Here is a 125,304-nt window from a genome sequence, read left to right as displayed (position 1 = left end):
CTTAAGCTATAGCTGAGGTTTTTCACAGAGAATTTTAACATTTACAGCACATTATTTGATGTGGCAAGGCTAGTATCACTTTTGATGTGTCTATTTGAAGATACATGTTGGAGGTAGAAGGAGTAGTTTATGACCAATTTTAAAGCATAGTCATTTAAACTGGGAACCCTAGCATGTGTTTGTTTTATAATACAGACAGATGGGCATTTCCTCTTAAAGAAAGCAGTCACCATCTGTAATCTGAGAGGTCAAAGAGAAGCAATTAGAAATCTCACATTAGTAACAAAACTTTAAAGTGCCTGAAACATGCAAGAGTTTAACATCTTAAATCACCGATGGCCTTGAACACCTTAATTCAGAGCATTAAGCCCCTCATTCTTTGAAGATTTTAGGACCAGGCTCATTATCACTCTCTTCAAAGCTACTCACTACTCCAACACCATTGTCACATCTGCAGATAATTCTTTGCAAGATATAGATATAGATATAGACATAGATATATTTCAAATTCTTACTGCCTCTCAGTTCCTTGACCATCTCTCTTGGAACGATCTTTGCCCTCTGCTATCGCATCTACCCACTTTTATGGTCATTCCCTACACCTTGACATTACTGACATTACTTCTAATTTTAATTTCAAGCCTACTACTCTCCAACCCCTCTCTTCTCTTTTCAGGTCATTCTCTATGGTACCTAAACTCCAGCAATTCTTCAACCTGATCAGAAACACCATTCCATTCACGCTCCCATCTTTTCACAGTTCCCCACCCCTCTCAAAGCCTTATTTCTTACCACATCTGAAATTATAATGCCTCCTTTGCATCTACCCTCAACTACCCTTTGCCAATCTCTCCCCATCCTACTTGCCCAGCCAAATCTCAGTCCTGGGTAATCCAAAACTGCCTACTCAGTGCTTGCGCATCGCATGAGCAACTAAATCTGTCTGGAGAAAAATGCACAACCATAATGACTGGTCTCACTATAAATTCATGGCCACTCACTCAGGTGGGCGTTATTAGTGCCTGGAAACCTTACCATGTTTCCCTCATCAATTCCCTCTCCCACACTGACAGACTAGTATTTCATCTCTCTTCTTCTCTCCCTCCCCTGCTAACTCCCCCCTCATTACTTTCAGTTAATAACTACATGAGCCACAGTAGGCTAAACTGTTATAACAAACAAAAATGTTATGGCTCCCACTCAATAGAAATTTATACCTTGCTCACAAAATAATCCAGAGTGGGTGTTCCAGGTCAATGGGCAGCTCTCCTTCATCCCTGCACGTTCTTTCTTGTGGTTCTGCCAACTCCAGGGACTTGTAGTCATCTGCATAATCCAGCTGGCAGGAAGGAAAAATGCATGAAGGAGGCACACTAGCCTGGCAGTGGCCGACATCATCTCTGCTCACATTCCAGTAGCAATAACTTCACATTTGACCATACCCAACTGAAAGAAAGGCTGAAAAAAATAGTCTCTGTGGTCAGGAAGAAAGAGAGAATACATTGTGATGGACAATTAGCAGTCTCCCAAAATGATCTTGTTTCTTATTTCACTGAGAAGATAGAAGCAACTAGAAAAGAACTTCTACTTTGTCCCACTATGAAATCCACAAGCCTACTTTAATATGTCCCATATATGTGGGGACTGGAGGGATTATATTTCTAGGCTGTCCCCAATCACAAAGGGGCAGTTTCCAAGCTTTCAGTTAGAACAACATGGTCATAATGACCACACCACCTAATCACAAAGTTCAAACATAACTTCTTTCCTTGCACTTTTTGACCTCTGTGGTTTTGGATATTGTGATCAACTCTCCTTCCTGCCCCTGTCTTTGTGAAACTCCAATGTATCTTGCTTTGGTGATTCTGTGTTTCTCTGGTTCTCCTCCCACTTCCTCCTCTCTTTCTTTGCTGGCTTCTCTATCTAGGTTAGATCCCTTCTTTATTTGTTGGCTTTTCTCATCTAGGTCTGAGCTTCTTAAACTTTAATGTGATACAAATCACTTGGGGTTCTTGTTAAACTGAAGACCTGATTCAGCAGGTCTGGGGTGGGGAGGGCTGAGATTCCACCTTTCCAACAAACCCCCTGGTGATGCTGGGCCAGTGTGGCTGGGCCACTGACCATGCTTTGAGTAGCAAGGTTCTAAAGAAGATGTTCCCCAAGATTCTGCCCTTTGTTTTCTTTTTTTCTCTCACAGTGATATCACTGCTAGGCTGATAACTTCCCAATCTATTTTCTAGTTCAACCTTCTTACCCTTACTTCAAAACCTTTACATCTAACTTCTCAGTGTCCACCTCTATCTGGCTGTCTCAACAATCTTTCAAACCCTTAAAATGTCCAAGTCTAAATTTATCTCTCAAGAAGTTCCTATTCCTATCTCTAATTGTCTTTTTTCTATCTCCTATAATTATCTCCAAACTCAAAACCTCCATTACCTTTTATTTTTCTCTTCCTCCTTCATGTATGTTCTCAAGCAATCCCCTCTTACTGGAAAACCAATTAATCAAATGCCAAATTCTGTAGATTCTGCTTCCACATCATCTTTTAGCCAAGCTCTTTTAAATTCCTCCTGCCTTACCTTTAGTTCAGATTTATCATTACCTTTTACCTGGCCTATGGCAAGTCTATCTGACCATTTTCCCACCTCTCATTTCTGTATCCATTCACAGAGAGATCAAAGAAAAGCAAGGTTTTTAAACCCCCAAACTTTTAAACCACAAAAACTAAGTAATGATTTGAATACAAATTCTTCCACTTGGCATCCCAGGCCCCATTCTCCTCTGTGTCTGCCACTTCTCAACATGCCCTAGAGCCTTACCATTTGCTTTTCCTGAACACAACTTCCATTGATTCACTTTCATATATGTTCTCATGCTGTCTCTTCTTGCTGTAAAACCATCCCCATCTCCTTCAAGGTCAATCCCAAATGGCTTCTCCTCCTTACTGCCTTTCTTTCCTGATTCCCCAGACAGGTCTGAGCAGTTCTCTGATATTCTGCAGTACTCTGTATTTTTCACATGGCATCTGTCATGGTTTGTCTTTTAACTGTTTTATCCTTGTTTTATTTCTTATTTTGAAGGCAAGGATAACAGCTTTAACTCCCCTCTGTAACCCTGCAGCGTCTTACCTATGGGGGCGTCTACTATTAGTTGAAACAAAGTGATTTAGGAAGATAATGTGACACAACGGTAAGCAGCACAGAATTTGAAGTCAGGACAGCTGTGTTCCGGCTGTGCCGTTTATTAGATGTGAGGCTTTGGGTAAGTCACTTAACTTGGCTTGCAAAATGAGAATCCTACTACCTGATGGAGCACGAAGGGAGGTAACGTGAAAGTGCGGTAACTCTACAGAGAACTGAGCAATGTTCATTATTTTCCTTACAGAGAAATGATGCAGTCTTTCTATTCAAATCTTGTTTGCAGGACCAACCCTACTTCACTAACTGGAGGTCGAGCCCGGAGGGGCTGGGAATTCGGGCCCCCACGTTCCACTGGCCCTTTTCCACTGCAGGGCTCTCTAACTGCTCTCCGCGATTCAGGTGAAGCCGCCGAACTGCGGAGAAATAGCCTGGAGTCCTATTCTCTCGGGAGGCCTCCGTCCTTCCACCTACCCCGGGTAAGCCCTTCTCTTCCCGGTAACCCCGAAGACCGCGGCGCCGCCGCCTACGTGAGACGTTTGGACCCTGCCCGGCCCCCGTAGCTCCCCTTCTCCAGCAGGTGGGTCTGGTCCTTTCCCCCAACTCCGGGCGCTCACGTCACCCGCGAACCCCTACCCACGCGACAGCGCAGCAACCAACCTAGAAAATAAACAAACCCCCGCGCGCGGCGGCGGGCGCGTCAGGCCCCTCCCCCGCTCCGCCCCGCGGCTCTCAAGCCGCCCCCTCCGCCGGGACTTCCCTCCCGCCCTCGGCTCGCGGCCGCGTTTTCCCCGCCCCTCACCGCAGCCCGCAGCCGCGCTCCCCGCCGCGGTCCGCCCGGCCCGGCGCCCCGGGGCCCGTTAGTGCTCCGCGCCCGCTCGCGGGTCCACCGTGCGACCCCCGCCCGGAGCGAGCCCGCCCCTGCCCCCCGACACTTGACCCAGCGCAGTCCCAACGCCCAGTGCGGCCGCCCCAGGAGCCGCGGAGCGGCGGCGGCGGCGGGGGGAGGAGGGAGAGGAGGGCCGTGCCGGCGGCCAGGGAGGCCCGGTGAGTACGCGGAGGGCGGGCCGCCTCGCGGGGGACCGCTCCGGGGCCCCTGAGGCGGTGGTGGCGGCTCGGCCGCGCTGCTCCGTGCGCCCCAGTCTCGGCAGTTGGGGACTCGGCCTGAGGCGATGGGCCCCGCTGTCCGGAGCCGCTGGGCAGAGTGCGCGGGAGGGCCGCTCCTTGGGAAGGGCCGCGGCCCCGACGCTCGGCTCTGGTCTCGGGGGCGGCGGAGAGAGACCCACGCCGACCTCAGGCCCAGGCGCCCGGGCGGTGCCTGCGGCTCCCGAGACCCCGCGGGGGCCGGGGCCGGGGTCGACCGCGGTCTCTGGGCCGTCGAGTGACAGGTGCCGCCGCCCCCTCCCCGCCGCGGGCATCGCGCTCCCGCCCGGGGAGCCAGGCGCTCGGAAATTTCTGGAGCTTCGACCTGACTCGCTGTTTTCTCCCTTTCAGGTTTTGAAGCCGCTTCTCTGCCCGAGTTAGGTCTCGCCCAGCCCTGTTTCCTTCTGTATGTACTTTGCGCGAATAAGTTTTGGAGCATTGGTTAACAGCCTGTGGGTGAAATTTGGCTTTCATTCGTGAATGAGGTATAGTGAATTACTTTCTGAGTAAAGTGCTTCTCCTCCTCTCCGCTAACTATTGAAGAGTAAAAGGGAGAAGGGTTTTGAATTTTGTTTGTTTTTTGTAGTTATTGTTTGGAACAAGCACTCTTCCAGAATTTTTGTCATCTCTAGCACTTAGGGTGCTTGGTAGATATTGAACAGTGATAAAAAATGACTTATTAAATTGTCTTTTCTCTCCGCCTTGTTTTAGATTTTTCATTCTTACCTTAGCTAGATTCTACAATTGAGTAGGTGCTATGGCTTTCATTAGAAGCACTAATGAAAGATCGTCTTTCCTCTACTGAAAAGCCAGTGAAATTTTCTCTGCACTGTTCATTACTATTTCTTTACGTAGTAGACGTGCTTGTGATTGTAACCTGAATCATCAGTTTAATAAATTTGACTTGCAGCCATAAGAATATTGAACTTTGTGGCAATTAAACATTTTTTAAATCTTTAATCTGTGGAAACGTAGATTTTTTTTCTCAACAGGTTCATAACACTTAAGTTCTCATCAGTCAAATCCTAATTAATGGAAGATATTGTCATAAATGGTTACAACAAACTTATCTATAAGATAATCAGGTGGCTTCACTCTTTAAGAGTGAAGAACCCAAAAGTTGACCAAGAGATCACTGGGGCAAATGAAAATACATGTGCTTTATTTATAGGCGAATCCCTTAGGTCCTCAACCGGTACCTGCTTGTACTTTTTGCCTAGGTTTTTCAACCCACAGAAATTAGGTGATGCAGATTGGAGATGGGAGGCAGTATTTAACTATGAAGGAAAAAAATGGAATTTAGGGCATACCCATTAAGTTTATATGGTTTGTTTGCGTTAAGTTTGTTGCGAGCAAAGTTTTGGTATGCTCTTGGCACTTACTGGTTGTGAACCTTACTTTATAAGAAGCCAAAGTGAAAGATATTGTGTAGTTGTGTTATTTGAGGAACAGACGTGAAATAATATAAAAAAATTTCACCAGGCATTAAGTCATTCATACTCAATGCCATTTCATTTTATGGTTTTTGTTTTTTTTTAATCTAAGCTACATTTCAGTGAGACCACACTAGTTGGTATCTACATGGTATTCACTTCTTTTTTCATCAGGCTTACTGGTCGATAGTGTTAATAGAAGATGACTATCATTACATTTTATAAAAGGGATATATTTGGTCTTGATTGAGGAGCTTATACATATACCAGTTTTGAAGTGCCCTAATTGTGGTTCCCTGGACCTGAGGTATGGCTACTCCTACCATCTTTCTTGACCTTAGAGAGATCATAGTCTAAAGGGATTACATCATAGTGGCACTGGTCCTCAGAACCTTAGTAGAGGAGCCCAAGAGGATCAGCTGTTTATAAATCCTTCTGCTTGCAGTTTAGGCTATTCATTTAAAAAAGTAGTTTACTTAAGCTCCTCATGTACCCTAGTTCTTTTTAATCAATACTTTGAAACCAGTTGTGTTTCCTAAACAAATATGTTTCCTAAACAAAATTAGTTGTGGTGATAATCAGTTAGTAGAATGGCCCTTATAATGAAGCAACTTTGAACTGCTAATAATCACTGTTAACTCACATTTGCATTCTGGGAATTGAGGATTATCTCTAGTGCACTTTGCATTTTCTTTAGCTCCATTCTATTTTAGAGCTTGTCTTTGAATGCATAGATAGCTGTGTACTTGGGGAATGTAAATATTTTTTAAAAAAACAAATTCAATAAATGCATCTTCTGTGTGCCAGGTCCTGTGGTTTTGTTAGGGGTGGAAAGAAGAAGCTCTTGCCTTTCAGGATGTTGAAATCAGGATTATAAGGGGCTAGGCACAACAGTAAACAGATAATTTTAATTAAATCTATTCAGTAATAAAAGTAAATATAAACTACAGAAATATTACAAAAGAGGGAATGATTAAACAGGCAGGTCAGAGAAAGCGTTATAGAGATCCTAGCATCTGAGCAGGATTTTAAGGAACAAATACAAGTTGTAAGTGGAAGAGATGGAGGGCATTTTAGGCAAAAGGCACAGCAAAAAGATTTGAGCAAGTAAAACTAAATGTGTGGTCAGGAAATTTTAAGTAGTTTGTTTTGCTGGAGTACAAAATCTGAGGAAGGACAGTTGCTATAGAAAGCCCTAACATATGCTCTAATATTTAATAAGTAATTGGCTTTTCTAGTATTGAGTATATATAAAGTGGAGACTTCACTATAATTTGATTTTGCTGCAATTTTAAGTATAGAGGAATTAATAGTTTTTACTAATGGATTCATTAAGAAATTATAGAATGTTGCACTTATGTGTGATGAGCTGCCTGCATAGTTGTAAACTTATTTGTTTCTTGTGCATTTGACCTGAAACATTTGTTTTCAAATTATCTTTCAAATTTTCTTTGGTCTTCCTTCAACTACTTAAATTAGCCTTTAAATTATTTTTTAAAAGGAGACTCAGGATTTCCCTGGTGGTCCAGTGGTTAAGACTCTGCAGGTTTGATCCCTGGTTGGGGAACTAAGATCCCATATGCTGCGGGGTGTGGCCAATATATAAATAAATAAATAAATAAAATAAAAGGAGACTCAAAGGGAAGAGGGAGAAACATAGAAAATAATCATTAAATTTCTGGACTAAAAACCTAATTTGTGTAGTATTTTAGTAATTTGTAACTGTTTAACATAGAACACTAGCCACTGCATTCATAGACTGACCAATGTAGGTAGCTTAGTGGATGTCCATTGTATTTTTGTTTTGTGTACCTTAATTATGTCCTTGTTATTTAAGTGTATGTTTATAAATGAGCATTTATATATACTCCGGTATCTGGATTTTAAAGACCATGTGATGCATAAAGAAAGGGAAAATAACAGGGGGAGGGAGAAGAACTCTGAATCTATTTATCCAAGTATCTCTTAGATATGACCGTAGGTGGAGATGCAGAAGTTGAGGACACAAGACCTCTAACCGTAGCCTCACAAGAATACTGACCTTAGCCTTTCCCTGAAATAGTATCTTTAAAAGTCTCATGTTTTTGTGGTCTGCTTATTTATCTCTTTTTCTCTTCAAGGTTTTAAAGCAGTTACAAATGAATTCCTGGATTGTATAACATGATTATCTTTTTGCAAATTCTGAAAAATCTGTTAATGAAGGCAATGTTCTCTTAAAAACATGCACCATAATCAGTCTTTGACAATTGCTTTGTGTCATTTATCTTCTCAATCACTAACATAAAAGAACCTGAGGCATGTCATTGTTAATTCTGACCTGTAGTTGCCCTTTTTAAGTTTTGACACAGGGCAGAAAAATCAATATTGCTTTGATTACATTATGTTTTTCTTTTTTGAATTTGGGTATAGATGACCATTTTTCCTTTTCACGATGAGAGTTTTTTCTTATAGAAGGAATGTGGTCGTTACAGAATATTTGGGGAAATAGTGAAAATTATAGAAAGGAAAAGGAGTAGTCCCATGCATTTCCTCCTTTTGGTATGTAAATAAATAATACACATATTTACAAATTGGGGATTATTTTTATATTTTTATTCCCTTCTTTCATTTAAAATTTACATTTCCCCCCTCTTCCACCTCTGAAGTACTGGTTAGTGTATGGTATATAGATTTTTGACATAGTATACAGATTTCTCTCATGGCTAATGAGGTAGTTGATATGTTGGCTGTTTATTACTTTTTTTTTTTTTTTAAGTACAGCTTGAGTACAGATGATGAGCCCTTCCAGTTGTCCCATCTCCTTACTCCCTCAGCTGCTGAGTAGAGCTATTTTTGGCCTTTAGTATTTACTATTATGTAGAGTATAGTGCAGGTGGCTACCACTCTCCTATTCTTCTACCTGTACCCCTTACCGAACAAGGGATCATTGGAGGTGAGCATTTACCCTTTCCATTTACCCTTTCATTAGTTAGAGAAAGTATTTAAACACATGGGTTGCTAAGATGTAGCATAGGTAGCTGCCTCAGAAAAATAATTATTTTGAGTGTTTATCACTGATTCTTTTCTCAGTTAACAGTATTTGTTCTGGTGCTTTCTTTTCACTTTGTCTTTCTTTTATTCTTTTCATTCATTCAGGAAATATTTATTGCTTGTTGTGTGTGTCCACTGTATAAGAGATAGTCTCTACTGTGATTCTTGGGTTTCAGATAGATTGGTGTTTTCCTTATGCATTGTTAGGTATAATCTTTAGGTCTCTGACTCTTCAGTGGCCGACTGCTCAACCACAAATTCTCAATGCCTAAAAACTTTTTTCTTTTCATTTCAAAGAAAAAAAATTTCTGTGAGCTTTGGAGAGATATTTAGAACACCTGTGAACATTTCACTCATGCAGAACAATCCAAATATGAAATTCATAGTTTTGATATCAGTCCTGAAATGGAGAGGAAATGTATTGTGTAAGCTATCAGTGATGATAAGGTTAGATTATATTGCAGTAGCAACCCGAAAACCTCAGCAGCTTAAAGCAGCAAAGTTGCTTTCTTGCTCAAGCTACATATCCATTACAGGTTAGTAAGGAGATTTTGTTCATTGTAGTTTTAGACTCCATCAGACTTGACTCTAGGAGGCTTCATCTCAGCATACACTTCCACAATAACAGAAGCAGAGAAAAGAGAACATGGTGAACCATGTTCTGGCTTTTAAAGCTTTTTAAAGCTTATATTTCACTGGTAGTCACATGGCCAGCCTGCATTCAACATGAGAGTGATACGCAATTCTCTTTCAGGGAGGGGCGGTGAATATTTGTGAACAGCTATCATATGCAATTTATAGTTGCGACAGTTAAAATTAAATACAGTAGTTGTAGAACAACTGTGTAGGATTAGTGTACCTAAAGTGGTCAAAGCTACTAAAACTTACAGGATTTTAACATGGCATGTTGAAGTTGAAGCAGAATTAATGTTTTCCTTAATATTTTTGAGTCTGGAATTTCCTTTTCATTTTGTAATATTTTCTTCCTTATAGTAACTTACAAAGCCTTAATTCTCATGTCTGTGGGAAAGATTTAAGCCTAAAAATACGTCATAATTTTAATGGTGTGATGTCATCTCTGTATGTTGTGGTATTTTATCTTAATCTGTATGCTTCTGAACATAGGAGCAGTAGGTATTAATGTGGTATTGTGATAAAAATACTTTGATTTCATAATTATTAGATGACATCTTCAAATCTCAGTTCTTCTTTTGATTTTTTTCATTGTTTAACAAAAAATTGAAAGATTTCCAAATAATTTTCTAGATTCTTAGGTTAAGATGGAAGATTGAACGTATGCTTCTCATTTTTGTTCCCTCCTGAAAACATGCAAACTGTAGTGTGTGGTTAGCTTTCAAAATGGACCTCAGTGATCCTCACCTCTTAGTATTCACACTTTCACACAGTCCCTTCCCACAATGAATAGGGTGGACCTGTGTAAACAGTAGGATATTGTGGAAATAACAGTAGCTAGTTCAGATATGAGCACTGTGGCTCAAGACAGACATGATAAAACTATAAAGAAAAACAAAGTAATAAGTAACAAATCAGAATAATAATTATCTCTGGACAGAGTGGGAGTTGGGGGGTTGCTATTGGGGAGAGGCATGGGGTGGGTTAACATTTTGTTAATCTTAGTGCTAGGTACTTGGAGTGTTCCTTTTTTTAAAAAAACTTAATAGTTTATTCAGTTATGTACTCAATACATTTCAAAATAAACAAGTTTCTCAGTTTCACAACTTATTAAGAGAATCTGTTTCTTTTGAATTGAGAGAGTACTTAGTCTTCTAGTAGTTACAAGGCTGCTTACTTAGAAATTGCAGAGTAAGGTTCAGCAAATCTAGTTTCAGGTCCTGACTTTGCCAGTAACTTGCAGAATGACCTAACCAGTCTAAGTACCAGTTGCCTCATCTGTAAAAAAGGATTTGGGTTAGATATTACTAGAGGACCTTTTTTGTAAAAAGTTTTTTTTTAATTGGTGTATAGTTGATTTACAATGTTGTGTTAGTTTCTGGTGTACAGCAAAGTGATTCAGTTTTTTATGTACATATATTTTACTAGAGGACCTTTGCAATCCTGTCTTAGGTTTAAAAGGCTCTTAAAAAGCTGAAAGGTACCAACAAGGGATTAATTTCCAAAATATACAAACAGCTCATATAGCTTAACATAAAAAAAAACCCAATCAAAAAATAGGCAGAAGGCCTAAATAGACATTTCTTCAAAGAAGACATACAGATGGCCAACAGGCTCATAAAGATGCTCAGTATTGCTAACTATTAGGGAAATGCAAATCTAAACTACAGTGAGGTATCACCTCACACCAGTCAGAATGGCCATCATTAAAAAGTACAAATGATAAATGCTGGGGAGGCTGTGGAGAAAAGGGAACCCTCCTGCACTGTTGGTGGGAATGTAAATTGGGGCAGCCTCTATGGAGAACAGTATGGAGGCTCCTGAAAAAACTAAAAATAGAGTTGCCATATGATTCAGCAATCCCACTCCTAGGCGTATATCTGGAGAAAACTCTAATTCAAAAAGATACATGCAACCCAATGTTCGTATCAGCGCTATTTACAGTAACCAAAACATGGAAGCAACCTAAATATCGACAGATGAATGGTTAAAGAAGATGTATATACATACAATGGAATATTACTCAGCCATAAAAAGAATGAAATAATGCCATTTGCAGCAACATGGATGGACCTACATATGATCATATTAAGTGAAGTAAATCAGAGAAACTCAAATATCATATGATATCACATATGTGGAATCTAAAAAAATGATACAAATAAACTTATTTACAAAACAAATAGATTCACAAACATAGAAAACAAACTTACACTTACCAAGGGGGGATAGTGGGGGGAGATAAATTAGGAGTTTGGGATTAACATATACACACTACTATATATAAAATTGGTAAACAACAAGCACCTGCTGTATAGCAGAGGGAACTATAATCACTGTCTTGTAATAACCTATGATAGAAAAGAATCTGAAAAAGAATATATATGTGTATATATATATAAATAATTGAATCACTTTGCTGTACACTTGAAACTAACACAACATTGTAAATTAACTATACTTCAATAAAAGAAAAAAAAGCTAAGAGAGGTAGGGGGCACTGAGACTAGTGAACTAAAAGATAATGGTGGAAGGTGATTTTGAAAAGTTTCCTTTGGTTGAGAGAATTTAAGTTCTCTATTTTGCTGTCACTTCTCTAGAATCAAACTTAAGCAGAATTTGTACACGGTAAGAATGTTCTTTGTTTCCTACTCCTTTTTTCCTGTCTTGGAAGTTGGGGATAAGCATGTAGTTGGACCAATGGTCTCTCTGTGCGGTGAAAAATGATATTCTTACTCTTCCATTGTAAACCATATTGATTTAGGATGTTCTCCATAAATACGTATATATTAATCAGATTTAGGATATTCTTCATATATATGTATATATTAGGATATTCTCCATAAATATGTAAATATACAGCAGTGTATTTAAAAGAAAGAGGAAAGGGCTTCCCTGGTGGCGCAGTGGTTGAGAGTCCACCTGCCGATGCAGGGGGCACGGGTTCGTGCCCCGGTCCAGGAAGATCCCACATACCGCGGAGCGGCTGGGCCCGTGAGCCATGGCCGCTGAGCCGGCGCGTCCGGAGCCTGTGCTCCTCAACGGGAGAGGCCACAACAGTGAGAGGCCCACGTACTGCAAAAAAAAAAAAAAAAAAAAGAGAAAGAGGAAAATAATTAATTTTTGAAAACTGTATATGGAAAATCAATACATTGTATTGGTGGTATTCTTGTAATAATTGTGAAATCTCAGTACATCATTTTTCTTTTTTATATTATACAATCTTACGTTGTTTACTTAAGTTTAAAAAGTATGTTTCTACCAGTAGAACTGTGTGTACGAATCCAACTGTTAACTAAATTCAGTGTCAGGAGAAGTGTATGTGTGTGTGTGTGTGTGTATATATATATTCTAAAATCTGAAACAAATTCTACTGTGTTTATTCATCTTCCTCCTTTCTCTCTTCCCACAGGAATTATTCTTGACAGAAGTATTTTAAAAGAAAAACCCTTACAATGGCCTCAGCAGTACTTAGTTCTGTTCCCACTACTGCTTCTCGTTTTGCCTTGTTGCAAGTGGATAGTGGCAGTGGTTCTGATTCTGAGCCTGGAAAAGGCAAAGGTCGGAATACTGGAAAGTCTCAAACAAATAAATCAACTACAAATGAGAAAAAAAGAGAGAAAAGAAGAAAAAAGAAGGAACAGCAACAGAGTGAAGCAAATGAGGTAGCAATTATAATTATTCATGTCTGCTTTCCCAGTAGGTTGTATGCATCATGAGGGTAGATACTATCTTGTTGACCTATGTATCCACAGTTCCTGGTCCATAGGTACTTGGTAAATATGACTTGAATGAATGGATATAAATTTGTGTGTATTTGAAGTCAGATGTAATGAACATATTTTAAATTGCCTTTTTTTTTTTGTCTACGGAAGCTTATGTGCTCATTCCAAAACATTTCTGAAAAACAAAGTCTTAAAAGGAAACAAAGGTCATTTGTAAATATAACTAGAGATATAAGAAATTAATATTTTGGTATGTGTTTTCTGTATACATATATAAGTTGACTTGAATATATAGATACATTCATATATACATTCATATTTTACTTAAATGAAAATGAGACTATATAATAGACTTTCATAACTGGCTTTTTAAAAATTAGCATGAGCAGTTTTCCATGAGTAAATAAAGATCTACATTATTTTATCCACATTATTTAAAATTATGTGGCTTTGTCATAGTTTACTTAATCAGATTGTTGTGATAAACATTTAGGTTGTTTCCTTTTTTTTTTTTTTTTACTGTTATAGACAATAATCCTATGACTAGACAATAAGCCTATGACTAACCTTGAACATTTATGCATTTGATGGTCATCTGTTTCTTAAGGGTAGTAAACAGGCCCTTCTCCCCTAGACATGCCTAGCATGAGTTACGTGACCAACATTTAATGCGCCCATTTATTTTTAAAAGAAACATTGAAAAACACCTCTAGTCTGTGTCTGTCTGTCTTTTAACAGAAGAAGCAGTTAGGTATTAAGGACTTTTCTCAATATCACTTAATGAGAGAAGTAGTAAAAGTGTTTTTTCCCCCATATTCATTTTATAATATCCCAAGACTTAGAAAAAGCCTTTTCAATTTATTTCCATCACCATTGCTTTCTAAGTATCTCTTTAAAATGCTGCCACACAGAGAGTCACTTTAAAAGACATTTTTCTCACCATACAACCTTTCAGAAGTCCAGTCTTACAGAACTTTTGATTGCCCACCATTTTCTTTTTTTTCTTTTCTTTTTTTTTTTTTTTTTTGCGGTACGCGGGCCTCCCACTGTTGTGGCCTCTCCCATTGAGGAGCACAGGCTCTGGACGCGCAGGCTCAGTGACCATGGCTCACGGGCCCAGCCGCTCCGCGGCATGTGGGATCTTCCCAGAGCGGGGCACGAACCTGAGTCCCCTGCATCGGCAGGCGGACTCTCAACCACTGCACCACCAGGGAAGCCCCCATTTTCTTTTTGGTATTAGATGTGGGGAACAAAAAATAAGGTAATAGTGGGGTTTACATTACATTACTGAGAATGAGCCTGAGGATCCTCCCTTCCCACTTCCACAGCTATAGTTCTGTCAGTCTACTTTCTGTAATAAATCAGTAGTGTACCTGCCATGGCTTTGTCTCTAGCAGCATCCCCTCTACTCTGTCTTTTCCACAGCAGAAAACAGCTGCTTAAAGTGATGTTTGTATCTCATCACTCTTGCAGAACAGTCTATTGATTATCAGTTAAATTGTTGATCCTTGATTTAAAGCCTCTTCATTGGTTTCCTAGGGCTGCTGTAACAAAGTACCACAAACCAGGTGGCTTAAAACAACAGAAATTTATTCTCTTAACAGTTCTAGAGGCTGGAAGTTCTAACCATGGTGTCAGCAGGGCCAGGCGCTCTCTGAGACTGAGTAGACTCCCTGCTTGCCTCATCCTAGTTTCTTATGGTAGCTGTCAGTCCTTGACGTTCCTTGGCTAGTGGCTGCATCTTTCCAGTCTGCCTCTTCTGTTACATGGTGTTCTCTTTGTGTATCTTTGTCTATACCCTTCATTGGATTAGGGCCCACCCTAATTCAGTATAACCTTAATCTTAACTTGATTATATTTGCAAAGATCCTATTTCCAAATAAGGTCACATTCACAGAGAGCAAGGGTTAGGCCTACAACGTATGTTTTGAGATAATACATTTTAATCCATAGTAACCTCTCAGTATTTTTCTCCCTGTGTCAACCTCTGTGACTAAGATTTTTCTTATTGTTGGGAGTGGCTTGGCCAGTACAGTTTTAGTTCATTATGTTACTTTGTGGACTAGGCCCTGTATTTTTCAGGACTAGCAAAGTAGTTGTTAGAGTTCCTTAAGCTATCTTCTCTCACTATTTAAACTTTTAAATTTATAAGCTATTAAACTTTAATCTTATTGAACGCTATTGTTTTGCATTTTAAAAGCATACTTGTTATCCTGTTCTCTACTCCTATAAACTTCCCTTTAGTAAAGCAGACTCATTAAAATGGTGGTATAGTAGAGTATAATCCATTCTCACTTATTAATCATTTCATCGAGAAATCCACCAAAATTATCTCAAATGCTGGTGAAATTAGCATTCTACAAAGACTACAAAAAATTCAAATAGTGACTTTGTGAGTTAGCATAATGAGTATTTAGAAGTATAAAAATATTGATTTCTTAACTTCCAAAATAATCATTTGTATCTCAGGATTGGTAAACTGAATTTAATTTTTTGTTTGTTTCGTAGCTCAGGAATCTTGCTTTTAAGAAAATTCCCCAGAAATCCTCCCATGGCATTTGTAATGCTCAGCATGAGCTATCATTACCAAACCCAGTACAGAAGGATTCACGGGAAGAAAATTGGCAAGAGTGGAGACAAAGAGATGAGCAGGTACAACTAAGTAAATCAAATTGTTTTGCTTTGGTTTTCAGTGCATTTTTGCATTTTTAAGATAGCAGTGCATCTGACCATGACACCACTGTTCTGAGGAGCATTTTATATTGGATTAACTCCCATGTGTTTGCTACTTTTTATAAGAGGTTCTGGTTTTTATCTACTAGGAAAGCAGATTGACACATATTATATTTGTTAGTTTTGGCAATTTCAGGCAGTTATTTTCTGAGTTTTAAATTCATCTGCCTTTTTACAAATGAGGGAGAGATAGGGAAGGGAGAAAAACAGGATTAAATTATTTCAAGTAAAAAAATCACATTTGTAAGACCAGAGGTCTCTTATTAAAAATACTCAGTGAAATCATTAGAGAAGTGCAAATCAAAACTACAATGAGGTATCACCTCACACCAGTCAAAATATCTACAAACAATAAATGCTGGAGAGGGTTTAGAGAAAAGGGAACCCTCTAGCTCTGTTGGTGGGAATGTAAATTGATACAGCCACTATGGAGAACAGTATGGAGGTTCTTTAAAAACTAAAAATAGAACTACCATACGACCCAGCAATCCCACTGCTGGGCATATACCCTGAGAAAACCATAATTCAAAAGGAGTCATGTACCACAATGTTCATTGCAGCTCTATTTACAATAGCCAGGACATGGAAGCAACCTAAGTGTCCATCGACCGATGAATGGACAAAGATGTGGCACATATATACAATGGAATATTACTCAGCCATAAAAAACTTGAGTTATTTGTAGTGAGGTGAATGGACCTAGAGGCTCACACAGAGTGAAGTAAGTCAGAAAGAGCAAAACAAATACCATATGCTCACACATATATATGGAATCTAAAAAAAAAAAAAAAAGGTTCTGAAGAACCTAGAGGCAGGACAGGAATAAAGACACAGACGTAGAGAATGTACTTGAAGATATGGGGAGGGGGAAGGTAAGCTGGGACTAAGTGAGAGAGTGGCATGGACAGATATACACTACCAAATGTAAAATAGATAGCTAGTGGGAAGCAGTGCATAGCACAGAGAGATCAGCTCGATGCTTTGTGTCCACCTAGAGGGGTGGGATAGGGAAGGTGGGAGGGAGATGCAAGAGGAAGGACATATGGGGATATATGTATATGTATAGCTGATTCACTTTGTTATAAAGCAGAAACTAACACACCATTGTAAAGCAATTATACTCCAATAAAGATGTTAAAAAAAATACTCAGTGACAGTTTTACTTAAAGAAAGAAAGACTTTGAGGGGAAACTTTTCCTTTTCAACCTTGTTGTAAAATAGTTTATGACATTTGTTTGTTTTTCTTAGCCTATTTACACAATGTTTTGTTCTTTTATGCTTCTATTAAATAAATGTCATTAATAACCAAATCAAAGAGATAATTTAATAAAACCAATCAATTTCTTTTTGTGTGTGTGGTATCCAGGGAAATAACACACTAAGCCTGGAGTGTACTCTAGGAGGTGCTGTATGTATGGGAAATGAATAGTTATTTTCTTATCTGTTAAACTGCCATTTGATCTGTTGGGAATAGGTATTGTTTTAGCAGATGTTTGGCTTAATGGAGTGGCTATACCTATCATGCTTGGGTTACCAGTTTTAAAAGAATTAGACTAGGGACTTCCCTGGTGGTGCAGTGATTAAGACTGCCTGCCAATTCAGGGGACACGGGTTCGATCCCTGGTCCAGGAAGATCCCACATGCTGTGGAGCAACTAAGCCCGTGTGCCACAACTACTGAGCCTGTGCTCTAGAGCCCACGAGCCACAACTACTGAGGCTGCGTGCCACAACTACTGAAGCCCACATGCCTAGAGCCTGTGCTCCACAACAAGAGGAGCCACCGCAATGAGAAGCCCGCGCACTGCAATGAAGAGTAGCCCCTGCTCGCCACAACTAGAGAAAGTCTGTGTGCAGCAACAGAGACCCAACGCAGCCAATAAATAAGTAGACTATACTAAACTATGCTCTTAACATAAACTATGTTAATTATAACATTTTCTATAGAATTTTGTAGTGCCTCGGGCTCATCTTTACGAGCATCAGTTATTACACTAGGGCTGTGCAAAAATGATATTTCCGAGCATTGGTTAACTGGATAAATCATCTTGTATTATTCTAGAGGGGTTATTTGATTCTTTTTTCCTTCTACAGCATTCATTATAACAATTTTTTTTCTGGTTTACAAGTATTATTAACGTAATGATCTACTTGTTTAGACAGTAATAGAATTTTCTAGTGTCTTCACCAGAGAGAATTTCTCCCAGTGGCCCAAGAGGCACTGGAAAATTAATAAAGGAAAACTACTCAATTTTGCACCAAAATAAATGCCACGTAATAGGGGAACTTAAGCACAGATATTTGATTGCCCTTCTTCCTGCTGCCATTGATTGCTGCCAAAATGACCAGGTAATTATGAGAAGGAAATAGTCAACTTGGCCCCAACCCTATATAAAAATATCATCCAAGGCTGAGGAACTTAGAGGAATTTCTGCTGGATATACTATTGATGGGTCACTTAGGAAAACCTGGTACCTTATTTGGAAGTCTCACTTGTAGGAAAATAATCAAGGTCATGAGAAGTAAAGTAGTTCTTGGGATAATTACAGTGACAAGTGAAGAAGAGATAAGGGCAAGCTTTGGGACTGATGGACAGTATACCATCTGGAATCTATTTTACTGTGTGGAATAATAGATTTTAAAAGTAGGGACCAGACAGTGACTGTACTAGGCAGAAGGTATACAGTTGTGGTGGGTGTTCTCCCTCACACAGGGAAACAACACTATGAGAAACTCCACGTGTTGAGGGCTGAGCCAGTCAAAAAGCTGGATATAGAAATCCTGTCTGTTATGTGGCTGCTTATTGTAAACCCAAAAGAGAAATGCTAAGACAGAGTTTACTACTCCTAAATTATCAAAGCGATAATGTAAATTTACATTGGCTAAGCCTCAGCATAAAATCTGAGAGCTGGCATTAAACAGCAACAAGATAGACAGTAAAGAAACATCCACTCCACTTACTTAGAAGCAAACACTGGATCTTAGTTGATCTCATGCCAGCTGAAGGAAAGTTTCTGCCACATAAAAGGAGAAGAACACTGTACTTAATGTCCAAAGTGAAAGTGTACTTTGAAAAAGATTTGCTACGGGGAACAGAGAAATTGATTTTAGACAGCACCTATTTTTTGATTTAATAAAAACTAAGGAGCTAGAACATTTTGTAAAAGTCAAGGTGTCGGTAATGTTATATAAAAAGGTGAAATAATAGACTGAGATGAAAAATTGGGTAAGAGAAATTGAAAGGGAGATGAGCAGAATACAGAGTTTCTTTGCAGAGATGTATACATCAAAGGAGGTATACGTTTCACACTTGAAGTGGGTAGATTTTATGTGATACATAAAATATGTGAATTATATCTCAGTAAAGGTGTTTAAAAAAAAGTAGAATAGGCCATGACTTTGATTTGATTGTATTCAGAATTTTTACCATTTTTTTAAAATATTGAATCAAGATCAAGAGACATATTGTTCACCATTACTTGTTGCCTGGGAATAAATCTCAGTGTAGATGTTGTTCAGGTATAACCTCTTATATTTGTGGTAGTGCATTGATAATACTGATTCCAGTATTACCTTTTTAAAATTTTACATCATGGCTCAAACATAATGAATGAATAGAAAAGTCTCTTCTCGTGGATATTCAGTGATAAATAGATCAAATTTTATTGTGTATTTCTTACTCCTGTTGTATTGATTCAGACTCCACATATCACTGGTTTTGTCCAACTCTGAAGTTGAATATCTGCTAACATGTGCATAGTTAATTGTTTTTTCACACTGTAGCCTCTAGTACATCTATCTGATAAAGGCATTTTGCCAATAGTTCTGTTTTTTGTTTGTTTGTGAGTGTGATATTTCTCATTAACCTTGTGGCTGGTATAATAAGTCTATTGTTGATAGTTTGACTTGCACCTGGTTTTACTATAAGCAGTGCTCTTTGTTTTTTTGGCTTTTTCTTTAGCAACAAAATTCATCACTTTTGTTCTGGAAAGCATTACTTGGTACTTGTTCTGTTCTGGAAAGACTCATACAGGTCATTGTGCTTTGGAAGTGAAACAAAAACTATAATGTCTTTAGGCCACTGGTCTGACCATGTTTCATAGCAGGAAGCTAGGAACAAATAGATTGATGACTCAATAAATTGAAATTTCAAATATTCACTATGTTAATTTTCTATTTATAATTTTCCTTTTCATTTGCTTATGTGACAATCACTCTTGTGCTGACACATGCAGATTTATATTCTATATTCACTGTATTAGATTCTTCTTCATTTTAAAATTTATGTGTTATTATAAGTTGCATTATTTACTATTTTCATTACTACTTTTAATCCTTCAGTGAATCATTGAACCATTTTTATTACTTTGAGATATAATTAAAGCATACAACTTAAAAAATGTAAACAGCACTCAAAAGATATGAAGATGCATTAATTGAGATGAACAAAACCTGATCATTAGTATGAACACGTAGGTACAGTTTTTGTAGAATATTTACAACCTTTAAAATCATAATGTTCAGGCTTCCCTGGTGGCGCAGTGGTTGAGAGTCCGCCTGCTGAGGCAGGGGACACGGGTTCGTGCCCCGGTCCGGGAAGATCCCACATGCCGCAGAGCGGCTGGGCCCGTGAGCCATGGCCGCTGAGCTTGCGTGTCCGGAGCCTGTGCTCTGCAATGGGAGAGGCCACAACAGTGAGAGGCCTGCGTACCGCAAAAAAAAAAAAAAAAAAAATCATAATGTTCAATAAGACTACTGGAAGATTTTCTGGGAAATGATTCTGCTTTCCAAATTAGTGAAGGTATATGTTCCACACTTTGAAAATCACTGAGTTAGAGGACCAGAAGGTGCTACTGCTACTGTGGCTAAACACTTGGCTGCAAGTGTTAGATGTCCTCAGAATGTTGCTGTGTGTTGTTTTACAATAACCCTGTTCCCCTGAGAAATGAAGATTAATTCTTCATTTGGGATTTGTTTTGCTTGGATTTAAAGTGGGTAAAATTTTTATGGTACTTTAATTTACAAATTTTTAAAAATCTAGTTACAAAGTATTTACTGTCCTTCTCATTTTTCGTTGGTTCTTCATACTCTTTAACTGATCATAAACCCTTGAGCTATAGGTTTATTTATTTAAATAGAAAAGAAATGTTTTACTACTAGATGGGGATAGGAGGCAATGAAGGAAGCCAGGAGGAAGGGGATCTGAAGTACTCCATCTTGGGCACATGTAAGTATCTTCTCCAATCCTGTAGGCATTTTAGTGCCTACTATTTCCTCTTTTTCTTCCTTTCCTCCTCCTCCCATAAGTACAAAGAAAATGATGAGGAATTCTCAATTTGCAAACTTAACATATAAGATACTTTTTAAAAATCATGGTTATATTTGCATTTTCATGTCCAGTGCCTGTCTTTCAGGCCCAGACTCTTTTTTTTTCCTTCCCAGTTCTACCTCTACATGTACTGATTAATTACATTGACAGCAGTCTTATGATTAACTAATTGTCTAATTAAGGCATGTTTAGGGAATTTGGAATCATGTTTTCTTTCTCTTTCCTGGTATTGTAGTCCTGTGTTACCTTTCTCTCTGTTATCTGGAGCAAAAAATCTTATCTTTGATTCATTCTTCATATTTAATCAGTGTTCTGAAACTTGGTCATTCTTTGGTGAGAAATAGCCTTCTTTGTTTCCTGCATTGCTATGTTCAGGTCCAGGTTCCTGTATGCTGAGGCTACAGTGGTTTAGCCAGACCCATTGATTCTAAGTTCTCATTCTTCTAATATGACAGTTTATTTCTTTAAAATTACTCTTATCAGTTTTCCTCTTTCATCTATCCTGAATCCATAGGATTCAGGGAGTGACACTCCAGACTCCATAGGGAGTGTCTGGAACCTAATTTTACCCTACCTAAGCAATCTTATTTTCTGCTATTCTCCAGCATAGAGAAGGGGAATTCTAATTTATTGTGTGTAACTCTTGTGCCAGGTAGGCACTGTGCTAGGTACTTGACATATATTATAGCTTAAAATTTTCAAAACTACACTGCAAGGTTGATATTTCTATTTCCTTTTTATTTATGAAGAAACTGAGATTCACAGAAGTTACATAACTTGCCCCAGATCACAGCTAGAATGGGTGGAATAGAAATTTAAATTATCCACCTGTGTGATCTTCCAAAGCCTGGGTTTTTTCCACATCTCTCTTGTATTGCATAGAATTTATCTTTTATCATGTATCCCATAATATATATATTCTTAATATCACACTTTTTGTTCACGTGACTCTTTCCTCCTAAAATTCTTCCATTCATTTTGCTACCTATCCAAATTATATCTCTCCTTTAAGGACCAACTTAGTTTCTTTTCTGTATGCTTCTTTGAATTCTATTTCTTGTTTACCTATTTTCTGTCAACTTTTGTAGCACTTTTAATATCTTACTCTATTTTCTGTATGTCATGTGTGTTAGTTTTTTATTCCCAACTGGAGTAGAAATTCTTTGAGGGCAAAAGCCAAATTTTTGCTGCTACTTTAAAGGACTAGAGGCAAAGTACATAGAGGGTTCTCTGTGAATCCTTATAGGCTAAACGATCATATGGTGACATTTGGTAAGTTTTTCCTAGTTTTCAAAGAGTTAAACTGAAATTTATATCATTTTTGCCTAATTGTATTTCCTTGTATATTAGTTTTTGTTAATAATTAAAAGGTAAATGTAAGCTTTAAACTGCTGTATTTAGAATCAAATGCTTGGGAGAGCCATATTTTTCGCTTTTAAAAGGTCCATTTCATTCAGTTTTTATCATTTTCTTAGAATCAGCTGTCTTAATATCTAAGTTACTTGAGATAGTTTGAAAAAAAAATAATCGCATCTTGCAAGACTCCCAACTTTGTCTCCTCTTCTGCCCACTAATTTATTTTTGGAATATCAGTCAGAATATGTGACATATTGGAAATAATCTTAAATGTGTTTTCTGTAAATGTTAAATGTCATTAGTATGGATTAAAAGCTTAGTGGTAAATTTAACCAACTTTTCTCAGAATAAACTTAAGTAGTTTTGTTACTTTTTCTATGTTGGAATGACTGCTATGCTCTAATTATATTGAAGTATTTTGTACTCAGATTGCTTTGAGTTTTGGTGGAGAAATTGATGTAAACTTCCTTTTTTGTGTAACACTAACATGAATCCACTTCCTTTTTACCTTTTAACTGTATATTGTTTTTTAATATACATTTATATAATAAAGTATTTAAAAGGTTAACCTTTTAAAAAAGGTTACTTTTTCCTGATTGTTACTAATTTGGATTGAATTAATTCTTCAGTTCTTTTCAGTTACTCCATAGAAAAAGTATGTACAGTTTACTTGGGGCTTAACCAGAATTTCGAGTGCTATATGCCCTTATTTACCATTTTAATTCTAACTGTTTTTCTCTGAGTTAGATTAATTTTTTTCTGTGATAAACCTATTTTCCCCCCTCTTTTTGTTGTCTTAGTATAGGATTGGATGAAATGCTTTGATTAGAAGTAAAAGATTTATTAGTTCATGGTGTCCAGTGTTAACATTTTTCTACTTTTTAAGGTGTCCTTTTGAAACAGATGACTTCTTTTTGGAATTGGTTTCTGTTTTAGTTTAGTTTTTTTTTTTTTAAATCGTTAAACAACAGAAACAATTCTGAATAACTTTGGCAAAAAATAATTTGACAAAAGGATACTGAGTGATTCACAGATTTGAATTAAAAACTAAACAATGAGACCTTGGGAAAGATGGAAATAAAGGAATTCTGGGGTGCTCAGAGGCATGAATTAGTACACTCACTTTTAGAGGCTATCATCAGCTGATTGAACCCCACTTACTTTGTGTTCTCAAATTTTAGTTCCTAGGAGAACAAAAAAGAGTTAGGTCCTTTGCTCCCATCCTGTTGTTGGTGATACCATACACATATTTGTGTGGGTGTGGTAGTGGGTGGTATATAAAATTAGGTGATTGGCTGTCTTACTAGAATCCTAGGACACTGGATTGAATTGTAGTTATTCAAAGGAATAAAGGAAGGGATTATGGACAGACAAAAACAAGCGATGCCTACTAAATTTATGCTTTTATTATACAGTATGCATAGGTCAACACATACATGTAAACAAATCCAGGATGTTTACATGTGGCAGCTATCCTATTCAGCTGCAGATACACCTTATCCCCCAAGGTAGACAACCCAAAGCCCCATCCAACCACTGTACCAATTCTGTTTGGCAATTAGGAAAAGTAATTCTTAGAGAGTAATTTGATTGGAGGGTGGCAGAAGCTAGATTATGAGAAGTTAAGGTGAGATTGAGTGGTGAGAAAGAGGAACCAAAAGATACAGATCACAAAGAATCATTTTATTATAGTGTTAGAGGAGTTTAAAGGTAGGGAAGTCATACAAAAGGAATAAAAAGATAGCAGTAAAAAGATGCACTACAATTTTTCTGTAACATCAGGCATATACCAGGACAATTGGTCCCTTATTTAAAGGTTCTATACCTGTGAATTAGTCTGTATTAAGTAAATGGTATGTTTTATAATGCTTACTGAGTTTTCAATATTCTTATATTTTTGAGTAATAATCACTGTTATATTTTCTGTGTCCAAAACTAGATACCATCTTTAACATCTGTTACAGTGTCAATTCCTTTGTGAGAATTTGTTTTGTTACAGTAAAAAGATTATGTATTATACAACAGATAATTGACAATGAGAAAATAAAAATATCAAAATAGTAAGTTTTTGCTTTGGTATCTTCTATAAAACACAGAGTTCTCTACTTTGGCATGGGTAGATAACTTTGGAGAACCCAGACTGTTTATTGAAGTATTTGTTTTCTTATCCTGTATATAGTGTCGTGTTGTATAATGCTATTATCTGTTTATCGTTAAACTTTATTTTTATTTTTAGCTGACATCTGAAATGTTTGAAGCAGATCTTGAGAAGGCATTGTTGCTAAGTAAATTAGAATATGAAGAACACAAAAAGGTATTTACACATTTATGGATTTAGATGTTTTAGGTTTAAGTGGTCAAAAGTTAGAACCACCCTTCCTGAATTTTGTATAAAAGTTCTTTAAAGTTTGTCCTAAAAATTTATCCTTGTGACAAAGTAATTAACATAAAGTTTTCATGAGATTTCTCCTCAAGTTGTTAGAGATAACAGAAACACAAACACTAAGCTTTGTCCGGTGATTTGGAATGTTCAGTTAAGAAATTTCTCCAACCAAGATGAAGGGGAGAGAGGAAATGAGGCTAATAGCAGATGATTTATTTTAACTTATTTTAAATGAACATAGAAAATAGTTAAATTTTAAAAATTTAAGTAATTGTGAGTACAGGGGCATCCATTAAGAGACCCTCTGCTAGAGATACACTGCTAATTAACTGAAGTAAATAGAAGGACATTTCTGATAATTTGGCCTTGTGAATTCAGCATTTATCACTAAGCTTTGATATTGGGCTGTGTGTTGAAATGCATTCTACAGCTTGTAACTGTAGAGACATTTGCGCAAAAAGTAGTGTTTGTTTCCATTTTCTATGTTTAAATTGAGCATTTATATCATCTCCATATTATTTAACATTTTAGTCCTTTATATATATTGGGAATTTTTTTTGGTCTGTGAAGTTTATTCAACTTGTGATTACTCAGTGGTTGATCATAAATGGCCTCTGGTCATGCTTAAGGGCCTTTATACTATGTACACTAGCTTCTTCGCTCAAGAGGAAGGGAGGAGAGGAATTAACATTTACAGTAGATGAGTTTGCTATTTATTTATAGCTCAAGGGAAGAGGATGAAGATTGCTGTTAGACTGGACTTGGTACACTATATGTGTTAGTTTCATTTTCCATGTCCCTATTCCTTTTATCCAGAATTATCAAAAATAACTGTAATCCTTGTTGTTACGTGTGTAAACAGACAAAGATAAAGACATGGTCCAAGCTGTTGAGTTCAGTGGAAGGAGACACACCCATAATTGTAGTGTATTGAGAGATTTTATGTTTTCAGTGCAGTGGGAATTCAGGAAGATAGAAGAATTTTCTGTGCTTTTGATGGGGGTGGGTTTTAGGAAAGGATTCTTTTTATTTGATAAATTTGAATGTTACAATTTGTAAATTTAAGGTGTACAGTGTGTTACTTTGATACATTTATATATTGTAATATGATTGCCAGTGAAGCAATATTCATCATATTACAGCATTGTAGTATAGTATTATTGACTATATTCATTATATTGTACATTGGATCTCTATGGTTTATTTATTACTCATTATAAGTTTGTATACTTAAAACACCATACCCCCATCCCCATCCCCATCCCCTGGTAACCACCATTTTACTCATTTTATTTTAACAGGTTTGACTTTTTTTTTTTTTTTTAAAGATTCCACATATAAGTGATATCATACAGTACTTGTCTTCCTCTGTCTAACTTATCTCGCTTAGCATAATGTACTCAAGGTCTATCCATGTTGTCACAAATGACAGGATATCTTAGGAAAGCGTTTTTAAAGTGGAGTCTTACTCAATGTATTAGAAGTTCAGCAGTAGGCATTCTCAGGGAAGGAGTAACAAGTACATAAGACATGTACACATGAAAGAGTAGCGTTTTGAAAAACTATAATTTACGGACCTAGAGTTGCTGGAGATACTGCTACCAGAATAGAATATAAAGAACCTCATGTACAGGCTAAGGAGGTTGAGTTTTATACATTTGTTGGCAGAGAGCTATTGAATATTTTTAACTTTCAGATTGATTTCAGGTTTTCATTTTAGAAACTTATGCCATAACAGTGTAGAAGATGAATGGAGGGGCTAAAATTAGAGAGTGTTGCAGTGTCAAGCTAGAGAAGATAGGGGAAGTGACAGAAGGTATGAATAAATGAGAATAGATTTAAGAGATCTTTAGGAGAAAAACTCAACAAGACCTAGGGACTAATTTGCATATGAAGTGTATAGGAAGAATAAGCAAGGATGACTGAGGTTTCTAGCCTAGACAGTTGTGTAGATGATGGTGGCATTAAGCAAGGTACTTACTAGAAGATCAAGCAGGGAAGGCAGGGTGAACATATTTAGTTTGCAGATGTTTATTGAACATTCTGTTTGAGTTGTCTGTACATACACAAGTTATCAGGTAGAACTTTAAATTTTGAGTTTGAGGAACAACAGGTATAAAGCATAAGAAGAATGGGTTAAGAATGGAATAATGGTAAACAGCGGCTGCATTTTTAAGAATATAGTTGGGGAAAGAGAAACCAGTGAAGGAGACTTAAGAATAGTCAGAAGTGTATTGAGAAAACCAAGAGATGCTTGAAAACATAATGTCTTTGGGTTTGGCATTGAAGAGAAGGTTGACTTTAATTTTAGTGTCAGAGACTAGCAGAATCCAGATTTCAGTGTGGTTAAGAAAGGAAATTGACTGTAGATTATTGTGTTAAGTTTGGTCCTGAAATGAAGAAGAGGGTGGCAACTAGGAGTTACAGACCAAGGAATACCTTTTTATTTTTATTTTAGTGTTTAAGAGGGAAGAGATTGAGTGTATAAATAAACAGGTGTCTTTTTATACGGTTTGGCTAGCCTATGTTTTGATTTTCTTATTTGCCTCTTATCTTTAAAAAATAAAACTTTAAGAAACATATTGCCCATTGGTTAGTTGATTTTACTAGTGTTAAACCAAGCTTAATTATTGTTGGTAATTTTTTTTAGGAATATGAAAATGCTGAAAATGCATCAGCTCAGTCAAGGGTTATGAATAAAAAAGACAAAAGAAAGACTCATCAGGGAAAAGACAAACCTCTCCCAATATCACTAAAAAAGTTTCAATCTGAAGGTAATATACGTATGAAATCTGTTACACTAGAGAAGCTATTCTTAGTCCTTGTATAATTTCATTTTAAGTACCTCTCTAATTTTTAAAATAAGTAAAGATTGTTTTATTAATATGTTACTTAGAATGTAAAAAATGTAAACCTGCTTGAAAATAAACTATTTCGGGGTTAAAGTAATTTAAAATCAGTCATTAAAACCTCATAAAATTTCAATAAGAATTTGTCTTTATGTAATTCTGAATTCGTTCCTTTTCTAAAACTCACTGAAAATAAAAATTGATATTTGTAGTTTTTGAGTCATCTTGAAACATATTGTCCTTATACATAAATTGATTTGGCTTACACTAGACCAGGAATAGTATTTTCAGATTTCATCCATTATTGGTTAACCTCTTCAAGTTATCTGGAACTATATCTTAGAAAATTAAAATGTAAATTTTTAGAATGAGACTTATTACCAGAAATCTCTTTATAATATCATTTGTATTGGTTTTATTGAACAAAGAAGACAGAAGGAAATTATACCATCCACTGAACTTTCGAAGACCGAGCACAAAGCACATTATTTTTGAATTGGGAAATGGTGAAAACTCTAAGTCTGTGCTGTATAATATGGTAACTACTATTCATGTGTGGCAATTTAAAGATAAGTTAATTAAAATGAACTAAAATTTAAAATTCCTTAGTTGCATTAGCCACATTTGGTGCTCAGTAGCCACATGTAACTAGTAGCTTCAATGTTAGACAGCACAGGTATAGAACATTACTGTCATCACAGAAAATTTTAATGAAGAGTGCTGTGCTTATACCAATCAGAATAGTTGCTAACCAGATAAACAACAAGGTCCTACTGTATAGTGCAAGGAACTATATTCAAAAAGAAAAAGGAATAGTTGCTGACCAAATGAACACCTGTTTCTTCATTGACCAAGAAGTCAGTTTGACTCATGAATTTAAGCTTAATATGTTGGGCATTTGTTCCATGAGGATTAATAAGACCGTAGCAATAATCTAAAAAAAAAACAAAACCCCAAAATACTTTGTTTTCAGAAACAAGCCTACCTGTGAAGTTAGGAATAAATTTAGAGGATCGTATTTTCATTTAAGGATGAGGAAACTTTTCCCTATAGTCTGCTTCTCTAAGTTGCTTTGTTTCGGGGTTAAAAAGAACAGATATATGTTAAATTTCCAACTTTAGTAAGAAAGATTTTAATGTAAGAATTATGTCATTAAAAACTAGGCAGAGACATGAAAAGAATGCTTTTTAAAACTTCTTTATTTTTCATATGTTTAAGTACCATGTAAATTTATTAGATGCATTGAGAAAGACATTAGTATGATAATGTTAAAGGGAAGCTGTACAACTATTTCAAAACATGATTAACACAGTCATAGTACTTCCCTGGGTTTCGGGCATCACATTGTATACTAAGTAGAACGTGCTAGAAGAATGACTGGATAACCCACCAGGATTTGGTAGTTTGACCTGAAACATGTGATTTTGACATTTACTGGGTTTATGGACTCTATTCTGATCAACAGATGCTTTAGAGAACTGGACCAGCTTTTAGATTCTCAGATAGATTTCTCATAAGAAGCTATGCTATTAAATTATTTTTAGTCCTTGAGAATGGAAAATTTCTGCTGTGCACGAGAAGCATTGTTAAATATTAGATATCCTGATCATCTCCAATTTAAGAACACTTGCTACCTATTTGTACTTTAGTTCAACCTTATATCTGTGTGGATTCCCTATGTCTTCCTTGTAATCACTTCCCAGAAATACTGTTGTTACTAAGTCAATGATTTATTTAATTTGGATATAGTTATGCCATCTTTTTTGTATTCATTTATAAACATACATTAATTTTTAGGATTTTTTTCACAGTATTATCAAATCACTATGATATGTATTTTTAAAATTAAAAAAAAACTAGGTAACAGTTTTGAAGGACACAAATTACTATTCTACCTTTTATTCCACAAAGGCAGTGATCCGTACAGTTTTTACAGTAACAGTACCTTGTGATTGATTTTAGACATACTTACCTCCCTGCAAGTTCTCCCCCCCCCAAAATTATGTGAAACCACAAATCTAAAGTATATGGGATTCAAATGTTTAAAATTTAATAATACACCTTGGTATGGGTGGCATTTACTGGGATAGAAGTCTTTTAAGCTGAGCAAATTAGTAATTATATGGTAAATTTTAATGTCGTATCCCTAGAAAAGTAAATCCTGATGTGAGTCCCAGACAACCCCCAAATGTCTTCTGTAACTCTTATTATAATTTTGAAATTCTTTTCAATAACTTTGTTTAAATATTTTTTACATACTGAAATATTCTATATGTTTATGTCCTTCAGTAAAGTCTCACCATTTTTTTTCATTTACAGATCACATTAGTAAAAAGACTGAGGTAAGTAATATTATAACCATCTTTATTCTAGAAAACACTTGATTTTTTTTTTTTTTTAAATTTATTTATTTTTGGCTGCGTTGGGTCTTCGCTGCTGTGCGCGGGCTTTCTCTAGTTGCGGTGAGCGGAGGCTACTCTTTGTTGCAGTGTGCGGGCTTCTCACTGTGGTGGCTTATCTTGTTGCAGAGCACGGGCTGTAGGCGCACGGGCTTCAGTAGTTGTGGTTTGCGGGCTCTAGAGCGCAGGCTCAGTAGTTGTGACGCACGGGCTTAGTTGCTCCGCGGCATGTGGGATCTTCCCAGACCAGGGCTCGAACCCGTGTTCCTTGCGTTGGCAGGCGAATTCTTAACCACTGTGCCACCAGGGAAGCCCACTTGATGGTTTCAAGAATGATACTTTAGTGTTTAGCAGTAAGTCTGTTTTGAGACATAGCTATTTAACCCATTAGCTTGTCATGAATGAACTCAATCCTGTCTCTGGCAATTAAAAGGATATAAAGTACATTACAGTAGAATAAAAATACTATTTGCATGCAGTATAATATCGTTTGACTTTAGCATCCTAATTGTTCTGTGTCCGAAGGTTACCACATGTAAGCTTAAAATTTTAGGGAAAAGTGGTGTAACACTTCAATCTTTACTAAAAAACATCCTGAAACCATGACTCAAGATATTTTGGAATTATGGAAATTGTGAGGTAAGCTGTGATTTTATAGTTTATATCTGTGGATAAGATAACCTGATCATATACTTCTCTTACCATTCACCATTAGAGGGTAGTGCAGCCTACACATAATTTCCTAGTGTTATTGGTTACTTTTTTTCTTTTAAGACTCTAATACAGCCTCTATAAACCTTTTAGAATTGGAAGATACTACTATAAAATATCTTCTAATATTGAGGAAGGTACTAATGTTAGAGTTCTTTTGACTTCTTTAGGTAATAATTGAAAGTTTTATTATTCTTCTGTTACATATTATTCTTGTTAGTAATTCCACTAATTGATTTTTTTTAATGGTCAGATGTTCCTTGATTTCACTTTAGAATGCATACATGGTTTTGAGCATTTTTTATTGTTGTTTTCTTGACAGGTCAGGGAAATGAAATCCACCTCTAAGAAAACCACATCTAAATAACTCTTTGACTACATTAATAATATAGTCCTCAACTGTGCACACAAGCACAAAATTGATTTGTTGTTAGATGATAGAAATTCTTTTGAAGTTATTTACAAACCACTGTCACTGTTTTTAGATTAAAATTTAAATGACTGCAAATATAGACTGAGTATTATGTTTGAAAGTGGAAAACATGTACTTTTGGACTGATTTCAATTTTTTTTTACCCATTGATTTATTTGGAAGATAGTTTTATGCAAATGAGAAAGCAGATACAAATGGTACACACTGTTCTTGATACTACCAGCAACTGGTAGTGGAGGGAAAAATAATTTTTATAAACTATTCATGCTTGCTTTTTCTTCTTCACTGATTTGAAAGAAAAAAATGCAGACTGACAGGATCTCATCTATTTAATATATTTAACCCAAGTCGTATTTAAACAAGCATAGGTATGTGACATAGCATATGTTTTGTCTCCCATTATAGTTTTAGAGCTGTTTTCTATTATTAAATAATTTGATGTGTAATAAAATTCACTTTGAGTAATCCTGATGATTAAGACATTTTAAACATTTGTAAATGCATTCTAATTATAATTTATTTCCTACATAACTGTTTTAAGAAATTGGTCAAAAGAATATGTAATTCACATTATCCTATGACACTTGTTAAAAATATACCAAAGTTATGTTGTATTTCTGTTAGAATTATTACCTATTTTCTCGGGACTTGGATATTTAAATGTGCAATGGTTATGCCATTGTTCTAGGAATTTAGAAAAACTTTTTTCTGGAGAGTTAAAAAAATAAGTCTGAAAAAAATTCTCATTTCAACTCTAAAATGAGATATGTTTTCTACTCCTAAAAATGTACTAAGTTTTGTTACCTTGTATGCTCAATAATTGACTTAATTCTTTCCATATTTAATATGTCACTTATGCCAAGAGATTTTTTCCCATGGGTAAAATTCCTAACCTCTGTAGAGAGCAATATGCATGGTATCTTAGCCATCCCCTTTTAAGTCAGGAGTTTACTGGGTAAAATTCAAAAAAGAAGAGATGGTTACTTTATTGCTTGGTGAGGATGAGTACTTAAACTGCCTGTATATTTCTGTAGCTGCTAGCTAAACGTGTTCTCAGGTTAATTTCATCATTCCCCCTTTTCTTTCTCCATCCATCTTGGTTATATGTTATTAATCTCAGTGTTTTCTTTTCAGTCCCAGTTCTTTTTAATCTCTCTCACCCTAAAACAATTGGAATAAAAATGACATTTGTAGGAGTAGAAGGTGGGAACAATTAAATTTTCTTTGTTAGATGTCCAGGAGATGTTACACTGTTAAATCAGTACCCTCCCCATTATTTGCTGCAATAGTCAAGAAGATCCCAAGAGAATTCTAGACAAGCAGAGTGAATAATAGAATAGGTGCTCTTAAAAACCTCAACTAATCATGCCTTTAAGGAACATTAGTTGATCCTTAAAGTTTTTTTGTTTTTAATTTTAACTTGTTGTCTTTTTAAATGTCAGTGCTTCTGGATAGAGTATCACGTAGCTACTCCTTTCTCTTTAGCCCCACTTTTATCAGGCTTTCCCAACTCCAGTCCTTCTAATGCCACTGAATAACTTTTAAAATTATAGTGATCATCATATGTCTTGCAGTCCAAAAGGTCAAGTCTTCAATAAGCCTAAATAGACTACCTCTAGAAGAGAATGCAAGAAGTTGTAACAGTGGTTGCCAAAGGGTGGGGAGGATGGGGTTCCTGGGACAGGGATAGGAGAAAGGCTTACTTTTCACAATATAAGCTGTTGAATTTTCTATCTAGTCTATGTACTACCTATTAAAATTTTATATTAAGAAAAAGCACTGGGTGAGAGAAAGAACCGGGGAAAAAACCCAGTCCTATGTGGCTCCACAGCCTATTTCTTTTTTATTGCACTGTGCTTTCAGCATGTCTGCCTTGGATATATGAGCTTGTATAAATAATTTATTCATTTTAGATCCTAATTATATTAGCTAAAAAGTAAGATGTGGGATCTGTTGATTTCTAAAATTATGATAAATGGTCAGTGTGTGACTGAAATTATTATATGCTAAAAAATGAACCCAGTAGTTAATACTACCAAAACACAGAATAGCAATAATAGATCATTAAATTCTAAAAACAAATAAATTCTCCTGAGCTTTAAAAAATCTCACCTAAAATCTGACTTTACCTAAGCAATTCAACCTATATCCTACCCCTCTCAATGTCCTGAATCCATTTTTCTTCCCATGCCTTCCCTTATTCATGTTTATTATATTTGTTAGCTCTCTTGGTTATAAGTAACAGAAGCTGAACTCAGTTGAGCATAAGCAAGAAAGGAGACACTTATTTGGTTCATATAGCCAAACCATGGAAGAATAGGGAAAGAACTGGCCTCATAGTTACTGGAGCCATGGATTTTATATAGCCTTAGGATAGTTCATTTTTCTCCCAAGTCTCAGTTGCCATTTATGGCCTCACCTCATGGCAGTTCACGTAGTTACTGGGGGACCTCAGGGTTACATCTTTATAGGATTTCCTATAAACTATTAATTAGCTCTTGAGGCTTGATACAGTGAAGTTCAGGTGTTTTTTTGTTGTTGTTTGTTTGTTTTTTGGAGAAGAAGGTAGCAAAAGTATTTCCTGGGTGGTGTGTCACACTTCCTGTCATCTCAGCATCAGGGGGCATAGAATGTCTGGTTATTATGTTAAAATTGATCAGTGGTTCTATCATTCTCCAATAAAAGGAACCACAATTTCTTGGAGAAATGGCTCTACTTCTAGGGCTGCAACAGGGTATATATAAGATGAGCCTGGAGCATCTTGTAGTGCCAGAAAATAAGGAAGTGCTCAAAAAACAAAAGGATAGGCTTGGGGCATATCAGAGGAACATAGGAACCAACCTGAAATACTTTGCAATGGCCAGAGCTGGGACAATATGAGAAACAAAATAAAATCCCTGAGTTGATACTAATATAAATAAGTTATTTGAATAAATGAGAGACAAGAGACAAATCTCCCATACAGAAAATTTGCAGTAACTTACATGATTTATTCCCCCTCCAGGAGAGGGAGCTTAACTCCTTCCACTCCCCTTAAGTGTGGCCTGTATTTAGTAACTTGTTTCCAAAGATAGAGTACAGAAAGGGAGGGAAAATAACTACACTGGAGAAACCTGGCAAACACAGCCTTCACCAGGTGATCAATGTTATATTATTAGTGATAAATCATGTTGATAGCATGTACCCTTGATACGATGTGAAGAGAATGGCCTATTCCTCTGAAAACACATGTCTAATCATGGGAAAAACATCAAACAAACCCATATCAAGGGATGTTCTACAAAATACCTGACCAGTATACCAGTATGACTTGAAAATATCAAGGTCATCTAAAACAAAGTCTGAGAAAATGTCATGGATCAGAGAAGGCTAAGGAGACAGGGTAACTAAATGTAATATATCCTGGATGGAATCTTGGAACAGAAAAAAGACATTAGAGAAGAACTGCTTCTAGGGAAATCCAGATAAAGTGTGGAGTCTAATTAGAGTAATATACCAATGTTGGTTCCTTAGTTGTAACAAATGTACCATAATTAAGAAGTTATCAACAGGGGAAACTGGGTGAGAGAGATATATGGAAACTTTGTACTATGTGAAACTTTTCTGTAAATCTAAGACTATTCTGCAATTAAAAGTTTATTTTAAAAATTGATTAGTGGGTTCAGGTTTGTGAGCCAATATAAAGTTTCCCATCAGACTTTCACGTGATGCTTTTAGTAGCTGTTAATGATTATTTGCTTGATCTGTTATTTCTTTAGAGCTTGTTCTTCATTAAATTTAAATTTATTACTTCAGGAATACATGCATACAGTAATAATTGAATGGTAGAGTTTATGAAACCAGTAGTATCCCAGCTATTGTCATTCTCTTACTACATTTTAAAGTCCTTCTCATATTTCAAGATTGACTCTGTGTCAAGCCATGCAAGAGTATTTAGAGTTCTTCTGAACGTGCTGTATTTTTTCATACTACCTTGCCTCCCATGTATTCTTCCCTTCCATCTTTCTCAGTGGTGTCTTGTCCGTGGATAGTTGTTAGTTCTTGTGAGGGGGAGTGAAATCAGGAACAACCTATGTCACCATGTTGGTGATGTCACACCCTTTCCATCTTTTTTTCTTTGGCTAACTATGTGTCAGCACTCGGCCGAAGAGTCACTTTTTCCTGGAAGGGTTCACTAATCATGGTCTTATTTAGATGCCCAAACATCCTGTGTATTCTTAATATCACTCAACACCCTGTTTTATCATTGTTTTGTTTCTTCACTGGAATTTGAGTTTTTGGAAGTCTGCGGCCATATTTTACTGCTTTAATTTCTTTGGTAGTCCTAACTCCTTTCACATAATAGGTAATGTAAATGAATGTTGGTTGATGAGTGAATGTTCTGCTTTCTTTCTAAAACTTTCTCTAGCCTTTTTTGGTCTGCTTCTTCTGTGTATTTTTATCACACTGTAACAGAAGCATATAGGTTTTAATTCCTCTGCCAGTTCAAGCACATTGTTAGGGCCTTCATGGAGTTCTGCATTAAGAAGAATTTTAAGACTGCATCCTTGCTCAGCAAGAAAAAGTGCCACACTATCAGTTAATTATGTTTGCCATTTATTAAAGAGGAAGAAGTGGCTGCATGCTTTACAGGTATTTGCCATCCCTGACGTGTATAGAAGAGTGCTTAATTATTGTGTTTATTATTATATCGTGTGTTGGTTTTTGTCTTTCGTAGTAAATTGTGAGTTCCGTGAGAGTAGCTGATACGTAGCATAGTACTAATTGCATAGTAAGGGTTTAACAAATAATTATTTCAAGTCAAATTCAAGACTTGAGTTCATCAGGGTCTGTTCTAGGGGAGAGAAGAAAGTAGACTTATCCTATATATACTGTCATCTTTAATACTATGCTTATATAAAGAACACCATTATTTTGATTTCCTCTTGGAATAAATTCAAAGCACTTAAGTGTGGCAAAAGAGGAATAACATACAGATGGAACATTTTGAAGTTTACATGTTACTGTATATTAAAGTATCTTAAAACTATTTGGGGGGTTTTTTTCTTTGTTTTTTTTAACTGTAAAGCTGGGAGGCTATTCTTCTAAGAGTTGGCATGGAGCCCTTAGAAATATGAAAATAATTGTTAATCAGTGCGTTTATACTTGTCAGTTTACTCCATAAATGATGTGTTCTTCAGATAGGAAACAGGTACTCAGTGGGAAGCTAGGTTTATTAATTGAAGTATAATTTGCACACAATAGAATGTACCAGTCTTAAGTGTGCAGTTTGATGAGGTTTGACACATACATAAAGTTATATGACATATATTTCTATCAAGATAAAGAACATTTTCATTACATTACAAAAAATTCCCTTCTGCCCCATCGCAGTCATTCTCTCATGCCCTCCCCTGTCCCCCACAGGCAACCACTTTTGTGATTTCTACCATCATAGATTAGTCTTGCCTCTTTATTTAAAATAAAGCATACAGTATGTTATTCTTTGGTCTGGCTCTTACCCTCAGTAAAATGTTTGAAGATTCATCCTTGTTGTTGTGTAGGAGTAGCTTTTTCCTTTTCATTGTTAAATTATATTCTGTGGTGTAAATGTATCACAATGTGTTTGTTTATTCATCCTGTTGATGAACATTTGGTTTGTTTCCATTTTTTGACAGTTATGAATAAGGCTGCTATGACATTTTAAAAAACAGCTTTATCAAGGTATAATTTATGGATACTATAAAAGCTATCCATTTTAAGTGTACTATTCAGTGGATTTTAGTATATTTACAGAGTTGTACAGCCATTACCATAATCTAATTTTGGATTATTTCCATCATCCCCAACAGAAACCTCGTGCCCATTACCTATACCACTTTTGCCCTATCCTCCCCTCTCCCCTGGCCTAGGCAACCACTAATCTATGTTCTGTTTTTATATATTTGCCTATTCTGGACATTTTATATGAATGGAATCATAAAATATGTAGTCTTTTTTGACTTCTTACACTTAGCATGATGGTTTTTAAGTTCATCCATGTTGTAGCATGTATCAGGACATGCTACAGTTCCTTTTTATTGTTAATAGCATTCCATTGTATTTAATTTTATTTCTGTATTCATCAGTTGGACATTTGGGTTGTTTCCACTTTTTGGTTATTGTGAATAATGCTGCTATGAACATTTGTGTACAAGTTCTTTTATGAACATGTGTTCAATTTCTCTTAGGTAAAAACCTAAGAATGCAGTTGCTGTGTCATGGGGTAGACGTAACTGTAAAAAACTACTAAAGAGTTTTCCAAAATGGCTGTACCATTTTACACTTGTGGAAGTATAGGTGGGAGTTTGTGAAATAAAGAAAGTTATTTTCGCATTCCTTGCAGGGAGGCTGACAAAAGGTTTTTTATGATGCTAGTCTTAGTTCCTTGCACTAAACTTTAAATGAAAAAACATTTTCAATAATTATTTGTATTCCTCTATGCCAGTAACAGCAGAAAGTGTAATTTAAAAGCAAAATGCGGGACTTCCCTGGTGGTCCAGTGGTTAACTCTGCGCTCCCACTGCAGGGGGCCCGGGGTGAACCCCTGGTCAGGGAACTAGATCCCGCATGCTGCAACTAAGATCCTTCATGGGGCAATGAAGATCCCATGTGCTGCAATTAAGACCCAGTGCAGCAAAATAAATAAATAACTTTTTAAAAAAAGCAAAATGCTTTTTACAATAATAGATTATAATAATACTTAGAAATAAATCTAATAAAAGATCTGTGAGACCTATATTGGGAAAATTATAAAACTTTATTGAAAGATAGTAAAGACTTAAATGGAGACACATACCATATTCATGGATTGGCAGACTTATTATAAAGGGGTCACTTTTCCTCAAGTTAATCTATAAAATCAGTGTAATTCCAATTGAAATCACAATTTAGTTTTTAAAATAAAAATGAAATCACTTCTAAAAATTAATGTGAAAGTGCAAAGGACCAAAAATAGCCAAAATGCTCTTGAGGAAGAAAAAGATAGGAGGACTTGAGCTATCACATATCCAAGATTTTTTTTTATAAAACTAATAATTAATACTGAAAGGATTTGGCACAGTGATAGACAAATAGACCATTAGAACAAAATGGCCCATAAACAGACCAACCATGTATGTACCCTTGATTTATAACAGAATGATGTGGAGTATTACTGGGAAAAGGATGTACTTTTTAGAATAAGTGGGTTTTGGGGGCCAGCTGAATATATTTATGGAAAAAAGAGATTGGATTATTACTTCACATCATACACAAAAATTCATCCACAGTGGATCAAAGACCTAAAAGTCAAAGGCAGTGTTCTTTTAGGTACAAATATAAGAAGAATATGTTTATGATTTTAGGGTAAGGAAGACACAAAACCCACTAGATTTAAATCAAGGACTTCTTTTCATCAAAGTAAATTAGAAAAGTGAAAGGATGATCTCCAGAGTAGGAAAAGATTTTTTTCCAGAGAAGAATTCAATTGAAGAATGGGTGGAAAAACAAGTACTCACAAAAGAGGATATTTACATGTCCTTAAAAACATACAAAAAGATGTTCACCCTCTTTTGTGATCAGGGAAATGCAAATTAAAACCACAGTGAGAATATTATTTATCCTCCATGTTGGCAAAAATCAGAGTCTGATGATTTGAAGTGTTGCTGAGGATACAGCATAATGAATAGTACACTGCTTATGAAGAGGTAACCTGTTATAAACAGTTTGGTCCAACATAGTATTGGATGTCCTAGTCAGGGCAATTAGTCAAGAAGAAGAAATAAAAGGCATCCAGATTGGAAAGGAATTCATAAAACTGTCATTGTTTGCAGATGACTGATACTACAGTTGACCCTTGACCAATGCAGGGGTCAGGGGTGACAATCCTCCACTTAGTCAAAAATCCATGTATAATTTATAGTTGGCCCTCTGTATACACAGTTCCTCTATATTAGAGGTTCCTTTGTGTTTGGAGTTCCGCATTCACAGATTCAGCCAACAGTAAATCATGTAGTACTATAGTATCTACTATTGAAAAAAAATTCACGTATAAGTGGACCCATGTGATTCAAACTCGGATTGTTCAAGGGTCAACTGTAATATAGAAAACCTTAAAGACTTCACCAAAAAACTGTTAGAACTAATAAATGAACTTTGCAGGGTACAAAACCAAGGTACAGAAATGTCTTTCATTTCTATGCACTAATAATGAGCTATCAGAAAAATTAAGAAAACAATCCCATTTGCAATTGTATCAGAAAAATAAAATACCTAGGAATAAATTTAACCAAGGAGGTGAAAGACCTGTACACTGAAAACTACAGGAGTACCCTAGGAGATACTGCTGGTTCAGTTCCAGACCACCACAGTAAAGCAAATGCTACAGTAAAATGAGTCACACGAATTTTTGGCTTCCCGGTGCATATAAATTATGTTTACACTATATTGTAGTCTGTTAAGTGTGCAATAGCATTATGTCTTTTAAAATGTTCATACATTAATTAAAAAATAATTTACTGATAGAAAATGCTAACCATCATCTGACAATAGAGGATTGCTATAAACTTTCAGTTTGTCAAAAACGCAATATCTGTGAAGCGCAATAAAGCAAAGCACAATAAAACGAGGTATACCTGTATTCTATTACACGGGTCCATTTATTCCTGTGCTAATATTGCAATGTGCTCATCACATCATAATGTCTTACATATGAAAGAGCAAGGAACAGTTGTTAGTCATTAGAAAAATCAAATTGGATTTCTACCTTCCATCATACATTAAAATCTGTTCCACACAGATTAAATACTTGTATATGAAATACAAATTATACCACCCTTAGAACTATAAAATATAGGGGAATATGTTTCTGACCTGGGGGTAGGGGAAAACTTAACAAAGACACTATAAAATGAAAGATTGTTAAATTGGATGCTGTTCAAAATAAGTAACTTATTTTCCACAAAAATACTAAAAAGAATTTAAAAGACAAGGCACAAATTGAGAGAAGCTATTTTCAAAACACGGAACTGATCTCTATTAGTGTCCAGATATATAACAACTGTCACATGGTTAAAAAAGAGATTGTTGTCTTGTTTTCTTACTGTCTCATAGGATAAAAATTTTTTAAAATAGGTAAGAGACATCAGGCATTTTACAGAACAGGGAAAAATTAATAGCAAAAACATGAAAAAAATGTCCAACTTTGCTACTGTTGGAGAAATGCACATTAAGACCCCACTGAGATACCATTTTTTTCCCCACTAACAGGCAAAAATTATGAAGATTGGAAATACCGAGATTCAGAGGTTATAAATCAAGGGAGTTATGGATCAGTTTACAATGGTGGAAGTGTAAATTAGTACAAATATTTTGTATAAGTTTGGTGTTCTTGGAAAGTTGGATATACATTATAACCCTGGAGTCAGTAAACTTCTGTAAAGGGACAGGTAGCAAATTTTTAGGCTTTGGGGCATATCAAATCTTTTTCACAACTACTGAACTCTGCTACTGTAGAGTTCATAGGCAAAGCAGCCATAGGCAATACATAAATGAGCATGGATGTGTTCCAATAAAATTTTATTTACAGAAAACTGCAACAGGCCCCTTTTGGGCCATAGTTTGCTGACCACTGATAAGACTTACCAGTTCTCATATAGGTATACATGCCCTAGAGAAACTTTCCCATGTGTCCTGGGAACTGTACTTGAATGCTTATCAATGTGTAATAGACCAGCCAAAAAAAAAAAAAAAACACCATGGAAAGATCCAAATGTTAATCTAAAGTAGAATGAATAAATTTTAAATATAATCACACGATGGTTTATGCAGTAGTGAAAATTAATGTGTAGCTCTAGGCAACAAAATGGATGAATCCAAAAGAGAATGTTAAGTGAAAATGTCTTAGAACTATGTGATACCAATTTTATAAAATGTAAAATCAAGCAAAACTAAACACTCTGCCAAAAATGTTTAAGCTGTACATAAATCAAGCCTGAAGATCTGACTTCCATTTTACAAGAACTATAGGGATTAGATATACAAGTTAACTGATATCTAATGGAAGCAATTAGGGAAATCTAGAAGATGGACATTTTGTAGGACAACTGGCCTGGTCTCTTCAGCAAGAAAGTATTATGGAGAAGAAAAGGTGGACTGTGGAGAGGAGAGGTTCTGCATTAAAGGAGATTTAAGAATGACCAGTGTAATGTCAAGACCCAAATTAGATTAGCAATAGTAGACATTTTTATACAATTGAATAAATTTAAATATGAAGTAGGTATTAAGCAGTATTTTTGTTAGGTGTGATGACATTATGGTTAAATTAGAAAATTTATTTTTTGTAGCTAGCTGCATGTGAATTTTAAGATGAAATGTCATGATGTCAATACTTTAAAATACCTAAGCAAAAAAGGGGGTGGGATAAATTGTTAAGGAAGATCTTAACAATTGTTAAAACTAGGTGTAGAGTATATGGGTGAAAAATTTCATAATAAAAAGTAAAGCAAAATGAAAATATATTGTTTCCTGTTACATCTATAAGACAACAATAAAAGATGGAAATGATAAACACTAAATTTGTTACTCTTTTGGAGGGCACATGGTATGGGTAATAGTCTAGTTTTTAAGTAAAATAGTGGAATCATGGGTGTCCTTTTTTTAAAAAAAAAGCTTTACTGAGTTATAATTTACATACTATAAGATTCACCCATCGTTAAGTATATAACTCAACAATTTATAATAAATTAAAGAACTGTGCAACCATAACTATAGTCTAAATTTAGAACGTTTCTATCATCCCTCAAAATTCCCTTATATCCATTTGTAGTCAATTTCTACTCCACCTTCAACCCGTGGCAACTGCTGATCTACTTTGTGTCCCTATAGATTTGCCTATTCTGGTATCTAATGTGAATGGACTCATACAACATGTATTCTTTCATATCTGGATTTTACTTAGCATAATGTTTTTGAGGTTTGTCTGTGTTATAGGATGTGTCAGTAATTCACCTCACTTTATTGTTGAATAGCATTCCATTGTATACATGTTATTTATTCCCCAGTTGATGGACATTTGCTATCAACGTTTGATACATGTCTTTGTGTGGAGGTGTTTTCATTTCTCTTAGGTGGATTACTTAGGAGTGAAATTGCTGGGTTGTATGGTAATTTATGTTTAACTTTTATTTAAGTGTCTTTTCAAGCTGTTTTCCAAAGTGGCTGTACTATTTATCATTCCCAACAATATATATGAGGGTTCTTCCAGTTTCTCCACATCCCTGTCAACACTTGATACTGTCTCTTGGTTTTTTTTTGTTGTTTGTTTTGTTTTGTTTTTTTTTTTTTGAGGTACGCGGGCCTCTCAACTGTTGTGGCCTCTCCCGCTGCGGAGCACAGGCTCCGCAGCCATGGCTCATGGGCCTAGCAGCTCCGTGGCATGTGGGATCTTCCCGGACCAGGGCATGAACCCGTGTCCCCTGCATCGGCAGGCGGACTCTCAACCACTGAGCCACCAGGGAAGCCCTGTCTCTTGTTTCGATTATAGCCACACTAGTGGCTATGTGAGTGGCTGTCTCACTTTAACTTGCAATTCCGTAATGACTAGAGATTTTGAACATCTTTTCATTTACTCATCAGCTATTCTTACATCTTATTTGGGGAAATGTCTCTTCATACCTTCTGCCCATTTATTTTAAATTAATTTATTTTTTGTCTGTGTTGGGTCTTCGTTTCTGTGCGAGGGCTTTCTCTAGTTGCGGCAAGCAGGGGCCACTCTTCATCGCGGTGCGCGGGCCTCTCACTGTTGCAGCCTCTCCTGTTGCGGAGCACAGGCTCCAGACGCGCAGGCTCAGTGGTTGTGGCTCACGGGCCTAGTTGCTCCGTGACATGTGGGATCTTCCCAGACCAGGGCTCGAACCCGTGTCCCCTGCATCGGCAGGCAGATTCTCAACCACTGCACCACCAGGGAAGCCCCCTTCTGCCCATTTTTATGTGTGTTGTCTTATTATTATTTTGTAAAATTCTGGATACAGGACCTCTATCAAATATATGACTTGCAAATATTCTCTCCCAGACTGTGACTTGCCTTCTTACTTTCTTAATGGTGTCTTTTGAAACAGAAAAATTTTTAATGTTGATGAAGTCTAGTTTATCAGTTTTTTCTTTTATGTCATGATTTTGGTTAATAAGTCTTTGCCTAACCCAAGGCCACAGCGATTTATTATTGATAAACTAAGTCTAGTTTATCAGTTTTTTCTTTTATGTCATGATTTTGGTTAATAAGTCTTTGCCTAACCCAAGGCCACAGCGATTTATTCCAGAAGTTTTATGGTTTTAATTCTTCTTTTACAGTCTATGATCCATTCTTTTCTTTTTTTCATTGTGGTAAAATGCACATAAAATTTACCATTTTAACCATTTTTAAGTGTACAGTTCAGCAGTATTAAGTACATTCACATTGTGCTGCCATCACCACCGTTCATCCCAATAACTCTTTCCATCTTGTAAAAGTGAAAATCTGTACCTATTAAACAATAACTCATTCTCCCCTCCGCCCCAACCCCTGAAAATCATCATTCTTCTACTTTCTATGCCTTTGAGTACTTTTAAGTACCTAATATAAGTGGAATCATACATAAATATTTGTCTTATTGCAACTGACTTATTTCACTTACCATAATGTCCTTAAGTTTCATCTGTGTTAGAGCATATTGCAGAATTTCCTTTGTTTTTAAGGCTAATAGTCCATTTTTTGTATATACCACATTTTGCTTATTCATTCATCCGTTGTTCGTCACTTCGGTTGCTTCCATGTTTTAGCTGTTGGGAATAATGCTGTGCACGTGGGTGTACAGATACCTCTTTGATACCCTGCTTTCAGTTCCTTTGGGAATATACCCAGAAGTAGAATTGCTGGATCATATGGTAATTCTATTTAAAATTTTTGAGGTACCCCATACTATTTTATACAGCAGCTATACCATTTTACATTCCCACCAACAGTGTGCAAGGGTTCCAGTTTTCCACATCCTTGCAAACACTTGTTCTATTTTTTTTTTTTACAGTACTCATCCTAAAGGGTCTGAGGTAGCATCTCATTGTGATTTGATTTGCATTTCCCTAATGATTAGTGATGTTGATCATCTTTTTGTGTGCTTATTGGCCATTCGTATATCTTCTTTGGAGAACTGTCTCTTCAAGTCCTTTGTCCATTTTTTAATTTGGTTGGTTGTTGTTGTTACTGAGTTTTAGAAATCTCTATATATTCTGGATATTAATCCCTTATCAGATATATGATTCAAAGATATTTTTTTCTCCCATTCTGTGGGTTGACTTGGTCACAGTGTGTAATTTTTTCAGTATGCTGCTGAATCCTGTTTCCTAGTATTTTGTTGAGGATTTTTGCATTGATGTTCATAAGGGATATTAGTCCATAGTTTTCTTGTAGTGTCTTTGTCTGGCTTGGATATCAAGGTTATGCTGGCCTCATAAAGTGAGTTAGGAAGTGTTTCTCCTTTCCAGTTTTTTAGAAGTTTGAGAAGGATTGATTTTAGTTCTTTAAATGTTTGGTAGGATTCACCAGTGACACCATCAGGTCCAGGGCTTTTTTTTGCTGTGAGATTTTTCATTACTGATTCAATCTCCATACTAGTTTTAGGTCTGTTTAGATTTTCTGTTATTTGTGATTTAGTCTTGGTAGGTTTTGTGTTTCTAGGGACTTGTCTATTTTATCTAGGTTATCCAATTTATTTGGTGTATACCTGTTTATAATACTCTTACAATGCTCACTTCTGTAGAATCAGTAGTAATGTCCCCATTTTCATTTATTTTTTTTAAAATTTATTTATTTATTTTTGGCTGTGTTGGGTCTTCATTTCTGTGCGAGGGCTTTCTCTAGTTGCGGCGAGCGGGGGCCACTCTTCATCGCAGTGCGCAGACCTCTCACTATCGCGGCCTATCTTGTTGCGGAGCACTGGCTCCAGACGTGCAGGCTCAGCAGTTGTGGCTCACGGGCCTAGTTGCTCCGTGGCATGTGGGATCCTCCCAGACCAGGGCTTGAACCCGTGTTCCCTGCATTAGCAGGCAGATTCTCAACCACTGCGCCACCAGGGAAGCCCCCTTCTGCTAGGTTTGAATTTAGTTTGTTCTTTTTCTAGTTCCTTAAGTTGTAAAGTTAAGTTCTTGATTTGAGATCTTTCTTATTTTTTAAGGTAAGCATTTATAGCTATAAATTTTTCCTCTAGCACCATTTTCACTGTGTCCCGTAAGTTTTGGTATGTTGTGTTTTGGTTTTCACTTGTCTCTATGTGTTTGTCTTTGTGATTTCTTCCTTGATCCTTTGGTTGGATAAAATTGTGTTGTTTAATTTCCACATTTTGTGAACTTTCCACTTTTCTCTGTGTTGTTGATTTCTAACTTCATCCGACTGTGGTCAGAAAAAATACTTTGTATGATATCTGTCTTTTAAAATCTGTGGAGACTTAATTTGTGGCCTAATGTGGGCTATCCTGGAAAATATGTGTGCACTTAGAATGAGTATACTGTTGTTGGTTAGAGTGTTCTGCATGTATCTGTCAGATTGAATTGGTTTATTGTGTTAAGTCCTCTATTTCCTTACCTATGTCTGGTTGTTCTGTTCATTATTGTGAGTGGTGTATTGAAATCCCAAACTGTTATTGGAGAACTGTCTATTTCTCCCTTCAAACCTGTCAGTTTTTGCTTAATATATTTTTAGGGTCTGTAGTTAGGTGTGTAAATGTTTATATTTTCTTGCTGTATTAAACCTTTTATTAATATATCCTGTCCTTTATCTCTTGAAACTTTTTTTGATGTAAAGTCTGTTTTGTCTGATACTAGTATAGCCACTCTTGCTCTCTTTTGGTTATTATTTTCACATAGTGTAATTTTTCATCCCTCACTTTCAACCTGTTTGTGTCTTTGGATCTCAAGTGAGTCCCTTGGAGAGAGCATATACTTGGATCATGAATCTTTATACATTCTACCAATCTCTGTCTTTTGATTGGAGAGCTTATTCATTTTCATTTGATGTAATTACTGATAAGGAGGTACTTATTTTTTTTAGTTATAATTAACCTAAAATATTATGTTGGTTTCTCAGATTTAACATAGTGATTTGATATTTTTATGCATTGTGAAATGATCACTGCAATAAAACCAGTTACATCCATTATCACACAAAGTTGTTTTTACAGTATTTTAAAAATTTTTATTTATTTATTTATTTTTGGCTGCATTGGGTCTTCGTTGTTGTGCGTGGGCTTTCTCTAGTTGCAGCGAGTGGGGGCTACTCTTCATTGCGGTGTGTGGGCTTCTTGTTGCAGTGGCTTCTCTTGTTGCGGAGCACAGGCTCTAGGCATGTGGGCTTCAGTAGTTGTGGCACGTGGGCTCAGTAGTTGTGGCTCACGGGCTCTAGAGCGCAGGCTCAGAAATTGTGGGGCATGGGCTTAGTTGCTCTGTGGCATGTGGGATCTTCCTGGACCAGGGTTCGAACCCATGTCCTCTGCCTTGGGAGGCGGATTCTTAACCGCTGTGCCACCAGGGAAGTCCCCTGTTTTTACAGCATTATTATTATTATTATTTTTGGCGGTACGTGGGCCTCTTACTTTTGTGGCCTCTCCCGTTGTGGAGCACAGGCTCCGGATGCGCAGGCTCAGCGGCCATGGGTCACGGGCCTAGCTGCTTCGCGGCATATGGGATCTTCCTGGACTGGGGCACGAACCCGTGTCCCCTGCACCAGCAGGCGGACTCTCCATCACTGCGCCACCAGGGAAGCCCTTTACAGCATTATTGACTACATTCCCCATGTGTACATTACATCCCTGTGACTTGTTTATTTTACAGTTAGAAGTTTGTACATCTTAATTCATTTAGCCTATTTCATCCGTCCCCCTCCCCTAATCTGGCAACTGCCGCTTTGTTCTCTGTATCTATATGTATGTTTGTTTTTTAGATTCCACTTATAAGTGAAATCATATGGTACTTGTTTTTCTCTGTCACACTCATTTCACTTAGCATGATACAAGGAGGGACTTCTGTCATTGTGCTATTTATATGCCTTATAGTTTTTTTGTCTCTCATTTCCTGCATTACTGTTTTCTTTTGTGTTTGGTTGATTTTTTGTAGTGAAATATTTTAAATTCCTTTCCTGTTTCCTTTTGTGTATATTCTCTAGCTGTGTTCTTTGTGATTACCTTGGGGATTACATTTAACATTCTAAAGTTATAACACTAATTTGAATTTATAGCAGCTTAGCTTCAGTGACATCCAAAAATTATTCCTTTACACTGCTGTCCCCACCCCTTTCAGTTTCTTTTAATTGAAGTATAGTTGATTTACAATGTTTCAGGTGTATAGCAAACTGATTCAGTTATATGTGTATATACATACACACACATATATTTCAGATTCTTTTCCATTATAGATTATTACAAGATATTGAATATAGTTTCCTGTGCTATACAGTAGGTCCTTACTGTTTTTTCTGTTTTATGTATAGTAGTGTGTATCTGTTAATCCCAAATCCCTAATTTATCCCTTTCCCCCTTTCCCCTTTGGTAGCCTTACGTTTGTTTCCTATGTGAGTCTGTCTGTTTTGTAACTTCCTTTATATCATTTTTTTAAGATTCCACATATAAGTGATATCATTTGTCTTTCTCTGTCTGACTTACTTCACTTAGTATGATAATCTCTGGGTCCATCCATGTTGCTGCAAATGGCATTATCTCATTGTTCTTTTATGGCTGAGTAATTTTCCTGTGTATGTGTGTATGTGTGTTTCTTCTTTATCTTTTCATCCGAAGATGGACATTTAGGTTGCTTCCATGTCTTGGCTATTGTAAATAGTACTGCTCTGAACATCGGGGTGCATGTATGTATTCAAACTAGAGTTTTCGTCTTTTCTGGATATATGCCTAGGAATGGGCTTGCTGGATCATATGATAACTCTATTTTTAGTTTTTTAAGGAACCTCCGTACTGTTCTCCATAGCGGCTGCACCAGTTTACATTCCCACCATCAGTGTAGGAGGATTCCCTTTTCTCCATACCCTCTCCAGCATTTATTTGTAGACTTCTTGATGATGGCCATTCTGAACAGCATGAGGTGACAACTTATTGTAGTTTTGACTTGCGTTTCTCTAATAATTAGTGGTGTTCAGCATCTTTTCGTGTGCCTGTTGGCCATCTCTATGTCTTCTTTGGAGAAATGTTTATTTAGGTCTTCTGCCCATTTTTTGATTTTTTTTAAAATTGAGCTGTTTGTATATTTTGGAAATTAATACCTTTTTTGGTTACATCGTTTGCAAATATTTTTGCCCAGTCCATAGATTGTCTTTTTGTTTTGTTTATGGTTTCCTTTGCTGTGCAAAGCTTATAAGTTTAATTAGGTCCCACTTGTTTATTTTTGTTTTTATTTCCATTACTGTAAGACAGATCCAAAAAGATATTGCTGTGATTTATGTCAGAGTGTTCTGCCTATGTTTTCCTCTAGGAGTTTATAGTATCTGGTCTCACATTTAGGTCTTTAATCATTTTGAGTTTATTTTTGTGTATTGTGTTAGAGAATGTTCTAATTTCCTTCTTTTATATGTAGGTGTCCAGCTTTTCCAGCATGACTTATTGAAGAGACTGTCTTTTCTCCATTGTGTATTCTTGCCTTCTTTGTCATAGATTATTATTATTATTATTATTTTTTGCTGTATGCAGGCGTCTCGCTGTTGTGGCCTCTCTCGTTGTGGAGCACAGGCTCCGGATGTGCAGGCTCAGCAGTCATGGCTCACGGGCCCAGCCGCTCTGCGGCATGTGGGATCTTCCCGGACCGGGACACGAACTCGTATTCCCTGCATCGGCAGGTGGACTCTCAACCACTGTGCCACCAGGGAAGCCCTGTCATAGATTAACTGACCATAGCTGTGTGGGTTTATTTCTGGGCTTTCTATCCTGTTCCATTGATCTATATTTCTGTTTCTGTGCTAGTACTATACTGTTTTGGTTACAGTAGCTTTGTGATATAGTTTGAAGTCAGGGAGCCTGATTCCTCCCCATCTCCATTTTTCTTTCTCAAGATTCCTTTAATTATCCTGGGTCTTTCGTGTTTCCATAAAAAGTAAAAAAAGATTTGTTCCAGTTCTGTGAAAAATGCCATTAGTAATTTGATAGGAATTGAATTGAATCTGTAGGTTGCCTTGGGTAGTATAGTTATTTTGACAGTATTGATTCTCCCAATCCAAAAACACAGTATATCTTTCCATTTGTTTGTGTCATCTCTGATTTCTTTTATCAGCATCTTATAGTTTGTGGATTACAGGTCTTTTGCCTCCATAAGTAGGTTTATTTCTAGGTATTTTATTCTTTTTGATAGTGGTAAATGAGATTGTTTCCTTAATTTCTGTTTCTCACCTCTTGTTGTTAGTGTATAGAAATACAACAGATTTCTGCATATTAATTTTGCATCCTGAAACTTTACTGAATTCATTGATGAGTTCTGGTAATATTTTGGTGGCATCTTTAGGATTTTCTATGTGTAGTATCATATCACCTGCAAACAATGACAGTTTAACTTCTTCTTTTCCCATTTGGATAACTTTTATTTATTTTTTTCCTCTGTTGTGGCTAGCACTTCCAAAACTATGTTGAATAAAAGTGGCGAGAGTGGACATCTTTGTCTTGTTTCTGATCTTAGAGGAAAAGCTTTCAGCTTTTCACTGTTGAGTATATTAGCTGTGTGTTCATCATATATGACCTTTATTATGTTGAAGTGTGTTCCCATTGTGCCTGCTTTCTGGAGAGTTTTTAATCATAAATGGATGTTGAATTTTATCAGAAGCTTTTTCTGCATCTGTTGAGATGATCATATGGTTTTTATTTTTCAAGTTGTTAATGTGGTTCATCAAACTGATTGATTTGTGGATATTGAAAAATCATTGCATCCCTGTGATAAATCGCACTTGATCATGGTGTACGACCCCTTAATGTGTTGTTGGATTCAGTTTACTAGTATTTTGTTGAGGATTTTTGTGTCTATGTTCATCAGTGATATTGGTCTGTAATTTTCTTTTTTTGTGATATCTTTGTCTAATTTTGGTATTCAAGGTGATGGTGGCCTCATAGAATGAGTTTGGAAGTGTTCCTTCCTCTGCAGTTTTTGGAATAGTTTCAGAAGGATAGGTTTTAACTCTTCTCTAAATGTTTGATAGAGTTCGTCTGTGAAGCCATCTGGTCCTGGACTTTTTCTGTTGAGGGTTTTAAAATCTGTTTCCATTTCAGTACTTGTGATTGGTCTGTTCATATTTTCTATTTCTTCCTGTTTCAGTCTTGAAGATTGTATAACACCTTTCTAAGAATTTGTCCATTTCTTCTAGGGTATCCATTTTTATTGGCATATAGCTGCTCATAGTAGTCTGTCATGGTCCTTTCTATTTCTGTGGTGTCGGTTGTAACTTCTCCTTTTTCATTTCTGGTTTTATTGATTTGGGCCCTCTCCCTTTTTTGTTCAATGAGTCTAGCTAAAGTTTTATCAATTTCATTTATCTTTTCAAAGAAGCAGTTTTAGTTTTGTTGATGTTTTCTGTTTTTTCAGTCTCTGTTTCATTTATTTCTGCTCTGATTTTTATGATTTCTTTCCTTCTACTTATTACTTACTTTGGGCTTTGTTTGCTCTTCTTTCTGTAGTTGCTTTAGATGTAATGTTAGGTTGTTTATTTGAGATTTTTCTTGTTTCCTGAGATAAGCTTGTATAGCTATAAATTTCCCTCTTAGAACTGCTTTTGCTGCATCCCATAGGTTTTGGATCATGTGTTTGTGTGTGTGTGTGTGTGTGTGTGTTTTAATTTAATTAATTGATTTATTTAGGCTGTGTTGGGTATTCGTTGCTGTGCTCAGGCTTTCTCTAGTTGTGGAGAGCAGGGGCTGCTCTTTGTTGTGGTGCGTGGGCTTCTCATTGCAGTGGCTTCTCTTGTTGCGGAGCACAGGATCTAGGCACGCGGGCTTCAGTAGTTATGGCTCGCGGGCTCTAGAGCACAGGGTCAGTAGTTCTGGCACACAGACTTAGTTGCTCCACAGCATGTAGGATCTTCCTGAACCAGGGCTTGAACCCGTGTCCCCTGCATTGGCAGGTGGATTCTTAACCACTGCACCACCAGGGAAGTCCCTGGATCGTTGTGTTTTTATTGTCATTTGTCTCTAGGTATTTTTTGATTTCCTCTGAGTTCTTCTGTGATCCATTGGTTGTTTAGTATCATATTGTTTTGCCTCCAAGTGTTTGTGTTTTTTGCAGTTTTTTCTTATAGTTGATTTCTAATCTCATAACGTTGTGGTCAGAAAACATGCTTGATGCTATTTCAATTTTCTTAAAGGCTTGCTTTGTGGCCCAGCATGTGATCTATCCTGGTGAATGTTCCATGTGCACTTGAAAAGAATGTGTCTTCTGCTGCCTTTGGATAGAATGCTCTATAAATATCAATTAAGTCCATTTGGCCTAAGGTATCATTTAAGGCCTATGTGTCGTCATTGATTTTCTCTCTGGATGATCTGTTTATTGATGTAAGTGGGGTGTTAAAGTCCCCCACTATTATTGTGTTACTGTTAATTTCTTCTTTTATTCCTGTTAACATTTGCCTTGTATATTGAGGTGCTCCTATGTTGGATGCATATATTTATAATTGTTATATCTTCTTCTTGGATTGATCCCTTGATCATTATGTAGTGTCCTTCTTTGTCTCTTGTAACAGTCTTTATTTATTTTTTAACATGTTGATTGGAGTATAATTGCTTTACAATGTTGTGTTAGTTTCTATTGTATAACAAAGTGAATCAGCTATCCATATACACATATCTCCATATCTCTTACCTTTTGCGTCTCCCTCCCACCCTCCCTATCCCACCCCTCTAGGTGGTCACAAAGCACCGAGCTGATCTCCCTGTGCTATGCAGCTGCTTCCCATTAGCTATCTGTTTTACTTTTGGTAGTGTATATATGTCAGTGCTACTCTCTCACTTCATCCCAGCTTACCCTTCCCCATCCCTGTGTCCTCAAGTCCATTCTCTACATCTGTGTCTTTATTCCTGTCCTGCCCCTAGGTTCATTAGAACCACTTTTCTTTTTAGATTCCATATGTATGTGTTAGCTTATGGCATTCGCTTTTCTCTTTCTGACTTACTTCACTCTGTATGACAGACTCTAGGTCCATCCACCTCAGTACAAATACCTCAATTTCATTTCTTTTTATGGCTGAGTAATATTTCACTATATATGTGCCACATCTTCTTTAACCGTTCTTCTGTCGATGGACACTTAGGTTGCTTCCATGTCCTGGCTATTGTAAATAGTGCTGCAGTGAACATTGTGGTACATGACTCTTTTTGAATTATGGTTTTCTCAGGGTGTATGCCCACTAGTGGGATGGTTGGGTCATATGGTAGTTCTATTTTTAGTTTTTTAAGGAACCTCCATACTGTTCTGCATAGTGGCTGTATTAATTTACATTCCCACCAACAGTGCAAGAGGGTTCCCTTTTCTCCACACCCTCTCTAGCATTTATTGTTTGTAGATATTTTTTCTGAGTGGTGTGAGGTGATACCACACTGTAGTTTTGATTTGCATTTCTCTAATGATTAGTGATGTTGAGCATCCTTTCGTGTGTTTTTTGGAAATCTATATATCTTCTTTGGAGAAATGTCTATTTAGGTCTTCCACACATTTTTGGATTGGGTTGTTTGTGTTTTTGATGTTGAACTGCATGAGCTGGAGTTGTATATTTTGGAGATAGACAAGCAGCTTCGTCAGTTGCTTTGTTTGCAAATATTTTCTGCCATCCTGAGGGTTGTCTTTTCGTCTGTTTATGGTTTCCTTTACTGTGCAAAAGCTTTTAAGTTTCATTAGGTCCCATTTGTTTATTGTTGTTTTTATTTCCATTTCTCTAGCAGGTGGGTTAAAAAGGATCTTGCTGTGATTTATGTCATAGAGTGTTCTGCCTATGTTTTCCTCTAAGAGTTTTATAGTGTCTGGACTTACATTTAGGTCTTTAATCCATTTGGAGTTTATTTTTGTCTATGGTGTTAGGAAGTCTTCTAATTTCATTCTTTTACATGTAGCTGTCCAGTTTTCCCAGCACCACTTATTGAAGAGGCTGTCTTTTCTCCATTGTACGTTCTTGCCACCTTTATCAAAGATAAAGTGACCAGATGTGTGTGAGTTTATCTCTGGGCTTTCTATCCTGTTCCATTGATCTATATTTCTGTTTTTGTGCCAGTACCATATTTTCTTGAGTACTGTAGCTTTGTAGTATAGTCTGAAGTCCGGGAGCCTGATTCTTCCAGCTCCATTTTTCTTTCTCAAGATTGCTTTGGCTATTCGGGGTCTTTTGTGTTTCCATACAAATTGTGAAATTTTTTGTTCTAGTTCTTTGAAAAATGCCATTGGTCGTTTGATAGGGATTGCATTGAATCTGTAGATTGCTTTCGGTAGTGTAGTCATTTTCACAATGTTGATTCTTCCAATCCAAGAACATGGTCTATCTCCCCATCTGTTTCTGTCATCTTTAATTTCTGTCATCAATGTCTTATAGTTTTCTGCATACAAGTCTTTTGTCTCCTTCGGTAGGTTTATTCCTAGGTGTTTTATTCTTTTTGTTGCAATGGTAAATGGGAATGTTTCCTTAATTTCTCTCTCAGATTTTTCATCATTAGTGTATAGGAATGCAAGAGATTTCTGTGCATTAATGTTAGATCCTGCTACTTCATTAAATTAATTGATTAGCTCTAGTAGTTTTCTGGTAGCATCTTTAGGATTCTCTATGTATAGTATCATGTCATCGGCAAACAGTGACAGTTTTACTTCTTCTTTTCTGATTTAGATTCCATTTATTTCTTTTTCTTCTCTGATAGCTGTGGCTAAAACTTCCAAAACTGTGTTGAATAATAGTGGTGAGAGTGGGCAACCTTGTCTTCTTCTTGATCTTAGCAGAAAGGGTTTCAGTTTTTCACCATTGAGAATGAAGTTGGCTTTGGGTTTGTCATATATGGCCTCTATTATGTTGAGGTAGGTTTCCTCTATGCCTACCTTCTGGAGAGTCTTTCTCATAAATGGGTGTTGAATTTTGTCAAAAGCTTTTTCTGCATCTGTTGAGATTTTCATATGGTTTTTATACTTCAGTTTGTTAATATGGTGTATCACATTGATTGATTTGAGTATATTGAAGAATCCTTGCAGTCCTGGGATCCAGTCCCAGTTGATCATGGTGTATGATCCTTTTAATGTGCTGTTGGATTCTGTTTGCTAGTATCTTGTTGAGGATTTTTGCATCTGTGTTCATCAGTGATATTGGCCTGTAGTTTTCTTTTTTTGTGACATCTTTGTCTGGTTTTAGTGTCAGGGTGATGGTGGCCTCGTAGAATGAGTTTGGGAGTGTTTCTCCCTCTGCTATATTCTGGAAGAGTTTGAGAAGGATAGGTGTTAGCCGTTCTCTAAATGTTCGGTAAAATTCACCTGTGAAGCCATCTGGTCCTGGGCTTTTGTTTGTTGGAAGAGTTTTAATCACAGTTTCAATTTCAGTGCTTGTGATTGGTCTGTTCATATGTTCTATTTTTTCTGGTTCAGTCTTGGAAGGTTGTGCTTTTCTAAGAATTTGTCCATTTCTTCCAGGTTGTCCATTTTATTGGCATAGAGTTGCTTGTAGTAATCTCATGATCCTTTGTATTTCTGCAGTGTCAGTTGTTACTTCTCCTTTTTCATTTCTAATTCTGTTGATTTGAGTCTCCTCCCTTTTTTTTCTTGATGATTCTGGGTAATGGTTTATCAATTTTGTTTATCTTCTCGAAGAACCAGCTTTTAGTTTTATTGATCTTTGCTATTGTTTCCTTCATTCCTTTTTCATTTATTTCTGATCTGATCTTTATGATTTCTTTCCTTCTGCTAACTTTGGGTTTTTTTTTTCTTCTTTCTCTAATGCTTTAGGTGTAAGGTTAGGTTGTTTATTTGAGATTTTTCTTGTTTCTTGCAGTAGGATTGTAGTGCTATAAACTTCCCTCTTAGAACTGGTTTGCTGCATCCCATAGGTTTTGGGTCATTATGTTTTCATTGTCATTTGTTTCTAGGTATTTTTGGATTTCATCTTTGATTTGTTCAGTGATTTATTGGTTATTTAGTAGTCTATTGTTTAGCCTCCACGTGTTGGTATTTTTTACAGTGTTTTTCCTGTAATTGATATCTAGTCCCATAGCGTTGTGGTTGGAAAAGATTCTTGATAAGATTTCAATTTTCTTAAATTTACAAAGGCTTGATTTGTGACCGAAGAGATAATCTATCCTGGAGAATGTTCCATGTGTGCTGGAGAAGTAAGTGTATTCTATTGTTTTTGGATGGAATGTCCTATAAATATCAATTGTATTTCTTGTTTAATGTATCATTTAAAGCTTGTGTTTCCTTATTTATTTTCATTTTGGATGATTTGTCCATTGGTGATAGTGGGGTGTTAAAGTCCCCTACTATGATTGTGTTACTGTTGATTTCCCCTGTTATGGCTGTTAGCATTTGCCTTATGTATTGAGGGCCTCCTGTGTTAGGTGAATAAATGTTTACAATTGTTATATCTTCTCTTGGATTGATCCCTTGGTTATTATGTGGTGTCCTTCTTTGTCTCTTGTAACAGTCTTTAAAGTCTGTTTTGTCTGATATATTGTTATTCCACCTTTCTTTTGATTTGCATTAGTATGGAGTACCTTTTTCCATTCCCTCACTTTCAGTCTGTATGTGTCTCGAGATCTGAAGTAGGTCTCTTATAGACAGCATATATATGAGTCTTGTTTTTGTATATATTCAGGAAGTCTTTGTCTTTTGGTTGGAACATTTTATCCATTTACATTTAAGGTAATTATTAATATGTACTTATTGCCATTTTGTTAATTGTTTTGGATTTGTTTTTGTAGGTATTTTCCCCCTTTCTTCTTTTGTTCTCTTCTCTTGTGATTTGATGACTTTATATTTAGTATTGTATTTGTATTCCTTTTTCTTATTTGTGTGTATATCTGTTATAGATTTTTGGTTGGTGTTTACTGCAAGGTTTTTGTATAGCAGTGTATGTATATACGTGATTGTTTTAAGTAGCTTATTCCTTAATTTCAAATGCCTTTTAAATACCTTGCATTTGTATTCTCCCCTCATGATTACTGTTTTTTTATATCATATTTTATGTCTAATTGTTTTGTGCATTCCTTAACTGCGGATACAGATCATTTTACTACTTTTTTTCAAAAATAAATTTGTTTATTTATTATTTATTTTTGGCTGCGTTGGGTCTTTGTTGTTGCGTGCGGCTTTGTCTAGTTGCGTGAGCGGGGGCTACTCTTCTTTGTGGTGTGCAGGCTTCTCATTGCAGTGGCTTCTCTTGTTGCGGAGCTCGGGCTCTAGGCGTGTGTGCTTCAGTAGTTGTGGCTCGCAGGCTCTAGAGCGCAGGCTCAGTAGTTGTGGCGCATAGGCTTAGTTGCTCTGTGGCATGTGGGATCTTCCTGGACCAGGGCTCAAACCTATGTCCCCTGCATTGGCAGGCGGATTCTTAACCACTGCGCCACCAGGGAAGCCCCATTTTACTACTTTTGTCTTTAAATCTCCCTACAAGCTTGGTGTGTGGATGATTTCTTACCTTTATCGTATGTTTGTCTTTACCAGTGAGCTTTTTCATTCTGTAATTTTCTTGTTTCTCGTTGTGGCCTTTTCATTTTTGCCTAGATAAGTTCCTTTAACATTTGTCGTAAAGCTGGTTTGGTGGTACAGAATTCCTTCATTTTGTGTTTGTCTGTAAAGCCTTTGATTTCTCTGTCAAATCTGAATGAGAGCCTTGCTGGATAGAGTATTTTGGTTGTAGGTTTTTCCTTTTCATCACCTTAAATATATCATGCTACTCCCTTCTGTACTGCAGAGTTTCTGCTGAAAAATCAGCTGATAACCTTATGGGAGTTCACTTGTATGTTATTTTTGCTTTTCCCTTGCTGCTGTTAGTATAGTCTCTTTATCTTTAATTTTTGTCATTTTAATTACAGTTTATCTTGGTGTATTCCTCTTGTATGAGACTCTGTGCTTCCTGGACTTGGGTGACTGTTTACTTTTCAAGGGAGTTTTTAGCTATTATCTCTTCAGATATTTTCTCGGGCCCTTTCTCTCTTCTGGGACCCCTGTAATGTGAATATTAGTGCTTTTGATGTTGTCCAGGAAGTCTCTTAAACTGTCATTTCTTTTCATTCTTTTTTCTTTTTTACTGTTCAGTGGCAGTGATTTCACTGATCCATTCTTCTGAAGTATTTAGTTTACTATTGAGTCATTCTAGTGTATTTTTCATTTCAGTTATTGTATTCTTCATCTTTGTTTGGTTGTTCTTTATGGTTTTGTAGCTGTTTGTTAAAAACTTCCGACTTCTTGCTCTGTGCATCCATTCTCCCGCCGAGTTCTTGGATCTTCTTTATGATCCTTACTTTGAACTCTTTCTCGGGTAGATTACCTATCTCCAGTTCACTTAGTTCTTCTTCTGGGGTTTTATTTTGTTCCTTTGTCTGGAACATATTCCTCTGCTGCCTCATTTTGTCTATGTTGCTATTCATATCTCTGTGTATGTGATAGGTCAGCTCTGATTCTTGACCTAGGAGAAGTGGCCTTCTGTAGGAAGCATCCTGTGTGTCCCCACGGTGCACTCTCCTCTTGTCACCCAAGCTGTGTGCTCTGGGACTTCCCACTAAGAGAGCTGTGTGGTCCTTCTTTTGCAGCAGGCTGACTATGTGAGCAGTCTGGTAGCCTTGATTGGCCCCTAGTCTGCTTAGTTGCTAGGCCCTGCCTCGTGCAGATGCTGTTGGCTGCTGTTTAATAGGGCCTGGTCATAAAGTGGCTGGATTAGATGCAGAGTCCTAGGGAGCCCCGGGGCTAATACTGGCTTACTGGTGGGCAGAGTCAGGGTCCTGAAGAGTCTGTGGCTGTTGCCAGTGCACCGTTGCCAGATCCTGTGGTTAGTGCTGGAATACTGGCAGGCAGAGCTTGTCCTAGAGTCTGGCTGTAGGTCCCAGGGATCTCAGAGCTCGTTTCAGATTTTTTGGGGGAGGCAATTCCTGATACAGTTTTTGGGTCCACGGTGTCCCAGAGGGTGCTTTGGCCAGCTAGTGGGCAGGGTCAGGGCCTGGCTGGTCCCAGGGTTGGGTCTGGCCTGCATTGCAGGATCGTAGTTTTCTTACTTCTGGTGTCTGCCTGCAGTGGGTGAGGCTAATCTAGAGCTTGTGCAGGCTTGCTGGTGGGAGGGGCCGATGCCTGGCCACTGGTGAGTGGATCTGGGTCTCGGCCCTCTGGTGGGCAGGGCCATATCTAGGGGCATGTTTGGAGGCAGCTGTGGGCTCAGGAAGTCTTCAGGCAGCCTGTTTGTTGATGCCTGGGGCTGTGTCCCTGCCCAGTTAGTTGTTTGGCCTGAGGTGTCCTAGCACTGTAGCCTGCAGGCTCTTGGGTGGTGCCAGGTCTTGGAGCTGATGAGCCCAGATGTCAGCCCCCATGGCAGCAGAGTTCACACAGCTGAATGTTCCCCAGTATGTCTGTCACCAGTGTCTGTGTCCCCAGGGTGAACCGCATCCACCCCCCACCTTTCCAGGAGACTCTCCAAGACCAGCAGGTAGATGTACCCCTGTCAAATTACTGCTTTTGCCCTGGGCCCCGGTGTGCATGAGATTTTGTGTGCAACCTTTAAGAGTAAAGTCTCTATCACCCCCAGTCCTGTGGGGCTCCTGTCGTTAAGCCCCACTGACCTTCAAAGCCGAATGCTCTGGGGGCTTGTCTTCACAGTGCTGGACCCCTGGGCTGGGGGGCCTGACATGGGGCTCAGAATTCTCATTCCTGTGGGAGAACCTTTGCAGTATAGTTATTCTCCAGTTTTTGCATTGCCCACCTGGGGGTATGGGATTAGACTGTGTCACGAGTCCACCCCTCCCACCCATCTCATTATGTCTTTAGTTGTAGAAGATCTTTCCTGGTAGGTTCTAGTCTTCTTCATCAGTGGTTGTTCTGCAGATAGGTGTGAAGTTGGTGTGCTTGTGAGAGGAGGTGAGCTCTTGGTCTCTGTACTCTGCTGTCTTGACCACTCTTCCCTTTCAGTTGCTGATGTCACAAAATTACATCTTTATGCATTGCATGCCCCAAAACATAAACTGGTAATTATTTTAAGTGCATTAGTCTTTCAAGTTATGTAGAAAACAAGATTTGGAGTTACAAATCAAAGTTATATTAATGTTAGCATTTACACCAATAATTGTTTTTGTTCCTTTAAACATATTAGTCTCTTAAATCATGTAGAAAACAAAAAGTACAGTCACATGCCATTTTTACAATAATACTTGCTTTTTTTTTTGTGGTACGCAGGCCTCTCACTGTTGTGGCCTCTCCCATTGCGGAGCGCAGGCTCCGGACGCGCAGGCTCAGTGGCCATGGCTCACAGGCCCAGCTGCTCCACGGCACGTGGGATCTTCCCAGACTGGGGCATCAGCAGGTGGACTCCCAACCACTGCGCCACCAGGGAAGCCCAATACTTGCTTTTATAATTAGCCTTTATTGAGATGTTTACTTCCTCATGTGGCTTTGAGTTACTGTCTAATGTTCATTCTTTTTACCTTCCCAGCACTACCGTGAGTATTTCTTGCAGGGCAGGTCTAGTGGTCACAAACTCCCTCAGATTTTGTTTTTCTGGGAATGTCTTGATTTCTCACTCACTTTTGAAGGAGAGTTTTGCCACATATAACATTCTTGGTTGAAAGGTTTTTTTCTTTTAGTATTTTTAATATTTCAGCCCATTGTCTTCTGGCCTTCAAAGTTTCTGATGAGAAAACTGCTTATGACCTTATAGAGGGTCCCTTGTATATGATGCTTTTCCTCCTTTTGCTGCTTTTATGATTTTATTTTGTCATTGTCTTTTTTTTTTTTAATTGGCTGCGTCAGGTCTTCGTTGCAGTGCGTAGGCTTCTCTCTAGTTGTGGCATGCAGGTTTTTTCTCTCTAGTTGTGGCGCATGGGCTCCAGAGCACATTGGCTCTGTACTTGTGGTGTGCGGGCTCCAGAGCATGTGGACTCTGTATTTTGTGGCATGTGGACTCTCTCTAGTTGAGGTGCGTGGGCTTAGTAGCTGTGGCATGTGGGCTTAGTTGCCCTATGGCATGTGGTATCTTAGTTCCCCCAACCAGGGATTGAACCTGTGTCCCCTGCAGTGGAAGGGGGATTCTTTACCACTGGACCACTGGGGAAGCCCCTTGTCATTGTCTTTTGAAAATTTATTATAATGTGACTTGCTGTGGGTCTCTTTGAGTCCATCTTACTTGGAGTTCTTTAAGCTTCTTGGATGTTTATAGTCATGTCTTTCATCAGATTTGGGAAGTTTGTGGTTTTTGTTTTTTTTTTTTTTTTGCGGTACGCGGGCCTCTCACTGCTGTGGCCTCTACCGTTGCGGAGCACAGGCTCTGGACGTGCAGCCTCAGCGGCCATGGCTCACGGGCCCAGCCACTCCGCGGCATGTGGGATCTTCCTGGACCAGGGCACGAACCTGTGTCCCCTGCATTGGCAGGCGGACTCTCAACCACTGCGCCACCAGGGAAGCCCTGATTTGGGAAGTTTTTAGCCATTATTTCTTCAGATATTCTCTCTGCCCCTTTCTATCTCTTTGCTTCTTCTAAGACTCCCACAATTTGTATGTTGGCCTGCTTGATGGTGTCCCACAGGTCCCTTAGGCTCTGTTTGCTTTTCTTCAATCTTTTTTCTTTCTGTTCTTCAGCTTAGATAATTTCTGTTGTCCTGTCTTTAAGTTTACTGATTCTTTCTTCTGCCTGCTCAACTCTGCCTTTCAGTCACTCTAGTGAATGTGTTGTTTCAGTTATTGTACTTTTTAGCTCCAGAAGTTCCTTTTGGCATCCCTTTAAGTTTCTTTTTTTAATCCCTAATTACATTTCCATTTTGTCCACACATTGTTTTCTTGATTTTCTCCACATCTTCCTTTAAATCTTTGAGCGTCTTTAAGACAGTTGAGTTGTTTTAAAGTCTTTGTCTAATACAACTGCCATAAATAAGTATTTTTCAGGAACAGTTTCTATTGATTTCTTTTTACTTTCAATGGGTTATACTTTCCTGTTTCTTTGTATGCCTTGTGATTTTTTGTTGAATATGAGACATTTTGAGTCTAGTAATATGGTAACTCTGGGAATCAGATTCTCCTCCTTCCTCAGGGATTGGTGTTTTTTATTATTGTTTTGGGTTTTTTTTTTTTTTTTTGGTTGTTGTAAACTTAATGTCTTTTCATAGCCTTTCCTTGGGCATTCATAGTCACTTTCTGATTTTCCCCTTACAGGCAGTTGTTTTTGAATGGCCTATTTTTTTTTTAATAAGCTGGTCTTTATTGTATTTTTTCAAACATTAATATATATTTTTAATTTGTTATTTATTTTATTTTTGGCTGCGTTGGGTCTTTGTTGCCACGTGCAGGCTTTTTCTGGTTGTGGCAAGTGGGGGGCTACTCTTTGTTGAGATGTACAGGTTTCTCACTGCAGTGGCTTCTCTTGTTGCGGAGCATGGGCTCTAGATGTGCGGGCTTCAGTAGTTGTGGCCTGCAGGCTTGGTAGTTGTGGCTTGCAGGCTCTAGAGTGCAGGCTCAGTAGTTGTGGCTTACAGGCTTAGTTGCTCTGTGGCATGTGGGATCTTCCCAGACCAGGGCTCAAACCTGTGTCTCCTGCATTGGCAGGCGGATTCTTAACCACTGTGCTACCAGGGAAGCCCATGAATGGCCTCTTGTTTAAAGTCTGGCTCTCAAAAGTGGAAAAGCAAAATATGAGGGGGGAGGGGGAGAGCACTAGCTCTTTAAATCCACTGGAAGTCACTTCAGCTAGATGGGGAGGGGCTCGCAACAATGAGGGGAGGTGCAGCAAAAACGGCTGCCTGCCTCTTTGTGTCTTGGTCTGCACCTCTGTAATCAGAAGGGGCAATTAGTGACCAGAACACAGATCCCCATTATTTGGAGGAGAGGCTCCTTGCTGCCCACCCTGGCTCCCATAAACTGTGTACAAGCTGCTCCAGGAACATGTACACAGCTGCCTGCCACATCACTGAGGGTGGTGGATGGGTAGTTGCTACTGTGCTAAGAGCTGAAATTGACCAAAATTTACTGCAGTTTACCATCCAAGAGTTTCCCTGGAAGTTGCAAGCCTTCAACAGACTTCAGAGTTCCAAAATAGTTGTTCCCAAATCAGACAGATTCTGCCAATGCAGTTATTGTCTGTGTGAGGACACAGGTTCCTGGTGCTTGCTACTCTGCCATCTTCACAGAATCTTCTCCATGATCTAATTTTGAGTTAATTTTTGTGTGTAGTGTGAAGAAAGAGTTCAGATACACTTTTGGCATGTTTATATCCATTCTCCCAGCACCATTTGTTGAAAACAATATTGTTTCTTTAATGAAGTAACTTGACACCTTCATAAAAAATAAATTGACCATAAATGTGAAGGCTTATGTCCAGTCTCCTAATTATGTTCCAGTGATCTATAAGGCTATACTTACACAAACACTGTACTGTCTTTTTCATTACATTCTTGGCACATAATAGGTGCTCAGAATTTGTTAAATTGAAATTGAATTGGCTAGACTTATTAAAGAATCTGTGTTCTTAACACTTGGTGCATTTTTGTCTTTTTTCTGTTGAGGTGTGTGTTGGGGGAGGGGGGCGTTGTTGGTTCATTTTTGTTTCATTTCTCTGTAGTTTCCTGTCAAGGTATCTTTTGAAAACTTCTATCCTTAGGCTGAAAAGAAATTTTATGCCTCACTAAAGAAAAAATATCAAGGACAGAGTACCCTTTGGGATAGGCATGCTGGTAATGGTAGCAGCTATCAAAAAACAGAGGACATTAGTTGGAACTGCACTATTTAAAGTAGTGAAATCCAGAGGCTGATTAGTTGCCATCATCATGCTATACCTTCCATAGAAGCTCAGCAGTGTTTTAAGCATTGTTGTATTCATTGCTTTAAAATGAAGTCTTACCAGAATATACTGGAAGTATTTTATGAAGCAGTAGACTTTGAGTTATAGCTGTACCACTTGGCAGTAGAATCACTCATGAGCAAGTTATTTAACTTTCCTATGACTATGATTACTTTGTGGGGAAAATATTCTTGCTCTATCAATTTCTTACAGTGTTAATGAGATTCAACTAAAGGGATGTTTCTGTAAGTGCTTTGCAAAATATAAAGTGCTCTACAAACATTTAAAATATTATTTGTATATTAAGCACTGATACACACTTTTTTTTTCTTTCAAACACTTTCTAAGATAAGGTGAAAGGAAAAGGATGAACAGTCATTGAACTGTTGGGTCATTTGCTGACAAATACAGTTGAAATGGGTAAAATCGGGAATATTAAAACTCAAGAATGTGGGACATAGGGAAAAGCTATGAGAGCGAGAGGAACATTTTCTTCAGTCTCTGTCTTGCGACAGGAAGTTGGAAAGGAAATGATACTTTTCTTGGAGAACATATAAACTCTCTAACTTTACATAATTGAGTAGATTGTGATAGTCTTATCTCCTTATCATTTGTGTGTAGAATTTATGTAAAAATTGCTTTTAAATATACTGTAAAAGTTTGAGCAATACAAGGCTAGAGTAGTTAAGGCAGTGTGGTATGGCATAAGGGTAGACATATGGGTTGAAAGAATAAAATTAAGAGTCCAGAAAGAAGCCTTTTTATTTATGTTCAGTTGATTTTGGACAAGGGTGCCAAGACAATTCAATGGGAAAGTAATAATCTTTTAACAAATGATGCTGGATAGCCACATGCAAATGAATGAATTTGGACCCCTTCTCACACCATATGCAAAAAATAACTCAAAATGGATTATAAACTTAAATGTAAGAACTAAAACTATAAAGCTCTTAGAAGAAAATATAGGAGTAAATCTTGATGACCCTGAGTTAGGCAGTGATTTCTTGGATAAATTGGACTTTGTCAAGATTAAAACTTTTGTGATACTAAGGATACTGTCAAGAATGTGAAAAGACAACCCACAGAATGGGAGAAAATATTTGCAAATCATGTATTTGATAAGAGACTTGTTTCTAGAATTTATAAAGAACTCCTAAACTCAAAAATAAAAAGTAACCTAATTAAAAATTGGGCAAAGTGGACTTCTCTGGCGGTCCAGTGGTTAAGACTCCATGCTTCCAATGCAGGGGGTACAGGTTCGATCCGTGGTTGGGGAACTAAGATTGCATGTGCTGTGTGGTGCAGCCCAAAAAAATTTTTTTAGTAATAAATTCACATGTAGTTTAAAAAACAAAAAAATAACAAAAAAATTGGGCAAGCTATCTGAATAAACGTTTTTTCACAAAGATATACAAATGTCCAATAAGCACATGAAAAGATGCTTAGCACCATTAGCCATCAGGTAAATGCAATTCAAAACCACAATGAATCTCTTTCACACCCACTTCACACCCACTAGGGTGTTTATAATTTGAAAAGATGTATAATAACAACTGTTGGTGAGAATGTGGAGAAATTAGAAGCCTCATACACTGAATACATTAACAAGTTGTAAAATAGTATGGTCACTTTGGAAAACTATTTGGCAATTTTTCAAAAGGTTACACATAGAGTTACCATATGTCCCAGCAATTCTACTTCCAGGTATATACCCAAGAGAACTGAAAACATGTCCACACAAAAACTTGTTGCATGAATGTTTACTGGAGCATTATTCATAATAACCAAAAGGTAGAAACAGCTCAAATGTCCATCAACTGATGAATTGAGAAATAAAATATGGTGTATCCATCAGTGGGATATTATTTGGCAATAAGGAATGAAGTGCTGATAGATACTATAATATGGATGAATCTTGAAAACATTTTGCAAAGTGAAAGAAGCCAGTCACAAAAGACCTTATACGGTATGATTCCATTTATATCAGATGTCCAGAATAGCCAAATCTATACAGACAGAAAGTAATTAGTGTTGCCTAGAGAACAGCTGAGGGGAGGGATTAGGAGGGAATGGGAAATGATGCTAATAAGTTCTGGGTTTCTTTTTGGGCTTGATGTAACTTTATAAATGGGTTATGGTTGTACAACTCTGTGAATACATTAAAAACCATTTAAATGTGCAAATTAAATGGGTAAATTGTATGGTACATGGATAAAAAATAATTTAAAAGTCAAGCAATACCCAACTCAAAAAACATGAAGTAAAGAAAAGAACATTTGCAAATGTATCTCTACTGGTTATCCTCTGGAGATAGAGAAGAATCAGACGGTTGATTGTCTCTATGTTATTTTTTTTTCATTCTCTATCCTTCTAGTGGCTGACCACGTTTATTAAATGCATGCATGCACTTTTGTGTTGATTGATAGTAAATCTTAATTCATTTTTGACAGGAATTGAGTTCTTCTCAGACTTTATCACATGATGGAGGATTCTTCAATAGACTGGAAGATGATGTTCATAAAATTCTTATTAGAGAAAAAAGAAGAGAACAGCTTACAGAATATAATGGAACAGATAATTGCACAGCTCATGAACACAACCAGGCATGTAAAATAGAAAATTCTCTTAAAATCACAGTGAAATTATTTTTCTTTTTTAAAAAACCTAAGCAGTGTAACCCAATTATGATTGTATAAAGTTACAGTTTTAGGATATTAGTCATTATTACACATAGATACTTATATTAAAAAGTATGAAGACTTCTTTAGTTGATGAATATTTATTGAGCATGTGCTATAATGCTAGGTATTGTTAGGCACCAGTGTAGGGGAGTGGGAATATCAAGATGGATAAGACCATCCATGCCTTAGACAGAGTAGTGGGGATAGGAGGAGGGAGACTGGAAAAATATCATTCAGCATGATGAAGGCTTTAAGAGAGATATGAACAATAAAAAAGGTTTTTGAATAGAAGAGGTAATAGATCACTCCTTGGGTGAATTGGGAAAGGTATATAAATAAGTGACATTTGGGATGGATTTTGAATGGTGAATAACTGTATAAACTGAGAAATGGAGAAAACCTAAGGGAGCTGCAAGAGCAATGGCCCAGAGCTCTGAAAAGCCTTAGACTTAATATTCAGGTAACTGAAAAATTCTGCATCTAAGAAGTATAGACTTAAGTGAGTGTGGGATAACATGACTAGAGAAATGGATTGGATTTAGATTATAAAGGTCTTTTTATGTGAAACTAAGAAGTTAGAATTTTATCCTGCAGACCAGGGGTTGCAAACTATGGCTGGTCAGCAGTCTGTTTTGTTTTGTTTTGTTTTTTTTAGCAGTCTGTTTTTGTAAGGCTCACAAGCTAAGAATGGTATTCACATTTTAAAATATTGTTTGGAGAAATACAGAAAGAAAGAAAAGATATTATCCTATAGAGACCTCTAAGTCTGCATTTATTGTTCTCACCACAACCACCAGTCTTCTCTTTTACTTCCTCTTAAACTGTGAATCTGTTCTTTACCTTATACTGACCTCCAATACTTACTGGTCAGTCATTCAACAAATTAAACACTGCTGTGTTGTGTTATATGGGACACAAAAGAAGCCAGACTCTTAAGAACTTGTCACTCCAATACAGCAATAATATTGCTTTATAAAAACACTATACCACATGAAAATCTATTTTCAACTTAGTACGGGAAATCCTTGCCTGCCCTGAGGTACTTGTGAGCTTCTTCCTTTCTGGCATTGAATTAAATTTTGTGTTTTCCTGTCTTGTCTTGACTGTCAAATTTTATGTACAGTGCAAGCAACTGTGTTAACATTTATAGTTAGCATATTTGTTTCCTCTTTTTACATTGATTATGATTTTCCCCGTTGTGGTTTGTATCTTCTTATTTTTCTGAGCCATCTCAGATCATTGTTGGATAGTAAGAATGATATTAATATACTTGAGCAAATAATTAGATGTTTCAGATCTTTTGTAGGGCAAAGTTGGGTACACATAAGTTTAATTAAATTATTAAGTAATGTTAATGATATTTTAAAACCAAAGTGACAGTGCAGTATAGTAGAAAGAGAACAGTCTTTGAAATCAAACCTAATAACACAAAATATAGCACTGCAGCTTATCAGCTGTGTTACATTGGAATGAAATTACCTGCCTTTCAGGTACTGTTATTATGAAAATTAGCGATTATGATGTAAAATGTTTAGCAGAGCATGTTGTACACAGCATGCACTTGATAATTGTTTTTGTACAAGGTGGAAAGTGGTAGATCCAAAAAAGGTAATTCATAGGAATGGAGATGAGAGATGGCTTTCTTAGGAGAAAATAGCTTTTGGGTTTTGTGGGCTTTTTAAAATTATTTATTTATTTATTTGGCTGTGCCAGGTCTTAGTTGTGATGTATGGGATCTTAGTTGCAGCATGTGAGATCTTTAGTTGCAGCATGCAGGCTTTTTTAGTTGTGGCATGTAGACTCTTAGTTGCAGCATGCAGGATCTATTTCCCTGACCAGGGGTCAAACCTGGGACCCCTGCATTGGAAGAGTGGAATCTTAACCACTGGACCACCAGGGAAGTCGGAAAATAGCTTTTGAATTGGAATTTAAGGGACAGTAGAATTTGAACATGAAGAAGTGAGGGAGAAGAAACTGGAATGTCAGAGTAAAAGAATGGAGGCAGTGAAGAATAAACCAGTTTAATTAAGACAAAATTCAAAGAGGAGCATAGTATAAATTTGGCATAGTGGGTTTGGAGGGATTGTGGAGGACTTAAAAGCCTGATTTATGATTTAGTCAGGAGATAATAAAGAGTTTTTGAGCAGAGGACAAAGTTCTATATGGTAACACTAATTTCACTGCAGTGCCTAGGAAAAACGGAAGGAAGGTGAAGACTAGTGATAGGAATTGGACAATATGCCATATGATAAGGATGTAGAACAACAGTAACAAATTACTAGTGGTAATGTAATTTGGTATGACCATTTTGGAGAACAATTTGGCATTAACTTTTTTTTTTTTTTAATTTATTTATTTATTGGTTGTGCTGGGTCTTTGTTGAGGCAGGCGGGCTACTTAGTTGCAGCAGGTGGGCTCCTTAGTTGCGACTCATGGGCTCCTTAGTTGAGGCATGTGAACTCTTAGTTGCGGCATGCATGTGGGATCTAGTTCCCTGACCAGGGCTCAAACCCAGGCCCCCTGCCTTGGGAGTGTGGAGTCTTCACCGCTGCTCTACCAGGGAAGTCCCTGGCATTAACTTTTAAAGTTGAAGATGATGGGGAGACTGTGTTTTAGAAATTCTACGTTAGATTAAACCCTGAAGACATCTTCAACAAGAATGATTCAAACTCAGTTGTTTGTGACAACAAAATCAGTAGGAGAAATGAATGAGCTACAGCAATACATAGCAACATGGATAAATATCAAAAACATAATCTTTAATGAAAAAAGCAAGTCACCAGGGCTTCCCTGGTGGCGCAGTGGTTGAGAGTCCGCCTGCCAATGCAGGGGACACGGGTTCATGCCCTGGTCCGGGAAGATCCCACGTGCCATGCAGCGGCTAGGCCAGTGAGCCATGGCCGCTGAGCCTGCGCATCCGGAGCCTATGCTCCGCAACGGGAGAGGCCACAACAGTGAGAGGCCTGCATACCGCAAAAAAAAAAAAAAAAATAGTAATTGCATCAAAGCATGTAAACATCTGTGTTGCTCTTGATGTGTTACCAACATTGTCTTCTAGCAGCAGGATATGAGTTTACTAACTTTTCCACAGCTTCACTGGCATTCCCTCTAATGGCCTTCGGGGCTCTGTTTTATCAATTGTCTTTGTGGCATATTTCACTCTTGTTCTGTGGATACCTTATACTCACTATGTCCAAACTCGAGGTCATCATTTACTCTCCAAACCAAGCGTTTGGCTTGACTTCCTCATTTCTGTTTTTGGTTTTATCATTTTATCCAGATATTCAGACTCTGAACCTCCTGTTTCACTTTTCTGTTTTTCAAAGTTTGGGAGTTTTTAATCTTTGAAATAATTCTCAGATCTATCTTCTCTTCCATTCTTATTAACATTTCTCTAGTTTAGGCTCTCATTATCTTTTTTTTTTTTTTGGCTCTCATTATCTTTTACTGGTATTATTTCAGTAACCTAATAAGTCTTTCTGCATCCTGCCTTCTAATTCTAGGTAATTTATCTTATACATTGCTAACAGATGACTTTTTAAAAAAATTTTTTGGCCACACCACACGGCATGTGGGATCTTAGTTCCCTGACCAGGGATCGAACCTGTGCCCCCTACACTGGAAGCACGGAGTCTTAACCACTGGGCCGCCAGGGAAGTCTGAACAGATGACTTTTTGAAAAGCAAGACTTCCATCCTGCCACACCATGTCCCTAAGCTTCAGTGTCTGTTGAATCAAGTGCAGATGTCCTCGACCTGACATTTAAAGCCCTCAAGCTTTTCAAACTGAGAGTCCCAACCCACTTAACCAGTCCTGAAATCAATTTAGTAGATTGCTACCAGCACTAACCAAAAAAAAAAGTTGTCAGCATATATGACATCTGTTCGTATTTTATGAAATTAGTTTCTGTGTATATGTGTGTGTATATATATATATATACAAATACATACATACACTGACATGTATGTGCATTCTGGGTCACGATATAAAACATTCCTTAACATGGGTCACTGTCCAGTAAGTTTGAAAGCATTGTTCTACAGTGTAGCTTCGGCCTAAGTAACTTCAGCTGTACTCTTTCCAGTTTTTTCTTCTAGCTAGAGCAGAGCACTCCTTTCACAGCGCTGGATCCTTCCCAGCTTTGCTCAAGGTTCATTTCACATGCCGTCTCCTCCCTGAAGCTCTCTCATTGCCCTATCCCAATCCCAAACACAGAAAATCTGGATATGATCTTTCCTTCTTTTTCTATACCTCATAGCATTTTGTTTTTCTTATGGCACATTTCACACAGCACTTTTTTATTTGTTATTATTTTAATAGATTACAAATCCCTTGTGGACATAGACTTACAGACCCTTTTATCTTCATTTTAGTATAATGTCTTCTACTTAGAAGATAAGTTTAAAATTTATTTAATGAAATATAGGACTTCATAAAAATGGGTATACATTAAAACAATATGGTTTTCTGTTTTAAAAAGTGATGTTTGTTGTAGAAATTCTGGAAATAACTGATAAGTGAAGAAATTTTAATAGTGGCAAAAATACTTGAGGGCTTAGTATATATTTACCAGATATTCTATTAAGTACTTAAAATGATTATTTCATTCAGTTCTCACAGTTAACTGTGAAGTTGATAGGCACCTTTATGATCCCCAATTTGCAGATGCAGTGGAAAAAAATTGACCCTAATCTCATTCACTTGGAGAAAACTACCATTGATACTTCGTTGTGGTCCTACTTTTCTATGGATTTACACTTTTTCCCCAATAATGTAGAAACTTACATGGACCACTTTTCAGTTAAATACAGAGATGGTGAGCAATTCAGATCATTAAGTAATACATTGACTCTTGAACAACACAGGTTTGAACTGCTTGGGTTTACTTATACATGGACTTTTTTCAGTCGAGGTTGGTTGAATCTGCGGATGCAGAGGAGCCGCATATACAGAAGGCTGACTATATACGACTATGTGTATTTTTTTTTTTTTTTTTTTTTGGCTGCATCACATCTTAGCTGTGGCATGCGGGCTCTTGCCCCACAGCATGTGGGATCTTAGTTCCCCAACCAGGGATCAAACCCGCGTCCCCTGCATTGGAAGGCGGACTCTTAACCACTGGACCGCTAGGGAAGTCCCTGACTATGTGTATTTTTGATTTCTCAGAGGGTTGGCGTCCCTAACCCCAACATTGTCCAGGGGTCAACTGTAATGTTTTTACATTAAATAATAATGTTTATAGCTAAATTGATTTCAGTTACCCATACTGAGGAAAATTTTTTTTTTTTTTGCGGTACGTGGGCCTGTCACTGTTGTGGCCTCTCCCGTTGCGGAGCACAGGCTCCGGACGCGCAGGCTCAGCGGCCATGGCTCACGGGCCCAGCCGCTCCGCGGCATGTGGGATCTTCCCAGACCGGGGCACGAACCCGTGTCCCCTGCATCGGCAGGTGGACTCTCAACCACTGCGCCACCAGGGAAGCCCATGAGGAAAAAATTTAAATATACCAGTTTGATATAACATTGCTTACTACTGAGGTTGCACACTTATTGAGTTTTTATTGGTCATATGCCTGCATATAGGTGCAACTGTTTTTTCTAGTTTTTTTCATTTACCTTTTGATTTTGTTTCAGTGTTTCTGGAGATTTTTCATCAAGTTAAATCTATCAGTCTTTTCCTTTTTGTTTTCTCCCTTTCATACTATGTTCAGAAGAGCTTTCCTATTCAAAGATGTTAGCTAGTAATATTATAAAGAGTTTATTTTAATACTTAAGTGGTTTTATTTTTTTTAGTTAAAATACTATTTTATATTATTCAATGATTATATACTCAGTATAAAACAATTTTGATGAAAGGAAATTTTTAAACAATAAAGTGAAATCTTCCATAATAATTCTAAGAGAGTTATTAAAATGTTGATGTATGTCCTTCCAGGATTTTTTCTTTGTATATAGTATTACAATTTTGAGATCATACAGATGTGTTTTATGGTTCTGTATCATCATTTTTAGTGATTTCAGAGTTTTCAGTTTGTAAATTTGTCATATATTTAGCCTATATCCTTATTGTTGGGCATTTAAATTGATGTCCAATTTTTTGTTGTAACAGCAGTGAACACTTTCACAGATACTCCCCCCTCGCGTATCTATTTAAGATAAATTCCCGGAAATGAGATTTTTGGGCCATTATAATAGTATGTATATTTCTAATTTTGATCCAAAGTTTTTCTTCCATAATCATCTTATACTATCATCTTCTTCACTAATCTCCAACCAGGCTTGCCTCTTTAATATCCTTCAAATTCTGTAGGCTCTTTCCTGCCTCAGGGCCTTTATACCTACTGTTCTTTCTACCTGGAAAGCTCTTATCTCCCTCCACTTTTTACTTAGCCAATTCCTACCCAGTCACTCAAGGTTCATCTTAAGGGTCATGGCCTCAGAGCTTCCCTGATCCACCAGGGAATAATCCACATTATTCCCTTTATAGCACTGTGTTTCTTTTCGTCATTGCTTAAACCTTGGTTTCTAATTGCAGCATTTCTTTATGTAATATCTGCCTCCTCCACCAGACAAATCCCATGAGGGCAAGAATCTTTTCAGTTCTGTTCACCATTGTACACCCAGCACCCAGCATAGGTGCTCAGTGAGTATTTTTGGAATAAAATTGTCACCACATTACTCATTAGATATAGAGAACCAGTATATATCCTTATGAAAAGTATGACTTTGGGTTTATTTTTTTGCATTTAAATTTATTTATTTTGGTGTATGTTACAAGATGGCAGGCATTTAACTTGATTTTTCCAGTTAGCCATTTGTCCCATATACTACCATTATTCTGTAATTCAGCCTTTTCTCACTTCTTTAAAATACCATAGTTAGTTATATTATAATAAATTCTTATGTCTTAAATCTCTTTCTGGACTTTCTTTTCTGTTACGTTGCTGTGTCAACATAGGTGCCATGACATGCTGTTTTAATTATTTTTGCTGTATAATATATAATTATCTGGTAGGCAAATTCTACTGCATTAACTTTTTGTTTCTATCCTGTATTCTCCCAGGTGAAGTTTTGACTATCTCGCTAAGTTCCAAAGAACAAAACTCTATTGAAATTTCTGTTGAATGTACAAATTAATATTTAGTAATACTTAGTTTTCCTATCTAAAAACATGCTTTGTTCTGTCCTTTTCAATATTTTATCATTTATTGATCCTGAAAATTACTGAATTTTATTCTTGGGGATATTTTTTATAGCTGTCTGGAGAAAATGTTTTTTCTAGTTATATCTTCTATGTGTTAATTGCTAATATAGAGAAAAACTATTTTTGTTTTATTTTTATTTTTTTATTTTATTTTTTTTTTGCAGTACGCGGGCCTCTCACTGTTTTGGCCTCTCCCGTTGCGGAGCACAGGCTCCGGACGCACAGGCTCAGCGGCCATGGCTCACAGGCCCAGCCGCTCTGCGGCATGTGGGATCCTCCCGGACCCAGGCATGAACCCGTGTCCCCTGCATCAGCAGGTGGACTCTCAACCACTGTGCCACCAGGGAAGCCCTATTTTTGGTTTTTTGTATTATTTATTTTGTATTTTTCTCATAAGTTTTCAGTTCTTTTAGGTTGTTAAGATAGACTAATAACAACTTGTCAGAGACCACTTTAGTATGTTTATTCCAGGATGGAAATATCATTTCAAAGCCCTGATACTGTTCTAGGTTACGTTTGTAGTTTGAGATTAGGCATAAATATCTTATTTGCTTGTACTGTACATAATTACATTTATAAAATTGAGTACAAGTGGAAATGTATTCAACAGTTTAGGTTGCTTTAGAAAATGAATTAAAATTGGGACCTTTTTTCCTCTTAAACCTTTCAAAAAGGATATTGTAAATCAGAATTGGCAGAACTGTCTTTGTTCTAAAATGTTTTTCCCCTTTAGGAAGTAGTTCTAAAAGATGGAAGAATTGAAAGACTAAAGTTGGAACTTGAAAGAAAAGATGCTGAAATCCAGAAGCTGAAAAATGTGATCACTCAGTGGGAGGTTTGTATATATTTACTGTTGTAAACTAATTCTATAAATTTGTACATCTTCTGTTTTTATTATATTGAAATATGTTTAATATTTGATTGATAGAAATAATATTTCTGCTATTTAGGTTTTTTTAATGCATTAATTATATATAATCTGAATGATAGTATATTTTTATCATAGTAAAATACATATAACATTAAATTTGCCATTTTAACCGTTTTTAAGTGTACAATTCAGTGGCATTAAGTACTTTCTCAGTGTTGTGTAACCATCACCACTGTCTATTTCCAGAACTTTTTCATCATCCCAAACAGAAACTCTGTACCCATTAAACTCCCTATTTCCCCTTCTACTGCAATCCTTGATAACCTCTAATCTCTGTAAATTTGCCTATTCTAGGTACTTCCTATAAGTGGAATCATGATATTTGTCCTTTTGTGTCTGCCTTATTTCACTTGGCATGTTTTCAGCATGCATATCCATGTTGTAGCACGTATCAGAACTTAATTCCTTTTTATGGCTGAATAATACTCCACTGTATGTATATACCATATTTTTTGTTTATTACTCTGTTGATGGACACTTGCACTGTTTCCACCTTTTGGCTATTGTGAATAATACAGCTATGAACATTGGTGTACAAGTATCTGAGTCCCTGCTTTCAATTCTGTTCGTATATACCTAAGAGTGGAATTTCTGGATCATATGGTAATTCTATGTTTAACTTTTTAAGGAACCATCAAACTGTTTTCCATAGCAGCTGTACCATGTTACATTTCCACGAGCAATGAACAAGGGTACCAATTTCTTCACATCCTTGCCAACACTTGTCATTTATACAATTTTTTTTTAAACACAAACCTATTACTCTCCTCTTTTCTTAGGCTTTTAAAAAAATCTCTTATTCATCTCAAGTATCATTCTCTTTTTGAACTAATATTTATTCACTCAACAATTATTTGTTGAATGCCTGTAATAGGCCAGGTGCTTTTCTAGACCCTGTGTATGTAATAGTGAAAAAGAGTCAAGTTCCAGACCTGCTGGTTCTTATATTTCCCTTCCTCGTCTACTCATGCCTTTAAGAATTATCCCTGTTAGAACCTTTTTGAACTGCACCCACTTCTGCCTTAGTTTTTTCTTTGTCATTTATATTTTCTTTTGCTTTTTTTGAGCATTTACCATGTGTTAGGCACAGTGAATACAAAGATGAGTTAGTAAGAAGCTCACAGTCTAATGGAGAAGGTAATCATGTAAATAATTGCAGTACAAGGTAGAATTTGTGATTGAGATCTGACAGAGTGCTCCAGAAGCCCAGAAACAGGAATAAATCCGTTGCTGCTATTGAAACTTGGTAAAGGTTTCACCAAAAAAAAGATAGTTTTTCCAGATAGAACAGTGCATACAAGGCATGAGAATGGTAGGAAATGCATTGTTACTGATGTTTAGAGAAATGCGAAGTTGTAGAAGGTGAGATTGGGGGTGTTAGTTGAGGTCAGTATTTGAAGGCATTTGCATTTTAGACACGGAGAGGGCAGTGAAGGCTTTAGAAGGGAAGTGACATGAGAATTTTTTTGTGGAAGATAATGCATATAGCTGAGGCCTGGAGTGAAGACTGTCTGGTAACAAAATTAACAGGTACTGAGTGTAAGAGGAAGAACACATTTTGAACTGGTTTGGGGAAACGGAACTAATAGATCTCGTTTTGGACATGTTGAGTTTGAAATGGCTGTGGATGCAGGCATAGATGTTCAGGATGTTGAACATCTGTGTTGGACACATTGGAGTCACACCATACGTGCGTTTAACTTTGTGTTCTCTTTTTCATGAAGTTAAAAATACTAATGAGGGCACTGTATATTTCATATGTTATTATAAATTGCACAGTACTAGGATTTTATACTCTTATGTTTTCATAGATACATTTACTCTTCAGGATTGTAAATGCAAAACTATATATGTTATTTTTATCGCAGTATAAAGAATATTCACGGGTAATTTTGTTCATTTGCAATTTTTGCTTTATGAGCTGGCTTTAGGTCTTGAAGACTAACTAAAGACATGCTTCCATATACACTGATCTGAACCTTGGAGAAAAGGCTTGAGCTAGAGTTTGATGAGATATTAACATTGATTGAAACCCTGAGAGTGAGAATTTCATAGTGGATACAGTTTTATATTCCCAGTAGATATATTTCTATATTCATAGTGAGTATAGTTGTAGTTGACTGTATTTGTTTTTCCCCTTCATATTTTTATGTTTCCATCTGACTTATCTCCCTCTTTCATTACTTAGCTTCTCAAAAGTCCTACTCCCTTTTATGTTTACTTCTTCCATTCAATGTATTGTCTGCAGTATTACTCAGTAACATTATTGATTTATCCTCAGCAATTTACTGGACAGAGTATTTAGTAAAAGTCATCTATTGGACTTAAAATACATCAACTTTGTTTTACAAGAAAGATTTTTGAATCTGGTAACTTCTGTACATATCTGTGTACATGTTGAGAGAAGAAATGACAAATTTCTTATATTGATCTGTTTTCTTTCCCTGACCTCTTGTATTTCTATAGTTACTAAATATATTGTTTTCTCTAATGTATTAAATATTTATAAATACTTCAGTGTGTGCTATAAGACACGTTGAATAAGAGTAGTGTAGGGGAAAAATTCCCTGGAATATGGATGTTAATGTGGGAACACAATTCCAAAATTGTTTATAATGTATAATTGTGTCATTCATGTAGTTTGAAAAGAAGCTAAGCCATTTTTTTTTAAGTTTAAAAATAATTGAAAGATATTTCAGTAAATTACTAATTCATTTCAGCCAAAATGTAAGTAATTCAAAAATTACTTTAAAAATATTTAATGAAATAACAAAAGATTAGTAAAGCCTTAACTGAGCAAATATAAAACTGTGCTGTACAGTAACTACTACACGTGGTGTAAAATTAATACACTACATGGGTTTTAAATACATAAAAGTAAAATTTTAAATTTTTATATATAAAAATTAAATAAAATAAAAATTGTAATTAAATAAAACTAAATACAGTTGTAAGTCATTTTCTCAGTAACACTGGCCACGTTTCCGGTAGTTAGCAGCCACATATTGGACAGTGGCCGATAAAGAACAGATACAGAGTTCTAGTATAGTACTGGTATAGAACTATGAATCATTTTTCTTTTTGTTTTCATATAATTATTTTGAATTGTATAAGGATTTTATTTGAGGAAGAAAAGAGAAAGACTTTTCAGGAAAATTTAGTTTTCTGAGTTTTCTCCACTTTTACTCTACTCTTTTTAAATACAGTCACCTATAATATTGATTTGTATTATTATACGAGGGATTTAATTAAGTAGTAGATAGTTGTGAATACATTTTCCTCCATCTTTTTTCTTTCAGAAGTAATTTATGTCTTTGAGCAAGCCTAGATTCATAGCTCCATAAATTGGTAGTAAATCGTTAATTATATCATTTACTTTTTAAAAATTAAATCTTTTTTCCTTGATTATTAGGCAAAGTATAAAGAAGTAAAGGCAAGAAATGCACAGTTATTGAAAATGCTTCAGGAAGGTGAAAGTAAGTGATTTCTGTGTTTTTAGAATTAAAAGTTAATCTTAAAAATATTTGAAGATAACTTTCCAAGATATATGATTTATTAATTCAACAAAATAAAAAGGTTTCCCAAAAGGATACAAACTGGATATTGTTGCTAATTTTATTATTACAAGTCTCCTTTGCAGCACCTTAGTATTACACAAGTTTACAACTATTCAGCTAAGAAACTCTTGAAATTTCAATTCTTATGAATTATTGGAGTACATTTAAAGGCAAAACAAGAAAACATTTGCTTAAGATTCTGTTTATTAATTATTAGAGGAGAAGGCCTGTCATGATTTTAGGTTTTCCTTGTACCCCTCCCACCACCGCCCTGCCCCCCCGCCACCCCCCCCCCCCCCCCGCCCCCAGCCCCGACTCTTCATACTTTTGCTGCCACTCTAAACTTTTGGCAGTAGATTACCAGCAGGAAGCCAAGGAAATCAATCAAAAAAAGATTAGAGATAATAACATTAGTAAAGTTGATGTTATATGAAACCCCCCAAATCAATTGCATTCCTGAATATGAATACCTAGTGATGCTAACCTTGAAAGCTCTCTGAAAATTTTCCATTAATAACAGAAAGGGAAGCGTGTATTAAATTTGCAAAAGAAAGTGAACCATAAAAGAGACATAGAGAAAGACATGAATAAATGAGAAAGTCTTCTGAATAGACAAAATTAAGTGTAATAAACAATTTCCCTTGTTAACAAATGTTAATGAAATCCCACATATAGCTCCTGTGAGTACTGTATAGCACTTGAGAAATTATGAAGCTCACCTTAAAGGATAAGTAAACAAGATACCCTAAATTGTTTCAAATATGAAGATACTGGGAGTGGAATTGTCCAACCAAATATTTAAACTATTAAATAACAGTTATCAAAAACCAGAAATCATGTCCAGCTGAACAGAATATATAGTCTTGAAGTAGAGTCAAATACTTTTTATAACTTTATGACTTTTATAATATAACTTAACTGTTACAAGCTTAACTATGATAAAATAGAAGTTAAATAATAATGGGAAAAGGCATTATTTGAACAATTAGATATCAGTGTCCTGAGATTAATTTAGATATGCATGTCACTGAGCTCCATGTGGATCATTTAATGAATAAAATTATGAAAATAATTGTTTACAAGATGTATTTCTAATTGAAGAAAGTAAGGGTATCATTGAACATTGGATGTATGATTTTTAAATACCTAAAAATAAAGTAATATTCCTTAAGGAAACGTTTGTGAAAAATGAGAAAATTAACTGATAAAAACTTACTCTCAAAAATAGATTAAAGGGGCTTACCTGGTGGCACAGTGGTTAAGAACCCTCCTGCCAATGCAGGGGACACAGTTTCGATCCCTGGTCCAGGAAAATCCCACATGCCGCAGAGCAACTAAGCCCATGCGCCACAATTACTGAGCCTGTGGTCTAGAGCCCACGAGCCACAACTGCTGAGCCCGGGTGCCACAACTACTGAAGCCCGTGTGCCTAGAGCCCATGCTCTGCAGTGGAGAAGCCACTGCAGTGAGAAGCCTGTGCATGGCAACGAAGAGTAGCCCCCGCTTGCAGCAACTAGAGAAAGCCTGCGCGCAGCAACGAAGACCCAACACAGCCAAAAATAAATAAATAAAATAAATAAAGTTTTAAAAATAGATTAAAAATGGCTACCAGTAAATAATATCAGTGTCCATACTCCATACTATAAGTAGTCCAAGTAGAACAATTTTATACAGGACCATGACATGAAAAATACAGTACGTTAGCGTTTACAAACTCTAGCATTTATAATATAAATGCAAATACAGTCAGTTATGTTACAGTACAACATGTGTTCCTAAAAATCACTAATCTCTATAAAATCATACAGTTAAAACCACAAAGTTTATGGGGAAAATGGAGTTAGGAGCATACAATACTCAAAAATTTCATCAGTGACACATTTAAAAAAAAAGGGAACCTATAACAGTAACAGTTTTATACATGTTAAAATGGTTGAATACATAAATACTATAATAAATATGGCACTTCACTTTGAAGACAACCTAAAGTTTGCTGTAGAAGTAGGTTTCAGAAGGGTTGCAGCTTGTGTGTGTTAACTGTTAAGTGATGGAAGGATGGAAACTTGGTGTGGTTCTTGACACAGTGCGCTGAAATAGCTGGTAGATATTTGAGGTGTATGAGTGGGTGCAGTTTTCTTTGTTCATGAAATTGTGCTTAAGCATTAAGTACACAATTCATGTTATGTTCATGTTGTTCCCTGATGTATCAATCTCTTTGAAACACAAAACAGCATTATAGGAAAATTGACTGTAGTTAAAATATTACATAATTGTTAAAAATCACTAGTTCTCAGTGAGTGTGTTTAATTCTGAGGATGGAGGAGTAGAAAGTATAATTTGTAAAAGTTCCCAAGTTGATTCTTAAGGGACTGTGATTTGTTTCTTGACACAGCATCTCACCTTAGTGCATATCATATTAAACTATGAAAAATAAATTTGAATGACAGAGTTATATTGGTGGAGCTCTGGTGATATCAGTACTCTTATATATTTGGACATTTCCTCCTTTACTCATTTTATTAGTTTTACCTCTTCAGTCTCTCCTAGCTTTTCAAAGTTGAAGAATTAGTTTTTCATGTATTGTCCTTTACCATAGGTTAAGTAAATTGTCAGCCATGTGGAAATTTTTAAAGCTTAGGGAACACAGAGGCCAAAGAACAGATCTCTTGCTTCCCCAAAGAGGGAAAAACCTCTAGACGAATGAACAGTTCTGAGACCACAGATGTTATATGATTAACTGTGCTCATATGAGCTAACATTTATTTGATAGTGCTTTAATGGTATGAAAAGTCATATAAAAATAATTCTTGTGGACCTTATGATATGCACACCTTGACAGTTTAACAAAACAAAACAAACAAAAACACTCTACATTGTTTTTAAAATCTTGCTTTAAGATTAGTCGAGGCATTTTAAAGTTTTTTTCCCTATGTGAAATATTTTATTTTCTCTGTCCTTGTCCTTTTTAGTATAAATGGAAAAAATTAATCTTTTGTCATGTCTGTACAATTAATATTTTAACACCACAGAAATGTAGAATTTCCAATAAAAGCTGCTGTGGTGATAATAATGATCAGAATTTACCAGTGAAAATTAAGAGGTATATATAGGGTCAAGGAATATATTATGTATGAGGACAATTAATCTTTGCCTGACTGTATTGCTGTCTTGGTTCAGTAAAAGTATTGTTAAAGTATCTGAGTGATTGAAAAGATTATACTGCTGTTTTTCCTTTTTTGTCAGTGAAAGATAAAGCAGAAATACTTCTGCAAGTTGATGAATCACAAAGTATCAAGAATGAGCTAACGATACAGGTAAGAAAAACTATATATAGGACTGGTTATAGTAAGCTGTTCTTTAGTCCTGAATTATGAAACTTGACTAAACAAAAACACAGCCCATCAATACTGCAAACCATACTTCATTATTATTATGTAATAGCAAATGATTGAAAATTCTGTTTACTGAACTGAGGGAGGTATGTATGTCCTAAAGAATAGGGGAAGATAAGGTTGTATTTTAGTTGATGTGGGCTGAATATAGAGATAGAAAGGACAGACAGAACTTATCCTGTTCATGGACTTGATTTTCTCCCCTTCCCATCCTTATTCTTTGGTCTTGTCTTAGAACAGTGAGCTTGCCCTATGTATCTTTAATATACAGCTGAATAAAATGCCTAATTGAAATTGTTTGTGAGGAGAGAGGTTCTCTTCTAATGCTCATTAATCTCATAGTCAAAAATCATCATTGTGAATAACAATTAAGAGTATTTACCAAAAAAGACCCAAAAAAGTATTTTTTTATTGAATATTTGGTTATAGGTAACTTCACTTCATGCTGCGTTAGAACAAGAAAGATCTAAAGTGAAAGTATTACAAGCAGAATTAGCCAAATATCAGGTATGCTTTTATAATTATGAAAGTGTTTTCATCACAGATAATACATTTGGAATAGGTATATACATGTGAGAATAAAGGTACTATTTTATTCTTAGGCCAAAATTTATTCACCAAACATATTGATGATTTTGTTATTATTGGTTATATAATTTACATCATAGAAAATGTTAAGTTTATTCTAGACATTAGTATATACAGCAATAACTAAAGTAACTCAAAAAGACCTTTGGTACTACATAGATGATGTGAGATATGTGCCAGTGAACCTTATCGAGGGAAGGTACATAATGACATTTATCCCATTATATAATAAGTTTTATCACTTGGGTACAGCAATCTCTCCTAGATATCTTCATTGTAAAGATATCTTTTCCCCTTTGTAATTAATAAATAATATGTGAAGTTATAGTTTGAGATTGTATGAATATCCTTTTCTTTTTACCCAATGATTTTAGCATCCAGATTAATGATATTTTTATCAGTTATTATTTTGGTAGTTGCAAAATAGTGATTTTTCTAATTCTGTCATTTCGTCTGCATTTACAAGATGGCATTCAGCATTTTTTTCTGGGTGAAGCAGTAAACAATATCAGGGCTTTGTTTCAATATATGTGTATATGTATATTTGTGAATATACACAAACATATATTTGTATATACATATGTATGTGTGTCTATGTCATGATATAAAATGAGTTAATTGATGTGGGGGTCATAGTCAAAAAAGTTCGAAAGCCACCACTGGTGGCCTAGAGAACATAAAAGTTGTTTAGCTCCAGCTTTGACATGTCATCAATCCAGGAAGGAAGATTCCCTTTGCCTGGGAAGCTTTGAAAAGGATCTTTGAATTATTATTATTTTTAAAAAACTCTTGTTTAGAAGAAAGGTAAGAGTTTTAAGCCATATAACATTGGTACCTCTGTATAGTGGGTATCTACCTTGTAGAAAGTTTTTTAGTAAATTTATTTTTTATTTCCCTGCTATCAGGAAATCTTATTTTTAACACCTGTCATTATACATCTCAAGTTTCATATAACCTCTTCGTACTTTTTTTTCTCTGAATGAATCTTTGCAAAACTTTTATTTGGTCAGGACTGAATAACAGCATTCTCATACTTGATTTTTTTTTTTTTTTTAAAGAAGGTTTGTTGTAGACATGTTTTTGAACACCAAGAGGGAGGTTATGGGCAGAAAAAGGGTGAAACAAAGAGAAGCTGCCAACATTATTAAATGGGTCTGGGTTCCATGTGCCCTTGATATAACCACCACTCTAAAAAATGTGCTTTCACAGACAAGTAGTTCCCAAACTTGGCTGATCATCAGAATTTCTTGGGAACTTTTTGATTGTTCAGCCCACTACTAATTATCATAAGTAAATAGGCTGGGACAAAGTCTAGAGATCAGAATTTTTAAAATATTACTACTTAGGTGATTCTAGTAATTAACCAAGTTTGAGTATCATTGCCATAGGTTATAAAAATGTAGAAAAATTATAAAATTATTATAAATGCATCAAACCATTATTTATGGTTAAAATGGAGGGTAGAATAGTTATGGATGATTAAATTTTTTTGTACCTTTGTGCTTTCCATATTTTTAAAATGATTATTTGCTTTTTGAATCAGAGTAAGGCAGAAAATGTTGTTAAAAGTAATTAATGAAAAATACTTCCTGTCTTTTAAGCCACCTTTCTCTTTCTTTGGCTCAAGTCAAATACCATTGATGGCATTTCATTTGGAGGAAATTAAATACAGATTTATATATGTCACTGAGCAAATATGAAAAGTATAATCTTTTCAACCCACTGATGAACAAAATCAGATTTCTAATGCTGTCTTATATGAACAAAACTATACAGAACTTGAATTAGAAATTGAATTACCCAAAAGGGTAATGAAGTGAATCACCAAATTTGCTGATCATATGGAGCAAATTGTCTATTTTGATCAATTTTTTTTGGCTGCATTGGGTCTTCATTGCTGTGCACGGGCTTTCTCTAGTTGCAGCGAGCAGGGGCTACTCTTTGTTGTGGTGCACAGACTTCTCATTGCAGTGGCTTCTCTTGTTGTGGAGCATGGGTTCTAGTTGTGCAGGCTTCAGTAGTTGCAGCATGAAGGCTCAGTAGTTGTGGCATACAGGCCCTTGAGCACGTGGGCTCAGTAGTTGCGGTGTGTGGGCTCAGTAGTTGCGGCGCGCAGGCTCTAGGGCACGTAGGCTTCAGTGGTTGTGGCGTGTGGGCTCAGTGGTGTGGCTCGCAGGCTCTAGAGCATGGGCTTAGAAGTTGTGGCTCACGGGCTTAGTTGCTCTGCGGCACGTGGGATCTTCCCAGACCAGGTATCGAACCCTGCATTGGCAGGCGGATTCTTAACCACTGTGCCACCAGGGAAGTCCTGACCAAAATTTTTATTTAAAAAAAAAAATCTGGGACAGTGCAAATGAGCTCTGAAAAATAAGATACTGGTGATCAGACTAAGTCCGGACCAGTTCAAATAGATAACTGTTTTCTACAACCTACTTTAACCGTTTGTAAAAATAACAACGGTTATTGCTATTTAAAATACGTAAAAATAATTTAGTGGTATGTTCATTCAAATTTGCAACAAACTCAGAAAAGAAGTTCCTTCCTTTTCATAGTCAAATATGCCTTTGATCTCATTTATTCTTGAAAAGAAAATGCCCCCAAAATGTTATTTCCTCAATAATTTACCCTATTTTTCTTTACAGGGTGGCAGAAAAGGGAAAAGAAACTCTGAATCCGACCAGTGTAGGTGATTCCATTAGCCTTTGAGGTCAACACAAAAATTAAAACTTTCAGGGTTTTGCAAAAATGTATATATTTAATGCTGTGCAACTGCTGAACTATGCAGTTTTTGTTGAAGAAACTTAAAATGATTAGCTCACTAATGGTTTATAATTTTATGTCCTTTTGGCTTAAAGTGAAAAGAAGAAAAATAGAATTCCAGCACAACTCAATGATTATTGTTTACTATTCGTACTTCTTATCACTTTAGTTTTTCATCAGTCAATAAAATTAATTTACTCTTCCATTAATGTTTGATTTTTTTAAAATTTCAGAAACAGTGTGAAAGTATTGTTTTTGCTTATAGCACAATCAATTTAATTGGATTTAAGCTCAGTGAATATTTACGCAGCACTTTGTGCATGCTAAACCCTACAGAACATACAAGATATCCTCAAATGGCTTATGCTCAGGGGAAATAGAAGGTGGGGGTGGGTAATGGCAGCAGCAACAAAAAATTACCGTACTTATTAGAGTGTGATATCACATTGTTTGGAAATTGAGAAAACTTGCATGAGATATTGGGTTGGCCAAAAAGTGCCTTCGGTTTTTAAGTAAAAATAAAAGACACATTTTTCATTTTCACCAAGAACTTTATTGAACAACGTATTCACCCTTTTGTTCCACTACCTTCTGCCATTTTTCAGGCAACTTCATAATTCATCTTCCCAAAACTTTTTTATCTTTTTGAGCAAAGAACTGTTCCAGGTGCCTTTTACAGTCTTCCAGGGAATTGAAATTTTTTCCATTAAGAATTTTGTAAAGACCTAAATAAATGGAAATCCAAAGGTGCAATGTCTGGTGAATACAGCAGATGAATCAGAACTTCCCAGCTAAGCTGTAACAGTTTTTGCCTGGTCATCAAAGAAACATGCAGTCTTGCGTTATCCTAATGGAAGATTATGCATTTTCTGTTGACTAATTCTGGATGCTTTTTGTCGAGTGCTGCTTTCAGTTGGTGTAATTGGGAGCAGTACTTGTTGGAATTAATCGTTGGGTTTTCTGGAAGGAGCTTATAATAGAGTACTCCCTTCCAGTCCCACCGTATACACATCACCTTCTTTGGATTGAAGACAGGCCTTTGGTGTGGTTGGTAGTGGTTCATTTCACTTGCCCCATGATGTCTTCTGTGCCACATTATTGTACAGTATCCACTTTTCATCACTCATCACAATTTGTTTTAAAAACGGAACGTTTTCATTACGTTTAAGTAGAGAATCGCATGCGGAAATAAGGTCAGGAAGGTTTTTTTCCGCTAAACTTAGGTAGAACCCAAACATCTAAGTGATTAACATAACCAAGCTGGTGCAAATGATTTTCAGTGCTTGATTTGGATATTTTTGAGTATGTCGGCTATCTCCTACGTGGCATAAAGTTGCTTGTTCTCAGTTAATGTCTCGATTTGAGCACTATCAACTTCAACTGGTCTACCCAACCATGGAGCATTGTCGAGCGAGAAATCTCAGGCACAAAACTTTGCAAACCACTTTTGACACGTTCAGTGAGTCACAGCACCTTCTCCATACACTACACAAATCTTTTTTTGCATTTCGGTTGCGTTTTTATCTTTCTTGAAATAATACAGCATAATACGCTGAAAAAGTTGCTTTTTTCTTCTGTCTTCAATTTTAAAATGGCTACACAAAAATTCACCAATTTTGATGTCTTTTTTAAAATGCACACTGATATGACAGCTGTCACATACAATCTAACAAAATTGTTTTGAATGAAGTTAAAGACAACTAAGTGCTACTAGAGCCATCTTACGGAAAAAACCGAACAAACCTTTTGGCCAACCCAGTAGTGTTTTGGAAGGTGGATACCTTTTCTGCAAATTTTTTGAGAAGCATCCTAGGCAGAAGGAGCAAACTCTGGGCTGAAATATTTATTTAAAGGACAGTCTGGCTTGAGGACAGAAGTGTGACACACTGAGAATAGGAAGAGTGTTGATGTGGGGGAGGAATGAAGATAGATTTTTTTTTTATTCATATAATCAGCAGTTTATGGGATTGATTTTTTTTTTTTAGTGTAGTCAGTGAAATACAAATATGATTCATTAAAATACAGAGTTTTTTGCTTTATAACAAAGGCAAACACATAAATACTGGTATTGGCCTCCAAAACCAGCATTATATGAAAGACTCCACTTCATGACAGTCTTTAATAAGAAAAAATACTTAATGTCATCATTGTTTATATGTCTGGCTTCTTCCATGCGGTTACATGAACCTTGCAAAGAATTGTGGCTTATTATTATTCTCAACACTTAGTTCTCTATGTATCACAGAGTAGATGTTAAATAATTATTTGTTTAATTAATTGATAAAGTGGTAAAGCTTTTAAAGATAGTTTTCCCCTAATTTTACCTTTGATTAAGAATAGGTACCATCAAAACCTACTTAATTACTTAAATATATTTGGTAATCCATGGTACAATATTTTTCAATCCAGTGATGAACAAAATCAAATTTCTAATGTTGTTTTATAGGAACAAGCCAGACAGAACTTGAATAGTTTCAATTATAATTGAATTACCCAGGTAGTTAATGAACTGAATTACCAACGCCTATCACATTATCATCTGCTTTTGATTATTTACCTATACACTATCCATTTGGTACATTATCTAACATCTAACACAGTGCCTGTCACATGGTAGACACTCAACAGATACGCCATTTTCTACTAGTGTATATATGGTTTAAAATCACCTGAGCACATAGAAAACTTCATTGATTATCCTGTTTTGTGTTGGGTATTCTCTGGAGTACTGCACTCATGACTTTGTTTTTCCTGCTGATTTTTTTTCATTGATTGATGTATCCAGTTCTGTGGGCTTAATCTGTCACTTCTAGGCCAATGTCTCAATTTCAACAGAGAAAGCTTTATCTAGTAAGAGACAGAAAAGACAATCAGTTGATTTCTTCTGTTAGATTGATTTCTCAGGCATCCCCTTTTAATAAATATCTTTACTCAGATTCTTTTCTGCTTCCTGAATATGCAATGAAATTATTGATAGCTTACTATGTGTTAGGCATTGTGCTAAGTACTAGAGATGCAAATATCCACAATCAATTGGAAGAATAGAAATGTAAAGAAATATTCATAAAATATTCTAATAAATAATAATACTGATGTATTCAAATTGCTGTTGGTGTACAGAAGAAAATACATCTTACTCTTTTAAACATTTTAGTCATCTTCTTTGGGATTTTTGACATTTTCTATAGTGTGTTAGTAAAGCCAACACTCTTGAACTAGAGCTTTGTTCAAGTTCTATTACTTACTAGTTGTATGGCCTTGGCTCATAATAAATATTCAATAAATGATTGAACAGCATGGAATTTGGTATCTAATGAGAATAGTCAGTGGAAGTACTGGGTAAAAATTACGTAAGATGCCATTTTTACCTGCAAATTATTTTTAGTCTAATATGAATAAACAAGCATAGCACATAAGTAAATGAAATTCAAGATAGAATACAGTGGATTCCATAACAATTTTGTGGAAGGAAGAGAGTATATTTGTTAGGGAAGTCCAGTGTTACTTATTAAAAAGCTAATGTTTTAATTGATAAGTAGCTTTCCCCGAAAGTTTTAAAGGGCAGAGGTTGTTTGACAAGAAAGGAAAATTTAAAAAGAGGGGTGAAGGAAAAGCAACGTTTACATGTTCAGGGAATAGAAAGATAACAAGGGATGTGTTGAGGAGCATATCAAGCTAATATAATAATACTTAATTTTTGAGTTTTTGAAAACAAAAGTTTATGAACAAAGAAGTGATGCACTCAAAGTTGTCCTTTAAGAAGATTGAAATGGTAATGATGTAATAGAAAATTATAGAAGAATTAATTTGGAAATATCAAGGAAGCTTTTATAATAGTAGAAACAGGACATAAAAAGGATCTGAACTAGGGAGGTGGCAGTGGGATTCAGAATACAGAATAAAAAAATTCCCAGGGTGGAATTTAACAAACTTTTGTAGAGTGAGGAAAAGAACAAGGGCATTAGACATGAAAAGCAAGATCTCTAACCTAAATGAGAGTGAGGATGATAGTGCCATTAGTAAGGTACAATGATGGAGGAATTTATGTGGGGGAGATGGACAGAATTAACTTCTGACTTTTTAAACTGGATTTGCCTACAGAACATCTGAAAATAGTCCAAGAATTTGGAAATATAGATCTGGTCCTTTGAGGGAAGGATGGATTTGGGATCTGGGATCCATCTACAGTTAAGTTGTATAAATAGTTGACATGCCCAAAGGAAAAAGTTTTTGAAGAGAAATACTGCTGAGGACAGACTTTGGAAATGGTAGGAAACAAGAGAGATTGGTGAGAAAGGTGGGAGGCATGGTTATGAATGTTGCATAGAGGTCTCAAGTTATGAGCCTGAGGAAAAACTACTGGTTTTAACAGAGAAAGAACACATTGATGACTTTCAAAATAGCTTTTTCAGTGGCACAGAGCAAGGCACTGAGGAAAAAGTTAAACTCTGTAACACTTTTGGCAGTTATAAAAAAGGGCCCCCAAGGTGCTTTGAAGGGACTACATGGTTGAGTGAGGGTTGGCTTGTTTAAATTTAGGACTCAGTAGACCTTTACTATGTTCATGAACAAAAAGGAGCCATTTAAGAAAACAATGAGACATTTTTAGCAGAGGGGACGGAGGCAAGATGGTGGAGTAAGAGGATGCAGAGTCCGTGTCTCCTCACAACTAGGGCACCTACCAGACACTGGTGGGGGACGTTGACACCCAAGGGGACAGGAGGAACCCCTGAGTGACTGGGTAGGACACGGGGGAGAGCAAGGGGGTAGGATAAGTGGAGATGGGATGGGAGCAGCGCCCCTGAGGGCGGCTGGGGCAGGGGAGAGGTGCCGACGCCTGGAGAGGCCCACTCACTGCAAGGGGATCAACAGGGATGGGGAGAGACCCTTGGGGGGATTGGAAGGGAATGTGGCTGGCATTTCCCCTGCCCAGTTGGGCCCCAGGGAGCCTGCTGTGGTCCCCAGGCCTGGTCCTCTGCCCTCTGAGGCCCCCTCTGGCCATGTGGGTCCTGGGGACATAGGAGGGAGGGTAAAGGAAGAGTAGAGGCCAACAGGGAGGAACCCTTGGGAATCAGAGGATCAGAGCGGGGGAACGAGGCTAGTGTTTCCCCTGCCCACTCGGTCCCTGGCAAGCCTGCTGAGGTCTCAGGCCTCATCCACCACACTCCGAGGCCAAAGGCACTCCAGGGACCCATCCCACCACGCTGAGCCTAGCCCTGCTCCCATCCCCCCCCAGGGCCTTTACTGGCCATGTGATTCTGGAGCCTAGACCCTGCTCCCCACCTAAACCCTGGCCCCCTAAGCCCCACCCCCATCTAAGCTCCTCACCCCCCACAACCAAGGCCTTTTCTGGCCCTTTATTTTTTTGTGGGGGTGGCTATTGTGATTCTGTTTTACTTTCTGATTATTTCATTGATATTTTTATTTTTTCTAATGTATCTGTTTTCTAATTTTTTGTTATTATTCTGCTTTTTTTTTTCTTTTTGCCACACTGTGCGGCTTGCGGGATCTTGGTTCATGGGTCAGGGGGCTGGCCTGAACTCCTGCGATGGGAGCACTGCGTCCGAACCACTGGACTAACAGAGAACCTCAGACCCCAGGGAATATTAATCAGAGTAAGGTCTCCTACAGGTCCTCATCTAGGTACCAAGATCTGGATCTACCCAACTGCCTGCAAACTCCAGTGCTGGAAGCTTCAGGCCAAACAACCAGTAAGACAGGAAACAGTCCCACCCATCAAAAAAAGTGAGATGACGAAAAAACATGTTAAACACGAAGAAGCAAGGTAAAAACCTACAAGACCAAATACATGAAAAGGAAATAGGCAACCTACCAGAAATAGAATTCAGAGTAATGATAGTAAAGATGATCCAAAATCTTGGAAATAGAATAGAGGCACGGATCAAGAAAATACAAGAAATGTTTAACAAAGTCCTAGAAGAACTAAAGAACAAAGAGATGAACAACACAATAACTGAAATGAAAAACACACCAGAAGGAATCAGTAGCAGAATAACTGAGGCAGAAGAACGAATAAGTGAGATGGAACTTAGAATGGTGGAAATAACTGCTGAGGAGCAGAATGAAGAAAAGAGAATGAAAAGAATTGAGGACAGTCACAGAGACCTCTAGGACAACATTAAACGCACCAACATTCGAATTACAGGGGTCCCAGAAGAAGAAGAGAAGAAGAAACGTTCTGAGGAAATATTCAAACAGATTATAGTCGAAAGCTTCCCTAACATGGAAAAGGAAATAGCCACCCAAGTCCAGGAAGCACAGAGAGTCCCATACAGGATAATCGCTAGGAGAAACACACCAAGACACATATTAATCAAACTAACAAAAATTAAATTCAAAGAAAAAAATACCAAAAGCAAGGGAAAACCAAAAAATAACATACAAGGGAATCCCCATAAGGTTATCAGCTGGTTTTTCAGCAGAAAATCTGCAGGACAGAAGGGAGTGGCAGGATATATTTAAAGTGATGAAAGGGAAAAACCTACAACCAAGATTACTCAGCAAGGATCTCATTCAGGTTTGATGGAGCAATTGAAAGCTTTACAGACAAACAAAAGCGAAGAGAATTCAGCACCACCACACCAGCTTTACAACAAATGCTAAAGGAACATCTCTAGGCGGGAAATGTAAGAGAAGAAAAAGACCCACAAAAACAAACCCAAAACAATTAAGAAAATACATATCAATAATTACCTTAAATGTAAATGGATTAAATGCTCCAACCAAAAGACACAGACTGGCTGAACAAATACAAAAACAAGACCCATATATATGCTGTCTACAAGAGACCCACTTCAGACTTAGGGATACATACAGACAGAAAGTGAGGGGATGGAAAAAGATATTCTTTGCAAATAGAAACCAAAAGAAAGCTGGAGTAGCAATACTCATATCAGACAAAATAGACTTTAAAATAAAGACTGTTACAAGAGATAAGGAGGGACACTACATAATGATCAAAGGGATCAATCCAAGAAGACACAACAATTATAAATATTTATGCACCCAACATAAGAGCACCTCAATACATAGGGAAAATGCTAATAGTCATAAAAGGGGAAACTGACAGTAACACAATAATAGTGGGGGACTTTAACACCCCACTTACACCAATGGACAGATCATCCAAACAGAAAATAAATAAGGAAACACAATCTTTAAATGACACAATAGACCAGGTAGATTTAATTGATATTTAGAGGACATTCTACCCAGAAGTGGCAGAATATACTTTCTTCTCAAGTGCACATGGAACATTCTCCAGGATAGATCACATCTTGAGTGACAAATCAAGCCTTGGAAAATTTCAGAACATTGAAATCATATCAAGCATCTTTACTGACCACAATGCTACGAGATTGGAAATCAATTACAGGAAAAAAAAACCTAAAAAACACAAATGCATGGAGGCTAAACAGTGTATTACTAAATAACCAAGAGATCACTGAAGAAATCAAAGAGGAAATTAAAAATTACATAGAAACAAATGATAATAAAAACACAACGACCCAAAACCTATGGGACACAGCAAAAACAGTTCTAAAGGGAAGTTTATAGCAATTCAATCTTACCTCAAGAAACAAGAAGAATCTCAAACAATCTAACATTACACCTAAAGCAACTAGAGAAAGAAGAACAAAGAAATCCCAGGCAGTAAAAGGAGAGAAATCATAAAGATCAGAGCAGAAATAAATGAAATAGAAATGAAGGAAACAATAGCAAAGATCAATAAAACTAAAAGTTGGTTCTTTGAAAAGATAAACAAAATTGATAAACCTTTAGCCAGATTCATCAAGAAAAAAAGAAAAAGGATGCAAATCAATAAAATTAGAAATGAAAAAGGAGAAATCACAACTGACACTGCACAAATACAAAGGATTATAAGAGCCTATGACAACTATATGCCAATAAAATGGACAACCTAGAAGAAATGGACAAATTCTGGCAAAGGTACAATTTTCCAAGACTGAACCAGGAAGAATTAGAAAATATAAACAGACCTATCACAAGTAATGAAATTGAAACTGTAATTAAAAATCTTCCAACAAACAAAAGTCCAGGACCAGATGGTTTCACAGGTGAATTCTATCAAACATATACAGAAGAGCTAACACCTATCCTTCTCAACTCTTTCAAAAAATTGCAGAGGGCGGAACACTCCCAAATTTGTTCTACAAGGCCACCATCACCCTGATACCAAAACCAGACAAAGATACCACAAAAAAGAAAACTGATTTTGAAAGATTGGTTCAAGATGGCAGAGCAGAAGGATGTGCTCTCCCTCTTGTGACAGCACCGGAATCACAACTAAACTGCTGAACAATCATCAACAGGAAGACACTGGAACTCACCAAAAAAGATACCCCACATCCAAAGACAAAGGAGAAGCCACAATGAGATGGTAGGAGGGGTGCAATCAGAATAAAATCAAATCCTGTAACTGCTGGGTGGGTGACTCACAAACTGGAGAACACTCATACCACAGAAATCCACCCACTGGAGTGAAGGTTCTGAGCCCCATGTCAGGCTTCCCAACCTGGGGGTCTGGAAGCGGGAGGAGGAATTCCTAGAGAATCAGACTTTGAAAGCTAGCAGGATTTGATTGCAAGACTTTGACAGGACTGGGGGAAACAGAGACTCCACTCTTGGAGGGCACACACAGAGTAGCGTGCACGTCGGGACCCAGGGGAATGAGCAGTGACCCCATAGAAGACTGAAAAAGACTTACCTGCTAGTGTTGGAGGGTCTCCTGCAGAGGCGGGGGATGGCTGTGCCTCACCGTGAGGATAAGGACACTGGCAGCAGAAGTTCTGGGAAGTACTCGTTGGTGTGAGCCCTCCCAGAGTCCTCCATTAGCCCCATGAAACAGCTGGGTAGGCTCCAATGTTGGGTCACCTCAGGCCAAACAGCCAACAGGGAGGGAACCCAGCCCAACCCATCAGCAGACAAGCAGATTAAAGTTTTACTGAGCTCTGCCCACCAGAGAAACACCCAGCTCTACCCACCACCAGTCCCTCCCATCAAGAAACTTGCACAAGCCTCTTAGATAGCCTCATCCACCACAGGGCAGACAGCAGAAGCAAGAAGAACTACAATCCTGCAGCCTGTGGAACAAAAACCACATTCACAGAAAGATGAGATGAAAAGGCAGAGGGCTGTGTACCAGATGAACAAACAAGATAAAACCCCAAAAAAACAACTAAATGAGGTCGAGATAGGCAACCTTCCAGAAAAAGAATTCAGAATAATGGTAGTGAAGATGATCCAGGACCTCGGGAAAAGACTGGAGGCAAAGATCTAGAAGATTCAAGAAATGTTTAACAAAGACACAGAAGAATTAAAAGAACAAACAGAGACGGACAATACAATAACTGAAATGAAAAATATACTAGAAGGAATCAATAGCAGAATAACTGAGGCAGAAGAATGGATAAGTCACCTGGAAGACAGAATGGTGGAATTCACTGCTGCGGAACAGAATAAAGAAAAAAGAATGGAAAGAAATGAAGACAACCTAAGAGACCTCTGGGACAACATTAAACACACCAACATTTGCATTATAGGGTCCCAGAAGGAGAAGAGAGAGAGAAAGGACCCAAGAAAATATTTGAAGAGATTATAGTCAAAAACTTCCCTAATATGGGAAAGGAAATAGCTACCCAAGTCTAGGAAGTGCAGTGAGTCCCATACAGGATAAACCCAAGGAGAAACATGCCGAGACACATAGTAATCAAATTGACAAAAATTAAAGACAAAAAAAATTACTGAAAGCAACAAGGGAAAAATGACAAATAACATACAAAGGAACTCCCATGAAGTTAACAGCTGATTTCTCAGCAGAAACTCTACAAGCCAGAAGGGAGTGGCATGATATATTTAAAGTGATGAAAGGGAAGAACCTACAACCAAGATTACTCTACCCGGCAAGAATCTCATTCAGATTTGACAGAGAAATCAAAAGCTGTACAGACAAGCAAAAGCTAAGAGAATTCAGCACCACCAAACCAGCTTTAAAACAAATGCTGAAGGAACTTCTCTAAGTGGGAAACACAAGAGAAGAAAAGGACCTACAAAAACCAGCCCATAACAATTAAGACAATGGTCATAGGAACATACATATCGATAATTACCTTAAACATGAATGGATTAAATGCTCCAACCAAAAGACACAGGCTCGCTGAATAGATACACAAACAAGACCCATATATATGCTGTCTATAAGAGACCCAATTTAGACCTAGGGACACATACAGACTGAAAGTAAAGGGATGGAAAAAGATATTCTATGCAAATGGAAATCAAAAGAAAGCTGGAGTAGCAATACTCATATCAGATAAAATAGGCTTTAAAATAAAGAATGTTACAAGAGACAAGGAAGGACGCTACATAATGATCAAGGGATCAATCCAAGAAGAAGATATAACAGTTATAACTATATATGCACCCAACATAGGAGCACCTCAATACATAAGGCGACTGTGAACAGCTATAAAAGAGGAAATTGACAGTAACACAAAAATAGTGGGGGACTTTAACTCCTCACTTACATCAATGGACAGATCATCCAAACAGAAAATTACTAAGGAAACACAAGCTTTAAATCACACAATAGACCAGATAGATTTAATTGATATTTATAGGACATTCCATCCAAAAACAGCAGATTACACTTTCTTCTCAAGTGCGCACAGAACATTTTCCAGGATAGATCACATCTTGGGTCACAAATCAAGCCTCAGTAAATTTAAGAAAATTGAAATCGTATCAAGGATCTTTTCTGACCACAACGCTATGAGATTAGAAATCAATTACAGGGAAAAAAAAGGTAAAAAACACAAACACATGGAGGCTAAACAATACACTACTAAATAACCGAGATATCACTGAAGGAATCAAATAGGAAATTAAAAAATACCTAGAGAGGGCTTCCCTGGTGGCGCAGTGGTTGAGCGTCTGCCTGCCAATGCAGGGGACACGGGTTCGTGCCCCGGTCCGGCAAGATCCCACATGCTGTGGAGCGGCTGGGCCCGTGAGCCACAACTACTGAGCCTGCGCGTCTGGAGCTTGTGCTCCGCAACAAGAGAGGCCGCGGCAGTGAGAGGCCCGCGCACCGCGATGAAGAGTGGCCCCCGCTCGCCGCAACTAGAGAAAGCCCACGCACAGAAAAGAAAACCCAGCACAGCCAAAAATAAATAAATAAATGAAATTAAAAAAAAAAAATACCTAGAGATAAATGAGAATGAAAACACGACAATCCAAAACCTATGTGATGCAGCAAAAGCAGTTCTAAGAGGGATTTATAGCAATACAATCCTACCTCAAGAAACAAGAAAAATCTCAAATAAAAAATGTAACTTCACCCCTAAAGGAAATAGAGCAAGAAGAAAAAACCAAACCCAAAGTTAGTAGAAGGAAAGAAATCATAAATATCAGAGCAGAAATAAATGAAATAGAAACAAAGAAAACAATAGCAAAGATCAATAAAACTAAAAGCTGGTTCTTTGAGAAGATAAAATTGATAAACCTTCAGCCACTCTCACCAAGAAAAAAGAGTGAGAGGACTCAAATCAATAAAGTTAGAATTGGAAAAGCAGAAGTTCCAACAGACACTGCAAAACACAAAGCATCATAAGAAACTACTACAAGCAACTCTATTCCAATAAAATGGACAACCTGGAAGAAATGGACAAACTCTTAGAAAGGTATAACCTTCCGAGACTGAATCAGGAAGAAATAGAAAATGTGAACAGACCAATCACAAGCACTTAAATTGAAACCGTGATTAAAAATCTTCCAACAAACGAAAGTCCAGGACCAGATGGCTTCACAGGTGAATTGTGTCAAACATTTAGAGAAGAGCTAACACCCGTCCTTCTCAAACTTCCAAAAAATTGCAGAGGAAGGAACACTCCCAAACTCATTCTATGAGGCCACCATCACCCTGATACCAAAACCAGACAAAGATACTACAAAAAAAGAAAATTAAAAACCAATATCACTGATGAATATAGATGCAAAAATCCTCAACAAAATACTAGGAAACAGAATCCAACAACACATTATAAGGATCATAAACCATGATCAAGTGGGATTTATCCCAGGGATGCAAGGATTCTTCAATATACGCAAATCTATGTGATAAACCATATTAACAAATTGAAGAATAAAAACCATATGATCATCTCAGTAGATGCAGAAAAAGCTTTTGACAAAATTCAACACCAGTTTATGATAAAAAACTCTCCAGAAAGTGGGCATAGAGGGAAACTACCTCAACAAAATAAAGGCCATACATGACAAACCCACAGCAAACATCATTCTCAATGGTGAAAAACTGAAAGCATTCCCTCTAAGATCAGGAACAAGACAAGGATGTCCACTCTCTCCACTGTTATTCAACATAGTTTTGGAAGTCCTAGCCACAGCAATCAGAGAAGGAAAAGAAATAAAAGGAATACAAATTGGAAAAGAAGTAAAACTGTCACTGTTTGCAGATGACATGATACTGTAAGAGAATCCTAAAGATGCCACCAGAAAATCACTAATGAGCTAATCAATGAATTTTGTAAAGTTGCAGGATACAAAATTAATGCACAGAAATCTCTTGCATTCCTATACACTAATGATGAAAAACCTGAAAGAGAAATTAAGGAAACACTCCCATTTACCATTGCAACAAAACGAATAAAATACCTAGGAATAAACCTACCTAGGGAGACAAAAGACCTGTATGCAGAAAACTATAAGACACTGATGACAGAAATTAAAGATGATACCAACAGATGGAGAGATATACCATGTTCTTGGATTAGAAGAATCAATATTGTGAAAATGACTATACTACACAAAACAATCTACAAATTCAGTACAATCCCTATCAAATTACCAATGGCATTTTTTTACAGAACTAGAACAAAAAATCTTAAAATTTGTATGGAGACACAAAAGACCCCAAATAGCCAAAGCAGTCTTTAGGGAAAAAAACGGAGCTGGAAGAATCAGACTCCCTGACTTCAAACTATACTACACAGCTACAGTAATCAAGACAGTATGGTACTGGAACTAAAACAGAAATATGTATCAATGGAACAGGATAGAAAGCCCAGAGATAAACCCACGCACCTATGGTCAACTAATCTCTGACAAAGGAGGTAAGGATATACAATGGAGAAAAGACAGTCTCTTCAATAAGTGGTGCTGGGAAAACTGGATAGCTACATGTAAAAGAATGAAATTAGAACACTCCCTAACACCATACACAAAAATAAACTCAAAATGGATTACAGACCTAAATGTAAGACTGGACACTGTAAAACTCTTAGAGGAAAACATAGGAAGAACACTCTTTGACATAAATCACAGCAAGATATATTTTGATCCGCCTCCTAGAGTAATGGAAATAAAAACAAAAATAAATGGGACCTAATGAAATTTAAAAGCTTTAGCAAAGCAAAGGAAACAATAAACCAGAGAAAAAGACAACCGTCAGAATTGGAGAAAATATTTGCAAACGAATCAACGGACAAAGGATTAATCTCCAAAATATATAAACAGCTCACGCAGCTCAATATTAAAAAAACAAACAACCCAATCCAAAAATGGGCAGAAGACCTAAATAGACATTTCTCCAAAGAAGACATACAGATGGCCAAGAAGCACATGAAAAGCTGCTCAACATCACTAATTATTAGAGAAATGCAAATCGAAACTACAATGAGGTTATCACCTCACTAGTCAGAATGGCCATCATCAAAAAATCTACAAACAATAAATGCTGGAGAGGGTGTGCAGAAAAGGGAACCCTTTTGTACTGTTGGCAGTAGTGTAAATTGATACAGCCACTATGGAGAACAGTATGGAGGTTCCTTAAAAACTAAAAATAGAACTACCATATGACCCAGCAATCCCACAACTGGGCATATACCCAGAGAAAACTGTAATTCAAAAAGACACATGCACCCCAATGTTCACTGCAGCACTATTTACAATAGCCAGGTCATGAAAGCAACCTAAATGCCTGTCGACAGACAAATGGATGAAGAAGATGTGGTACATATATACAATGAAATATTACTCAGCCATAAAAAGGAACGAAATTGGGTCATTTGTAGAGACGTGGATGGATCTAGAGACTGTCCTACACAGTAAACTAAGAAGGAGAAGAACAAATATCATATATTAACGTGTATATGTGGAACCTAGAAAAATGGTACTGATGAAGTGGTTTGCAGGGCAGAAACAGAGACACAGATGTAGAGAATGGACATGTGGATATGGAGGGGAAGGGCAGGGTGGGACGAATTGGGAGATTAGGATTGACATATATATACTACCATGTGTAAAATAGATAGCTAATGGGAACCTGCTATAAAGCACAGGAAGCTCAGCTCAGCTCAGTGCTCTGTGATGACGTAGATGGGTGGGATGCCGGGGCATGGGAGGTCCAAGAGGGAGGGGATGTATGTACCCATATTATCTGATTTTCTTCATTGTACAGCAGAAACTAACACAACATTGTAAAGCAATTATACCCTAATTAAAGAAAAAACAATGAGATTGGGGGAATGCGGTGAGGAATTGACTTCAGAGCCCACCAATTAGGTATTTACTTGCCATTATGTAATTTGGTTTCCATGTCAACCCTCTCTGATTCATCGTTCAATTCTAAGTTAAGCTGCTCTCTGATAATGGAATGATGTACTTTCCTTATAATGGTTTAAGAATGTTTAAACAGAACTTAAGGATTTAAAAAAGAAATATAAAATGATTTCATGATCAGACATTAGTAAACTTCCATGAAAGAATAATTCCTGAAGCAACAGACAAGATGGTAAGTGAAAGATCCTCCAAAGTATGTAAATCATGGATGCATTTGTCCTGCGGTAAATTTTAAATTGAATTTAAAATGTTATTTACTTAAAGTTAACACCCACTGCTAGTATGGTTGTTTTGAAGTGGACACCCATATGTACTATTAGCAATCTTGCACTTTGATTTCTTCCTTTTAGAAAAGTACTATCGTAATATATTTCAGGAGCCCGAAAAATGTTTATACCCACTTATTCCCAATATTGGATAATTTATCCTAAGGAAACAGTTTGAGAGAAGAATAAACTTTAAAAGATCTATACAGGTGTAACAGTAAGTGTAACAAGGAACCATGGAGTAACCCAAACATTTAGCTTTAGTGTCTAACCCAAATACCCAACTCGAATGACTAATTAACACATCAGTGGGAATTAGTATTTATGCAGCCTTTAAGAAAAGTATAATTAGAGCAACTCTGTAAAAACTTGGAATATATTGAACAAAGTTTAAATATAAAAACTTGTACACTCATTACGGGTAAAGTGAAAATCTATATGCATATGGACAAACTGGAAAGTAGTAATTCCAAAATAACACTGCTTGTGTGGGGATGGGGGATAATGGAGAATTATGGGTTGTTTTTCCCCTCAATTTTTATCTAATACACCATTTTTTGTAATTGAAAAAAAAAAAAGAAAAAGTATTACTGCTTGGATTTGTGTTATTTCCTGTTACGGAAGTAGGTTGTAGTAACTTATTTATTGACATGTTCAACTGAATTGTGTTAATTAATACAGAACATCTCCTGGACATGGAAGTTTTGCTTTTTAATCCAGAACTCTTCACTATAATAGAACTGAACCAGGGAAGGTAGCTTTGTGAATCAAAATGACTGTGTGGCTGCAAGAAAACTTACAAAATTGTAGTCAACCAGCTTGATGTTTCCCTTGTTTTATTTCTCATTCAAAAATATTTCAGAATTTTAGAAGTTTTACTATCATTAATCATATTGTACTGTTCTGGTGACATCTATTCAAAAATTAGTTTTTTGATATTCATATTACAAACTAAAATGTGAATTATTTTATTGTATAACTTATATAATATGCTCCCCATTCTGAATTTGTTAAGGAAGAGAGAATTTTCTTCTTGATACCTCAATATACATAATGGGTACTAACTGTACCATTTTATATAAAATTAATTATTATTATTATTTTTTTCGGTACGCGGGCCTCTCACTGCCGTGGCCTCTCCCGCCGTGGGGCACAGGCTCCGGACGCGCAGGCCCAGCGGCCGTGGCTCACGGGCTCAGCCTCTCCACGGCACGTGGGATCCTCCCGGACCGGGGCACGAACCCACGTCCCCTGCATCGGCAGGCGGACTCCCAACCACTGTGCCACCAGGGAAGCCCCTAAAATTAATTTTTTATAACACAACTTTATTGAGATATAATTTGCATAGAGCTGCACATGTTATATGGGATAAGTAAACATTCTGTGATTTCAGTACTTTGAAATTTGTTAAGATTTGCTTCATGCACCAATATGTGATCTAACTAGTATATGTTATGTGTGGGCTTAAAAAGAATATGTCTCATGCAGTTGTTGGATGCAGTATTTAGTATTCTATACATGTCCGATTAGATTGAGTTTCTTCAAATCTAATATATCCTTAATTATTCTTTGTCCTCTTTTCTATCTGTTACTGAGAGAGAGAGAGAGAGAGAGAGAGAGATGTTCAAATCTGACAGTGATTGTGGATTTGTCTACTTTTTAAAAATGTGTGTGTGTGTATATATATTTTATGTATATAAAATGGAAAATTAGCCATAAAGAATGAAATCTTGCCATTTGGACAACATGGATGGACCTAGAGGGTATTATGATAAGTGAAATAAGTCAAACAAAGACAAATATTGTATAATTTCACTTATATGTGGAATCCAAAAGATGAGTCATACTGGATTAGACCGGGCCCTTAATCCAATGACTGATAACTTTTATGAGAGAAAAGAGAGGAAAACTTGTACATATAAACATAGGGAAGAAAGCCATGTGGCAATAGAGGCAGAGATTGGAACGATGGCAGGTATATAAGCCAAGGAACACTAAGGATTGCCAGGAGCAAACCAGAAGCTGAGAGAGGCAAAGAAGGATTCTTCCCAAGAGCCTTCAGTGGAAGCATGACTCTGCCAACACTTTGATTTCAGACTTCTAGCCTCCAGAACTGTGAGAGAATATATTTATGTTCTTTTAAGCCACCAATTTATAGCGATTTGTTATGACAGCATTTCTGACCTCTAAATATTGTGGTGCTCCATGACTTAGTTCTGGGATGTCTGCTTTTCTCACTCTACTCTATCACCCTAGGTGAGTTCATCCATTACCATGCTTTAAATACTAGCAATATATTGATATCTCTCAAATTTATATTTCCATACCTGATTTCCCCCTTAAAGACAGGCTGGATATAAATAGATAACATATCCAACTACTTTATCCTCACTTGCATATTTAAGAGACATATCAAATTTATTTTATTCCCTCTCCTCCCAACTCTTCCTCTCTCAATAAATGATACTAATATCCATGCAGATACTTAAGTCAAAAATCTATCATCATTGATCTCTCCCTCTTCATCATCCCATATCTTAGCAAGTCCTCTTAAGTTTTCCTCCATACATATCTCAAATTTGCCCATATCTCTCCAGCTCCACTGCCAACGCCCTATTCCAAGTCATCGTTATCTCTACGTTGGACTAATGCTAGCCTTCTAATTGGTCTTCCTGCCTTTGCTCATGCACCCACACCATTCACATACAACCATGTCAATTTTTAAAAAGATGTAAATCAGGCCATGCCACTCTTTGCAGAAAGTCACTAACTGGCTTTGCATTGCATGGAAAATAAAATTCAAACCTACCTCTGTGGCATACAAGACCCTGTAAGCATGGGCTGCCCTCTACTTCTCCCATCTTCTTGGACTATAATGCTCCAGACACACTGGACTCCTTTTTGATCCCTGAACACACTAAGTTCTTCCTCACTTCAGGCAGGCCTTTGCACTTTACCATGGACTGAATATTTGTGTCCCCCACTCCCTAAATTCATATACTGAAACCTAATCCCCAATGTGATGGTATTTGGAGGTGGGACTTTTGGACAGTGATTAGGTCATGAGGTTGGAGCCCTCATGAATAGAATTAGTGCCCTCATAAGAGTCACAAGAGAGTTTGCTTCCCCTCTGTGCTGCTGTGTAGGACACAGCGTGAAAGCCATCTATGAACCAGAAAGTGGGTCTTCACCAGACGCTGAATCTACCAGCACCTTAATCTTGGACTTCTTAGTCTCCAGTACTATAAGAAATAAATTTCTGTTGTTTAAGCCATGCAGGCTATGGTGTTTTTCTTATAGCAGCCAGAACGGACTAAGACACACTTGATGCTCTCTCTCCTTATGGTGCTCTTTTCTCAATTCTCAATATCTAGCTCCTTCTCATACTTCAGGTTTCAGTTCAAATGTCATCTCAGAGAGGCCTTTCCTGACTATTCTGTTTGAAGTAACTCTTACTAGTTACTCCCTATTACATCTTAACACTAAAAAAATTTTGGCACTTAATATCCAAAATTATCTTATTTTTATAGTTTTGTTTTTCTTGTTTGTTTTTACTATAAGGTAAGTTCTGTGAGAGCTAGGGTCATGTCTTTTGGTAATACTGTATCCACAGTACTTTGTGTGTGGTGTGTCATGGATTCTTAATACAAATATCTTAATGAATGATGAATGAATCCAGCAAGTCTTCAGGTCATGAAACATTCTAGATATTTATTTACAATGAGATATGAGTAATTATTTGAGGCTAATTTAAAATCTCTGTCATATAAAAAAGAAACCACCATAACCAAGTCTTCATAATCTAGCAACCAGTAGAACCAGAGACTACTAAAAGGTTGAATAAATCTTAAGAACATATGCAACCTACTCAATTTACAGATGAGGAAACTGAGACCCAGAGTTACAGCATGTGTATTGGTAGAAATATACAGAATATTCCCCCTTTGGAGAACCTCTTTCTGCACAAACAAATGCCACTTTTAACAAAGACTATCTCTCCCTTTGCTCACTATGTTAGCCCATAAAAGGCTATATAAGCTTTAGTAATTTAATAAGCAAGATGATACAAATTGCTTACATCACAGTGGTTTGAATTCAGAAAAACATGCTATTAGATACTCAAAAGTTTGAGGGGCTTAACTGCACAGGGAGAGTCAAGCCCATAAATATAGTGGCTCTCACTATAAGCTGCTAGTACATCCAGTTAGCCTGAAATAGAGGGTTCTATGGCCCTCTTCTGGGCAGTTTGAATGAACAAAGCCACATACCTTGGTATGTATTAAACATGCTCTAACTCAGTGAATAAATGTCCCTCCCTGACTTCCTTAGATGCTCCTCCCTCACCTCTAGGTTGATGGTATGATACCTTTCCTCCAGCTCTTCCCACCATCCAAGTATACCATATCTGCCTGGAGTGGTGAGAGCTTTCCTTCCCTTTACCCTGAGCTAGAGATCTTCATCTTGACTCCCCACTAAGAAGACAGAAGACAAGATTATGGATAAGTTTATATTCTATATGAAATGGCTCACTAGAAGAATGAAAAGGATCTGCTCTCACCTGTGGAACCAGGATATTACTAGTTTTTAATTAGAATAAACAGTGACTTACATAAGATCTCTCAGTGACTAAATAATGGAGCCAGATACTAGAATTCTGAATGCAGTTCCATTCTACTATATCTGTTTCTCAAACTGGTTTGCAGATCAAATGCATTAGCTTTAACTGGTGGCGCTTGTTAAAAAACATGTAATTTTGGAGGTGGGTCTGGGTATCTAAAGTTTTAGTGAACTTCCCAAGAAATGCTTATGCATGTTAAAATCTGATAATCACTATACTACCACTGCTTTTTCTGATATGTATATTAAAGTCATTTCCATTTGAGCTTTCAAAGTACTTCTTAAGTATCATTAAGTTCACAAAACTTCAATTTCACCTATAAAATTCATCTTGATTTCTTTATCTGTAAATTAAAAGTTTAATTAGATAATCTCTAAAATCCTTTTAAGGTACAAAAGTAAATGTTCTTCACAGAACTCTTGAAACTACAGAATGCACATTTAGTATTTAAACAGTGACTATCAAGATATACTGATACCAAATGATTGAAAATTACCATTATCAAGTGATGGAAAAGCACTTCAAAGTTTAAAGAATAAGTTATTTACAAAAGTTACCAGCTGTCTACAGATATATCAGATGTATAACACTCTTGGATGAAGCAAATAGTATTGTTTGTTATAACATCTCTTAAGTAATGAACTTTATGTACAATAGAAGCCTATTTTAAAGGAGTCTCATTTGAACTAGAATTGCTTTCAGTGGGACATTGTGAATAAGGTGAACTCCAACTGAAGAACCACATTCCTGATATACAAAGGGGAAGAAAGATTTAAAACTATAGAAAGAAAATATTTAAAAAATAAGTTACCACAAATACTTTCTTGTAAAAACTGACTTTTTTTTTGCTTTCAGCAACTGACCTATTGTACCTTGTGTAGAAAATGTCAAGTATCTCTAGTGTGACTTTTTAAAAAAATTTTGAATTTTATTCATTTATTTTTCTTTTTGGCCACACTGTGCAGCATGCAGGATCTTAGTACCCCAACCAGGGATCGAACCCACACCCCTACCATGGAAGCCTGTAGTCTTAACCACTGGACCACCAGGGTAGTCCCTAGTCTGAATTTTTTTTTTGGTTGCGCTGGGTCTTAGTTGCTGCACATGGGCTCCTTAGTTGTGGCATGTGAACTCTTAGTTGTGGCATGCATGTGGGATCTAGTTCCCTGATCAGGAATCGAACCCAGGCCCCCTGCATTGGGAGCGCAGAGTCTTAACTACTGCACCACCAGGGAAGTCCCTAGTCTGACTTCTTAAATGTGATATTTATCACCTAAAAATGAAGCACTTTACTAATGTCACCAAGATTTATCTGAGAGAACATCAGGTACCAAATTTGCAGCAGTCAAGGCAACTCAAAACAGAAAAGTGTGGTTGATCCAGATCAAAAGAGCAAAATGAAATCCAAGTGCAGGAGTAATCGTACTAATTTTCAAGCAATTTTAACCTCCTACAGCAAGGAGAACAAGGCTGGATATAACCTGTCAGTTCTTCTAAATGTCCTACAAATCTGTCAGTTTATAGACTAGGAAAATTTTTTCTTCTCACTTCTAAGTAATAGTTGGAATTCAAAACTTATCTGAACGAATCAGCATTATTAACAATATCAATATCCAACATCCAATAAAAAATCATTAGTCATGTTAAGGAAGCAGCAAAATGTTACACATAATTAAAAGGAAAATCAGTCAATAGAAACAGATTCAGAATGGCAGAGATAAGGGAACTGGCAACAAGGATGTTGAAACAGCTATGATACATATGTTTATTCAAAGAAAAACATGAACATAAGGAGAGAAATTGAAAACATTAAAAAAAGAACCAAATAGAATTTCTAGAGATGAAAAGTATAATATCTGAAAAGAAATTTTAGTTGACTGTATGGGATTAATGCAGATTAGACACTGCTAAAGAAAGTATTAGAACTTCCCTGATGGCGCAGTGGTTAAGTATCCACCTGCCAATGCAGGGGACACAGGTTCGGTCCCTAGTCCGGGAAGATCCCACATGCTAAGGAGTAAATAAGCCCGTGTACCACAACTACTGAGCCTGCACTCTAGAACCCCTGAGCCACAACAACTGAGCCCTTGTGCCACAACTACTGAAGCCCACGTGCCTAGAGCCCGTGCTCCGCAACAAGAGAAGCCACCACAATGAGAAGCCTGTGCAACGCGACGACGAGTAGCTCCCACTCACCACAACTAGAGAAAGCCCGCGTGCAGCAACGAAAACCCAAAGCAGCCATAAATAAATAAATAAACAGGGACTTCCCTGGTGGCACAATGATTAAGAATCTGCCTGTTAATTCAGGGGACACGGGTTTAAGCCCTGGTCTGGAAGATCCCACATGTCGCGGAGCAACTAAGCCTGTGCACCACAACTACTGAGCCTGCACTCTAGAGCCCATGAGCTACAACTACTGAGCCCACGTGCAACAACCACTGAAGCCCACGTGCTCTAGGGCCTGTGCTTTGCAACGAGAAGACACTGCAATGAGAAGCACGTGCACTGCAACGAAGAGTCGCCCCAGCTCGCCGCAACTAGAGAAAGCCCGCATGCAGCAATGAAGACCCAATGCAGCCAAAAATAAATGAATAAAATAAATTTATAAAAAAAAAAAAATCTATAAAATATAAAAAAGAATTTATACAGACTTCTTGTCAGAAACATACAGGCCAAAAGACAACAGAATGACATCTTTGAAATGTGAAAGGAAAAAGGTAACTGTCAATCCAGAATTCTATAACCAGTGAAAATATTATTCAAAAATAGGTGGGGCTTCCCGGGTGGCGTAGTGGTTGAGAATCCGCCTGCCGATGCAGGGAACACGGGTTCGTGCCCCGGTCCGGGAAGATCCCACATGCCGTGGAGCGGCTGGGCCCATGAGCCATGGCCGCTGAGCCTGCGCGTCCGGAGCCTGCGCTCCGCAACGGGAGAGTCCACAACAGTGAGAGGCCTGCGTACCGCAAAAAAAAAACCAAAAACCAAAAAGCAAAAAACAAAAATAGCTGAAACACATGAACAAAAGCTCAGGTAATTCATTGCCAGCAGGTGTGCACTACAAAGAAATGTGAAATAAATCCTCTCTGCAGAAAGAAAATACTACCAGATAGAAACCTAGAGCTCCACAAAGGAATGAAGAGCAGCAGCAAAATGGAAATGTTGGGTAAATATAAAAAATATTTTTCCTCATGTTCTGATTTCTTAAAAAGATAACTAAGTATAAATCTAAGAAAGCATTGTAGGGCTTCTTACATATATAATATAGAACATTATCTTGCACAAAGGACAGGAGAGGGGAATGAAGTATACACTCCCAAGATTCCTACGTTATATGTGAAGTGGCATATTATTATTTGAAGTTAAACTGTGATGAATTCAAATTCAGGGTTTCTTAATCTCAGCACTACTGACTTTTGGGACTGGATAATTCTTTGTTGTTGGGGGAGGGGGCCCTATCCTGTGCATGATAGGTGGTTTAGCAGCATCCCTGGTCTCTACCTATTAGATGCTAACAGCAGCCCTACCCCCACCCCAGTTGTAACAACCAAAAATATCTTTGGACATTGCCCAAATGTCCCTTGAGGGGCAGAATCACCCCTGGTTGAGAAACAATGCCTTAGAGCAATCACAAAAAGGGGGAAAAATTATACACATATGAAGCTAGTGGTGGAGATCAAATAGATACTCAAAAATTCTCTAAAAGAGGGCAGGAAGAGAGGATAAAAGCAACAAAGAACAGATGAAACAAACAAAACAATAGTAAGATGTCAGATTTAAAACCTAACTATATTGACAAGTGCATTAAATGCAAGTGATTAAACAAACACTCCAACTGACAGGCAGAGACTGTCAGACTAGATTTTAAAAAAGTAATAGCCAATGAATGACATGCTAGCTACAAGAAATTTCACATATAAATTAAAAGGATAGAGTAAGATATACTATGTTAAAAACACTCATCATAATAAAGCTTCATCACCTAATAGCAAAATATACTTACTATATGATCCAGTCACATCCATTCATTCCATCTACTCCTAGGTAGAAAAACACATGCCCACACAAGGATGTGTACACGAGTTCATAGCAGCTTTATTCAGAATAGCCCCAAACTGGAAACTACATATTTGTCCATCAAGATGTGAATGGAAACACTAACTGAGGTATATCCATACAATGGAATACTAAAAGAACCACTGATGTACACCATATGGATGACTCATAAAATAATTTTCCTGAATAAAACAAACCAGACACAAAAGATTACATACTGATTCAATTTATATGAAACTCTAGAGAAGACTAATCTTATAATGACAGTCAAGATTTCAGTATTTTCCTGGAGCCATGGTTGAGGGTAAGGATTGACTGAGAAAGGACAAAAGGGAATTCTTCCAAAAAAAAAAAAAAGGTCATGAAGAACCTAGGGGCAAGACGGGAATAAAGACGCAGACCTACTAGAAAATGGACTTGAGGACACGGGGAGGGGGAAGGGTAAGCTGGGACAAAGTGAGAGAGTGTAGTGTATATATGGACATATATACACTACCAAATGTAAAACAGATAGCTAGTAGAAAGCAGTCGCATAGCACAGGGAGATCAGCTCAGTGCTTTGTGACCAGCTAGAAGGGTGGGATAGGGAGGGTGGGAGGGAGGGAGACGGAAGAGGGAAGAGATTTGGGGATATATGTATATGTATAACTGATTCACTTCGTTATAAAGCAGAAACTAACACACTACTGTAAAGCAATTATACTCCAAAAAAAACGTTAAAAAAAAAGAATTTTTCAGACTGATAGAAATGTTTTATATCTTGACTGTGGTAGTGGTTACATAGATGAATACTTTATTAAGGTTCATGGAACCATGCACTTAAAATTAAGTGTGCTTTATAGTGTGTAAATTATAGCTCCAAAAAGTAGATTTTAAAAATTCTTGCCATACATGTTCCATGTTAAAAAAAGATCAAGACAAGCAAAGAAAACAACAAAAAGTCATCTTTAGTCAAACACACAAAACAATTTGTATATTATTCCTATATATCCCATTAAATAATTAAAAATTTTAAAGATATCATTTAAGATAACATAAAAATGTATACCACTAATCACAAAACAGGTGTGCAATACTGTTAACAGAAAAGTATAAAAGTTTATTGAGAGATAATAACAATCTAAATAAATAGATATACAATGTTCCTGGATTAGAAGGTCTAATGTTTTAAAGATTTTAATTCTCTCCAAATGGATTTATGATTTAAAGCAACCTTAATCATTCTCAACAGAATATTTGCTTTGTTTTGTGGTACTTGACTAGCCGAAGGAAAGGGCCAAGAAAAGCCAAGACACTCTTGAAGATGAAAAATCATTTTGGAGGATTTGACCTACCAGCTACCAAGAATTCTTACGATATTACATTAACTACGCCCATGACATTGCCTCAGAAGTAGAAAAATAAACTAGTGGAATAGAGAGCTTATTTAGAGGACATTTGAATCAATACTTGGTTGAGGAGAAGAGTGTCACTGCAGACCAGTTGGGAAAGGACTGTCTTTTCAATATGTTGTACTGGTACAACTGGACAAAAAATGTTTAACTCATACCATACCAAAAAATTAATTATGGATAGACTGAAGAGCTATTTGTGAATGGCAAAACCCTAAAGCTTTTAGGAGATAACTGTCATGGGTTGCATAGTGGCCCCTCCTTAAAAGATATGTTCATCTGGAACCCCACAATGTAAACTTATTTTGAAAAAGAGTCTTTGCAGATGCTTTTAAAATAAGGATCTCAAGACGAGATTATCTTGGATTAGGGTGGGCCCTAAATCCAATAATGAGTGTCTTTATAACAGAAAGAAAATAAGACACACAGGAGAAACACAATGGAAAAGGCCAAGTGAACAGAGGCAGAGACTGGAATTATGCAGCTACAAGGCAAAGAAGGTGAGGAGTTGCTGGCAGCCAGCAGAACTCTCACCAGGAGAGAGGCATAGAACAGGTTCTCTCCAGAGCCTCCAGAAGGAACCAACACTACTGATACCTCTATTTCAGACTTCTGGCCTCCAGAACTGTACCAGAATAAACTTGTTGTTTTAAGCCACCAGGTTTGTGGTAATCTGTTATGGCAGCTCTAGGAACTAATAAAATAACATAGGCGAACATCTTCATGACCTCAGGGTATCGAAAATACAAAAAAAGCGCTAACTATAAAGGAAAAGATTAACTATCTTAAATTAAAACTAAAAAACCTCTTTTCATGAACATATACGATGAAAGAATAAAAAGGCTATCAACAGAGTGGGGAAAGCTATTTGCAATATATATAACTGGCAAAATAACAGAGTCGCAAAATGGGCAAAAACCTTGAACAGATACTTCGCAAAAGAGGAAATCCAAATGGCTAGTAAACATATAAAAAGGTGATCAGCTTTATTAATAAAGGAAATAAAAATTAATTTCACCAAAGTGAAATACCATTACATACCCAGCAGACTGTTAAAACCAAACAGAAAAAAATATGCCCCCTGTATCAGGCTCTTTACATAAAGAGAAATCCAAATGGCCAATAAAAATAGGAAAATGTGTTCAGCTTCATTTAAATTCAAACCACAGTGAGAAACTATTTATACCTCTAACCAAAATGACAAAATTTTAAATAACAGAGTCGCAGTCTGATAATACCAAAAGTTTGTAAAATTTGGGGTTAATCAAAATTCTCATACAGAGCTGATGGGGTGTAAATTGTTACAACTGTTTTGGAAAATATTTTGGCATTATCTTGAAAAGCTGAAGACCCACAGACCCCATAGCCCAGCAATTACACTCATAAGTATATATACTCTTATGCTTTATGTGTATAAGAATATTCATAAAAGCGTTGTTTGTAAAAGGGAAAAACTGGGGGAAAAAATCCATCTGAAATGGATTAAGCCCCACTCATACAAAACACCATGATGGATGGATATCCCAAATGTAATCCTAAGTGAAAGAAGGAAGACAGAAAAGGATACAAATAGTGTGATTTTATACATATGAAATTTGAAGACAGACAAAATTAACTTAATTGCATTGATTATCCTGGAAGTCATTTTATTGTTTATCTCTAGCAGATCATAGAGGATTATGATAGGAAGAGACAGTTAGGGGGTCTACTGGGATGCTGGGAATGTTCTATTTCTTGACCCTGGATATAGTTATATCTATATATAAAAATGTTTTTTAAAATGTATATATAATGCACCTTCTATATGTAACTGTGTATTACATATCACAAAATTAACTAGTATAAAAGGGGAACTGTTTGCAAGTATCTCTTGTTTTAATATTTCCCACAGGGCAATTCCATGCTATGTTAGAAAATGAAAAGGATCCTAGGATACCAGCCACTTAAATAAAAGTAACTATTTAAATTCTTCTAGGGGGACTTCCCTGGTGCTCCAGTGGTTAAGACTCTGCGCTCCCAATGCAGGGGGCCCGGGTTCCATCCCTGGTCAGTGCTGCAACTAAGACCCGGCACAGCCAAATAAATAAATAAATAAATATTTCAAAAATAAATAAATAAATTCTTCTAGGGAGAAACTAGGCACTTTCCTCTTAATGACTTATGTATATGTCAAGGATTCTAGAAGATTCTAAATGTCCATTTTGCATTTTTGTGATTTAAAAAATATTATCAGGGAATTTTTTAACACCATGTAAGTTTTAAAGGTGCACTTCAAAAAATATAGATACCAAAAACAAGGATACTATATGTTGGGTAGTAATCTATGACTTAAGATCTCAGTGATGTGTTGGTCATGACTTTTACTGGCTCCTGAGAGTTGACTGTGTGCATCTCTTCCAACTCCGCAATTAATGTCACTTCACATTGATAGCCTACAATTGGTTATATTAGTGGGAATATTTACACCTTGGAAACTGGCAATGGATAAATGCTACAAATCAGCACCCTTACCTTCACCCCAACCGGTTTATCAGCACACTACTGCTTAAAGACTAAGAGTTCTGAATATAAATTTAAACTTGTCTTCATTAGCTTTCTTATCTTTAGAGAGGCTTAACATGTTTAACAAACAATTCTATCAAGACAGTGAGGTACTTCCTAAGCCTTAAATAAGAAAGCTGCACAAACAAGAGAACTTAACTGACGTAAAACTTAGAAAATAAAAAATTGAAGGGTAGAAAAAAACGGAAGAATAGACAAAACTTGGCATGCATTAGACCGAGAACTTGACATTTTCTAATAGTGCTGTTAACAGGAAAAAGAAAAATCATTGACACAGTCCCCTGCTGTTTAGGTACTTTGCTCAACAGTTGATGTCTACTTCCAACTGCTCCATTCAGGAGAGAATAAAACTGTTCTGTTTCTTGGAAAACATGGATGCAATTTTCCTGTTTGGTATATCATTATATTTGGGGCTAATGTCTTCAGTATTTAATGTAAATCATTTCTCTTTGTCCTGGTTCCCTCGAGCTGTTTAATAAAGCCCCCTACAGTTTATTGCTCTTGTATTAATCAGAGATTGAGAAGTATCAATTATTCAGTCTTTCCACTAGATGGAAAACATAGTAACTTTTCTGAGGTGAGATGTAGATACTGGTGAAAGGCAGTATCCTTTAGTGAGCAAGGCACACTTGAGAACTCAAAACCCAAACTGTGCATTTCATGTGTTGACCATTTACCTGATAATAGTTACTTAGATGTTCATTGCCTCAGTCTCTCCTTTCTAAGTCTTAGGTTTTAAATACTGATCATATAATTCGTAAGGGTTTGCATTTATCCTTTAGAGCATTTTGGAATAAAGGCAATGTTGAAGAATAAAGTGGTACAATAGATTTAATCCTCCAACTGTAAACAAAAAAAAATACCTTTTGTATTTCAGTGAAGCCTATATTCTCTTCCCATTTACTGCAGTGTGACCTGTTTCTTACATGTGGTTAGTACACTAAATCCAATAGATTCAGCTACTACTTTGGAGAGAAGCTACTCCTTTTGAAATACTTGGTTTTTCCCCAAGTGACCAGCAGCCTACAAAGCATGATTCCCCTCCTCCTCCCCCATCTCTCTTTCTCCTTCCATCTCCAACTCTTCCTCTCCCTTTACCTCTCCTTCTTCCTCTTCCTCTCGCTCTCTGTAATCCTTCCTCCTTCCTTGTACTTGCTTGTTTAGGTGATTTTACTTTATTTTTTCATTCTTTCACATTTTGATTTTTTTAACATCTTCATTGGAGTATAACTGCTTTACAATGTTGTGTTAGTTTCTGCTGTATAACAAAGTGAATCAGCTATATGTATACATATATCCCCATATCTCCTCCCTCTTGCATCTCCCTCCCTCCCACCCTCCCTATCCCACGCCTCTAGGTGGTTACAAAGCACCGAGCTGATCTCCCTGTGCTATTCAGCTGCTGCCCACTAGCTATCTATTTTACATTTGGTAGTGTATATATGTCAATGCTACTCTCTCACTTTGTCCCATCTGACCCTTCTCCCTCCCCGTGTCCTCAAGTCCATTCTTTATGTCTGCGTCTTTATTCCTGCCCCACCCCTAGGTTCACCAGAACCATTTTTTTTAGATTCCATATACATGTGTTAGCATACGGTACTTATTATTCTCTTTCCGACTTACTGCACTCTGTTTGACAGATTCTAGGTCCATCCACCTCACTGCAAATAACTCAATTTCGTTTCTTTTTATGGCTAATATTCCACTGTATATATATGCCACATCTTCTTTATCCATTCATCTGTCGATGGACACTTAGGTTGCTTCCATATCCTGGCTATTGTAAATAGTGCTGCAGTGAACATTGTGGTACATGACTCTTTTTGAATTATGGTTTTCTCAGGGTGTATGCCCAGTAGTGGGATTGCTGGGTCATATGGTAGTTCTATTTTTAGTTTTTAAAGGAACCTCCATACTGTTCTCCATAGTGGCTATATCAGTTTACATTCCCACCAACAGTGCAAGACGGTTCCATTTTCTCCACACCCTCTCCAGCATTTATTGTTTGTAGATTTTTTTGATGATGGCCATTCTGAGTGGTGTGAGGTGATACCACATCGTAGTTTTGATTTGCATTTCTCTAATGATTAGTGACGTTGAGCATCCTTTCGTGTGTTTGTTGGAAATCTGTATATCTTCTTTGGAGAAATGTCTATTTAGATCTTCCACCCATTTTTGGATTGGGTTGTTTTTTTGATGTTGAACTGCATGAGCTGCTTGTATCATATCCCTGTTTATAACCAATCTCCCATGGGTGCTGCCATCCCCTCCATGTGGGAATGCCCTTGTCACCTTGCTCAGGCTATAATGCTTACCTACCACCTAGCCTCTTCTCCCCTATTCTCGCACTCACCTAATGATTTTAGGACTCTTTCAGGAAGAGAAAGAGGAAGGAGACTACTTCGTTTTGAAGGGTTTGAAAAGAATCTCTCCAAATTAATGAGATATGTCAGAGGTACAAAAGATTAGATAAAGATGCAACAAACATTTGTGTATCGATGTGCTTAAAGAATAAAACAATAGAGATAAAACAGAACACCTCCCTCCCACACACATATCCTTCCCCAATTATCATTCCTTTCCCTCTATCCCAGAGGTAATTACTATCCTGATGTTTTTGTTGTCGTGCCTAGGCACGTTTTTACACTTTAATGTAACATTGTTTTGCATGTTTTAAAACTTGATATAAATGATAAACTATAGATAATGATATGCAACTTGCAGCTTTTGCTCAATGTTTTTGAGATTTTACTCAATTGATACTTTATACATTCTGGATACTAATTCTTTGTTGGTTATAAGTTTCCCACATTTATTTTTCAGCATATAGCTTGTCTTTTCATTTTGTTTTGAAGTTTTTGATGCACAGAAATTTTTCATTTTAATGTAATTAACTACATCAGTGTTTTCTTTATGATTTGTGCTTTTTGTGTTTTATTTAAGAAATCCTTTTCTAGCTGCTAAAAGCTATTAAGTTTTGCTTTTCACATTTAGATTACCAATTCCACACTACTCCCTCCCTACCCAACTCAGGCTATGATACCATCTGCTGACATGTATATTAATACAGTCATACTCTTTAGGGATTATACCTTGGTTATCCACAATTGAAACTGAGTGTTTAATCTTCCAAGAAAGCAAAAACTTTATCTTGTATACAACTAAGCATTTCCCCTTAAACTTAGTTGAAGAATATTAGGAAGGCCTTATGTATTAACTAAGATAGTCATATTAATACATGGTTGAGTCTGTTTTCCAGAACAATGAATATAAATATAAACAAATATATATATTATATTATATATATATATTATAATATATATATATATAAAATCAGCTCATGCAGTTACAGAGGCTGAGAAGTTCCACAATCCGCCATCTGCAAGCTGGGAACCCAGGAAAGCCATTGGTGTAGTTCTGAGAACTAGAGTGCCAATGGTGTAAGTCCTAGTCGAGAACAGTCTACCTGACTGTTTGAGCTGGTGTCTCAATTTGAAGTCAGGCAGGGGAGAGAATTCAACCTTCTTCTGCCCTTCCATTCTATTCAGACCCTCAAAGGATTGGATGATGCCCATCCACATTGGGGAAGGCCATCTGCTTTATTTATTTATTTTTAAAAATGTATTTATTTAATTTTTTAGATTTTTGGCTGCGTTGGTCTTCATTGCTGCGCGCGCGGGCTTTCTCTAGTTGCGGTGAGCGGGGGCTACTCTTTGTTGCGGTGCATGGGCCTCTCATTGCAGTGGCTTCTCTTGTTGCGGAGCATGGGCTCTACGTGCACGGGCTTCAGTAGTTGCAGCACGCGGGCTCAGTAGTTGTGGCTCGCGGGCTCTAGAGTGCAGGCTCAGCAGCTGTGGCATGTGGGCTCAGTTGCTCCACGGCATGTGGGATCTTCCCGGACTAGGGATCGAACCCGTGTCCCCTGCATTGGCAGGCGGATTCTTAACCACTGAGCCATCAGGGAAGTCCCCATCTGAGGACTTGAGTCTACTGATTCAAATGCTAATCTCATCCAGAAACGTCCTCATAGATACACCCAGAAATAATGTTTAATCTGGGCACCATATGTCCCAGTCAAGCTGACACAGAAATTTAACCATCACATCCTACAATTAGCATTTTTGTAAGCCTCGGTACTTAAGTGGTTTTATTTTTCTGCAACTGTAAATTCCCCGAACTTGGGGAATAGGTACTTAGAAAGAAACAGATGAAAAATGTTGCCATCTCCTAATTGAATTCATGTCAATTTATGAGAATCTTATTCTTTTAAGCAGCATGGACCAAATCTGGCCTGCTGCTCATTTTTCTACCTATTTTTCTACAGCCTGAGAGTTAATAACTCTTTACATTTTTAATGGTTAAAAATCAAAAGGGGAACAATATTTAATGACCCATAAAATTACATAAAGTTAAAATTTCAATGTCTGTAAATGAAGTTGTAACACTTGATTGATTATTGTCTATGGCTGCTTAGTGCTACAACAGCAGTGTAGCTGCAACAGAGATTCCATGGCATGCAAAGTTTGTAATCTTTACTACCTGGCCCTTTATAGAAAAAGTTTTTTGACGTCTGTCTGATAGTCTTTTCTCAGATATGTCTCTAAGGATGGAGAGGGCTAGAATAAATATAGTCTCAAGAACTTTCCAACGCTAGAGAGTTTCAGGCAAATATAAATTGTTATGAGACTATGTTGGAAGACAATTCTCCACTGGTCTGTTGCATTTCTGCATGTCTGGTGAGAAGAGGCACTGACCCCTTTTATCTTTTCAATGATGCTTATACAGTGAACAGCAGCCTTGGAAGATATTGTGTCTGGCTCCTTCTGGATCAAAGGGCAGGTGTGCTTACAGCCTTTGACCATAGTGTTCCCCTCCAGGGCAAAGACCAGCCCAGTTTACTGCCTATTACAAAAGATTTGGGTTCTCTAAGCTCAGAGAACCCTGTCATGTAACACAACCCAGAGCAAGTACAGATGACACTGGTCCTCTTTGCCTTGCTGTGTGGGGACTGGGCCCTGGGGAAATGGTGCATGACAATGCTGCTCCTCTGCCTACTGCTGTTGCTGCAAGTAATAAAGTCCTTTGTCTATGACATAGGAGCCTTGTGTCTTCTGTCCACATCCACAAAACAGTGGCAGACTAATCCATTAGCTTGCAAGTAGGGCAAGTAGAGGCTGATACTAGATCAGCCTCAGGTTTACCCCACTGTAACAAACAGTACTAAGTTTTGCCCTCTTTTAGACAACAGTGACAGAGACATGCACTACATTGAACATAAGAGGGAAATTTGCAACTGCTATGGCAGAAACCAGGCAAATTTCTAGAACTCTGGCTGGTTGGCTAGGGACTGGGCATACAATGCTTGTTAAGAATGGCAACAGTTAAATTGTTCTTTAGCTCATCCCTTCCTTGAAGTCTATCATGCTAATCTTAGATCTATCCAGAGATGACAGTAGAGGTTTTTTTTGTTTTTGTTTTTTTTTAACAGCACATCCAAAGTGCTAGAAGAAGCTTTGGCCCTCTCAGAGAGATTCTCCTCAGGCAGACTAATGCCTGTGGGAAACCGTAAATGAGGCATTTAGATTAAGGCTCTTACTGCCCCAGATTGGTTTACAATGCTGATGAAGTAACCAAATGAAGATTGAGAAACAGACCCAAAGAAATATAGATAACTTCTTGCAATCAGCCCTGATATCATGGAAAACTCCCCCTAGCACTTACATTTAATTTAAGATATCTTATTTTGATAATGGGGCAACAGATGGCTCAGATTAAGGTGGACTCCTCCAAGAAGGTTGTCAGCTGAAGGACACAAACTCTTGCCATAGCTGGAAACCGTGGCTGCAGCTGCCACAGAGCCTAAGGCTGAAATAATGTGGGCAAATAATGACTTTGGGTGGACTGAAACATTGGAATTTTGTTTGGTTAAGCTGAGGTCAGCCACTGCACTGCTTAAAACAAAGTCAACGCACCTTGTTTTCCACACACGGTCACTCTCTCCTTCCAAGCCTCTTACTCCCTCCCTTCTCCTCTACCCCAGTCTCAGCTACTTTAAGGGAAAGATGATTAGGGGAGGGGCCAAGGTTTCTTTGTCAACATGGGGCACTGGAGGTCTATGCACCTGGCAAGTATGCTGGGAAACTTCGAGGAGGGGAAGAAGTCGAACTTGTATGGCTCTGCTGGATACAGGTGCCCAAGTCACCATTCTACCAGACCCACAGGGGAACTGGCTCCTGGATTCAGCTTAATGGGGTTCAGGCAGGGTTCACCAGGGGAAGGAGAGCTGAAATGACCTTGTGGGTGGGACCCTCCAAGCCAATTCAACGTACTGTTGCTGTTACTTTTACATCTAAATGTACAGTAGGAATCAACGCGTTACATACTTGTGTTTCCTCATACCATAAATGCCAGAGGAGATTCTCCTGATTGGGAAGAGCTGCACGTAGAGAAATGTTAGTACTTTTTTTTTTTTTTTATGGTACGCGGGCCTCTCACTGTTGTGGCCTCTCCCGTTGCGGAGCACAGGCTCCACGCGCAGGCTCAGCGGCCATGGCTCACGGGCCCAGCCGCTCCGCGGCATGTGGGATCTTCCCAGACCGGGGCACGAACCTGTGTCTCCTGCATCGGCAGGCGGACTCTCAACCACTGCACCACCAGGGAAGCCCCAGTACTTTTTTTTTTTAAAGTAAGAAAACAGTTTTATTTACAATAGCATCAAAAAGCATAAAATACTTAGGAATAAATTTAATCGAGGCGAAAGACATACACTGAAAACTACACAATGTTGTTGAAGGAAATTAAAGAAGACACAAACGGAAAGACATCTTGTGTTCACAAATTGAAGACTCAATATTGTCAAGATGTCAACACCACCGAAAGCAATCCACAGATTCAATGCAACCCCCACCAAAAGTCCAGGGACACTTTTTGCAGAAATAGAAAAATTTATCCCACAATGTATTATGGAATTTCAAAGAATCCCGAATAGCCAAAACAATCCTGAAAAAGAAAAGCAAAGTTGGAGGTCTCGCACTTCCTGAGAAATGTTAGTACTTTTGAGGCCCCACGATTTCAGCTACAAGTCTACAGGACTGATGATTTTGCCCACTGGAGCCTCTGACAATGGCAACCTCCATTTGTAGGTGCTCCTTGGGTCAACTTGGACTGAAAGACACCAAGGTGAGAAGGGATCAGTAAGTCTCGCTTGTCAATGGAAATATGTTCAAGAATACCACTGTTCTGGCCCCAGTAGCATCTTGGTTTTATATGAAAAAGTGGTAGCTATCCCCCAGGAGAAAAGTTATCCTTCACCTTCTCCTCCCTCTGGCTTTTCTGCTTGAAGCAAAGCCACTGGCTCAATGGGATCCTCAATTCACAGTTTCCCCTAAATGCCTGGGTCTGATTCACTGATGGTTTGGCTACACCGAGACCTGATAGGAGTTCTTGGACCTGTTGCAGCCATTCAATCTCAGTGTTAACATGTAGAACCTAAAGTGGACAAGGTCACTATACTCAGTGGGCAGAATTCAAGGCCACTCTCTTATCTCTTACCAACAGTCCTCTTGATGAACCTTGTTATATTTGTATTGACTCTTAGGCTGTTGCCAATGGCCTAGCTCTTTGGTCTGTACTTTGAAAACTACAGACTGGCAGATTAAAAACACTCATCTTCTGTGGAGATGTGAACTGTGGAAACAAACCACAGCTGCTGACCCAACCACTTGGGTCTCTCATATAGATATCTATGGTGGAGCCATTCTGATGAGGCTAACTGGAGTCAAGCTGCTGACAGAGCTTTGCACTGCCTTTATTGCCACTACTGCTGCCTGTGTCCATCATTGTACTGGACATGATCCACACTGATCAGAGTAGAAGAGTCTATGTTTCTGATGCAAAGGCTACCACTGCATGTCAGACCTGGACTGCTGACAAAAGGTGACGCATTTGTCTCACAGAGAATAAGGCCACGTTGCATGAGTGCGGCCCCCACCCACTCCTGGCATTTTGTATACATTGGACGTTAGACCCTTGTCTCGGGGCTACTGGTGGTACCTCACTGCTCTTGACCTTTTTCAGCTTGGGTGTTATTGGTTTAGTCCAATCAACTGACTATAACCACACCATTGTGGCCCTTGAAACTAATGTCATGTTTTTGGCTTTCTGGACCATTTACAGTCTGACAATGGTATACTTTTTATTGCAAAACCCACTCAACAATGGGCTACTGGCCAAGGTACTATTATCCACAGACATCTGGTATAGTTGAGTGTTGGAACAGTCACCTCAAAAATCGACTCAAAAAGATCTCTTACTCTATATCCCTCATCCCATCCTAGTTCACATGCTTCAGTACTAGGTATTTTGGTCACTGAATGGGGCTGTCTCCAGATAGGGATCATCTCCTCTTGCCCACTTCCTAGGTAATGATAAGGACAAAAGGGGTGGGGTAGGGGTGTATAAACCTACTTTGAAAATCCAGAATTCTGCCCTGGGCATGACACTTCTTTCTTTCCCCTACTGACAACTGCAGGCTGGCCTGGTTGGTACACCCTCTTGATAGCAGCCCAGCCAAATGGAGCCTACGGGATTTAAACATAAGTCTGTTTCAGCTACTTGAATTCTATTGTGGGATGGATATAGTCCTAGCTTATAAGGATAATGACTACATAGTTGAATACCTTGCTCCTTGAGTCCCCCTAACGTGTTCCATAAGGGCCAAAATGGGAGACATAATGGGTCCCTATATGTTTTATAAAAATGTTTTTATGCCTTTTGCACCTACCCTTCTGGATAAAAGGTCTGGGTGTGAGTAGGGGGTGACTGGGAGAAGGTGAAGTTATAGTTACTGGAATGGGACACACTGATTTTTGATGGGGGAGGTAAACAATCCCAGCACTAGGAGAAGGAACATCTTGGACCTTGGGAGGCACAGGAAAAGGAGAGACATCAATGATCTTCCATCTTTCAGAGCTATCCCTGGGTCTTTCCTCATGAAGAAAAACACTTAGGTGAGGCTCTCCTAAACTAGAAAACACTAAATTTAACTCACTGCTGGGTCTGCCATAGCTCACAGGATAGCTCTGACCACAATTGCCATTCTCCTTAACCTTAGTAAGAAGCCAATTGAAAATGACAGGGAATGGCCTGGCCCTTGCACCTCCCATGCAAAACATGTGTCAGTACCTCTGGATACCTTTCCCACTCTCATTCCTGTAGCCTTCACTAGTCACTCTGTGGAGTGGATGAATGCCACCTGGCGGGCAGCAAGAATAAACAGCACAGTTTGGACTGCCTGCCTATAGGCAGTCCCTCCATAAACAAGGACTAGACTCAATTATTCAAACTGAACTAGGAACCCTAAGGCCTACCAACTAGTTGCTGACCACATTTAGGGGGTTCCAATAATTATAAGCATTTCTTTCCAGGGACACCATGTGCACCCCCAGGACTGTACGTCTTACGTGGAAGTTAGGCATTAACTTTCCTCCCCTTAAAAACACAGTGGCTTGTGCTTTAGGGAAGGTCATATGAGACCTTTAAGAAACACCGTCAGTAGATCACAGAGCCCTCAGATTACTGGGAGGACTATCTGAAATGAAGCTGCTCTTGATAACTTGGCGGAGTTTCTCAGAGGGATTACTTACTTACTTGCTATCTATATGCAACCAGTGGGCAGTTATTCCTACAATGAGAACCACTGAATTAGAAGAGGTAGGACAAAATTTGTCCTGACTTCAGCTGAAAATGGATGACATCACATTGGCCCTAGAAGGCATTCAAGCCAGCCTCAGTTCACTGCTCAGAGCTGTTAGGATTGATATAATTGCCCTAGATTTCTTCCTTGCAGGCCATGGCAAAATACGTGCAATTGCTAAGACATCCTGCTGGAACTAGATTAATGATTTGGGCCAAGGGGAAAAGTCAATACAGAAACAATACCTAGGAAGCAGCCAAAGTAGATTCTGATGGTTTATGGGATTTGTTCAGCTGATTGGGTCTGAAGCCCTGGGGAGCACAGTAATTAATACTGCAGGTTGGCCTCATCCTGCTATTTGGAGTCTATTGATGGTACCCTTATTAAATGTTATATGAAACAAATGTAATGGATTTGGTCCCAGCCTCTGATGGTCAGATTAATCAGAATGACAGAGTGGCATACTGATGGGAAAGTTTGCCAGAAGCCAAGAAACTGTTGAAACAAGGAGTGGATATTATTGAGAGAAAATTTTTTATGGGTCTTTCATAATTCTGCACATCTTATAAATATAGGCACTGACTGCCTCTGGTGGGCAGAATAATGGCTCCCCAAAGATGTCCATATCCTAATCCCCAGAAACTATGAATCTGTCACCTTACATGCCAAAGGGACTCTGCAGATGTTATTAAGGATCCTAAAATGGAGAAATTATCCTGGATTATCTGGGAGGGCCCAACATCATCTCTATGAGGTCTTTATAAGGGAAAGAGGGAGGCAGGAAAGTCAGATGAAATCGACAATGAAGCAGATGTTCAAGTGATCTGGCCACATGCCAAGGAATGAGGACAGTCTTTAGAAGCTGGAAAAAGGAAGGAATGGATTCTCCCCTAGAGTCTCCAGAAAGAACACAGCCTTTCAATTTTAGCCCTTTAAGATCCATTTTGGATTTCTGACCTCCAGAGTTGTAAGAAAAATATGTGCTGATTTAAGCGACTAAATTTATGGTTGTTATAGCAGAATAGGAAATTAACACACCGTCTTTGTTCTGGACCATTTTTTCAAGGATATTTGTACAGTGGTTTTTGAAAACCTAATATCTCCCTCCAGAGCAAAGGGCTGGAGGCTTACTGCACATTTAAAAGACATGGGCTCAGGACTTCCCTGGTGGTGCAGTGGTTAAGAATCCACCTGCCAATGCAGGGGACAAGGGTTTGAGCCCTGGTCCGGGAAGATCTCACACACTGCGGAGCAACTAAGCCCATGCACCACAACTACTAAGCCTGCACACCAGAACTACTGAAGCCGGTGCGCCTAAAGCCCGCGCTCTGCAACAAGAGAAGCCACCACAATGAGAAGCCCGCACACCGCAACGAAGAGTAGCCCCCACTCGCAGCAAATAAGACCTAACGCAGCCAAAAATAAATAAATGAAATGAATTTATTAAAAATAAATAAAAGACATGGGCTCCCCACGCTCTTATAATTCAACCCATTGCATGTACAGGTGTCACCTGGCCCCCTCTGCATCATTCTGCAGAAGTCAGGGATTGGGGAACCAGTGCAAGAAGATGCTGATTCACTGGCCACTGCTACCGCTGTAAGGAAGTCCTTTGTTTCTAACATAAGAGTCATGTGCCTTCTGCCAGTATTCCATGAAACTGTTAGCTTATAAGTAGGAAAAAAATCTCAAACCCTTCACAATCCTTGTTAGATTACAGAACAACTCAGATAAGCTATGATGTTGTCTTCACCTTTCAACTCATTTGAGAACCAAGATTTTAAGAATTATTTGGATGAAATGAAAGGATTGGATGACTAAATTTTTTTAACACTTTTCATCTTCAAGTTGCCTTTTTTTTTTTTGACTGTGCTGTGCAGCTTGTGGGATCTTAGTTCCCCAACCAGGGATTGAACCCAGGCCCTCAGCATTGAGAGAGTGGAGTCCTAACCACCGGACTGCCAGGGAATTCCCTTTAAGTTGCCTTCTTGAGTGCTACAAAACTCCCCAGCATCCGGAAGCATTCTTTTTTTTTTCCAGAAGCATTATTATTCTCTGAAATTCCTAGATGATTTGCTTCATAGAGTTTGTACCCTTTAACTTACTTCTCTCTGCCTTCAGAGAACACCTAAAATTTCTCCATGGCTCATTTGGTTAGTTTATACAACAAGGTGGCAGACTCTTCATATAAGGTAACCTCCTAAGGTCAGGAAACACATTCCAAACACATGTGTTTGAATAAATTTGTCCTCTGAAATCATAAGGCTTGGAGTTTTACGCAGAATAAAACCAAGCTTGAGTCTAATTACAAAAATATTTATCCCTGTATTTGTATGTTTCCAGGAGAACCAGTCTTACCACTTCTGTAAGATATTCAAGGCTTGCCCTAGGAACTGTGTCTCAGGTTATCAGTAGTATCCTATTTATAAGAGAGGTCAAAAGAGAATAGTCTATGAATATTTTGAGGCATTTTCAGAAGGCCTGAATAAATTCAGACTCCTAATAAGAGATCAGTAGGTGAAATGTAATAACACTAAAAGCAAGTTTATAACAGAATCCTGGCAATACTTACCAATATTGGAGAAAATCCAAAGTAAGGTTTATCACGAGTAATATAATCAATAAAGAGACTGTAGTGGAATATGATTTTTTTTTTAATTAATTAATTTATTGATTTTTGTCTGCGTTGGTCCTCATTGGTGCACGCAGGCTTTCTCTAGTTGCAGTGTGTGGGCTTTGTTGTGGAGCACGGGCTCTAGGTGTGCAGGCTTCAGTAGTTGCGGCTCGCAGGCTCTAGAGCGCAGGCTCAGTAGTTGCGGCGCACGGGCTTAGTTGCTCCGCGGCATGTGGGATCTTCCTGGACCAGGGCTCGAACCTGTGTCCCCTGCATTGGCAGGCGGATTCTTAACCACTGCGCCACCAGGGAAGTCCCTGATTTTTTGATATTTGATAACATTTGCTATTCTACTTTGTGACAGAGGACTAGGAAAAATGTAGATAGTAGGGATGATCCCACCAGCTCTCTGTACAGCTTGGTTCCCAAGGGACATTTGGCAATGTCTAGAAACAGTTTTGATTGTCATAATAGTGGTGGGGTGGTAGTACTACTGGCATCTACTGAGTAAAGGTCAGGGATGCACCTGCAAACAAAGAATGATCTGGTCTCAAATTTCAGTAGTGTCAAGGTTGAGAAACCCTGCTGTGTAGGAACAATAAAAAACAGTGAGACCAGTGATGGAATAGTTCTGTATCCTGGCACCTAGTTATGGTTACATGCATCTATACATAGGATAAAATTGCACAGAACCACATACACACATGCACAAATCAATGAAGATTTAAAAATATGGTGAAAACTGAATATGGTCTGTAGTCTAGTTTACATATCAATTCCCTAGTTTGATATTATGCAGCAAAAATTTAAGATGTCACCATTGGGGAAGCCTGGGTGAAGGGTACAAGAGACTCTTTGTAGTACTATTTTTGCTACTTCCATCTGAGTCTATAATTATTTCAAAATAAAAGTTAAAAAGAAATGGTGAGGGGGCTTCCCTGGTGGTGCAGTGGTTGAGAATCTGCCTGCCAATGCAGGGGACATGGGTTCGAGCCCTGGTCTGGGAAGATCCCACATGCCACGGAGCAACTGGGCCCGTGA

The 125,304-nt window shown here is 37.4% G+C and overlaps 1 protein-coding gene across 3 annotated transcripts; it reads left to right on the top strand.

Moving 5' to 3' along the window:
• Positions 1–3,994: 3,994 nt before the first annotated feature.
• Positions 3,995–84,991, top strand: GKAP1 (G kinase anchoring protein 1). 3 transcript variants are annotated; one of them, XM_082843056.1, is made up of 13 exons: positions 3,995–4,184; positions 4,632–4,765; positions 12,789–13,041; positions 15,610–15,753; positions 24,754–24,831; positions 27,551–27,674; positions 30,069–30,091; positions 65,724–65,876; positions 73,889–73,990; positions 77,499–77,562; positions 80,887–80,957; positions 81,465–81,542; positions 84,266–84,991. In XM_082843056.1, the coding sequence occupies exons 3-13, from the start codon at positions 12,832–12,834 to the stop codon at positions 84,311–84,313; spliced, it is 1,095 nt and encodes a 364-aa protein (XP_082699182.1). In that variant the 5' UTR covers positions 3,995–4,184; positions 4,632–4,765; positions 12,789–12,831; the 3' UTR covers positions 84,314–84,991. The 3 variants fall into 3 exon arrangements, with proteins under 3 accessions (XP_082699182.1, XP_082699184.1, XP_082699183.1); XM_082843058.1 differs by lacking the exon at positions 65,724–65,876; XM_082843057.1 differs by lacking the exon at positions 81,465–81,542.
• The last annotated feature ends 40,313 nt before the right edge of the window (positions 84,992–125,304 follow it).

The sequence above is a fragment of the Leucopleurus acutus genome (assembly GCF_964270905.1).
Source record: "Leucopleurus acutus genome assembly, chromosome: 7".
Classification (NCBI taxonomy): domain Eukaryota; kingdom Metazoa; phylum Chordata; class Mammalia; order Artiodactyla; family Delphinidae; genus Leucopleurus; species Leucopleurus acutus.
This window is presented reverse-complemented; position numbering and strand designations above follow the sequence as displayed.

Bases quoted from the DNA above. Each gene is read 5' to 3' on its own strand.
- GKAP1 (XM_082843056.1), top strand. From the start codon at position 12,832: ATGGCCTCAGCAGTACTTAGTTCTGTTCCCACTACTGCTTCTCGTTTT. The intron at 65,877-73,888 runs GCATGTAAAATA...TTTCCCCTTTAG, and splicing joins CAGCTCATGAACACAACCAG to GAAGTAGTTCTAAAAGATGG. The intron at 73,991-77,498 runs GTTTGTATATAT...CTTGATTATTAG, and splicing joins ATGTGATCACTCAGTGGGAG to GCAAAGTATAAAGAAGTAAA.